Raw genomic sequence first — 144179 nt, 5'->3', positions numbered from 1 at the left:
TGGCGAAAGGTGTTGTCTCCAAAATGGTGGAAAAGGAGTCGTGACTCTAGACCCAAGCACTTCACAGCCTCAAGCTTGATAGCAAAACACACCTGGCCTTTGAACGTAAATTAGACATCTCCAAGTAGAATTCAGTTATAAGGGGCAGCCATTTTCCCAACCCTGTAGAGCAAAGAAGCTAACACAAGGGTGTCACAGCGAAAGGACCAGTGTATCATAGGGCTCAAAAGTGGACCAAACTCCATCACTTCCTCCTCTCAGAATTCACTGGTGTCATGGCTTTGACAGTCCCATCACAGCTACCTCGACACTGCAGATGCCACCTCCAAAACACTGTCTAAAAAAGTGCTCAAATAGCATTGCTTCCTGTTTGAAGAGGCCCCACCTCAAATACCCCCCACAATCACTGTCACAGGCACAGAGCTCTTACTCATCACCCTCTGAACTACTGTGTATAATGATCCACACATCGTCTGTCATAGTCATGTAATGTTTCATCTGCTCTCCTCTCTTCCAATCCCATGCTTCATGTAACCACTCCACTAAGTTCTTGTGTATCATTTTATGTAAACTCTGGTTGCTGTGGTTACCAAGTACATGGAAAATCAATGTCAAAAAAATATCGTTCTGACCCTATCACGTGGCCCTTTTCTCACTCTTGTTTCTACTGGTGCTCCTCTCAGTGCTTCACCACGCCTCCCTGTGTCTATAGGTATGTATGTGTGTTTGTTTATATGGGTACACTCCCCAAGGACTGCATCTCAAAGTCAATTCTGGACAGTAAGAGTAAAGACTCCATGGGTAGGAGATGTTTTAAACAGCAGAACTGTTGTTTCACATACTGTGGCCACCATGACCAGCCACTGATTGCACTCATGTAACCCAAATGAGTTGTCATGACTTAAGTCTTTTTTTTGTATAAGACAACACTACACTAAAGAAAAGCTACAAATAGATGCTATGATGGGTCCAAATTTGTCACTGGCACAACATGAATAGGTTATTATATTTTGGCTTGCACCGGGCCATGGTGGAAAGACCCTAGACAATTGAAATAGTGTATGTCAAGTGAGTTTTTTACATAATTCCATCACATATTTTATTCACATTACAAATATCTGAAATTTGAGGTCCCGGCTTTTAAGTGAAGGTAGTCTGAATATGGGCTAAGGTAACACACAGGCCTAATGTGTCCTCAGCAAAGATCTGTGTGGCAGCAAGGATTAAATGTTTGATTCCCAGAGGGCTAAGCTTGACCTGTCATCATCCAGGGTGGTACTATCTGAGCCTTAGAATGACGTATCACACCATCACTGCAGGGAAGAGACTTGGGGGGTTATTCTAACTTTGGAGGAGGTGTTAATCCGTCCCAAAAGTGACGGAAAAGTGACGGATTTACCACCAGCCGTATTACGAGTCCATTATATCCTATGGAACTCGTAATACGGCTGGTGGTATATCCGTCACTTTACCGTCACTTTTGGGACGGATTAACACTCCTCCAAAATTAGAATAACCCCCTTGGTGTCACTAAACTAACACACTGCGTCCAGACCACCACTATCCCAGTTAGTGCGAACTTTCAGAACTCAGTGAAAGGGGTGCCACAGCTTTAGATGACACGATACAAAGGGCAAAAGTGTGCTAAACAAATGGTGGGAAGATAATATATATGTTTTCTCTTGTGTCTGTCTTTTGGTCCTTTCCTTGTCCTGGATTAATGTCTTGTTATGGTTTTGTGTGGGATGCCATGTGGTTCCTCAGGATTATGTATGTCAGCTGGAAGCAGGAGAAGCTACGCAGGGAATGAGGTGATAAAATCACCCTTCTGGTGGGATCATGCCACATACATGACTGATCACCTACCTTCTGTACTGATTTACATGGTAATAAATGATTTAACATGTGTATTTGCCTGCGTCATGTGCTTTGCATTTGTGTCTTCTCTTCAGATCACCTATTATGAGGGCAACCAAAACTATACAGCAAATGGCGGGCAAAAGTATGTGGCAGAGGGTGCCTGTATTATGTGGCTAGAAAGTAGAAATTATGTTGCTTAATGCTGCACATTCAGTGGGAACATTATTTTGCTGTTTTGCATTTAAGACACACTAATGTGGCCTGAACAAAGTTTTCTTCTTATTAGTACCAATTTGATGCCTGGCCACAAGAGTCAGCAACTACAATGTGACCAGATGACCTCTGCAAAGGATCTGCCTCTTTGCAGAATATGTCAGAGCCACAGAACTGCATCATTCCAGTGGCCCTTCCTCTTACTAACATGCACCAAGAGGAGACACTGCATGCTTAATGTTGGCTACATAAATGATCATTATAGTTGTATTATTATTGGTATTGCATTAATTGTGTGATGTGGTTATGAAGAGGAATGCATCTTTACGACTGTACTACTTATGCATGATGCTGTCTGGGTTTCCAACACAGGAGGTAATATTTTCTCTAAAGTTATACATGATTCCTATTGTGAGGCATTGAGAATTTGTGGCTGGCGCAACATCTATATATGGTTCACAGACATGGACACATCCACTCACAGTATTACCACAACATTGATCTGTTTCAGAGCAGCGGTTCATGGCATCTTCAATACACACACACAAATATTCCTGTCACTTCACTGGGCTATTTCTGAACATCATCTTTGACTTTAAGAGAGGTCAGAGAAAAGTTGCTGCCTGAGAGGGACATGACTGTCTTAGCTTATTCTCATTGTGGGGGTCATTCTAACCCTGGCGGTCCAAGACCGCCAGGGCTAAAATGACGGGGGCACCGCCAACAGGCTGGCGGTGCCCCGCTGGGCATTCTGACCGCGGCGGTTTGACCGCGGTCAGAAGTGGAAAACCGGCGGTCTCCCGCCGGTTTTCCGCTGCCCATTTGAATCCTCGCTGCGCCGCCATGGGGATTCTGACAGCCCATACTGCCATCCTGTTCCTGGCGGTTCGCCCGCCAGGAACAGGATGGCGGTATGGGTTGTCGTGGGGCCCCTGGGGGCCCCTGCAGTGCAATGGCATGGGCACTGCAGGGGCCCCCGTAAGAGGGCCCCACAAAGAATTTCACTGTCTGCATCGCAGACAGTGAAATTCGCGACGGGTGCCACTGCACCCGTCGCACCTTCCCACTCCGCCGGCTCCATTCGGAGCCGGCGTCCTCGTGGGAAGGTAGTTTTGCACTGGGCTGGCGGGCGGCCTTTTGGCGGTCGCCCGCCAGCCCAGTGCAAAACCCAGAATACCCTCAGCGGTCTTCCGACCGCGGAGCGGTATTTTGGAGGGGGAAGTCTGGCGGGCGGCCTCCGCCGCCCGCCAGACTTAGAATCACCCCCTGTGTGTTCTACGACTGCACACCAGAAGTACACTAATGCTATATACTTTATATTTGTTGCATTTGGGAATGCACAAGTTCCCCTTTAGAGGGTATATGGTCTAACCAAGCCCTGTGGTGTAAGGAAGGTGCCTTATGGAGTCCCCTAGTGGTCAGGTGAAATTATTTCCACTTTATCTTAAAAACCTATATGGAGACTGCACCATTGGCACAGTTCTCTTTTGCCTGAGGAGCTGAAAATTGCACTGCTCCCTGGCCCAGCTGTTCCAACAGAAAGTCCATTGAATGGCTGGGCCAAATTAATTCCCACATGGTTTGTCCCACCCTGTAATGGGACAGACAAGCTAAAAACCATGAAGCGGAATGTGCCTCAGCATGTCTCAGAATATAGTATTCAATATTACAATTCACACAAAGCTGCTTGCGAGCTGGAAAAGGTCTTTGTGATTTCTCATTTACTGCTGTGCCACACAACCAAACTGTGTCAAACTGTGTCAAACTGTGCCAAAACCAGAAAGGGACATGATGTTATAGGGAAATGATATAACAAAAGGCACCACCACTGCCGTATCCAGTGCCATGACAGTGAAATGGACAGTGGCCACCATTGGCTGGATCAATTTCCACATCCTGGTCTGCAGGAGTATTTTGAATGAAAACCTCAGCACCTAATTGGGCACCATGAGATTTACTAGTACTTAATAGGGCACCATAAGATTTACTTGTCAAATGATTTCCCAGGAATCAGCAAGTTGGGCTTATGTGCCCTATAACACTCATTGTCCGATTCACAGTCATTTGCATGTACGGGTTCAAGTTGTGTAAATGGCTTTATTTATAAAAGTGGAAAACGAAGTTGAGCTTATAACTCAATTTACACACACATAATATAACAACTGTATTATGTAACATTAGGTTGGAGTAAATCTGCTGTAATGGGTGTGAAGCGTGCATTCCACGGTGGGGGTGCCATAGAGAGTTTGTGCACACTGACAAATGTATTAGTTGCTAAATACTCACAAACATTCTCAGCCTGAAAAAGGTTTAGAGACTTCCTGCTGTTACAGACAGGAGTACATAATTTCTCAGTAACAGAATGAGGGGAAACATCTCTAAACTTTGTGGAGTTGTAGGAGATGTGGCTTCTCAACCAGGGAAAACATTTCCCAGTGGAAAATGGGGGGAAAAGTTAGAAAAGGTAAATGTCTTAGGAATCATTTTTTTCTCATATGAAATTATTTTCCATCAGCAATTATGTATGTATAGCTGCTTACGACTGTGAGTACTTACGAAAAGTTGTGACTGTTGCAGGCTTCCAGGATTACTTCTGGAATTCTTAGAGAATTCTAAAATCGGAATTGAAAATCTCCCCTTTAATGTAGGAGAAAACTTAAGAATGTAGGTTTTCTTTGTAAATATTGCCCTTTGTGTGTGAAAAAAAAAAAAACACAAGCGTAGAACATAACTTGAGAAGCCATGACTCCAGGCTGAGTGGCAGCCCACTGCCCCCTCCACCCTGTGAATATTTATGTTACTGTTTTGTTTCTGTAATTCTAAATTGCCATTTAAAATTAAGTTGGTGATTTGTGGTCAGTCTGTCTTTGCTTCTATACACAGATGTTTGGCCTAATTTACTAGTTGCATGTCTTTGCATTCTGGAACAGTCATCTCCAGCTCAAGCTGCAAAGCCATGGCTGCTTCATAGCATCTTCGGGCTGGTTAACCTTTCACTTTGTAATTCGTATGGGCCTAAAGTACTTTCTTTTCAAATGTTTTGAGCACTGGATTTTTCTACTTGTTTTGGGCCTCTGCCATCATTCTCCTCGCTCAGAGAGGAGAGAAATCGGGGTCCTCACGAGTTGATAGAGTGAGTGGCCTATTTATAGACACGATGTGACACAGGTAGCAGTGCACTGTACACCAGCTTTTTATTTCATTTTTATGTTGTGGTTCTTGTGTGCTGTATACATATTATAGGTATATGTTGAGGTTATTAGAACACTGTATTGCATGTCATTATAGAACATGCATGTCCATTGAAGGACTGGGAAGGCAGGATCTATGCCAGGCTTGCAGGGTAAACCACTGTTTAATTAAGTTCCATACTATTATTTTTATGTAATTTATCTTATGTGGGTATCAAGAAATCCTGACATGGTTCTGAACCTAACATAGATTCCCAAGAAAAACATAAATTTGAATACTTATAATAGCCCAAAAAAATACCAATGAACCAGCCCTGTAGGAGTCGCACTTGGCACCACTGCTCTAGGCGTAAAAACGCTCTATCGTCGAAACCCAGACTTCCTGATCTACTATGAGTGGTCCAGATGGCATGGCCAAGACTTCAAATTTTGAGTAGACACCCCAGCAGAAATAATTCTCACCTCACAACCATCAGCCAGTGCACAGATGTATGCACTGAAAAGGCACTGTCAAGGCCCAGAAGATTCAGGTACATGTATCTGTTCTACAGAGTCCATTCCTGAGCCGAGGGCTGTCATGAAACTATTAATCCACTGCTGTGCTTTAAATGAATACAGAGAACCAGCTCTTCTGTATTTCCATTTAAAACACTGACCGAAGGTCACAGATGTTGCACCGCTGGAATGTATCCTGTCGGCCCATCTACCACTGAAACTCTGTTTCAACAATCTGCACACATTTGAAGCCTCATGTTCAGTTACGCTGCCTCTTCTGTTACAATCATTTGAAAAGTTAGGCTGGTATTGCCAATGCCGGGGAATAATTCCTTTAAACTTTTAACACAGAAATATATGGCTGCCCCCCTTTGCTTTGCTTCTAAATCTTTTGACCCAGTCATTCTCTGGGCTAAATGTCACAAAGGTGCCTCTTTGTGGCTTGTTTGGCTCTATAAAAGTTTAGATAAACACACTAGAAAAGGTTGCCTCTCTAGGGTATGACAGCCAGTCTGTAGGAATGAGGTAAAAACACTCCCAAGATGGCTGCCTTGTTGTTTCCTCTCTCTTGCAGCGACAGGCCTTGGAAGGTTGCTGTGGCTCCTGGCATACATCCACTACACTCAAAACCAAAACACATAGGTAAAAGACATTGGGGGTCATTCTGACCCTGGCGGTCTATGACCGCCAGGGCCACGAATGACGGAAGCACTGCCAACAGGCTGGCGGTGCTTCCTTGCCCATTCTGACCGCGGCGGTAAAGCCGCGGTCAGAAAACCGGGGCCGGCGGTTTCCCGCCGATTTAGCCCCGGTTGGGCGAATCCGCCATGGCAGCGCTGCAAGCAGCGCTGCCATGGGGATTCTGACCCCCTTCCCGCCAGCCTGTTTCTGGCGGTTGTCACCGCCAGGAAGAGGCTGGCGGGAACGGGTGTCCTGGGGCCCCTGGGGGCCCCTGCACTGCCAATGGCATGGGCAGTGCAGACAGTGAAAAGCACGACGGGTGCAACTGCACCCGTCGCTCGGCCGCAACACCTCCGGCTCCATTCGGAGACGGCTCCTGTGTTGCAGCCCTCCTTCCCGCCGGCCCAGCGGGAAGGTCTGAATGCCGTCAGTGGTCTTTTGACCGCGTAGCGGCCAATTGGCGGTTCCCGCCTGGCGGGCGGCGACCGCCGCCCGCCAGAGTAGGAATGAGGGCCATTGTCATTTACAACGCCAATAGCTCTAACTCTCAAAAAATGCGAGACAGATTGCATTGCAAATGCTTGTTTCTATTTTTCTATCTACGCATATCACTCTTGTCTCTCATTACTTTCTCTTTTATGGCTGTCATTTTCATCTAGGAATGTAATTCGAGTTTACATAGATCTACCTCACACCCTTAGGGGCCCTAGCTCTGCCTCCCACCCTACGGGGCTGAGTTACGTAGCTCTGCCTCACACCCTTAGATGCCCCTTTGCATCCCTCTTGCACCATGCAATGTGGAGCAAGGACGACTCAACAGAAAAATTAGATTTATGAAAGACACTCAAGGCCATCTTGCATTGCCCTGAGTGGCTTCATAAATCTTGAGTAATGCAATGCTGCACAAATCGCTGCATTGCAGTACTCTGCGCCAGGGAGGTGTTTCACGCAACATCCATGGATTTTGACTCATTTCCAGATTTACCAGAAGAGGTAGACATGGGAATGCGCCAAAAACCTACACCTCCCCAGGTGAAGCTTAACAAGGAGATGTATCTTAATTTCTCCTCGTTTACTCCTCTTTCTATGTGTGCCGCAATTTGCAGTACACATAGAAGGAGGAAACAGCCTCAGAGGATTGTTTTGTGCAGGAAGGTGCAAGGGTGCCTGCATTGGAGCTAGGCTGCCAAAAGGGCACCAGTGCAGGAGGAAAGGCAGGAATGCACCGTATTGACTTAAATATGGGATTCCTGCCCCTTCCCTGTCAAACAGTGCAGCTCAACAAAGTGACTAACTGGGCTGCAGTATGTGACAGTTTGTAAATGTGCCCCGTTTTCTTACCTCTGTCATTCTTCCATGTCTCTGTGTCACTCTTATGCATCTTTGTCTTTCCGTTTCTGTGCCTGTCACTCGCTTGCAGATTTTTTTCTCTATCTCTGACGCTCTATTTTCGATGTCTGTGTGACACTGCAGGTCAAATAAACACTGTGGGTTTCCCGTACAGGGCTTTACCGCGCTAGAACCGACGGTAGCCTACGAGGTTCCCCTGCCACTCTCTTCTCGAGTGTCTCACGGTACTTCCCCCGTAGGTGCTTTTGCACTGGCTGGTCGGGACGAAGGCCTCCTGCGTGTGACCTACTATCATAGGATCTGGGGCTGGGGATCTTATAAACAACGCTGCCCCTAGAGTGCCGTCTGCCTTCTGCCCCATCTCCCATTAACAGCCATCTGTAGCTCTGATGCGCTCCGAGATATATGTAGAAGAATGAAGTTCCCAGGGCCAGCCTGGGCCTAGCTGTATTACCAGCCTCTATAATCACCACAGGGCCCACCCCTATTCCAGGCCATCAGCATTTGGGAACGGACTCGCTCTGTGGGGCTCGTCGCCCTCTGGAGAGTCAGAAAGCTGCTGTTAAGCCATGACAATCCCCATGTACCCTGACTGAAATTTAAAAGTCAAATGCGCCCCATTTAGCCGCGCCATTGAGTATCAGGGGTGTGGGAGGTGGCGGCAGGTGCAGGGAGAGGGGCTGAGGGGGCGCTGGAGCCTGGGACCATCTGTCGCGAGGCTTTACTGGCTGACGCCCAGCACGGGCAAAAGAATGCGCCGCGCGCCAGAAGAGACCCTGACCGCCCTTCTCTGCACTCCCCCCCCCCCCCCCCCCCCCGCACCCCCTTTCCTAAACCCCTCTCCCCGCCAGGCTTTCTTGGCACTTGATAAGCGATGCTTCCTGTGGGCCCGACGGGTGATGTCTTGGTTTAGGCGAAATATAATTTCCGAGGTCCTGAAAATGGCAAGAGTGTTACGCGTTTGTCTGTGAGGTCGGTTTGTGAATGGGGAAGCAAACGACTCTCTAGTCTTTACAGGAACCCTAAACATAGAGACAATGATAAACACGTTACATTGTCAAGTCATGAATTACAGAATATATTGTACCTTGCAAAGCAGTAGTTCGCTGCAACATTTCCTTTTTATTGGAGGTGTTTGGACGTTGGCCTCGAGCCAGTATGATCTGTGAGCAGCCCATGGGACCTCACATCCCAAAAGAGCCAATTTAGCTCCTCATCCTTCAAAGGTCAACAAAAGGAGTATAGTTAGGAAGTAATAAGAATTATTATTTAGCGCCAAGAGACAATTGTGATTGTGATGTGTGCCCCATGAACGTGTTATTGTAATTATTATTATTATTATTGTTGTTGTTTTGTTGCTGCAGTTATGCTGTTATTATTGTTATTGCTGTTGTTGTTCTTTTTATGTTTCTTATTATTGGCAAAGCAGCAAGTACTTCTATTTTATGATAGCAGCAAAAAGTAATTGAAAGAAACGCTTGAATGGAATTGAACCATTGATGATGACTCTGAAGTCATTACATAAGTATTTTTTTAGTTTCCTATGCCACTATTTATCTCAGCATGTACAGAGAGGAAACTTATGCAAGCAATCACTAAGCAAAAAGGTAGCGCCTGGGCGTGCTTGTATTAATCAGAGCCGGTCGTACGTGCATTCAGTTCCATTGTTATTGCCAGTTCAGAAATAACTCTTCACATGCCACCTAGTCTAGCCCCTTCCTAAAGGGATGGGCCATCATCCAAGCCCACCTGACTGCGAACACCAGCAACCCTAGACATATTTCGCTATTATAGGGGCTCATCATGGACGAGGCACAGCTTTAGCCCCTAGGACCAAGCCTGATTATACGTGAGCCACCGAAGGAGACTAAAAGAAAACTGCAAAAATAAATGGAATACTTGAATTAACCTGAACTACTGGCAATTAAGATAACTGCTCCATCACGTCATCTTTAGTTCTCTTGTGTCATTACAGATAGGAATCAACTTTATGCAGATCAGTCTCGGCCCTCTCCTGTAGAGACAGTCCACCCTATTTGGTATCCCAGGCCCCCTTTGAACATAAACAACGTCAAAGGTGCTTACGCTTTGCTAGGCTTCATAAGTCAGGAACAGCTTGACCAGTCTTTGGTGGTCATTACAACCCTGGCGGTCGGTGCTAAAGCGGCGGTAAAACCGCCAACAGACCGGCGGGAAAAAAAATGGAATCACGACTGTGGTGGAAACCGCCAACAAAGACAGCCACTTTAACACTCCGACCACCCCGGCGGTACAGACAAACAGCGTGGCGGTCACCGCCAACAGGCAGACGGGAGTCAAAGTACCGCCCACAGTATCTCAACAGTCCAATCCGCCACCTTTTCCGGGGCGGATTCACCACTGATAAAAACACAGCGGAAACAGGCATTTTGAAGGGAAAACGCTCACCTCTACACACCCCACGAGGAACGAGGACACCATGGACCCGGAATTCCAAATCCTCCCAGCTATAGTCTTCCTGCTCCTCTACCAGGAGCACGTACGCCGGCGCAGAAGACAACGGTGAGTACTGCACCTACGACACAGGGAAGGGGGGAGGGAAAAAACAGTGACACACACACGCAACACCCCCACCCCCACCCTCACCCACTACAACACACACATTAATACATATCTATACATCACAGTTACACCCCCCAGACCCCCTGGAAGAATGCAAAGACAAAAGGAAATTACTGTAACCATTGAAATATATTGAAATACAGCAATCAAAAATATATACACTAAAAACTATTATATACACCAGATTCAGAAGTCCAGGCATTGTACCAGGCATTGTCCGTGGACCACTGGGCCCAAAAAACATGGGCAAAGCCCACACCGGATACCTGACCTCAACGGAGAGAACACTGCAGGGGCATCAGATCGCAAAACTACAGGCACCTCAGGGGGAAGGGAAGGGGGGGCACCTCAGCCGGATGAGTGCACCACGCCAGATCCACGAGGGGGCTCCATGCCGACTGTTCCATCCTGGGGAGTGCAAAGCCAGAGTCTCTCAAGTCTCTACAGTGGGTGGGTTTCCCACTGTTCCATCCTGGGGAGTGCAAAGCCAGAGTCTCTCAAGTCTCTACAGTGGGTGGGTTTCCCACTGTTCCATCCTGGGGAGTGCAAAGCCAGAGTCTCTCAAGTCTCTACAGTGGGTGGGTTTCCCACTGTTCCATCCTGGGGAGTGCAAAGCCACAGTCTCTCAAGTGGATCACAGTCTCCACTGGTTGTGGGGGGGGGGGCCTGGTGCCCAGAGTGCATCGCACAGCCCTGTCGACACAGATGCAGCACTGCCCCTGCCGCTCATGGGCCAGCGGTGCGTGAGATGGCGGTCCCCTGTTCAGCGGTGCTTGAGATGGCGGTCCCCTGTTCAGCGGTGCTTGGGATAGTTGTGCCCTGTTCCACGGTGCTTGAGATGGCGGTCCCCTGTTCAGCGGTGCTTGGGATAGCCGTGCCCTGTTCAGCGGTGCTTGAGATGGCGGTCCCCTGTTCAGCGGTGCTTGGGATAGCCGTGCCCTGTTCAGCGGTGCTTGGAATAGCCGTGCCCTGTTCAGCGGTGCTTGAGATGGCGGTCCCCTGTTCAGCGGTGCTTGAGATGGCGGTCCCCTGTTCAGCGGTGCTTGGGATAGCCGTGCCCTGTTCAGCGGTGCTTGAGATGGTGGTCCCCTGTTCAGCGGTGCTTGAGATGGCGGTCCCCTGTTCAGCGGTGCTTGGGATAGCCCTGCCCTGTTCAGCAGTGCTTGGGATAGTCGTGCCCTGTTCAGCGGTGCTTGAGATGGCGGTCCCCTGTTCAGCAGTGCTTGAGATGGCGGTCCCCTGTTCAGCAGTGCTTGAGATGGCGGTCCCCTGTTCAGCGGTGCTAGGGATAGCCGTGCCCTGTTCAGCGGTGCTGGCCATGCCGGGGTGCTCATGTGCCATCTGGCTTGGGCCTGGCGGGGCCCTCCTGGCCACCTGTCCTGTGGGTGCCGGGGCCCTCCTGTGCAGCTGTGCTGGGGCTTTTGGTGGCCTCCTGGCCAGCTGGGATGGGGCTTGCGGGGCCCTCCTGGCCAGCTGGGCTGATGGCGGTGTTGTCGGGCGTGCTGCCCTTCCCAGCCTTTCTTGCTCTCCTGTGGCCCTTCCCCACCTTGGCCGGTGTCCCAGCTGCCTCGACACTCCCGCCGGGACCCCTGGTAGCGGTTTTTGTCCCTGGGTTCTTGACCCTCTGCCGCCGTGCACTGTCAATTTTTGGATGTTTCTGAGGGGGGAGGGTTGGCTGTGCTGTGGCTCCGTACCAGACTGGCTGCCCTGGTGGGCGGTGCACTCCAGTGTCCATGTACGACATGCACCACCGGACACGGTGATGTAGTGGCTGAGGTGCTAGCTCTGGCCCTATGACATGGACGGGGTGGGGGAGTTGAGGGAAAGAGGTTAAGTTTGGACAGGAAATTTTTTTGGGGAGCAGTGGGACGGGTAGGTGTAGTGGGTATGGGAGTGGAGGAAGAGGTTGTGGTTGTAGGAGGTGTAAGTGGGGTGGCTTTGGGTGCAGGTGCCTGGGCTGTAGGCTGTCGTGAGGTGGATGGCTGTTGGGTGGGTGGCTGCCTGTATTTGTGTATCTTGGGAGGGGGCGGTACAGACACACTGGGAGAGGACACAGGGGACGTGTAAATGGCAGTGGGGGTGGTGAGTGCACGTGTGCGGGGTGTTCTGGTGTGTGTGCTGCTGAGGGACGTAGTGGCTGAAGATGCTGTGCATGCAGGTGTGAGTGGAGACAACACTGGCAGGGAGGAGGGAGAAGTGGAAGAGGGGGACACAGTGGAGGCAATGGATGTTGGTATGTCTGTATGTGGATGTTGCTTGTGTGACTGCCTGTGGGATGTGTGGTGCTTATGTTTGCGTGAGCTGCCCTTGGGTGTTGAGGTGTGTGCAGGCTGGTCTGATGGTGTGCTTGGGATAGGCAGAGGTACAGGGGATTGGGTCTCGGTGGAGGAAGTTGGAGGGGGGAGGCTAGACACAGGGACAATGGCTGCCATCAGTGCTGAGGCCAGAGATTGCAGGGTTCGATGAAGGGCAGTCTGACCAGAATGAATGCCCTCCAGGTATGCATTAGTTTGGTGCACTTCCCGTTCTACACCCTGGATGGCATTCAAAATGGTAGACTGCCCAACAGTGAGGGACCTGAGAAGGTCAATGGCCTCCTCACTGAGGGCAGCAGGGGTGACTGGGTCAGGGCCTGAGGTGCCTGGGGCGAAGGAGATGCCCACCTTCCTGGGTGAGCGGGCACGGGGCAAATGCTGAGGGGCTGCTGGGAGGGCGGTGCTGGTGCAGGGGGTGGCGGCTGTACCTGTTGTTGCAGGGGCCAGAGATGTTGCCGCCACCACAAGGGAGCTCCCATAAGAGGACGAGTCTGATCCACTAATGTCCGCTCGTGTCCCCGCCGTGGAGCTCCCCTCACCCTCCGTCCCACTGGCGATTTCAGAGTCGGTAGTGTGGCCCTCCATGGCCATGTGGGATGCAGCTCCCTCGTGCTCCGGTGCCACTGCTCCACCGCCTGATGATGCTAATGCACACATGAACAGGAACACCACAAAAAAGGGGGGGGGGGAACAGAAGAAAGACATGTTGAGTGCATGCATTCCCGCTACCGTTGGCGGACAGCACAGACACAGAAGCCCCCTGCACTACGCCGCGCACTTGGGGTCCACTTTGCTATCCCTGGGACATGGCCTACAAGGCTATGGACGACATCTGCACACATAGGTGACACAGGGCCATGAATAGCTGTACTTGGCACTCTACAGAGGTGGGGAGTGGGGGCACAGGGCCGTGCCTTACGGAGGGGCCTCGCCTACGGGACTCGCCCTGGCATAGGAATACCCACAGCCCTCCTCCCCTACCCAGACACCTCCACAGCGTGCAAAGTTAGCAGAATGTGAGAGTACTCACCCCCTTGTGTCTGCTGTGATGCCCTCACGTGCCCATCCAACTCGGGGTAGGCCACCGCCAGGATCCGGAACATCAGGGGGGTCAAGGTCCGACGGGCACCCCTCCCACGTTGGGAGGCCATCCCCAGCTGAGCCTCTGCCGTCTTCCTGCTCCAGCGGCGAATGTCCTCCCATCTCTTCCGGCAGTGGGTGCCCCGTCTGTGGTGGACCCCCAGGGTCCGGACGTCCTTGGCGATGGCACGCTAAATATCCGTCTTCTGGTGGGCACTGACCTATATGAAATGTACAGGGGGAGGAGAAAAGTAATTACCTTCTGCACCATCAATGTGAGTGGCCCCACATCCCTACCCTTGCCATGTGGCACATGCACTCACCGTCGTTTCAAGCATGCCTCAATCTCTCCCCCCCATCTTTCATTCACCCCACTCAACACAGGCATAGCCCATACAGCATGCTCCCAGTGTATTTACCTGTTTGTCTGGAGGACCGTAGAGTAGCGCGAACTGGGGGAGGACCCCATCCACAAGCTTCTCCAACTCCTCCGATGTGAAGGCAGGGGCCCTTTCCCCAGTCGCATGAGCCATTGTCCCTTCCAGACCGAGGTCACAGCAGCACTTGCAGTGTAGGTCCTCTCCTGTGGAAGATCAGGTATCGAGTGAATGAACTGAGAGAAAATGGCGGTCCCGTCCGCGGCGGTGCGTACCGCGACCGCCGGTGCACATCGTCATTGGCTCCTTAGACCCATAGGGTCCAATGTTAACCAATGCAGCACTGCGCCGCGGTCTTCGACCGCCTACCGCCACGGTGTACAACGCCAGCGCAGTTACCTCACATCCCATTGTCACACTTTACAGGTCAGGCAGCCGCCATTTCAGGGGCCTACATGCCTTACTTTTTGTACTGCGTCACACATACCTAGGCCTTGCATCCACACTCATGCAAGCCATTCGATGGGTTAAGATCCGTGTTTTTTGAAAGCTGGGGTTACGTACCTCTGGGATGTTTGACTTTGTGGTCGCTGTTGTCCTTCATAGGCACCGTCCGCTGGGACATGTGAGGAGATGGCGGCATCCTCCGGTGTACAGACCGCTGGTGGACCTGTCGACAATGGAGGAGAGACATCTCATCCTGACATACAGGCTTGACCGTGCCACTATTCTGGAACTGTGTGCCCAGCTGGAGCCAGACCTGATGTCACCCATCCGCCATCCCACAGGAATTCCCCCTCAAGTGCAGGTGCTGTCAGTACTCCATTTCCTAGCAAGTGGGTCATTTCAAACAACAGTGGCCATAGCATCAGGGATGTCCCAGCCTATGTTTTCCAACGTGTTGTCAAGAGTGTTGTCTGCCCTGCTGAAACACATGCGGAGCTACATCGTTTTCCCTGAGGTGGAGGATTTGGCTACAGTGAAATGTGACTTCTATGCCCTTGGACATATCCCCAACATCATAGGTGCCATTGATGGGACCCATGTGGCTTTGGTCCCCCCCCACAGGAGTGAACAGGTGTACAGAAACCGGAAGAATTATCATTCCATGAATGTCCAGATGGTATGTTTGGCAGACCAGTACATCTGCCATGTGAATGCCATGTTCCCTGGCTCAGTGCATGACGCCTACATCCTGTGGAATAGCAGCATCCCTTATGTGATGGGTCAGCTCCAGAGGCACCGTGTGTGGCTAATTGGTGACTGTGGTTACCCCAACCTGTCATGGCTACTGACCCCAGTGAGGAATCCCAGGACTAGGGCAGAGGAACGCTACAATGAGGCCCATGGGCGAACTAGGAGGGTGATCGAGCGGACCTTCGGCCTCCTGAAGGCCAGGTTCAGGTGCCTCCATATGACAGGTGGATCCCTATTCTACTCACCAAAGAAGGTGTGCCAGATCATCGTGGCCTGCTGTATGCTTCACAACCTGGCTTTGCGTCGCCAGGTGCCTTTTCTGCAGGAGGATGGTCCAGATGGTGGTGTCGTAGCAGCTGTGGAGCCTGTGGAGAGTGAAGAGGAGGAAGACGAAGAAGACGACATAGACAACAGGAACACAGTGATACTGCAATATTTCCAAAGAACAGAGGTAAGAATACAAACCGGCCTACTACATGTACTTAAACACTACTACCTCTGTACTGTCAGTCCTTTTACCCAGTGTATGGTAACTGAGTTGTCACTTTCCCTTCCGATTTCAGAGATCTGGGTGCCACAGTGTGACATCTCCTTTGTTCCCCCATGGACTACAGCTGTGTGACATTGGTATGTTGGCATCACAATGTAAATAAGCATTTTGGCACTGGAATAACAGGTAAATGATTGTTTTGTGCAAAAACGGTGTTTATTAAGGTGCAAAATATTGGAGGGGAGTTGTAAATAGTTGAGGGGTGATGGTGGAGGAATGTCCATGGCAGAGTCCAGTCTATTAGTCTCACAGGTGCATTGTCCAAATGGGTCTGGGAAGTGGAGCTGGGGCAGTTTAAGGATGGACAGGGTGACAAAGTGGGACAGTGGGATGACTATCAGGGTGGTATCCTTTCTTGGCGGGGGTCTTGGCATCTTACTCTGTCCTCTTCCTGGATCTCTGGGACCACTTGCGGGGTGGTTCTCCTTCTGCAGAGGGTGGGGTGCTGGTGGCCTGTTGGTCCTGTGGCGGTGCCTCCTGTCCACTAGCACCGGCGGAGGTGGTGGGCAGTTCTTGGTCCAGGCTAGTGTCAGGGGCCCTTTGTGGTGCCACAGTGTCCCTCAAAGTGGTCATTACCAGATTCAGCACCCCTACGATGGTGCCCAGGGTGGAGCTGATGGTTCTGAGTTCCTCCCTGAAGCCCAAATACTGTTCCTCCTGCATGCGCTGGGTCTCCTGAAACTTGGCCAGTACCGTAGCCATCGTCTCCTGGGAGTGGTGGTATGCTCCCATGATGGAGGAGAGGGCCTCGTGGAGAGTGGGTTCCCTGGGCCTGTCCCCACCCTGTCGCACAGCAGCCCTCCCAGTTCCCCTGTTTCCCTGGGCCTCTGTCCCCTGGACCGTGTGCCCACTGCCACTGGCCCCAGGTCCCTGTTGTTGTTGGGGTGGTGGGTTAACCTGGGTGCCCTGTAGTGGTGAACACACTGCTGCTTGACGTGTCCTGGAGACAGAGGTGTGTGCCCGCTGGGTGGGTGCTGTGCTGGTGGACCTTTGTGGACCCTCCTGTGCTGTGACGTTGCGTAGGGGTCCTGCAGGGGTATAAATGCATGATTATTGCATCAGTGTGTATCATGGTGTGCAATGGGTGGGTGCCCGTGTCCCCCAGTGCTTGCATTCCTGTGTGGGGGCTTTTGTGTCGGTGGATTGGGGGGGTTATGGGTATGTGCATTGGACATGCTTTGGTGATGGGTGTCCATGATTTGTGGTCGCATGCAGGGCTTGGTGTTAGGATGGGTGGGTTGTGATGGTGGGACATTTGCAAGCAGTAGGAGTGATAGGGGTGAGGCTAAGGGTGGGGGTATGTGTTGGCATGCAGGTGGGGTGGTGGGGATGAAGTAGTGAAGATGTGACTTACCAGTCCATTCCTCCAGATACTCCGCCGAGGCCCTAAGGATGCAGGATCGCCAAGACCTGCTCCTCCCATGTCGTAAATTCTGGGGGAGGACGTGGGGGTCCGCCGCCAGTCTTCTGCACTGCAATCCGGTGTCTGGATACCACGGAACGCACCTTCCCCCGTAGGTCGTTCCACCACTTCCTGATGTCATCCCGATTTCTTGGGTGCTGTCCCACTGCGTTGACCCTGTCGACTATTCTGCTCCATAGCTCCATCTTCCTTGCAATGGACGTCTGCTGCACCTGTGCTCCGAATAGCTGTGGCTCTACCCGGATGATTTCCTCCACCATGACCCTGAGTTCCTCCTCTGAAAACCTGGGGTGTCTTTGCGGTGCCATGGGGTGGTGTAGGTGATGTGTGGGGTGGAATGTGTGGTGATAAGTGTGGTGATGTGTATTGGTGTGTTGTGTGAAGTGCGTGGTATTTGTGTGGGTGATGGTAATATGTGCGTCTGGGTGCTCGATTCTTCTATATGGTCTCTCTCTCTGTGCGTCGTCACGATTCTTTTGTGGTGGGGGTTTGTGGGTGATGTGGGTGTGTGTTTTATATTGTATTGGGTGTGTGGGAGTGGTGTTTGTATGTGTATCAGGTGTGTGTATTTGGATTTGTCCAATGTGGCTGTGTTTTGTAGGAGTGTGTGTATTTTGAGCGCTGCGGTGTGTACCGCCAATGGGATACCGCGGTTGAAAGACCGCCACGTGGATTCGTGTGTCGTGATAGTATGGGCGTATTTCTGTTGTCGTGACGGTGTCGGTTTTGTTTTCGCCAGTTTATCGCTGGCCTTTGGTGTGGTGGACTTCTGTGGGTGTCTGTATTTTGGTGGTTTCCGAGTTGTGGGTCATAATGACCGTGGCGGTTTACCGCGGCCGCGGCGGTGTGTTGGCGGTCTTCTGCACGGCGGTAAGCGGCTTTTACCGCCAATGTTGTAATGACCCCCTTTGTCTCCTCTCAAAAGAGGCATTTTAGCCACCATGGGCCAGATGTAGCAAAGGGTTCTTCCCATTCTGTGTCAATGGGAAAATGTGTTCATACATATGGTCCCATGTCCCCTGTTAAAGGAAAAACAGTCTCAAAGCTGAGGTTTGACTTTATGCTTCCTCATTGCTAAGGTACACACGGAGTGTTTGTGGCACAGTGAACTCATTGCTACATCAGAATATATATGTAACCGTGTGCGCAACTAGACTCAAAGTTCGGGGAGGGCTAACATGTCAAGCACAGAGCTTGGAGACATTACTTTTATTGATTGCTTGTGGCAAATAAGCATTTTAAAGCACACTGGCTATGCAACACTGTTTACAGTATTATAAGATCTGATATATCTTTCAGGGGGTTAATTTATGCTATCTGTGCAATAGGATGTATGTATAATAACAACACTTTTGCTCTATGATAGGGGATGCCTCATGTCTAAGCTCTAAAACACATATAATTTCGAAAATATATGAATTGGTACTGATATAACTCCCATCAAATGAGCTTGGTTTTGAAAAGGCATGGTAGCCATACACCCTAAATTGCAAACCATGTTTAGAAACATCTGCTGAAATAGTGTGAAAGAAGGATTACCCATGCTAAATCCACATCTCACATGGAATTTCATTAAGGCTTACCAGATGTAGCAGTTGCTGCCCCTACTTTACTCTTTGCTACCCACAGCACTGCCCCTGTTACCAATAGTTTCCTGAAGGCAGTAGCTGGATCAACACCCATTTGCAATGCAATGGGTCTTGTGTTTGCTCTATTTAGAGCATATGCGTGGTTTGGCACATGCGTGGTTAAGGTACAGAAAAAGGCAGTCGTTGTTCAGGCAAGCATTGTTCCGCTAGCGTTGGGAATGTCGTCGTTGTCGAGGACGCGTTGTTTAGGACATTTCCTGTCAGAGCCAGTTTTTGAATTCTACAAGAAAGTGAAGACCTGGCTCTTCACCTAGCCTTGGCTTGTCTCATATAGCTCGTGCTTCAGCGCCAGGAACCCTTCCAGGTGAGTTGTGTGTAATATAAAAGGAACAAAACGTGTAGCATTTCTAACCCTGTTGGCCTCTGTTCTCAAAGTAGCCAATCTGCCCCTTCCACTTTCCCCCCGGTACCTCTTCTGCTAAGTGTAACTATTACATGGATGCTCATGAAATGTCTGTCGTTAGATACTATGAAGTGAGTGGTCAATTCCTGCTTCCCAAGGGCTCTCTTTGGCCTGACAAGTTACCTCTGCCCTTATTTCTAACACACAAGACACACAAAATATGTCTGTATGCTGATGATGCGCTTTTAATGCTTCTGGACCCAGAGCATTCTCTTCCAAACCCTTCCCTTAACCCTACTGGTAATACTAAACTAATTTGGGGTGGTGGCTAGATTTAAGATGAATCTTCAAAAATTTCAGTTTCTGAACTTATCGTTCCAAGTCAAATGGTGGAGACTATACGGTCACAGTCTCTGCTAATGTGAGGAGAGAAATCCATTGACTATCTGGAGGTAAAAAACGTCCTCCTCATTGGATGATATAGCCCATAGAGCTGCTGCAATTATTGTGAGCCCAACTCCACAAGTGGCAAAATGTAAATTTATCATGGCTGGGCCGCATAGCTTCAGTCAAAATGGCGGCCCTTACTAGATGTTTATGTCTGGCCCAATCTGTTCCCCTATGACCGCCATAAGGATTCCTGAGTGGTCTAGAAACTATGATGAAGGCCTTTATCTGGTGGGGGGGATAAAAAAAAGCCAGCCTACGTAAATGTATATGGTATTACTAACAGCAAAGGGTGACCCCCTTCCCCAGTTACGTGAGTCACACTGGCCTCTTGTGACTCGGTTATGACCAAGACAGGTTTGTCCTCTTACCCATCACCTCTCACTCCTATTATAGGGAACCCAGACTTCACCTCGGGCATGGACAGCACACAGTTTGCTTAAAATGCAAAACAACTGGCTGTAAGTGACTGTAAGATTAGTTTGACCTCCAAGGAATTAAAACATTTGAACAGCTCAAACAGGATTATGGGGGTTATTCTAACTTTGGAGGAGGTGTTAATCCGTCCCAAAAGTGACGGAAAAGTGACGGATTTACCACCAGCCGTATTACGAGTCCATTATATCCTATGGAACTCGTAATACGGCTGGTGGTATATCCGCCACTTTACTGTCACTTTTGGGACGGATTAACACTCCTCCAAAGTCAGAATAACCCCCTATGTCCTCCCCGAAACTGAAAAGCTGCAATACTTTCTAGAGAGACAATGGCTGACCCACAAAAGGATTAAACCAGGAGCATCCTACCCCCTTAACTGCCTTGGAAAAGTGGATCCTCCTCAAACAGGATGATAGGCTGTTAATTCCGCTATCTATAAATCTATTAATTCGAACCTCTTTCAGACCCACACAGCTTGTCAGCACCGATGGAAGGCCAGGGTTGGGAGATCACTGACAAACAGAATGGTCCAAGATACTGTCTAGACCCCGGTTAGAGGGACTCTTACAAAAATCAGGCATTACTTGTACATTACCCCTAACAGGGTTCACATATAGCCCCCTGAGAAAGGTGGCCTCTGCTGGAGAAACAGTGGTAATGCAGGGACACTGCTGCACCTGCTCTGGAATTGCCCTAAACTTCAGAGGTATTGGGAAGAGGTCCTAAACGAGATTGCTAATGTGATTGAGATGCAAATGCTGAGGTTCCTGGTGCGTGTAATTCTGGGCACAGCAGATTGTCTCATGTATTGAATGAAATCACACAGGGGATGCAAAAATTACACTATTGCAGGGTGCAGCCAAACAAGAAAATATTGAACCCCTGGGGCAAAGAAGGAACACCTATTTATAAATCCTGGCTATACCAGGTGTGGACATGATGGGGATGGAAAAGATCACTCTTGGGCAGATGGACAGAGGTGCTAGTTTTGACCTCTTTTGGGAGGCGTACCTCTCTATGCTATCAACTGAGTTCCATGAAATCACCTGCCATAAATACTTTCGAGTTTTGAAGATCGCCCTGTTACCACACGGCAACCCTAACAACAAATCGAATATACCCCAAATGTAGAGAAGGTAAACAAACATCTGCGAGGAGGATATCAGCAACTGTAGGCTCCCAATTGCTGGCGGGGCCTTCTGAGGTTTGTGTGGGCTTTTAGGACAGTTCAGCACTGTTTTGTTTTCCTGCATACTGCCGTGTTTAATGTGGACACTGTGATTATTTGCTCCTTTCTTCATACTATTCATGGAAAACGCTTGCAGTTGTTCCCACCGGCCTTGTGATGTAGGCAGGCGGCTTTGAATTAAAACAAATAAATAAAGTGAATCCTAAAAAACGTGCCATAACCTGCAGTTTTTGGTGCTTTCCAAACCAAAGCCTAATTTTTACCTGGTAACTTTCAGCAGGTTTCCCTGACAGGATTTACCTATGGAAAAATGTGAGACTGTGGTGCTTGCCACAAAACATATAAAACTGTTATGTTTCATAATAAAAGATACTGCACATATCAGAATTGCCTGGGCCAGTTGTAATTTGGGACTTACTACCTAAAAGTAATTTATTGCAAAGTTGTACACCAGAGTTGAGGGTAGAATGGTGTACATTACAACAATTAATGAATATATATTGTAAGGATTTTGAAGTGCATCAGTGAAGGTGATTTTGAATAACAAACACAAAACCCTTATCTAATTCTAAATGGCCACCATTATTGGGCAATACGACATAACTCTAGTCATTATCTGGGAAAAGTTAAAATATTTGAAAAAGACTTTGATTTTCAAAGCAACCTAAATGATGCATTTCATTACCTTGGAAACATAATTTGTATGTGTCATATTAAGCAGCGTTAATGTTTTTTAAACCTGTTTTTTCGTTTAACAAATTATATGATTTGTATTCTGCACAGCACTTGCAACAGGATATTTTACAGTTTTGCAGGACTGGAAATATGCTGTACTCTTACCCATTGTATCTGCCCTTTAAGGATGAAAAGCAGTGATATCCCTGCTGAAATTAGAGCTGGAGTTTTAAATACCTATAAAAGACAATGGTGGTCATTACGACCGCCAGAGGTAATGTAGCGTCCGTACCGCCAACAGGCTGGCGGTACGTAGGCCCTTATTACGACCGCGGCGGTAGCCGTTTTAGCCCCAGCGGTGATAATCCGCCAGGGCAGCGCTGCAAGCAGCGCTGCCCTGGGGATTATGACATCCCTACCGCCAGCCTGTTTCTGGCGGTTTGCCCCACCAGGAAGAGGCTGGCGGTAAGGGGTGTCCTGAGGGCCCCTGCACTGCCCATGCCACTGGTGGGGATGTTGGGAGTTGGCGGGTCTGCCTGCGGAGCTCATAATGTGGTGGTCCAGCCACCACCACGGCATTGGCGATCCTCGGGCCCCAATGTCGTAATAATGCCGTAAATGCCATCTCATGATGGCTACTTGTCAACAGTGGAAGAGCATTTCCAAAGCTGTGTGTGGGATTACTCTTCTGTAATGAAGAGGGTGTTAATTGGGTGTTCATCCAAAATTGTGGCAATAAAAATCAAGGAAATGCAGGGATATGAATGAACCTGCTCCAGAAAGGATGTCATACATGCCAATACCAAGGTGAGCTTTCTTTGGTCTTTAGTGTTCAAAACATTTACTGTACCCAGCCTTACATTAATTCCTTTACAATTTGAAATGTGTTTTACTTATTTGTTTGCAGATTTTCAAAGCACAAACCAGGTCCCAGAAGGTGTGAGAGCGATTTAGAGAGGTAGTGGAATATACAAGAACTGAATGCAATAGAACTGAGACCTTGAAGTTCACCTTTTTGCATCCATTATGTTATTAAAGAGTCCAATAAAGCAATAGGTTATCTGACAAAATATTGTCAATACAAATATTGAGAGACATAAATATTCTCTCAATACATTAACCATAATATTCTGATCCTACAGTTGTAAGGTAAATTACAGAAATATTGGGTCCAAAATATTGTGAAAGGGAATATCGCTCAAGAAAAGGTCAGAATATAATTTGTAATAAATATAGACCTTAAATTAATGTATTTAAAATATTTAAATAGATAAACATAATATGATATAAAATACATACTTTCAATCAAACAGTTCATTTTAGAAACATTTATGGAGGGGTTAGAGTTACTATTCCCATTTCAATATAAGCAATAGTAGGCAAAGTGTAAGAGGTTAGATGCAGTATTCTGACTCCAGTCTGGGAAACAGAAGGGCAGTGTTGGACTTCAGAGGGGTTAGATTTACTATCCCCTCCCCCCCAGTGTAGGTAACAGTAGGGAAGGTGGTGGACTTTGGAGGGGCTACATTCACTATTCCCACTCCAGTTTAAAGTGTTGGATTTTGGAAGACGTTAGATTTAATATTATCAGTCCACTTTTCGCAACAGTAAGGAAAGTGTTGGACTTCGGAGGGGTTAGATTTACTACTCCCACTCCAGTCCAAGCTGCAGTAGGGAAAGTGTTGGGCTTAGGAGAGATTACATATAACATTCCAACTCATAATTATTTGCTACAAACACTGAAATGCCTAAGATCAGAAAACTGTTTATGCATCCAATATATTAAAATATAATAAATATGATTATATAATTATATATTTAATTATATAATTAAAAATAAAATTTAAAATACAAAAGATTCATAAATACCAATTAGCATGTAAGAAAGAAGAAACTGTAAGTTAAGCACAATAAAATTTGTTTAAAAAAAAATACAAAAATATGTAATTTCAAATGTTACTTTTCTAGAGGGCCCACAATAACATGCATTGATGAGACAGCTGGTAGATCTGGCAGGTTGCAGACAAGGTATTACACACCTACATGAAGCCCTACATATTGGTAAAGGGGTGAGACAACACGCACCAAAGACAGATGGGGTGAAACCTGTCCAGATGAGCTGGCTGACGCACAATGGCGGAGGGTGTGTGAGCAGATACAGCTGGTATTTCCCAACATGTGATTCAAACGTATTCAGTTTAATTTTCTGCACTAAACTTATATGACCCCTAAGACTCTCTCTAAAATACATGTAACAGATGTGTCCTGCCTTTGGTGAACATTTTACATATGAAGTGGCTTTGCTGGTGGGATTTTGGGGGAAGTAATTAATATATTATCACAAATAGTGGGAAGAACCCTGATGGGAGCAGTAAAAGTCTGTTTGCTTAGTGTACTTCAGTGAAATAGGGCATCGAAAATGCCCACCCGAATGATGGCACTTGGAATAGTTCTGGCGAGACAAGAGATTGCTATTCATTGGAAGGCAACTTCAGGGCTGGAAATCCAAGTTGGGAGCCAAGACTTACTGGAGTGGGCATCAGCGGACTGCATCTCAATAAACCCACCATCATAGATGACAAGGTTGTTGAGAATTTAGCAACCTGGGGGGAAATGGTTACAAAAATATTAGACCCCCCCTGCCTAATAGACCTCTGTAAACACTACAGCAGGAACAAGCAGGAACGATTGAAGATGAATATATGGTTCAGCACATTGTAGAATGGGGTGGTGTGTTTTTTTTGTCAGACAGGATTGACATTGTTTTCAAGGGCATACATCGCAGCTTGGTTGCACTTTCAACAATGTTTTGATATAGGTTTCTTTTTGAAAATGCTAATAAACATATCTTAAAAAACTCAAATGTTATTTAAGCAAAAATCAAATTAAAAACCTCACATATATTATTAATAAAAACACTTAACCAATAACTTCATAGGTAATTAAAAAAAGCTTACATAATAAAGGAATCCTTTAAAATAGTAACAAATTAACAATTAATACATCAAATTCGATTACAAATTATATTAAAATGCCAATAACTAACCCCCAAACATCCTACAAAATCAAAGGCTCTCTCTTAAAATATAAATATTTTTAAAACATATAAAAGTTGAAAAAACACAGTTAAATTAGCAGGAAAAATACGTAAAACATCCATCAATGATTGCAAATTTCATATAACAAATAAACAATTAAAATGTTGATTTACATTAAAAGTATCAGTAAAATTGAATAAATAAAAATGAATTAACTTTTCAATTTAATCCCTACAAACCCAACAAATGGCTACTAAAATATAAACTAGTTACATAAATGCTAATATTTAAATGTACACTCAAATTTACAAATTAACTTACATACTTCAAATGACCACCAAACCATTTATGTAATTGACAATTATTTCAATATCTAATTTAAACAAAAATACCAATACATTTAAATTAATTATACATTATTTACCTTCCCACTGTATCCCCCACACAAACCCAACAACCCACTACAAAAATATAAAGTATTTAAAAGTATATATTAATTAAATATTACATCAAAATTAACACATTACACTTAAATACATATATCAACAAACAACTTACATGATTAATAATGTGTCAAATACTTATTTAACATTAAAAATATTAATTAACATTACATTTATATTAATTACAATGCTGGTGACGTGCTGGTAACGTCCCACATTAATCCTCTAAAAACCCAACAACCCTCTACTACTTTATAAATTATTAACTAAATATAAAAAATAAATTGAATATTCAAGATTACAAACAATATTTTGAAAATGATTAAACAATTAAAGTAACAATATTAACACCTAAAAATAATATATTAATTAAAATATTCAAATTAAGTAAAATATTCAAATTAATTAAAAAACTAAATTTATTAAAACGATATTAAATTAAACAAATATAAATAGAACAATATTATTTAAAACAATATTACATACCAACAAGCCCAATAGTCTCATCTTCTATATTCTACATCTTTGACACAATATTACATGACATTTTCAATTGATTTTTTTGTCCAAACACCCAACAATAATGTGCACCTTTGAACTGTTTCTGACTACTGCAATATAAAGCTGAAATTTCCCCAGACAGTTTTGTGGATCAAACAGGCCAATTTGCAGAGACATCTAACCACAATACCTCAATGGGCAGCCATTGGCTTGAGACGAGAATAGGGGTGATGTGGTTACATTTCCAGGTGCTGGTGACCTATCTAGTGTCAGTAAGATGTCAGCCATGTTCAAAGACCTGGATGGCTTTAAAGGTGCATTAGTGACTTATTTTTGGGTAGACTGAAGAAGGTGAGTTGTGGCCAAAACAAAGCAAATGGGTATAGCTGCATATGATTTTTGTTTTTGTGGCCTTCAGAGTTGCTGGTTTTGTTTTTAGTTCTATGTATTGAGAAATGTGGCATATTGATGTGTGTGTTTTGTTGTCCTTTTTTTAAATCATCATTCTCGATTTTCAATCACCCAGCTGCTATTTATTGTTGTACTATGTACACATTTTCTTGTAGAAATACTTTTAATCATCATCAATAAACACATAAATACATACAAAAGGAAGAAGTGGTTTGTAAATGCAATTTGTTGTAGTTGTAGTCTGTAACTTTTCTAGGTGTCCTGTTGTGGCAGACTGGTTTATTGGACACCAGGGCTACAGCAGTCTTTAGAAAAGGAAGCACATTGTTAAGTCTGAGCAGAACTGTCTAGTTCTGAAACACATATTGTGGACCTGTCAAAAACATACAGGGACTTGGAGATCATGCATTGCTTACCACTGGTTGGCATTCCTCTCACAGTAATTTGCCTTGTTCTTCTTCATGTACCATCGTCTATGGAGCTTAGTCTCTTTAACATGTTTTTGATTGTCTGACTTCTATGTTTCTAATGCTTGCTTTTCAACACTACTTTTTAAGTCAAGTGCGCAAGCGCTTTGACTTGCTGTAAGTATTTTGGGCTTTTAACCATGCCCACCTTACGCCCATCATTTTCACTTGTTTGTGGGCTTGTCTTTCCAAAATCCTTTGTTATTGGTAAATGCTTTACGTTTGTCCCTCTTTGGGGCAGTTTTGTTTCCGCCTTGCAGACTGACACTGTTACATGGATAATTGCACGATTGCCGATATGTTTGACTTTGAGTGAACTTCTTTTTTCTTTTGTGTCTCTCCTTAGCGCTCATGGCAGCCATGGCACTTTGAATCAGCTTGCTTGTTAACTAATATTTTACATTTCATTTTCAATTTATCTGGTAAGAAAAGTCCAGTTATGAATTTACGCCAATAACTCTGGAACAAAAGCAAGATCCATTACATTGCAAATTCTTGTTTTCTTTTGGGTTAATCTCTCTATGAGAGTGCATGTGTTTTCAAGCTGTCTCCCATGTGTACTTCTCTCCATCTACACTCTATGCTGCTGCCTGTTGCCTGCGTGCTTCTCTCCTGTTCCCCTCAATGTTCCGCTCCCCTTCATGTACTTCACCTGTTGCTTTCTTGCCCATTTGGTTCCCCCCACCTGCTCCAAATTGCTCTCTTTCCAATTGCTTATCCCTCCTACTCCCCACCACCTGTGTTGCTTCTGGCTGTCCTCTATATTGCTTCCCCCAGCCGTGCCCTCCTTCACTCTCGCCCTCTGCTTCTCTAAGCCACCCGCATTGTTTCATCCCACTTGTGCCCTCCTTCTCTCTCCCTATTGCTTCCCCTCCCAACCCCCGCTCTCCGTGATGCACCTCTGTGCCCCTTATCTATGTGTCTCTGCCTTCTTTGGTTTTTAGATCTCATTGCAGTTATACCACTATTCCCTCCCTTCAGAACTATGTACACTCATCCTTCATGGTTTCTGTGCCCTTCTGAATACTAGGGCTCTGTACTCCCTTCTGTTTGCCCCCCTTATCCTATTACTAATTCTATTACCTTCACACTCTTCTTGTACTGTACTCCCACCTTGAGGCTATCAGCCCTGTATGCCACCTCCGTACAAATATGCCATATCAGTGCAAGACTCTACATGCTCCCTTTTCGTAAAGCACATAGACATGGAAGCATTCAAGCAGTCATTGCCGAAGTTGCAGTGGGAAACAGATATCTCATGTTGGAATGACAGATATTCAACAATTGTGTTCATTGCTGATTGCTTCCTCCCACCTTCAAATACCTGCATCATGCCGTGACATTACCATCGTGATTTATACTGCTATACAAAAGTCAAAATATGTGAACCTGGAAGCAAGGGGCTGATTTAGAGTTTGGCAAAAGGACTCCATTGCAACAGTGACAGAGAAACCTCCCCGCTATGTTCAAGGTACGCCTGCCAAATTTACAAGTGAGCTGACTTTAAGTATGTTGAGGATAGAGCTTGCTCATGCTCCGCCGTCGACATATTCCTCCAGTGGCCTGATGAAGTATGAGTTGTCGGAGGTTAGACATCCAACCACCTGCCCAACTTAGAGGGGGTGGTCGGAATAAAAAATGAAAAATTTAGTAAAAGGTTGATGGGTTTCTGTCATGTTTGATGGACCCATCTAGCAAAGTTTTACAACATTGACAGACACTACTGTGATGGTGGATTCTGACTATGTTAAAATTTGTTCCAAGGTGTTGTGGTTATCTCCAGATTTGGCAGGTGGAAGTGCCCCAGTATGGCGAGGGAAATGTCCTCTGCCATCAACATAGCACCATCCGCCTCTAAAAAGTCTAAATCAGTGTGTAAGGGCCAAAATTAAATCATGGAGTATAGTTTGTAGTCCATCAGGGCAATCAAGTAAATTACTCTGTCGCCTCAACAGAGTACTTGTTCACATTTAGAGAAGTTCGTCTGCCCTGTGGATTTCTCTAGTCATTGGCAGAAACCTTCTTCACAGTAATTTCTGCCAATGTGTTAAAAGTTTGACAGAAGGCTCTTTCAAACATATTGGCCGCATGTCAAACGCATACAAACTTTTGCTTTAAAAAAAATAAAATCCCAACCTAAGATTTTGTTTTAAAAAAAATCAAAAACTAATAACCCCCATGCCACATAGGTGTCTCATATAGAGTGGGAGGCCATTATTTATTTATGTTTTTACTGCCACTCACCGCCAAACAGCAAAAACCACATAAGCATATAACACAATTCACTCTAAATTGGGCGAACTGTGTTATATGAAAACGTCCGATGGCCCGTTTTCCATCATAGTAGTATGACAGTGTCGGAGTCAGAGCAGTCTGCATTGTTGACATGCTTAAGGTACACCACCTCTAAATCAGGGGGACGGACCAAAGGTTTTGGAAGAGTGGGTGCTTCCTCACAGTTGCGACAGAATACCTTTCCACCACAACTCTAAGTCAGACCCGAAGTGTGGTAGTTATGAAGAACTCTGGTTACTTGTCCGCAGCTTCTAACTGATGAAAATAACTTGTGGTATTTGCATATTTGGTCAGTGATATTTACTCTGTTAACCTATGTGTGTTTATATGCAGTTACCCAGACTTGAATTTGAAACAGTCATCTATCGGCTGCACACCAGTCTCTGTTTATGGTGTTTCACCCAGGCTGCCTAATATGGTGAGACTGGGTATATTATTCACTACCCTTGGAGCTTGTCTTATTTATTCAATTTCAGCTTGTATAAAACTGTGGTCACTTTATAATAGACACCAGGTTGCCTTTCTCCAGGCCTGGCCTTTTACCGCTCCAGTCTATACGAAGGAAACTGGTCCTGTTCACCATTATTGGACTAACGTTCCAGATTTCAGCATTTGGGAACACCTAGACAGGAGTATTGTATTGTATTGTAATAGTATTTATATACTACCCCTGACGAGGCGTCGAAGCACTTTTCGGTGAGTAGCACACTACTCTGGAACCCAACAAGAATTAGTGATGGATTAGTATCGGGACATATGAGTACAGTTTTAGTATTATGAGTTAATTTGAGCCGTGGATATGAGAGTTTGTTAGTTAGATTGACTGGAGTAATGGAGAGGTGGAGGAGGAAAGAAATCCAGAAGTGTTAATTGGGAGTATATCCCTCATTTGCTCAACCCAAAGGCTTGGTATGAGTAAAGGGGGATGGAGGAGGGAAGAGTCTGTGGAAGGGTTAGGGAGAGCATAGTAGCAGGGTGAGATAAATGAGGGAGAATTTAGTAGGGTTGTGTGGGAGGTCATGGTAGAAAAGTGAGGTTTGGTGAGTTAGATGTCAAGTATGGTAGAGTCTGCAGTGCACAGAAAGCCTACGCTAAAATACTTCATGCAAAACAATGTCATACGTAATTTGTCGCCACTGGTTCATACTCTTGCACTTCCGGGAAACAAATACCCTCTTTAATCCCACTTTTCCACCCTAGTAAGTGACTGTGATTGTTGAGGTGAGCTCCCCAGCCAATCATTGATGCATCTGTTGTAAGTATGGGCTGAGGCACAGGGTCTTGAAATGGCCGCCCTTTGTTTAGATTTGTGGAATTCCACCACTGAAGGGATATGTATGCTTGGCGGTCTATCAACACTAGATCTTGAAGTTGATCCTGTGCTTTTGACCATTGTTGTGCAAGGCACTGTTGCAAGGGCCGCATGTTTAGTCTTGGATATGGAACAATTGCAATACAGGATGCCATCATGCCCAATACTTTCATCACGAATTTGACAGTGTACTGTTGACCTGTCTGTATTTGTGCCAATATATTGTGAAATGCTTGTATTCTTTGCGTATTTGGATTTGCAAGTGCTTTTTGAGTATTTAGTATTGCCCCTAAATACTGTTGAATTTGTGCAGGTTGTAGTTGTGACTTTTGGTAGTTTATGGAGATACCTAGGGTGTGCAGGGTTTGTATTACATAATGCGCATGGAATTGACACTGTGTATGACTGTTTGATTTTATTAGCCAATCGTCTAGGTATGGAAAGACATGAATGCGTTGTCTTCTTAGGTAGGCTGCAACTACTGCCAGGCATTTTGTGAATACCCACGGAGCGGTTATTCCTGAGGGTAACACTTTGAACTGATAATGCTTTCCTTGAATGACAAACCTGAGATATTTTCTGTGCGCAGGATGGATAGGTATGTGAAAATACGCATTTTTGAGGTCTAATGCAGCCATGAAATCGTGTTGCTGAAGTAGTGGGATAACATCCTGTAGTGCAGAGGTCTTCAAACTGGGGAGCAGGCCCCCATAGGGGGGCCTTAAGTGATCCCAGGGGGGGCACCAGCCTCTAGCCAAAAGAAGCATTATACAGAAATCAGGGCTTTGTTTTAAGCAGAAGCATGTTATTGCATCTTTAAAAAGATCTTTAAAAAGCTAACAGTACTTAACTGCAATGTTTAAATAGGTCAAGACCTATTTAAACATTGCCATCTTTATAAAATAATTGTGAAAAATTCTGAGCGGGAGCCCAATGACTTTTATTTTTCAACTGGGGGGGCGCGGCATTAAAAAGTTTGGAGACCCCTGCTGTAGTGTCACCATATGAAAGTGTTCTGACAGGAGGTCCTTTTTGGGAATTAGGAAATACAGTGAGTAAACTCCTGAATGTTTGGTGGAGTTTGTATCAATTCTAGGCAAAAGCCATTGCGGATTATTGATAATACCCAGCTGTCTGTGGTAATGTTTAGCCAATTGTTGTGGAACTTTTGCAGTCTTCCCCCCACAGGAAAGGTGTGAATTGGGAAGGAATGGCACAAGTCACTGCTTACTTTGTTAGGAGGCTTGTTTTGATGTCTGATATTTTCCCCTGCCTCTGGGGTACTGGCCTCTAAGTGCTTTTGAAACCACCTCGTTGGTAGTGAGGTTGGTAGGCCGATTTTGGCTGTGAGGTGGATGCCTCAGCAGTTTGGGCTCTCAATCCACCTCTAAATTGAGGTTTACGAAAGGATCCCCTGTATTGTGTGGTATACAGTGCACCCATGGCTTTTGCGGTGTCTGAATCCTTTTTCATCTTTTCAATTGCAGTATCAACCTCTGGGCCGAAAAGTTGTTTTTGGTTGAATGGCATATTGAGCACTGCCTGTTGGATATCAGGCTTGAATCCTGAAGGCCTAAGCCATGCATGTCTCCTTATGGTTCCAGGGGTACCATTTACAAGGGACTTATCTGGGTGCCAGGCCTGTGGCCAGGAACAAAGCCAGCACTGGGTGGAGGCGCCCCCCACTTCCCCTTGCAGGAACTGCAACACCCGGCAGTGAGCCTCAAAGGCCCACCCCCTTTTGCTACAGCGTCACAGGGCATCCCAGCCAGTGGAGATGCCCGCCCCTTCGTCCACTGCCCCCACCCTTGGCAGCAAGGCCGGAGGAGATAATTAGGAAAACAAGGAGTCACCACCCACCAGTCAGGACAGCCCCCAAGGTGCCCCGAGCCGAGGTGCCCCCGCCCCAGGAGCCCCCCATCTTAGTCTTGGAGGACTCCCCCAACAGGATCAGGGATGTGCCCCTCTCCCCACAGAGCTACTGCACATTGGCTACTGCCCTCCCAGACCTAAACACCCCCCCAAATTCAGCACTTAGGGTCACCCAAGAACCCAGGAAATCAGATTCCTGCAACCCGAACTAAAGAAGGACCGCTGACCTACAAGCCCGCAGACGACAGAAGACTACAACTGCCCTGGCCCCAGCCCCACCTGTCCGTCTCCCGACTCAAACCTTCAACCAGCGACGCATCCAACAGGGACCAGCAACCTCCGAAGCCCCAGAGGACCGCCCGACCCTCAGGACCAAGAAACTCACGCGAAGCAGCGGCTCTGCTCAACAACCTGCAACAAACCTGCAACCCTTCTACAACTGCCAAAGACTCCACACTTCCCGCCGGAAGCGCAAGACCCCACACTCCGCACCCAACACCCCCGGCCCGAGATCCAGAGAACCAACACCACAGGGAGAACCCCCCGGCAACTGCGACCCCAAGAGCAGCCCGAGATGACCCCCCTGAGTCCCCACAGCTACGCCCGCAGAGAGAATCCAGAGTACACTCCCCCAGATGTATTGAAGTAATTGGGTAACCTGAATAGATTGTCTTCACGTGCTGCATTTCTTGTCTATTGCCGTCTGTAACCTTCTCCTAGTTGCTGAATGCAGTCAATTCATTTTAATTGTGACAATTTGTTTGAGTCCTCATCGATATTCATTAAGGTGTTGAGTGGCACCCTTTAGTGTGGCTGAGATGTCACTTTAAAGTGGAGTGGCGTAAAGTGAAGTAGCATAGAATGGTATAGAGTGGAGTACAGTATCATGGAGCGGCTTATGGTGGGGTGGCGTAGAATGGCAAAGAGTGGTGTAACTTAGAGTGGCATAGACGGTCATAGAGAGCGTGGATCAGAGTACTATAGATGGAGTGGCACAGAGTGTAATGGCTTAGAGTGGCATAGATTGCAGTGGCATAAAATGGAGTAGTGTCATTTAGAGAATTGTCGCAGAGTGGAGTGAAGTAGTGTGGAGTGTGGTGGAGTGGAGTGGCGCAGAGTGGAGTAGACTCTCAGAGAGTGAAGAAGAGTGTCATAGAGTATAGTGGCTTAGAGTGGAGTGGTGTAGAGTGGAGTAGAGTGTCATAGAAAGGAGTATGGTAGAGTGGAGTAGAGTGGAATGTGTGTGTGAATGTGAATGTGAGTGTGGAATGGCATGGAGTATAGTGTCGTAGAGTGGCGTAGAGAGGAGTAATGTAGAGTGGAGTAGTGTTGTAGTGTGGAGTGGCGTAGAGTGGAGTAAGGTTGTTTGGAGTGAGGCAGGGTGGAGTGTCATCGAGTGGAGTGGAGAGGAGTGGAGTAGAGTGTCAGAGTGAAGTGGAGTAGAGTGGAGCAGCATAAAGTGTAGTGATGTGAAATGGAGAAGAGTGTAGCAGAGTGGAGTGGCAAAGAGTGGAGTAGAGTGGCTAGCGTGCAATGGCCTAAAATGGGTAGTATCATAGAGTGGACTTTCGTAGAGTGCAATAAAGTGGAGTGTCATAGAGTGGAGTGGGATAGAGTGGCTTAGAGTCAAGTGGTGTGGAGATGAATAGGGTAGGTTGGAGTACAATCGTGGAGTGGTGTAGAGTGGTGTGGTGGGTTGTAGAGTGGGGTTGGGTAGAGAGGGGTGGCATAGATTGATGTCAAGTGGAGTAGCATAGAGAGAAGTACAGTGTCATACAGTGGCGTGTTGCAGCGTGGAGTGGCGTAGAGTGGAGTGGCATGGGGTACAGTGTCATAAAGTAGAATAGAGTAAGTGGAGTGGGATAGAGTGAAGTAGAGTGGATTACAGTGTCATAGAGTGAAGTGGTGTAGAGTGGAGTAAAGTATTGTGAAGTGGCATAGAGTGGAGTGGTGTAGAGTGAAGTACAGTATCATAGAGTGAAGGGGCATAGAGTGGCATAGAATGGAGTTGTATTGTACAGTGGAGTGGTGTTGGATGGAGTGGAGTAGAGTGGAGTAGCACAGAGACAAGTGTGCATGGTGTGGTAGTGTGCTGCCCTTACAGACAACACATTTTTATTTGACCTTGCCATTACATTTGAACAGACATACAGTTTTACTAATAAAAATGCACAGCACACAAACAATAATGTGTGGACATTTCATCACCTAGTTAGTGTATTGATTTGTTCTGATCTTAAAAAAATATTTGTTTCCACCACACTTCAAAATTACAGAAAAATGTGTTCATTTATGCTTTCCTAATTCTCATATATTCAGAAATATGTGTACAGGTAATATACTGGCATTTAAATGTTGTGTGCTAAGAATAAATATAGCTTTGCCTTTCAGCCCCCACTATGCAGCTAGATTGTCACGTAAGTCTTCTCACTTTGCAGTCACAGAAAGAAAAGTAAACACCAAGCTCTTTGAGAAGACTTAGCCTAACATTTGACCTTTGTCTTTCAAGCACAGCAAATGTGACAAGATAAAAACAAAACTTAAAGGCCCATTTATTGCTCATTCAAGTCTGAACTCCAGCATTGTATTCTGCTTCAGCACCCTTCACTGCCCTACTTCCCACGCCTATGGCATGGGTGGCATAAATAAGTAGAATCAATCGAGCAGAAAGATAGGAGACAGGAAAACTTTTCAAATGAACACAACATGTTCACTGCTGTGAACTTACACATGTACTGTCCTGGACTGCCTCAAGATAGAGAAAAAAAATAATTCCCAGAAATGATTACTCATGGAAAAATACAAGGAGCCAGTCAAAGAGGTAGTAAACCGGCTGTGCTCCACAGGAAAGACAAAGACAAGCTGGTCAGCCTAAAACATATAAAGCCAGCAAATAGAAAGCAAGCACATTTGAGTTACAAAACACAAACCCAATGGTATACAATGGGCTGGATGCATTCCTGGTTAAGCTTTCAGAGTGTCCCCAATATATCTTTGCAACCGGACAGCTGTGCTTTCTGGTAGGCTTTGACCTAAAAAGCACTCAGAGCTGAAAGGAAAGAGAAGGTAATCACTTCCAGTATGTGCAGCTTAATACCCATAAAACTAGGACAGTGAAAGGAACTGGGCAACATTTTTAACATCTTTCTGTGGTTGTCTGTCAAGAGGCTGCAGCTGCCAAAATACATTGCCACTTAATGTTTTTCATTGTGGAAGTACATTTTATAAAGCATACAGAAACGTGCGGCCTCTTTAAAGAACACTAGAAGGGAGGGGGCTTTGAGTCTCCTTTTTGATACTACAGTGTCAAATCCTGCTTTGACCGCCTGCTGGTTTACATTTAACACTTGGAGGTGCACTTTAAGGAAAGGAGAAGGCTGGCAAGCTAATTCTTGTGTATCCACTATCTAGTTGCTGGAAAACCATGCTTTTGTTCTACCATACATCTGTCTCTGGATTTTACATATAATACTTTGTGAGCACTTGAAAGGCAGAGAACAGAATGCCAAGATAATTCTAGTGTATCAAGTAAAAAAGGGAAAGTTTTCAAGCACTCAAATGGCACATCACAATATAGTACTGAAGCAAATCCTCTATCAAAAGATTCTTTATTCTAATGCAAATTGGCAAAAAGATTCAAAGAGATCCTCCAAACAAGCTTCAGTCTTCAAATTTCAAAACAGAAGAACCATAAAACAGCATCCAAAGCCAACATGTGTTTTGTTTGCGTAGATAATATAGCTGCAGACTTCATCAGGGCTATAATATCAAAATACATATATTAAGATGTAATCAAAAAGTATCAATATTCAGACCGTAACCAAGAGAACCACCTTTTGAAAACCAAAACCAAACACTGAATTCCATTTTTCATTAGTCACTCAAAGTGACTAGCACCCAGTGAGAAAAGGGAATTTCAAGGAGATAAGGCCAGTGAATAAACAGAAAAGAATGTACACGCAGACACCGCACACAATGAGCATACAGTCGGGTGTCGCATGAGAGAAGTGTGGCATGCTCGACAAAAGCAGGCCACGTCGGGTCCCGCAACCAATGAATCCGCTCACTACCAACCAAATGCTTATGCATGTTGTGGCCCCATGATGAAGGGCCACACTCCTTGAATGTGGGCAGTACTTTGAAGACTCCGCACCAGGCAAATCCATTCTCCAGGTGCAATATTTAGTTGTACGCTCACACCGCTGCTACCCTGCACATGTAGCAGGTGTAGGTCCCTCACAGGAGGTCTTTGATGTCCCCAAGATCGCCAAAAAGAATGGAGGCAAACCAACAAGGACTTGGAGAGCACACTTGCAGTAAGCAGTTTGCCCAGGCCAGCCATGATGCAGGAAGTGGGTGCAGTAAATACTCCTGTGCACAACAATTTCCTCTGGCAGTGTGAATCACTCAGTTTAGATATGGGAAATAATATTGATAATGAACTCCGTTACTTCTTGGGAGACTAACTCTGATATGGTGGGAAATGTAAGCATGTCTGTAAACTGTAAGTTATGGGTTATTGTATGTACATTATGTAACTGCAATCTGATATATCTTATACGTAGATTGAGTTACAGTACTAATGATATGGATGACATGGTTTTTGTTTATTATGAATTAATTGCTTATTTGTGATACAATGTAACTGCATTGTAATGTTAGATATGAAACTGTCAAATTACAAAGGAAAATTATTAATTTTAAGGTAGAATAAACACATTATGGAATTTAAGATGCCTTTGAATGGGTACAGAACACTTAACCCAATTCAATAATGTGATTGATAGGCACTTGGATACTGGGATGGCCCTTCTCCTGTCACATTGATAAGCTCTGCTCTCTATTCTGACCCTTCCCTCATCATTTTCTACTCTTGTATCGTTTGCACATCGACTCTAACTACTCAAGTGGTGACTTACAGGATATAGCTATACTTTTGTTGGCTGCCACAAAGTATGAGTTCTCTGGTAAACTCTAGTCCATTTGAATGCAAGAATTAAATGTTTACTGGATTTGCTATTGCTGTTATTGATTTGCCTATAAACATGGTGGTTGCCCTTTATGTAAAGAACTTGAGTTTGTGGTAGTTAACGTACTGACATGGAGCACTCTCCATTTGGTAAAACTGTCAAATTTGTGGAGCTTGATGGAAGGCAGTGAGGTTACTCATCCAGTTACTATCATCCCTACAATTATATTAGTCTATAAGGGTTGTGAATACTGGCGCTTACCAGTTTAAGATGGCAGCCACTCTGGAGCCGAGGGCACTCTACATGTTGTTATTCCTACCTGTGATTATAAATAAGGTGTTCAAGATGGTGGCTGTGCTGTACGCTAAACTGGAGCTCATAAGATTCCACATGCCTTTTTGGAGCACTCTCCTTCGATAAGGCTGATATCTTTAGATAGCTTTTACCGGGTATTTTGGTTACTATTCGTTAACTTAGTTACGAGATGGAACCTAATTTGGGGACATATATTTATATGGTACCGTATATAGCTCTTGATATACCTTCCCCTGGGAAGGATGTCAGTGAGTTACTCTGCATGATTTTTATCTGTTAATAATTAGGAGAATATTTGGACACTGGTGGGGACAAGGGGTTTTCACTTTCATACTTTTGAATTAGTTAGATTAGGTTTGGCCTTTTACTTGGCTTTGGTGATCATGTACCCCAACCACTTACTTTAGGATGGAAGGGGTTTATATCACTGTGTGATATTATTTAACAGATGAATATACCCATGATGTAATGAGACGGATGAAATACTACCTCATTCCTTTACCTAACTTTAGGTGAGCGTTTAAGAATTAATATATACCTTGTGAGTATTTTAGGTTCAAATTTTTGATTTGATCATTTAATAATTTTTATGTGCTCTGGGTGATGAGTACTTGGATCCTAATTGCCTGGAGAGGCAAGATATTAGATATTACAGTGTAAGGTGGGCATTGCAGATCTACCTCTATCTTTTGCTATTAATTTGATGAGTTATCTTCATTTTTTCTATTTATCCACTAGCCTTAGCATCTTGAAATTTCCTTTTATCACTGGGTGCTAATCAACTTGAGTGACTAATGGAAAATGGAATGTAGTGTTTGATTTTGGTTTTCACTATAGGTTGGGGACGGTATGAATATTGACCCTTTTCATTTACATCTTAATCTATGTATTTTGATATTATAGCCCTGATGATGTCTGCAGTTATATTATTAACACAGATGAAACACGTGTTGGCTTTGGATGCTGTTTTATGGATCTTCTGTTTTTAAATTTGAAGGCGGTGAAGCCTGTTTGAAGGATCATTTTGAATATTTGTGCCAAGTTGCATAACAATAACGATTCTTTTGTTGGAAGATTTACTTCAGTATTATATTGTGATGCACCACTGGAGTGCTTGAAATCCTTTTTTTTACTTGGCAGACATTTTAGATTTAAGAAAAAGCTGTGGTTCGTCTGAATTTCAAGCACCCAATATAACCTTGAACTGAGTTACTCGTGTTAGGTTAAGGATCTAACTCTGAGAGTGTGTGAGCTTTATCCCCAGCCACCAATCGCTTTTCTTTCAATTCTTGTGTGTTCACTACCTGGTTGCTGTAAAATACTGCTTTATTTCCTACCAGACTTGTGTCTCGGGGTTTATTGGGGGTACAGTGGCCACTTCAAATTGGTTTTTGGTGTTAGATCTCAGAGGACACTAAGATTACCATAGTAAACTCCCTGCATACACTCCCCGCACATACCTCCAGCCCTGATAGCCCACGTTTAGTGTGGCAGAATACTTTCACCAGCTTGAAAATGCCCAAAGTGGGTAGAGTCAGCCCCGGCAGCCTCTATCCGATTGCATGATGTGTGCCCAGGAGTGATTCCCACCCACCAGCTTGTGCCAGGCATAAGTGTGCCATCTCCATGCACCCGCTTCAGAACACTCCTAAACCTAAGGAAGACCAGGGGAGGACTGGACCAGCTTTCTGTGACCTGAAAGAGTTCTGAAGGATTGGACCTGCTCCCTTTTGTAACCAGGAAACAAATAAGTGGACTCCAAGAGTCATTAAGATGACCCCTTGTTCAAGCTACAAGAGGGATTTCTTGTAATTGCCCTGCTGAGCAGTAGCAACTGGACCTGGACTGGGCCCTGCTGCTGGCCTCTACCTGCCACTATATGAGTCTCTAAGTCCCTCTCCTGAGTTTGCAGAGTGTTTTAAAATTGTACTCCTATGGTTGGTGGGACTTAAAGGACTATACCTAACTCATCCGCCAATATCTAAATCAGGCCTTAAGTCAGCTGGTAAGATTTTTGACCAGGACAAACCTGGTTGGTGTGTTCCATCGCAGTTAATCTCAAGTTGCACCTAGGTGCTGGTCTACCATGACCATTGACTGTTATTGGTATTTTTAGTTTCTTGGTGCTATTTCTACTTAAAACTTTAAAAGTTTGTATCTCTGGTTCCTCTTACTGTTTTTTGTCAATTTTGTGTCATTTTGTTTATTACATTTTACTTCATTGTACTAATTTGTATTGAGATTTTTATTGTTTTGCATTTTGACTTTATTATTGTTTTGGTAATTCATAGCTACTTTACACATTGTCCTATGTTAAGCCTGACTGTTCTGTGCCATAGGTTCCAGGAAGTTGAGCTCAGGATAATTTATTGACTTTAAGGGTTACCTGTGACAAGGGTTGTGATTATTATTTGAGGTGGGTAGTCACTCACCCCAAATATTAATCCACTTTCTTACATCCAGTCATCCAGCAGATCTAATTATGTCTGGGTTGGCATATATAGTTACTGCCTCATTGGAATTTAACCTGGTAGCATATCTCTTAGCGTTTTAAACAGCACATTTAAAATATGTAGTATTTTGGTTTGCTCATTTTTGCCCTTTCACAGATCAGTGACCCAGGATTCTGGAAAACAACGCCAGTAGCCTGGGATAACTCAATGCGGTCAATCAGGAAGCCAGGTTTGGAACCCAGGTCAGACCTACATTTCCAGAGGTCAGATTTGTTGATCTGTAACAGAGACAGATTTCCTAAATGAAAGGTAAGATAAAATTTGGAAGTGCTGTGGCACAGCTTGTGCTTACCCGTCATGTGATTTTCATACAACTTGGGTAGCTTTTTAGATCAAACCTATCTGGCAGCGCAAACTGTCTGGTTGCAGAAGACTTATTGTCAGTTTACCAAGAATTTTCAGTGGACTTAAGGGCCACAGATTGATCGGCTTTATTGTCACTGCCATTTGCTTGCTTCTAATTCATTGCCCATTGTGTGTCCATCTTGTGTTCGTCCCTCTCTTGGAGCATAACCCCTTTCCTTGTGTCCTTCCACTGCTTATAAGGAACTACTTTTTTTTGCTTAAGCACTACATGAGAGTGCATGTTTTCCAGCTGTCTCCCTTGTGTGCTTCTCTCTCTCCATGTGCTTTGTGTTGCTCTCACCCTTATGCTTCTCTTGTCACTCTGTGTTGTTCTCTCCCCGTGTGTGTCTCCCCTGCACTCATGTGCTTCTTTTCCTTTTCTCACCCCACCCTCTACCCTGACGCATTCCTGCATTGCCCCTCCCTCCATCTCCTCTTCCCTACGGACCTTTTGTTTTTTGTAGTTTTTTGTTTTTTAATAATTTTGGCTTTTCTTTCAGAAGGTCAGGGAGGGAGCACGTTTGATGCCCCTTCCACTTTATAAATAAAAGTGTTTTTATCTACCAATCTATTTCGGATCTGTAATTAAAAAAATAATGATGCATGTGTCATAACATATGTGTCCCTACAAAATGACAAAGCCCAGTAATTACACCATTTTAGGTCTCGCCGATCAGGCAACTGAAGTAGTCTGTTTGCAAGACTTATTATCAGCTTACAGTGGGCTTAGAGCATGCTCATTGCTTATGATTGCTTGGCTTTACTATCACTCTCATTTACTGTCTTTTTTATTAGTTAGCTTGTGTGGGGTTTACTTCCTCTTCTTGTTTTTGTTCCTCCCCTACAACATGGACACATTACATGTGTCCTTCCATTGCTTGCTTCTCAATCACTACTTTTTAATTGTTTTAATTAAGCTCTCCATGCGAGTGCATGTGTTTTCCAATGCTTTCCTTTGTGTACTTCTCTCCTCACATACTTTGTGTTGCTCTCTGTTACCCTGCCTCCCTTTGTAATGTGCTTCTCTCACCCAGCACCCAGTTTCTCTCTTTCCTTGTTGCTTTTCCCCACCAGTGAACTGTGTGTTGCCTGTGCCCTCCCTTGCTTATGCCTGCACCGGATTTAAGGGAAAAAATGCTTTTGAACATCTTTTTTCTTTTTATTTGAGCTGGCCGGACGCCTCATAGTTTTTTTTCTGTATCAGAGATGCAGTGCAGCATGGCTGAAAACCATTGATAAACCCAATAGGTTCTGAAAGCGAGATCTATTAGCTTTGCTAATACTTGCATGTTGCGGTTGTTAGGAGTTGTGGCGTGTTACCTGTGAGGCATTTAGAGATATGCTCATATTTGCAATTACAGATGTATCAAAGGTTCTCTTCCATTAAAATGCTGGACCAACTTGAACTTTCTTTTCAATGACTTTGGACGTAGCAGCTAGTGCGAACTGGCCTGTATATCTGCAATAGAGCACTGCCAGATGGATTGGCAAAAAAGCCAGTCCTGCTGGATGTTTGTTGCCATGTTTTGGGTGGCTTTTATGGCCAAACAGTGTTTATTTCATAACTCTAGTGAATTACTAATCAATGGGCTGAAACACATGGCCAGAGGAATTTCCACCTCAGTCCCTCAGTTGGACGACTTCCTTACAATTCAGTGACATTCACCATGTGCCTCTAAATTACATCAAAATGTTTTTGTCAATGTTAGTCGATGTTCCCAATGACCCTTGTTAGGATTCCTTAATATTTTTTTGTTGGCATTGACCCAGTGTGGTGTGACATGTATTAACAGGCACACATGTTACTGAAAGTGTACTGCCCAAGTCCTATTAAAAAATTGTTTTAAAATGTCGTATTGTGATTTGTGAATGTGGACCACTTTTCCTTTTGGTGTCCAAGCCTCTTTTTTGGCCCAGATGGAACAGTCATGATATTAAGGAAACATGATCCGGATGCACAAAGCTGTTTAGCAGTCCCAAAGCCTGTGGTTCGATTAATCAAAGGGTTTGCAACCGCTACATGGCTTTTACAAATGTATTAAATCCGTTTTGCACAAGGAGGCATTTGACCAGAAACAGGACTCAGACAGTTGCTTTTGCACCTAAGGGAAAGATAAGAACAGGCCTACGAATCTGGTGGTAGCCCTAATGGTCATGCCAAGAGACTGTAAAACGTAATACCATGAAGTGTAGGAGAAAAAATGAAGTAAAGGCTGCTCATGCTGAGCAACATTTCCACCTACAGCAGACTTGTACCATCACCCCTGAAATTCCAGCAAGAATAAAAGACATACCTCTACGATGAACATCTCACCAACCCTTGATAACTAGACTGATAGTTCCTCTGGCCTCTAAGCCATCAACATACCTCCTCACACTCTTGCATCTTCTTCAACCATCATACACAATCTCTAATCATGATCTTATTAACCCTTCGCCTTGGCAACTCTTCTGCCCTTATTGTTGTTCTGTAGAGAGCTCTGTTTCTCCCCCGCTAGCTTCTCGCTATAGAAATACCATTACATACACAATGCACTTTAGTCACCAAATGGATTTTGAACCAGAGGCATGAAAGAGAACAAGGCAATAACTACAGGTATTGAATGGTGCCAACAAGGAGCCATGGCACAGTACCTCCCTAATCCCAGAGAAAGCTTAATCTGAGGCTATTTGTAGAGTGGATTCTGAAAAGCGTGATTGGTTGACCCACCCTAAACATTTCGATGAACGGGCAAAGGTCAATTGTCTTTATACTTACCTCTGAAGTAGCATGAGAGCTATGTATGTTAGTACCACTCAAACAGTAATTTGAGTAGTTCTGAGTTACCACTAAACTCTATATTAGGCTATAAGGCAGTCCTCTTTTTATTGAATGTGCCTGCTGTATGAGGCACATATTATTGTGATAGGCAGCAATACGTCCAGGCGAAACCGTTTCCAAAGACTTATGACAGACCTGCATAAGGTTCCTGCTTGGACTATGTCCATGCACTGCTCTCCGTCTGAACCCCACCTCTCAAACTCCTGCTCACCATCACCCCTTTCTAGGTTGAGCATAAGCATTCGGCCTCTTGTATACTTTTTGTATTGTCACGAAGCTGGAGTTCCTAAACCCAATCTATCGGACCAACATATCCTCAATAGGCAGGACGCTGGACAATGGAACAGTGATGCTGATATACCTACCTTCTCCTTCCAGCCAGAGGGTCCCAAAATACCAACTCATGTGATGGGAGAAGATCCTGACCAGGATTCATGGTGTGGAGGGGCCGCTGGAAGCTTTGTTGTCTTTCTCGAATGGCTCACATCTGAAATCATGGAAGGACCATGTTTCTTTAAGGGGGCTTGTGAAGAGAAAGGATTGGATTGGAGAAAAAAAGACATCAGAAAAGAAGAGGTGGGCCTAGAGACAAGGAGGAGAGAGCCATGGTGTGTGCAGACGAAGAAGAAGAGCAACAAAACCTCAAAGCGAGAGACACCCACCAGCCCAAAACTTAAAAGGGAGGATGGAGCATCAGCCGTACTGAAGGTGAAGGAAACCCCAAGGCGGCCGCAGCAGAAACACCATATGTTACCGGCTGGCAAGAAGAACGATGTTCGGATGTACAGTCTCACCACATTCTAGGAAGAACATTGCTCAGCCAGATGTGTGTGCGAACCTTAGGAATGTGAGGTGGAAGGCGAGGAAAAGACTCGGGTAAAGGAATAACGGGCATGCTACTAACTGCCAGTTACAACCAGATGAAATTGTTCCTTTTTTTTAATGCTCACTCCTTTATTTCTTGCCTCTCCCTCTCCCACGCCTAAGTGTACTCTTCTCTGCTGAAATGCCATGTCTCATGGATCTAAGATTATCCAAAGGGTCCACATTGACATTTTGAATTAAATGCTATTTCTCTACAAACACTAAAACTTGGTGGTGGTCACAACAAGCAATGCCCGTTAAGCACTGCGTGTGAATTTTGTAATTAAAGGAAAGAATGCTTACCTGAGCCCTCTTCTTCCTCCAAGGGAAACTGGAAGAATGGCTGTCTTGGATTCCTGAAGCAGACTGGACCTGAGGAAATAAATATGTTTTGGTGTGTCTGGGTGTGCATCTGTTTTTATCACTGGCAGTGGTGATGCCTTGGTGTGTAGCTGAAAAATGTTTGAAGACAATAAGCAACAGTGTTCTTTCTGTGTAGCATAGGCCATCCGAATGCATGTAGAAATGCTTCCTAGTGCCAAAACTACCTGATTTGTAACTTCTTGTTCTACTTTCTAACTTCATACATTATTTGGAATAAATAACAACTTCTGTTTTATACAGATTCTCTGCAATGAATAGACTGAACGCATCTACTGTTAAATACCTTGACCCTCAAACGTTTATCAAATAATATATTCTGGAAACTGTTTTCATGGCCTTAATCTGTGCAGGCCTGAAGAACATATTTCACCTCTTTGTGCCATGCCTACTCCATATAAATCTTTGACACACTTAACCAAAGCCTGTCTAACGCGATTGATTCAGAATCCAATCTATCACCAAACTCAGCAAAATATATCTCTGTGCTCTTTGGCACATAGTATATGCCAAAGGTGACAAGTCTGACACTATAAAATAAAGTCAATACACAGTATCTACACAAATAATATTAAAAATGCTTACATGTAGGTGTAGCAATATGAAGGTTTTGAAACGCTGCCATATAGGCCCGTGAATGACAGTTTCAGAGTATTTGTTTTGCAGGGTACTTGCAGAAAGGGGCACACATTTGTAAAAGATCATGAAATAACATACACTCTGCAATAAAATAACTCGAATGTAAGGCAGGTTATACAACGTGTGTAGTCTACACATTATATAGAAGAATATCATATCTTTCAGGGTGGAGTTAGTAATGATTGTTGCGTATTTCATGGGAGAGGTGAAGGATCTCATTGTGCATTTAAAGTGCAGAAAAGTGCTGCCTCTGCAAGTGGACTATTTAAAACTCGGGCAATTGTCATTCCATTTTATGCATTTCCAATCTCCATGCATTTTGAGGATGAGAAAATAGTGACATGGTTAGTAAGCCGGCTTAAAAATGCGCAGATGCATAGATTTTTAAGATGGGAGTGGCCCAATTTGTTCCATGACTCCTCACGTAACCTCACACATTGTGACAAACATGAACCTTAAGGCACCTTATACATCAATGCAAATAACTTTCATGACTTCATACATTTAATTTTTAAATGGCAACATTTTCATTTTCTGCTGCAGATAGAGGAAGAAGGTAGATGGAAGTGCTTTAGTTATATGCAGGGCCACTGGAATTAAATGGCAGGAAAAGATGAAATTATGAGGCAGGGTTGACCAAGTTATGTGGCAAGAAAACTCCAGTTATGAATTTATAATGCCAATAGCTCTAACTCAAGCGAATGTGAGACCTATTGCATTACAAATATTTGTTCCTCTTATACTGGCCCGTGCCCTCTCGTTGAGTACCTTCTCTTTCTGTAAACCTTTGATCTTGTAGGGTGCACTGTTTCCTTCTTGCTCGGTTTCTGCCCTGTAAATCACATCAATGCGTTGTATGATAAACAGTAGGTTTCCATGAAATTCTACAGGGTTTCCTTAGGTAAAAAGTAATTGAAATAATGTTTTTTTCTAGCAATTGAGATAAACCATCAACTGTTTTGGAGTACTGAAAAAGTGCACAGGCTTTTCTAGGATTATTATTTTAATAATTCAGTACCATTTCGCCACATATGCCCGAAGAAAGAAGCGTAGGGTGGAAAGTGAGAATTGACGACACCGCTCACTGGGATGCTTTGTACCCTCTCTTGTGAGTCCTGCCCAACATGCAACCTTAACAAGGTAGCACTGAGGGCAACTTTAAAGGAAAAAAAGGCGATCCATTAGTAGACTCTCTTGGGACCAAGTGTCTCCATGTTTTGGGTAAGGCCCCTCTCCCTGGATTGCCAGTCTTGCACTAGTAGCTAATCCCTCACCTTGCATGAGATTAATCAATGCTATTCACAGTCCCCTGTTGTTATATTCTCCTTCCGTTTCTGTGAAGTAGCCTTAGCAACATACTCGTGCATTCCAAATCAAATGAATGAGCAAAAAACGTTTGCATCAAAATAGTATATGCTCTCACTGATAATGCATGTTCAGACTTGTAGTACTCATCAAACCAATCTGACAGACGATAAGTATTGACCTTGAAAATAAAAAAATATTCATATATATCCTTGGAAATTGTGCCACACTATGGAGACCTTCATGCTGAACTCTGTGTGTGGAATCGCTGTACAGAGTGATGCAAGGTAGCTCAGTGGGTTAATAGCCTGCTGTGGACATCTGCCTAGAACTTGCAAGCTACAGTCTGTGGCACAGGCTGGGGTGTTGCAGCCTTTCTGCCTTCTGGGGCCGATAACGTGATTCCCAGTGCTACGAGTGACAATAGTGACGTCTGTCATTTACAAAAGCTGTGCTGCTCTAGAACAGAGGACTGAGCGCAGCAAGGGAGATTTTAGGTATAGGTTCTCTCTGGGGCGGACGTAGGAATCCACATGGATGAAAATATACTATGTCTGTTTTCGTTTGATATAAATTGGTCTTGATAGTTCTGTTCAAGCAGCAGAAAACAGTTGCCACTTTTTACCACTTTTTTTCAGGGAATCTATGCGGTTTTTGTAGGATTCTCTGTAGGGCATATCATGTTTAATGTGTATATGTTTCTGTAATAATACACAAGACCAGTTCAGGTCGCGGGATGGTTAGTCTTGTTTGTCACATATTTTGCGCTTAGTCTTCCACCGTTGTGGTATCACATGAAACATCACATGACCTTCCGGGGTCATCGGCCGAGCCATTTGGCCCCGGAATCATGGAAGTCGCTGGAACTGTCTCAAAGCATTTTTTTCTGGCGAAAGGTCAGTTTGATGTAGCTTGAGAGATTCATAGCAAAAGCTAAGACCATGTCTTCGTTACAGTATCTGGCAAAATGTCTCTGTTTACCCGCCGTAGAGACTGGATTCTAACATGTTGATCACAGGTTAGAAATTATAGCGCCTAAAGTTCAATACAACGATTAGCACAGAGCTGTGTAAGAGAAGAAATGCACAATTGGGTGACGCGAGCTCAAGCCAAGGGATGTAGCTTGCTCAGTATGACTGGGGTGGGTGGGGGTCCGGGGGGGGGGAGCTTCAGATTTCCCAACAATCTCACTGGGACAGGAGAGGGGCCAAAGGGGCCGTGGAAAGAGAACGGAGTGCGAGCGGGTAGGGGGTGCCTAAAACGCAATATTTTTCAAACTAATCAACATTTTTAAAGCCTTCAAAACAGGCATATAAAATTCCAGGTGAAATCCGACAGACGCTCCAAGTTACCCGACAGAAAGCACTTGTACCCAATTATTACAAACTACATTTTTAAGGGGTTGTAACTCCCCCTCCCTCCCGGAGCTACGCCCCTGCTAAAGCCGTAGATAAAAAGCTGGTTCGCGTCTCCCAAATGAAGTGTTGCTATATAACCACCACTGTCTCAACCTCAGAAATGTTCAACCACAACAGACACGTTTCGCCCCGTGTGTGGCTCGTCGCCGTTATACTGGGACGTGTGTTTAAATTAATGAAGATTGAAGAGTGGCTATTAACAAGAAACTTCAGCCTCATGCTTTGTAAAATTCAAGGGAGGGAGAGGGCAGCCTCCAAGCCCGCAGAAAATGAAAGCCGCCACACGAGCGGTCCCTGCTTGTAATAAATTTACAGCACACCTACGCTGCTTCTTGCTACAGACTTTCAGCGTTAAAGCACTGTAACTTGGAAATCTTTTTAGAATCCCAGTGTAAGAGGAACCTCGAGAGGGCAAAGGTGGGAAACGGACGAGTAACCCGTAGGTTGCACATAGATCTCAGCAGCTGACCTCAAAAACCTTTCACAGGGTGTGAAAGACTTAACTCTCGCTCCTCAATTTTGTGCTGGTTGCCGGGTGTAACTAATGTCCCCGATGACGTGACAGAATTGGGAATCACTCTTTTACACTACTTTACAAAAAATGTTGAAAGTCTCAAATGTGAGCCCCGTGAACCTTTCGTGCTTTGAAATGTGTGCCTTCCACCCTCCAGTCACTCGTGCTGTGGTTTAACAGCCAGCTGAGGTGCACGTCTCTCAATTGGAAAAAAAAAATAAAAAAAAAATTGTCCTACCCAGCACACTTTGGGGTCTGCACCCATGGGCTGAGGCGGGCCTGGCAGGCGGCTGGGCATTTATCACCAGGACTGGTAAAGAACGGCCAGCTGCCTCACACACTTCTATTGAAGAGCTAAAAAGAGAGGGAATAAAAACTTTACTGCCCCCTCCCTCGTCCATTCTTTCAGATCTTAACCCCTGGCCCTAAGAGGAGAATGGGCTGCGCTGGGGGAAGCCATTGTCCTCACTCAAAAGGGACTGTCTTCCGAGACAAGGCCAGTGGGGGGAGCATACATGGAGGAGTCTGACATCGACGGGTCCACATAGCTCAGACCCCTTTAGAAGGAAGAAATATACCTCCCCCTTAAGCTATGAGCGCTACTCGCCAGGGTGCGTATCCGTTTAAGTGGTTTATCGTTTAGAGACAGCTTCTGAGGCAGCTCGCCCCCTCCCCATTTCCCTCTGGCAGTTGGTACGATCCACGCACAGATGTCCCGGGATCTGTTGGTCCCAAGTTGCTGCCGCTCAGGCAGTGCTGAGTCCGAGCATCTGCAGTGGGAGCTCTGCGGGACAGGCTCCCTTGTGGTGGAGGGGCAACTACCGGCGATCTCACCAGTAGAATAAGGTAAGAATTAAGAACAAAGCTGACATTCTGTGAGGGTGAGAAGAAACTGAGGTAAAAAGAAAATGAAAGAAAGGAGCAGTTGACAAACGAAAGAAGAGTAGGGAGAAAAAAGAAATGTAGCCAGAATGCCAAATGATACAGGTAGCAACAAAGAGAAAAGTACCAAACAAGTAGAAAAGTGACGAGCAAAAACGTATTAAAGTATGCAAGCGAGAAAGACAACTGATACGGGAAAAGGGGATATGAGAGAAGGTAACCGAACGGAATCGTGCATGAAATAAAAACAATGAGTCTGGATAAAAACAAGCTTTAAAACAGAGATGTCAACCACCCTTTGTAACCCGGATGGGTAGTTCGGTAAATTAATAGGCCTGCGGCGGATGAAGGGTGGGCAACGGGGGGTGATCGCAGGTACACGTTTCATTCTCTACTCTACACCTTCAGTTCCTTAGGTTTTCTTTTGCCATTTCTTGGTTATTATCTAAATTTATGTTGGAGCACTTAAATTGATGGACTGAATGAGGGGAATCTTGCACTGGCGCGGAAGATTATATCATTTATTTCTATTACATAAGTGTGGCAGGGTGGCCATTTGTTAAATTGATTTTTTGGATATACATTCGGGACGCTTCTAGGTACTCTGAGGATCGGGTCGCCTGGCCCTGGGTCAGGAGTAAGTTGGTTTTCAGTCATGTTTCAAGGGTCTTAATTGGAAAGGGGTGTCATTCCATAACTTGGGAGCCACCAGCGTTTGTTTCGAAGAGGAAATCATTTGTACTCGAAAATGTCTTTGCTTACCCGATTTACACGTGCGCCCACTTCAGAGGCTCTATGCCGGACCGGCTTCTTTCTATCGGGCGTTTGCCCGGTGGCCTGGAGCCGCAGCAGGCCAGTTTTGCCTGCAATGGCCCCGGGCTGTACTTTCCCCATCCCACGGAGTGTAATTGCAGCAGGCAGTGGAGGCATCAAGAATGGGGTGGGATAGGGAGCCAGTGATCAGAGAGGGTAGGGGGGGAGAGAGAGAGAGAGAAAGAGGGGGAAAACAAATACATAAATAAGAAAGGGGATGATGGGCTGGTTTGATCATTTTTGCCAGGGCTCATTTTGTTTCTCCAGTCCGGCCCTGCCTGTGTGTCATGCGGGTTTAGGCTTGCAGAATGCACACTGATATCAGCAGCAGGTTATTAACCCATTGATCTGTCTTAGCAGAGGAGCTGGGGCTATCTAACAAGCGAGATGGTGACTCTGAATGTCGTGCAGCATTGATAGAAGTTATCCCGGCAATTGCAGATAGCTTGCTTCCAAAACGTTCAACTGTCTGATTCCACATCTTCCTTGCGAAAAGACGAAAACCCGTCATTGCTGACTTCCAAGATGCCCCGCCCACTCCACCCAGGAAGCACGTTGAAGTCATTCACTTCACACTGCTGCGCTATACAGCTCGTGGTTTCATAGGGGGCTCTAAAATCATGCATTTTCTTCAGTTTTGCCTTCATTTGAAGAAATGCGTTTGTTCGCCAGAGTATCTTCAGAGGTAAGATAGAACGTTAGGTTTTGAGCTATATAACAGATTATACAACATGCGTACATCGATGTCTGAGGCCCACTAGCAATGCTTATTGTCATCCAAACCAATGGCGTTTTTTTTATGGACCTCAGAAGCATGAAAGACTGAGTGGTACTCCCTGAATCCAACCCTGTCACGGCAGGCTGTCCACAGACCTGCGCCGTAGGTGATTTACTCACTGAGTTGCCTTACTGGCGTTCTGCTCTGCCGACGACGCTCGTGTTCCTCACACCTTTCATTGACATGTTTCCAGGTTCTGTCTTTGCACCAGAGATTGACAGGTTAGTGAGACCTGGCACCTTTAGTTCCGACCACTGTTACGTTGATTAGCAGTTACCAGGGGGACTGTTTCTGTGGTGAGAGGGGGAGTTGAGGGGAAGGGGCGCTATTTGAGGTGTTACCCACCCCCAATTATTTGATTCTGGCGTGTGGAGTTGGGTCCAGGAGCCTCCAGTCGGACTAGAATTTTCTGTGTCTGTGGTCGGGTTTCCACTCGGATTATCATCCCTCAGTACAGACACAGGTCTCCATGAAACTTTACAGAGATTGTATAGTCTTCCCCTCCTCCTCCCTCTCACACAAAACAAGTCAAGAGTAAACAAAGTACTGGATGATTCTTATGTGGTGAAGAGAAGCCTTTTAAGTGTAAAACTATTTTCATCCACTTTGCTTTTTCAATGGCAGGGATGGTTGGGAAATGTCTTTTACCCCTGACCCCCACCCTTCCCTCTGAATCTAACTGAATAAGCTACGCCCCTGCCTGTCCGTTCCACACCACTGCCAGAATTATTCATTCCACCACGTAAACACTGCTCAGTCTCCCCAAATCTATCCCTCCATCCTATAAATGCTGTAGAGGCTAACTCTGGGCCAAACACATCTGCGTGGCCTCCTGTTGGAAATGGCCCTTCCTGCAGGGTTATCCCCTTTATGTCGAGCATGAGCATACGGCCTCTTGTATACTTTTAGTATACTTGCGTCCTTGGGCTTAAAGCCATTTCATTTGTTCATTTCCGTGTCATTTAAAAATCCTTGCTTGTTAGTGGTCAGTCGTGCTTCTTAGTCCCTCCTTTTTAGGGTCGAGCCTGCGTCGCATGCGCTTGCGCATGTGTTTCACTAAGCGAGACGTTTTAGTAATTAAAAAGGGCTCAGAGCCCTGTCCACGTCACGTCAGTGTCTGTCATTGGCTTGTGGGCTTGCCTGTTAGAATGTGCTTGATTTAATTAGTGGAAGGCATGCACGTCATGCCTTTTCCGGTGGATAGCCCTCCTCGAGCGCATCGACCAAGTACAGAAAACATGTGAGGCTCGCTGTTTTCTGTCCGGTTCGTGGACTACTTTTTCTCTATTTTCCCAGCGCGATCTCGCTTGGCAGAAGTCGAGCACTTTACATAATATCAGCCCTGTTACACTGTTAGTTTCACTTTTTCGGTTTACGTACATAAAGCAAGTTTACAACACTATCAGATCTAACACGAGCAAACGCGAGACCCGTTGCATTGCAAATGCTTGTTCTCTTTGGGAGCCGGGACTATCTACAGTATAATTACTCTTTGTTGTGTTTATCTGTTCTGTGGGGGACCTTTTTTTCCCTTGGTTTCCTGCTCCTGTGAGTCAAAGTGCTTACAGTGCTGAGCTCGTGGTTACTGCAGAGGCACCTTTTGCTTCGTCCATAACGCTTCAATCACACTCCCCCAAGCTGTAGTCTTGATCGTCCTGCCACCCTATCACCCTCCTCCCGCTGTCACTTGTTAAACTCCGGTGCCACTGTGACCGTTTGCCCAGTACCCCTTTGTTTTCTTTTGCCTCATCGCTTTGCAGTCATGGCGGTATGTGGTTTGTTTCTCTTCCTGGTTTTCAGGCATCTTGCTGTTTCTTTGTGATGTCTGTGGGTCCTTTTTTTTCAGTTTTATGTAGCGTAAGCTCGACACAAAGCTATTGAGCACTTTATTAATATTTTTCCAGTTTTATTTAGCGAAACTCGATATAAGAGTATTACAGCGCTTTACATGAGCATTGGGTACATTACACAAGAACACATTCATTTTTGGCAGCAAGGGGAGATTCAGTGATTTTCCATAATAACAGGATGTTGAGCCAGCGCTGAGACTCAAACCATGTTCCCCAGCTCCAGTCGGAAGCTCTTGCCCTAAACGCCACATATATATATTTTTTTTAATAGCGCTTGGTAATACAGGTTAGGTTCTGCCATTTCATAGCGCTGCAAAGCAGGCGCCATTCTTAACAAAATCACTTTAATTCATTTGCATCCACTTTACAGAGATAAATAGGTGGAAAGGCTATGTCAGGATTGTAATCTATGACATTCTCGTTCTGTCAAGACCTCTGCAGTGGTGCATTAACCAACTGACTAGAGCTTAGCACTAGGCGATAGCACATGCTCTTGACAACCTCTGGAGGGTCACCAACCAAGCACATAGGTTAGTTCTAGGCAAGAAGATGGCGAAAGGTGTTGTCTCAAAAATAGTGCAAAAGGAGTCGCGGAGACCCAAGCACTTCATGGCCTCAACTTGGTGGAAAAGAAACTGAATTGGGCATCTTCAAATAAAGTTCAGTTAGTAGAGACACCCATTTTCCTAATCCTGTAGCGCAAAGAAGCTAACACAAGGGTGCCACAGTGAGAGGAGCAGCGCATCATAGGGCACAAAAGTGGAGCAAACTCCATCACTTCCTCCTCTCAGAATTCACTGGTTTCTTGGCTTTGATGACAGTCGCCTCACAGCTACTGCGACCTTCCAGATGTCACTTCTGGAAGCACTGTCTAAAGAGCGTTCAAATAGCATTGCTTCCTGTTTGAAGAGGCCCCACCTCGAATGCCCCTCACAGTTGCGGCCAATGGCGCAAAGTGCTTCCCCATCACCCTCTGGACTCCTGTCTATAATGATCCACGCATTGTCTGTCACAGTCCAGTAATGTTTAACCTGCTCTTTTGTTTTCCAAACCCAGGCTTCATGTAACCACTCCACTAAGTTCCCATGCATCATTTGATTGAAACTCTATGCATTATTTTTGATTACCGTGGTTACCAAGTACATGGAAAATCAATGTCAAGGACATATCTTCCTGACCCTATAAGTGGCCCTTTTCTGACTCCTGCTTCTACTTGTGTTCCCCTCAGTGCCTCACCATGTGTCTACAGGAATATACGTGTATTTGTTTATATCGGTACACACCCCATGGACTAAATCTCAGAGATAATCCTGGACAGTAACAGTAAATACTCCATGAGCAGGAGATGTTTTAAAAAAGAGAACAGTTGTTTCAGAAACTGGGTGCACCAGGACCAGCCACTGCTTGTATTTATGTAACCCAAATGTGTTGTTGTGACTGACGTCTTTTTTTTGTATAAGACAGCAAAGAAAGCCTACAAATAGATGCTATGACGAGTCCAGATTTGTTGCTGATAAAACATTGATAGGTTATTATAATGTGGCTCGCAAAGGGCCATGGTTGAAAGACCCTAGACAATTGAAATAGTGTACATCAAAGGTTGTTCTTTTTACATAATTGCATCACACATTTTGTTCACATTACAAATATTTAAAATTTGAGGTCCCAGCATTTAAGTGAAGGTAGCCAAAATATGGGCTAAGGTAGCCCACAGGCCTAATGTTATCCTCAGCAAAGATCAGTGTGGCAGCAAGGATTACATGTTTGATTCCCAAAGGGGCTAGCTAGGCCATCACCCAGGGTGATACCACCTGAGCCTTTGAATGATATATCAGACCATCACTGCATGGAAGAGACCGGCTGTCACTGAACTAACACACTGAGCCCAGACCACTACTATTCCAGTTACTGAGACCCTTCAGAACCCAGCAGAAGGGACACCACAGCTTTAGAAGGCACCATACAGAAGACAAAAGTATGCAAACAAGCAGAAGAAGATACTATAAATGTTTTATCTTATGTCTGCCTCCTGGTCCTTTACTTGTTCTGGAGTCATGTCTTGTCATGGTTTTGTGTGAGATGCCATGTGGTTCCTCAGGAGTTTGTATGTCATCTGGAAGCAGGAGAAGCTACTCAGGGAAAGAGGTGATAAAAGCATGCTGATAGAGGAACAATGCCACATACATGACTGATCACCTACCTTCTGTACTTATTTACATGGTAATAAATGCTTCAACACGTGCATTTGCCTGCCTCATGTGCTGAGTATCTGTGTCTTCTCTTCAGATCACCTATTATCAGGACCACTAGAATTATGCAGCAAATGGTGGTCAAAAGTATGTGGCAGAGGTGCCTGAATTATGTGGCCTATAAGTGACCACATGACCTCCGCAAAGGGTCTGCCTCTTTGCAGAGTATGCCAGAGTCACTGAACTGCATCATTCCAGTGGCCCTTCCCCTTAGCAACGTGCACCAAGAGTCTACACTGCAAGCTTAATGTGGGCTGCATAAATGATCACTATCATTTTATTATTATTGTTGTTGTATTAGTTATGTGATGGGGTTATGAAGAGGAATGCATCTTTACGACTGGACTACGTATACATGATGCAGTCTAGATTTCCAACACAGGACTTAATATTTTCTCTAAAGTAATACATGATTCCTATTTATGACTTGTGAGGCACTGAAAATGTGTGGCTGGCACAACATCTATTTATGCTTCACAGACTTGATCACAACTGCTCTCAGCATCACCAACACACTGATCTGTTTCAGAGCAGCGGTTCACAGCATCTTCAATACACACAAATATTCATGTGACCCGTGACCAGTGTCATTTGGACATCTTCTTTGACTTTAAGAGAGGTCAGAGCTGAGTCTCTGCCTGAGGGGGACTTGACTGTCTTAGCTTATTCTCATTGTGTATTCTACGATTAAAGACCAGAAGTACACTAATGCTGTATGCTTTATATTTGTTGCATTTGGGGATGCACAAGTTTCCATTTGGTGGGTTTATGGTTTAACCAAGCCCTGTGGTGTAAGGAAGGTGCCCTATGGAGTCACCTAGTGGTTAGGTGAAATTATTGTAAATTTACCTTAAAAACCTATAGGTGACTGAACCATTGGCACAGCTCTATTTTGCCAGAGGAGCTGAAATTGCACCACTCTACAGCCCAGATATTCCAACAGAACATTAAATGGCCGGGCCAAATTAATTCTCACATGGTTTGTCCCAGCCTGTAATAGCACAGACAAGCTAAAAATGATGGAGCGGAATATGTCTCACCATGTATCAGAATATTGTATTCAATATTACAGTTCACACAGAGCTGCTTACCAGCTGGAAAAGGTCTGTGTGATTTCTCATTTACAGCTGTGCCACACAACCAAACTGTGTCAGAAGCGGAAAGGGGACCAAGCGTCAGACTTTGGTATCCAGTACCACAACAGTGATGTGGACAGTGACCACCTTTGGCTGCATCAATGTCCACAACCTGGTCTGCAAGTATATTTTGAATGCAAACCTTTTCCCAGCACCTAATTGCGCACCATGAGATTTACTTGTCAAATGATTTCCCAGGAAGCAGGAAGTTGGGCCTTTGTGCCCCATAGCACTCATTGTCTGAGTCGCAGTCATTTACATGTATAGGTTCAACTTATTTGTGTAAATGGCTTGATTTACAAAAGTGGAATATGAATTGAAGCTTATAACTCAATTTAAACACTCATAACACCTGTATTATGTAACATTAGGTTGGAGTAAATCTGCTCTCAAGGGTGTCGAGTGTGCATTCACGGTGGGGATGCCTTAGAGGGTTTTTGTATATTGCCAAATGTATGCATTGGTACATACTCACAAACATTATCAGCCTGGAAAAGTTTAGAGTCTTACTGTTGTTACAGGCAGGAGTAAATAATTTTTCTGTAACAGATTGAGGGGAAACATCCCTAAAATTTGGGGAGTTGTAGGAGATGTAACTTCTCCACCGGGAAAAACATTTCCACACTGGTTAAATGGAGGAAAAAGTTAAAAAAGGTAAATGTCTTAGTAATAAAAAAAATTCTCAAATGAAATTGTTTTCCATGAGCAGTTATGTATGTGTAGATTTTTACTATTGTGAGTACTTCTGAAAAGTTGTGACTATTGCAAGCTCCCAGGATTACTTCTAGAATTCATAGAGACTTCAAAAATCAGAATCGAAAATCTCCCCCTTAATGTAGGTGTAAACTTAAGATTGTAGGTTTTCTTAGTGAATGTGGCCCCTTATGTCTGAAAAAAACACACACACAAGCATAGAACATAACTGGGAGAGACATGACTCCAGGACGGCTGTCAGCCCAGTGCCCCCTCCTTCCTGTGAATATTGGTGTTGATGTATAGGTTTGGCATCATTTGCTAGTTGCATGTCTTTGCGTTCTGAAACAGTCATCTGCGGCTCCAGCTGCAAAGCCATGGCTGCATCATAGCACCTTTAGGCTGTGTAACTTATCACTTCATGAATCGTATGGGTCTAAAGTACTTTCTTTTCGAATATTTTGAACACTGGATTTTTCTACATGCTGGAAATGCTTGCTTCAGGCCTGTGTCATCATTCTCCTTGCTCAGAGAGGAGTGACGTCTATGACCTCACGAGCTGACAGAGTGTGTGGCCTATTTATAGAACACAAGGTGACACCGAAAGCAGTGCACTGCACAGCAGCTTTTTTACCTCATTTTTATGTTGTGGTTCTTATGTGCTATATACATATTATTATTGGTATACGTTGAGGATATTAGAACATTTTATTGCATGTCATTATAGAACACACATGTCCATTGAAAGACTGGGAAGGCAGGATCTATGCCAGGCTTGCAGGGTAACCATTGTGTATGTAAGTTCCATATAAATTATTTTTACGTAATTAATCTTATGTGGGTATCAAGAAACTCTGACATGGTTCTGAAAAACGTTCTAAGAAAAACGTACATTTAAATCCTTTTCATAGCCTCAAAAAAAAACAAATGCCAATGAACCAACCCTATAGGAGCCTCGCTGGGCACCACTGGTCTAGGCGATAAAACACTCTATTGCCCAAACCTAGGCTTCCCGCTCTTCTCTGAGTGGTCCAGATGGCAAAGCCAAGACTTAAAATTTTGAGTAGCCACGCCAACAAAGATAATTCTTACTTCAAAACCATCAGCCAGTGCACAAATGTATGCACCGAAAGGGCACCGTCAGGACCCAGGAGATTCAAGTACAAGTATCTGTTCTACACAGTCCAGTTCTGAGCCAAGGACTGTCATAAGACTATTAACCTAAGGCAGTGCTTTAAATTAATACAGAGTATCAGCCCTTCTGTTTTCAGTTAAAACACTGACCCAAGGTCACAGATGTTGCACCTCTGAAACTTATCCTGTTGGCTCATCTACCAATGAAGCTCTGTTTCACCAGTCTGCACACATTTGAAGCCTGCTGTTAAGTTAAGCTGCCTCTTCTGTTGTTCTCTTTGTATAAAGTCAATGTTTTTAAAAGTTAGGCTATTTGCCAATGTAGAGGAACAATTCCTTTAAAAGTTGAACACACAGAAATATATGGCTGCCCCCTTTTCTTTGCTTCTAACTCTTTTGACACCCTCATTCTCTGGGTTGAATGCCATGAAGGTGCCTCTTTGTGGCTTGTTTGACGCTATAAATGTTTTGGTAAACACACTAGAAAGGGCTGCATATTTAGGGTATCACAGCCAGCCTGTACAAATGAGGCAAAAACACTCCCAAGATGGCGGACTTGTTGTCTCCTCGCTCCTGTAGCGACAGGCCTGGGAGGGTTGCTGTGGCACCTGGCATACATCCACTACACTTTAAACCAAAACACATAGGTAAAAGACATTGTCGTTTACAGTGCCAATAGCTCTAACTCTCACAAATGCAAGACCTATTGCATTGCAAATACTTGTTGCCTTTACCTCCAGTTGTGTTGCTGTATCTTTTTGGCCTTAGGACTCTAAGCACTTCACCACTACTTAAGTGCATCTGTTTATCCCCTAAAACATGGTAACACTAGTAGATTGGCATACCATAGATCCAGGGCATGTAAATTAAATGCTACTAGTGGGTCTGCAGCACTGATTGTGCCACCCACTTAAGTAGCCCTGTAAACATGTCTCCAGCCTTCCACTGCAGGGCCTGTGTGTGCAGTCTAGCTGCCACCGCGACTTGGCACTTAAAACGCCTTGCCAAGCCCAGAACCCCCCTTTTCTTACATATGCCACCCCTAAGGTAGGCACTAAGTAGTCCATAGGGCAGGGTGCCGTGTAAGCAAAAGGCAGGAAGTTCTCATGTCTTGGTAATGAAGAACTCCCCAAAGTTGTTTTTCATTACTGTGAGGCCTTTCCCTCACGTAGGCCATTACTGGGAATTCCTGATAATACCTTTAAGCTGTAATGCTGGATCTGGGAGGATTAGCTACATCATGTTTAGAACCATTGGAATGGTAATAATAAATCCTCTTCATTGGTGGTGTTAGACCTGTCAGCTTTTGGTGTGGTTTCCCCTGTCTTTTTGCTTTTGATCTCCTGTTTTTGATCCTGTGCTGAATTTAGTTTTTGCTGGCTTTAGGACTCTGGGCACTCTACTACTGCTGACCAGTGCTAGAGTGCAAGTGCTCTCTGTCTAAATTTTATTGGTAATTGTTTTATCCATGATTGGTATATTTGATTTGCTAGTAAGTCCCTAGTATAGTACACCAATGCTTGTAAATCAAATGCTACTAGTGGTCCTGCAGCACTGATAGCGTCATCCATATGACCAGCCCTGTAAACATGTCTCAGACTTGTGACTGCAGTGAATGTGTGTGGAGTTTTAAACTGCTATTTCGACCTGGCAAGTGCAAGGTTTGGGCCTGGCAAGTGGGTGCACTTGCCAGGCCCGAACCTTCCCTTTTACTACTTGTAAGTCACCCCTACAGTAGGCCCAAGGCAACCCAATGAGCAGGGTGCCATGTATTTAAAAGGTGTGACATGTACTGGTGTGTTTTACATGTCCTGATAGTGACATACTGCTACATTTGTTTTGCGATATTGCAAGGCCTATCTCTCCCATAGGATTACATGGGAATTGCCTTGAAATATCTTATAAGTGTCATTTCCCATTGGGAGCAGGTAGAGATTTGGAATTTGAGGTCTCTGAACTGACAATTTTTAAATACATCTTTTGGTGAAATTGTTTTTTGAACTGTGAGTTTGAAAATGACACTTTTAGAAAGTGGGCATTTTCTTGCTTAACCATTCTGTGCCTCTGCCTGTCTCCTGAATACACGTCTGGGTCAGGATGACAGTTGGGATGTTTGTGCATTCACTCTAGATAGTCACACAAAGGGAACTGAGGTGTGCCCTGCATATCCTTCTGGCCCATCACCATGCTGAGGGGTCTTCCTGAGCTAGAGTGGTGGGAGGAGCTGACAATTGCACCTGAATAGTGCTGCATCTGTCCTCACACAAAGCAGTCCCCAACCCCCTGGAGTGTGTGTGACATTTCACAGGTGTAAGTCGCAAAGGTTGACAAAGCCGCTTGGGTTGAGTTTGAAAGTAGCGAGCAGCAAAGGAAAGCAGAGTTGCTCCCCATGGTTCACAGGTGCAAGAAGCAAAGGTTGACGAAGCTACTTAAGTTGAGATTAAAAGTAGCGAGCAGCATGGTTTGATGAAGCCACACTGGATGAGTTTGAAAGTAGTGAGCTGAAAAGTTTGACAAGGCCGCTTCGGTTGCCGGCAAGCAGTGAACAGTGAAAGAAAGCAGGGCTGCTCCATACGGTTCAAAGGTGCCAGGGGCAAAGATTGACAAACCCGCTCCAGTTGAGGTTGAAGGTGGCTAGCGGTAAGGTTTGACAAAGCTGTTCACGTTGAGTTTGAAAGTAGTGAACGGCAAAGGAAAGAAGACGCTGTTCGGAGTCACTCTGGATTTGGATTACGAGCCTTGGGCACCAGAGTTCACCTCCCAGGTCCCAGGAACTGGCTTTGGCACCACTTGGCAAGTCAGGACTCTCAGTAAGAGAGACCAGGTACTGGCAGATGAAGTCTTTGATGGTCGTGAGACTTCTTAACAAGAGGCAAGCTCAGTTCAAGCTCTTGGAGAACCTTGGAAAGCAGGATGTAGAAAGCTAAGTCCTGTCCTTTCACTTCCAGGACAGAAGCAGCAAGCAACAGGAAAGCACAACAAAGCAACAGGCAAAGAGGCAGTCCCTCTTCTTACCTTTGCCGCTCACTACTTTCCGTCAACCCAAGCTGATCTGCCCAGCCTATCGTGAACACCGCTCCGAGACAGAAGCACAACCAGGAGAGAACCGGAGTCCATCATGACATCGCACAACCGTGCCGAGGAGTCTCCTGCACCACCCCTGTGATCTTTATATTTGCTCATCAACCTTGCTGTTTGTGAGTCTGCAAAACCAATAATTTGCTATTCGTGAATTGGATCTGTATTGTGCTAAACTTAAAAGTAACCATATAAACAAGCTTTATTTTTCTACATTTGTGTAAAGTCTTTTTCTGTGGTGTACCTCTTGGGGTTATTGTTTGTGTGTTGCACGAGTACTTTACAGATTGCCTTCTACGTTAGGCCTGCCTGCTCTGCACCAAGCTACCAGATGGGGAGCACAGGCTAATTTATGTCATGTTATTGACTTGCCCCAACTAGGATTGTGGTCCCTCCTTTGACTGAGTGCATACCTCTACTAACCAGAGACCCAATTTCTAATACCTCCACTCACAATTTCTTATTCAGGAGGACTCTGTTTGTATGTAACTTCCTCCTCACAACTGTTTTATGTCACATTGTGTTGCTAGTAGTCGAAGGTATTTCAAGTGAGACGATAAACCCCAAATACAATAAGTGTATTGCACAAGTGACATAATGAGGTAATCCCAAGTGGATCAAAACAAGCTTCTTTATTTCACTGTTGAAGTACCTTAGGGGCACAGCCCAGTAGTGTTTCGCAAGGAAAGTCCTCACATCACCAACTGTGTCAACATTATCCAACATTGTACTCTAGTCAGGAGGAACGAACCAATGGGAGGGTGAGTGGAAATAGGGAAAAGCAGAAAAGAGACAGTGGGAAAAATGGGAAAGGATACATCAACAAACGTGGTAGATATATAATTATGGCTTCCTGGTTAGCATGTAACACATACCGAATGGAGTGTACTGATAAATAAACATTACTGTTCGTGAAAGGGTGGGGCATCATCAGCCACCTAGAAATCCGCCTCTTATGAATCACACCCTCTCAACAAAGTGAACAAACTTAATAAATCGCACATTTTACTCGCCACATCTCTGCATGTGTATTTAGTACAGTCTGGCGCTTGTTGTGTACTGTATGGAAAGATGTCCGAGTCTGCAAAGAATGGGTCAGGTTTTAAGTGCGGCTTCCTGTTTTATAGGAATGACTTGAAACAGCCAATGGTTGTGGCCGACTCTCTGGCGAATAATCATGTCTATTCCACGGTTTTGAATGCAGCGCTCTCTGTGTTTATTCGGGTTCTGCTTCTTTGCTCAGTATCCCCCTCTGTAGTTCGCATCCCTGTTTCCTCTCCTTACGTCTTTCTCCTGCCTGTCTCTCTCTTTCTTTGTTTTATTCCCATTGCTTCTGGGGTTTTCTTGCCTGTATACTGGCTCTGCTCCTTCCATTGGGCTAGCACTTTTGGGTCTCTTCCTGTTATTCTTCTCTTTTACATATTCTAGTGCTTATATTCGTGTTTCTCCTGTCTGTTAATTGACGTTTTTCTTATTCCCTACTCTGCTGACTCATTATTTTCTTGGTTAGATTATTTGATGAAAGCTACATATGAGATAATACACATTTCAAACAAGTGGAAGAACCACCGAATTTCGCATGACCAGTCTCCATACTGAGGCCCCCGGGGGCGCCAGGAGACTGCACAACCGAACTCTCTGCTGTGCACAAAATGCACAGCACTACACAGCAAAGCAAGGCCGTCTTACCCAGTTTGGCCTATATCAGGGGGAACAGGTGTCCAGTCTGTGATTTCCGGTACACGCGGTTTTGCTTTTCCCATTTTAAGTGTGTCGTTCACGCATCGGCATGCAGACACTGTTGTGAAATGTGTGGTGTAGCTATGAGAACTTTAAAAAGGCGAGTTTTCATAACGTGTTCCTGGGAATCTAGCAGTGGTGACTAATGGATTATTTTTAGCTTCTGTATCAAGGGGCCCATTGTTTTAATTTCCTCGTGCGTCTTTTTATTTTTACTGCTTCGTTTGTAGCCGTACTAAAGTTGCAATATATTGTCTTGTATTCTTAACAGTTTCTTGGTTTGGAATTGTAAGCATTTTTGGCCTTGTTAGCCGAATGCTAAATAAGGGGTTACCTGCCTGCATACTGATGACTGAAATGCCACGACTAGGCGGAAAGTTATACAGAATTTAAGGCCAGGAAACAGCTCCGAGCAACGCTTACTCGTGGGCGCCATGTAGGGGTCGCAGCTGCGACCCCCAGCTTGCCCCTTGCGGCCCCCTGGCTCTGCCTTTGCGACTCCTGGCCTCAGGTGGCAAAATCAGTGCCAGGAGCACAGGGGCAGCTCGTCCTTCAGGAGGTTGCTTTGGGCTCCACTTCCTTGTTTTCAATCAGTTTTTACTACATTAATGGTGAATAAAAAAATATGATTCCCTGTCAGTGCAATTCAATAATGGGGTACAGTCAGCTGGAATATGGCCTTCATTAGTACCTGAGGTATGTAAAAAAAACACATGAAACTATATGCTGTGTGCATGCTTGCGGATGAGCGGGTACTTATAGAAAAGAGAGGGCGTGTTTGAGTGAATGCTTGTGTAGGTGTAGGCATGTGTGTGATTGAAAGTAAAGATGAAATGGCGTGTGACGTCACTTCCGATACCCCTGGCATTTTGGTGAGTTGACGTCCAAGCTCGCACTTCCAGGCATTGGCTGGCCTAAGGATTGCCTCGCACCCCTACCGGCACACAAGCCGGATCTCTGCACTGTGCCAAGAGTTATTCAATTGATTATATGGCCTCTCAGTATCTGGATGTATAGCCTTATATGCTAATGTCAAAGGAACATTTAAATCAAAGTGGACCCACTCTTTCCCTTTATGTTTGGGATTTTCACAATTAAGATAAACTTGAGGTGTGCAGCTACACCCCAGCTCTACAGAATATGCCTCTAGTTGCCGTGTTGGTTCACAAAATAGCAGTGTCTCCGTATGTAAACTGCAGTTGGCCGGATTAACTCCAGGCCCAGCCTCCCTATACTTACCGTATTTACTGCTACTGGCTGAAGAACAAGGGCTGGCCTGAGGTAACTCTCTGAGCTCGTGGGCATGGGGCCATTTAACTCTCATGTTTATTAGGAAAGCCATTTCTAGCGTTAGTTCACAATAACTTCGGTTGCTCCATACCTGACGTGAATAGCTCATCCAGTCTTCGGTTCACCCTTCACATTTTGAAATCTTTGACAAAAGAAAAGTCGTAGGTGAGCTACTTCGGTCTTGCGTGGGGCTCTGGAGGAATACGCAACGGTGACAGGAAGCCCTATGCATTTGTGCCACTGGCCCTGTGTCACGTATGACAGGCAATCCTGACACTTCTGCAAGTATTACTTTGCCGTGATTTTTGCGACAAACGTGTAGTGGTGAATATCAGAACCACATGTCCCACAATGCCTGTTGGTTTGAAAGCCTGGCTGGCTGGTGGTGTTACAGGTGGCACCAGCCACTTTTCAGCTTTGCATAATTTACAGTTTGAAAACGTACCCTAGGTTTGACACCAGGATGTCAGCAGGAGACTTGAATGGAAGTGTGTGTAGGTGGGGGTTCTGGTGAGGAGGGGTGTTAGTATTCCTCGCGGTGAATGCTTGCGGGGGGAGGGGGGGAAGGGGGAAGGAAGGAAGGAAGTCAGCCAGAACTCTACTAGTTTTAAGCTCTGGTGATTTCTTCCACTACACTGAGTCCCTTCAGTGGCAGGCTACATGGCCCGCAGCTCTTTTGTTTTTGGGACAAGGTTTTTTGCCTTTGTCGGGGGAGGGGACACGGCTGCTGCCCTGTCGCCCCCACCCCTCTGAGAGCTCTTTAAGCTCGAGAGCACACAGGTCAATCTTTGTAACCCGCGGGGGGAGGTGTCGAAGGAGTTCTGCTGACAGGAGAAGAAAGTTAAATCCACATTTGTGCCTCAGCTGAATCAGCCACCAAGCCCCCGCCAGACGCCTCCCTGTCGTGGACTCTCACCGGGCTGGTGTTGATTAGGGGCGGGGGGCCGGAGATCCAGAGTTAATTAGAGAAATACTTGAGGCGCACGTCCCGGGGTGCACCGCGGGTGTCCTAGAATGTCCAAGGAGCACAGGCTCCTGGGAACTGACCCTCCTCCCCAAAAAAAGCAAAGCCACGCGATGGCAGCTTTACTTGTAGCGCTTGGATAGAGGCGGAGGTAGGCAGGGCCGGACTAGCCACCCCGCCACTCTGGCGTTTCCCCAGTAGGATGCACGCAGGTCGGCTGCTTTCTAGTCGTGGCCTGCTGTAGCGTGGGGCTGTTTTGAACATTTTTATTTTAGCCCGTCCTGATTCAGTTTTCCTGTTTGGCTTTGGAAGAATAAAGTCTGAACGGGTCTGATTCTACAGCTGGACTGTCCTGGTGGGAATGAGCTAATGTTATACTGCTGGCCACCAGCGGAGGCGTAGCTTTGGGGGTGGGGTGGGGGGCTGGGGTGCAGGTGCCTTCAGTCGGGTATGGTGGGTGAAGTGTCGTCGGATTTCACCAGGACATTTACACACACACACACACTCTCTCACTCTCTCTCTCTGTCTTTGGTAAGACTTCAAAAATGTTGCTTATTTCACAAAATATGCTTTCTCGCACTTAGTACACCTACCAATCCGCATTCCTCACCCTTACCAATGCCTCTTAAGAGGGTTGTGCCAGCGTAATTGTCGGGAAATCTGAAGCTCAACCCTCCCCTAATACTGACCAGGCTACGCCCCTGGCCACCAGAAACCATCAGCATGGCTCTCAATGTTTCCCTGTCAGGACAAGCACCTTTAACCATTCTGTCCTTTTAACCTAGAGTGCTTTTCTTTTGGGGCTTATCTATCTGAAATAAAGAAGTACCTATAAATGTGAATGGATTCAACCCATATACGTTCCTATGGCTTGTTACTTAAAAGCCAGAGTTCACAAGGTGGCCCATGCCTAGTTTTATTTCTTGTTTTTTCTGTTTGCATTTTGGGGCTTGTAGTCATGTCTTGTTTGTGTAATAGGCACACAAAATAACAAGTATCAAATGCAAAGCACTCTCTGCTCCATGTCCTTCCAGACTGCACACTGGAACCCCTGCATGGCACCTTACACGCTGCAGCACGTCAAATATGATTACGTCACCATATCCTGCAGGAATTTAACTGGCTCCCCTAGCCGGCCAAGTAACATCTTCGAAACCAGCTGCATCGTTTACAAAGCCATCATGACCAACACCCTCACATTTCTGGCTGACAAGCTTGTCCTCTCTTTTGGACCTTGACGCACCATCAGCCAAGACACTAATCAAACTGGAGCTAAATAAGTGTAAAAACAAGGCAACAGGCCTTTCAATCTGTGTACCCAGGATCTGGAACAGCATCCTTGCATCTATCGGGACTGTCCCCAACCCTGCTCCAGCTTATGAAGAATAGATGACCCGCTTCTTTAAGGAATGCCACAACATGTTTCAGTTACAATCCAGAAATCAGTTACCTCTCAAATCACTTGTTGGCTGGATCTTTGCTTTTGACCACATACAGTGCTCTTCTTGCTGCACAAATACAATTTATGTAAAACCAGGACTGGACCAGCTATTCATGCATCACTGAACTGCCTCCAAGCACTGGCCACTACCACGTATGAGGTCATGGTATCCCCATGGAGTAGTATTGGTTCATAAGTAATTTCAGCTGCAGAAATCTTTTTCTTCCCATCGGTTCTGAAGCAAGTTCCATTTTCTTTTTTCAAGTACGAGTTTGTGCGACCCATTAATATTGTTTAAATTGTCTGAGATTATTCAGTATTTTATTCTTGTTCACTAAAGTCATCAGATGGTTTGGCCATTATCCACATTCATATTATTATCTCTTTTTGAAGCCCTTTCTGCGTTGCAGCAGCTGGCAGCTGAATGGAGATTTTCTCACTAGTGATACCTTGTTTTGGTCTTAAGATCTTGAGTTTTGGGTGCAGTTAGCCTGAATGACATTGTCGGAAGATGCAAGTTAATGATTGTGGTTTGCAATCTATAAAAGAGTTGTTGTGGATTTCCCACTCCCCAGGGGGTGGCACTGTTATCTGCTGTGAGGTAGGACCCCCCATATTTAACCACAAAAGCGACAAACTGTAGCATCTCACAAACTTCGAAGGGTGGTGGGTTTAGAGCAAAGACCTGGATATACTGTATGTCCACGTTCACTTGGCTGCAACGTTTCTGAGAGCTGCTGTGCAGAAACAACGTCTGTTGACTCCGCGAGGAGACCAATGCAATATTCTACAATGAGCTCCTCACTCAGCAAATGTTGACAACCCAAAGTGTATGTCAAGGTAGGGGAGATGGGACCTCCTGCCACCTCTCAATTGGAATGGACGCACTTTTAGGACTTCCCTCCACATAATCCTATTGCAATATGCTAATCCCAGCCACAACTGACTTTTCAGGCAACGTAGGACCATCTCCTCCTCCACTCAACCATTGTACTATCACTTCACCTCTGCTCACTTCCCCCATTTCAAATAGACCTTAATGTGCTCCTGTAATCTCAGCTCCTTACATGTATCAGATGAGGGCCTGCAGCAATCACTGTAGCCACCCCTCGGTCATTTAATTCTGTGTACCGCTGCTGTGGTGGGTGGCAGCCTAACAGACTTGTGTCCTTCCTCCAGAGAGGCCTCAATCTGTACTGAAAGAGCTTCAGTGAAAGGTGCAGTAACTAGGACTGTGGGCCTACTGTCCTGATCTCCTTTGAGGGGCAGGGCAGCCAGGCCTGGTGCATTGGTTTTTGGTCTGCTCTATATAATGGGATCCACAAACAATGATTTTCACAGTCTCTGAGGTCGGATTGCAAACATCTCTTCAAAGCAGCAGAAGAAGGAACAAGCTTCTTTCAGAAACGTAGTGAAAGGAGCATGGGGGATAGATTCTGTGTTCATCATGCAGCATAAAAACTCCTTAATGCCTTTCTACCCTTCCCGTTATTTCCCAAGATGTTGACAGTATTGCAGAGGGCAAGTAACTAAACATGGCATTTCCATTTTGGCCAAGAAGGTAATGGATCCTTATTCTAAAGCATTATCAATCCAAACACCTTTTTTTTTTTTTTTTTTGCAGTTTTATATAGCACTCCTCGACCCGGAGGTGTTGGAGCACTTAACATGAGCATCAGTCAGTACATTACAGAAGGACACCTTCATCTTTATTAGAAAGCATGGGGAATTAAATATAATATGTCAAACATATCCTTTGATGTTTTTAGAACAGCAGCATTACCAGGGAAAGCATCTATATTGGCCTGGTGTAATCTGGTTATAATAGACTGGCATGCAGACTCACGACAGAGGAAGGTAGCATTGAGGATTACCTAGGGGGGAACCTCATTTGTTTGGGCCAGAGCTGGAGAATAAAGTTCATAAATTATTACAAGAAAATAAACATTTATCCAAAATGAAGCAAGAGCAGCTTAACAGCTATAAATTGTTTATAAATACTTCTACAACCAACAAGCAAATACATACGAATGAAAGGGTTATAGTGGCGATCAACAGCAAAAACAGTAGCCAAGTTTGCCTAATAAACAACAAAAATGTCCTGACTATGGCATCGTTGGCCAGCTGTTTACAGTTTAGAATTTTTTCAGTCCTGGGAGGAATCCACTTCAGGTGCCTGTCTATTCCAGATCATCACATTGAAATGCAGGCTAGAGCTATTGACTCTTTCTCCAGACTCTGGAGTTTGGCCAACACCAGCGCCTCACAAAAAAAGAAAGAGGAGAGCATTTGGCCTAGAGCAGGGTTCTGCAAAGTCAGTCCTAGAGAGCCGGGTCCATGCCAGATTTTTAGCATATCCACATTTAGAAAAAAGATGTTTCAGAAATCTCAATTTTTCTAAATGTGGATATGCTAAAAATCTGGCATGCACCTTGCTCTCCAGGACCGACTTTGCAGAACCCTGGCCTAGAGTTTACAGTCAGTGATTGCAGAAGTACCAGAATAGGACAGAAGGAAGGATTTCTACTCAATTGTGTCCAGAGTCACAAAGATCTAAGGTGGATTCAGAATGGTGCTCAACCCCAAGACTCTGAATCAATGGGTGAGGTCAGTCCCCGTCACATTGGAGACATTCATAAAATAATTCATATCATTTCAAAGAAAGATTATATGCATATGATAACCCTGGATCTTCCAGATGCATACCTTCATGTACCAGTGACAATCGAGCAGGAGCAATACCTGAGGCTTTATATTCAGATAACCCATTGCTAGTTAAAGCTTCTTCCATTTCGGCTAAAGTCTGCCCCTCAAGTGTTTACAGAGGTGGTGCCCGCATCTTCAAAGATGGAAGCTCTATCCCTACCTCCTGGCTTCTCCATACATCGTCAGCGGCACAAGTCCTGGAAAGAATGAAGGCTGTCTGTGATTGCAGGAAAAATTATAATTTTCCGAGATGTCAGCTGGCACCATAGGAAGACTTGACCTTTACTGGAGCAAGAGTCCAAACAGATATCAACAGATCAACAAGTTTTGTTTTTCCTCCACTAAGAGCAAAATCTTTATGCAAATCCTTTATAAAAATCTTGAAGAATCAATCAAACTCAGTGAGAGAGTGGCTGACAGCCTAAAGTCATATGGCAGCGGCAATTTCCATGGTGCCCTAAGCAAGCCTGCTTCTATGCTCATGTGGTCTTATCCTCAGGCCCATTGGGATCCACTACTGCAAAATTTCAACATGCAAATCCCTGTTTTTCAGTAGATAATACAGGATCCGCTTTGGTGGTTGGATCCAGAGTCGCTGTCCAAGGGAGTGCAGATACAGGTGGACCTACTTTTAGTACTTACTACTGACACAAGCTCCTTTAAGTGGGTAGCAACATTCGGGTACAGTCATTCCATGCAAGATGGTCAGTTCTGGAGACTCATCAGTCATCCAACTGGAGGGAGCTTATACTTATATAGAAGGCACTGCTACCTTTTCAGGATTGGATCACGGGTCAAAATCTAGTAGTCAGATCAGACATGGTTTCAGTAGCATCCATGAAAAACCAAGGGGGAATGAAATCTTTGATTCTGATGACTTGCCACTCTTTAGGGTCGAGCGCAAAAGCGCTCTAGCCTGCTGCAATCTTGCTGTGGGCTTTTAACCACGCCTACTGCACCCCATCAGTTTTGTTGGTGGATTGGCTTGTCTTTTAAATATCGCTTGATTTTATTTGTGAAAGGCATGCATATGTCATGCCTTTTCTGTTCTTAAGCCCTCATCGAGCGCACCGTCCAGCTACTGAAAACATACAAGGCTCCATGTTTTCAGCATGGTTTCTGGACTACTTTTTATTTTTATTTCCTAAGCAGCATGATCTCGTTGCACATTTGCCAATACGTTTGACTGCGAGCGAACTTCTGTTTCATTTTGTGTGCTCCTTCACGCACATGGTGTGACACTTTAAATCGGGTTGCTTATGTAAAACTGTATTACTTTTCATTTTCATTTTATGTGGCAGTAAAAGTCCGGTAAGGACTTTACAAAGCTAATGACCCTAAGTCGAGCAAATGCGAGACCCGTTGCATTGCAAATGCTTGTTTAAGGGTGCCAGTTTCAACAACAGCAGTTGATACAAGGGGAAAGACAGAATCCGCGCAGATTTCTTCAGTCATATATTCTCATCATGAAAAGAAATTACATTATCCAGAGGTACATTTGTGAAGATATGCAAACAATTCAGGAGACCATTCCTGGATCTCTTTGCCTCTCCTCTCAGTGTTCAAGTTCCCAGATTCTGCTCCAGGAATGTGGTGAAAGGATCATGGGTGGTAGATGCTCTGTTCGGCATGCAGCCTAAAAGCATCTTTATGCCTTTAAACCCTTCTCAATATTCCCCAAGATGTTGGCAATGTTGCAGAGAGAAGACAAGGAACTAAGGACCACATGTACTAAAGCATTTTCCCATAGACACAGAGGCCCTCATTCTGACCTTGGCGGGCGGCGGAGGCCGCCCGCCAAAGTCCCGCCGTCAGGTTACCGTTCCGCGGTCGAAAGACCGCGGCGGTAATTCTGACTTTCCCGCTGGGCTGGCGGGCGGTCGCCTTCAGACCGCCAGCCAGCCCAGCGGGAAAGAGGCTTCCACGATGAAGCCGGCTCGGAATCGAGCCGGCGGAGTGGAAGCTGTGCGACGGGTGCAGTTGCACCCGTCGCGTATTTCACTGTCTGCGCAGCAGACAGTGAAATACATGTAGGGGCCCTCTTACGGGGGCCCCTGCAATGCCCATGCCAGTGGCATGGGCACTGCAGGGGCCCCCCGACCCCCCCTACCGCCATCCGGATCTCGGCGGTCCGACCGCCGGGATCTGGATGGCGGTAGGGGGGGTCGGAATCCCCGCGGCGGTGCAGCAAGCTGCGCCGCCGCGGAGGATTCAATGGGGCGGCGGTACACTGGCGGGACCCCGCCAGTGGTGCCGGTCCGACCGCGGCTTTACCGCCGCGGTCGGAATCCCCATTGGAGCACCGCCGGCCTGTCGGCGGTGCTCCCGCGGTCCTCCGCCCTGGCGGTCAAAGACCGCCAGGGTCAGAATGACCACCAGAGTGGGTAAAACCCTTTGATACATCTGGCCCTAAACATGGTATTTCCATTTTGGCCATGAAGGCAATGTTTCCTCATTCTGAAGGCATTAGCAACCCAACCACATTTTTTTGCAGTTTTATGTAGCACAAACTTGACCCAGAGGTGTTGGAGCTCTTAACATGAGCACCAGTTACATAACACCTTCATTCTTTTATTTTTTATTTTTTATTTTTTTAGGCACAGGGAGATGCAGTAATTTGCCCAGAATCACAGCATTTTGAGCCAAAGCCGAGACTCGAATCTGGATCCCCAGATCCAAAGTTGGCAACTCTGACTGTTACGTCACATCCTCTCCCTTCTTCGATTCTTCCTCTGTCCCCATGTCTTCTGGCATCTGCAGAGACGTAGCTACCACAAAGACTGTGCTTCTCGGTTTGGAAGTTGAGAGGAGGGGATTGCAAAGGAGAAAGTTCTGAGATACGTAGCTATTGCCATACAGGAGTCTGGTCATTCATCAGTGTTAAAGTTGCATGCATGACATTGAAGGAATTTCCGAAAGTGGTGCACGAAGCATTCATTATTCCCACTAGAATGTGATTTAGTTGCAGTCCTTCAATTCGTTGGAGATAAGTTTGAATGTAAACTTTAAGAGCTCAGTGGGCAGCCATCAAAGTGTTAAGAAGTCCCTGGGAGAAGTTAAAGGATGAAGAAGATTTTGTATCTAAATTACTGAAAAGTGTTTCCTTATCATGTTCTGTGCTCAGGTCAGACCTTCACTTACATTATGGGATCTGCCTCTAGTTTTAAGAGCATTGATGTGATTGATAGGATATCCTTTTGGGACACTGATTTATTGGTAGAACGTTCTTTTGGACCTCTTTCATTAGAGAACATCCTTCTCACCATGAAGGTCGTGTATGGCAAGATAGCCACCTCTGTCCCCTTATTTAAAAACCTGCAATGTCACTGACAAGAATCCAAATCCAGTTATTTGGGCTAGGGGTCATAAGACCCCCACCTGTATTTATTTACACATATATACAAAAACACAATGTCATCACTTTTATGCACACTAACCCCCAATTTTACATTTTTTTTTTTTTTACAGAATTCAGCCCTAGCCTTAACAGAGGCACTAGTACATGGGGGTTACCTAACAATAACTATTGTTGTAAATTATAAACGATTGTATAAATGTTCCTGTGCATCCTTCAAAAACATAACTTTTACGAGTGAGATCATGATTGGTTCCGAGACCCTTCCTCTTAAAAACCCTTTTCCATAAAAGGACATGGACGGGTACATCCTTATAGGAGGACCCCACCCACTGACCTCCCTTACCGGGAGTTCCTGTGCAAGGGGCCCATCTCCCCTTTAGGATACCTACCTCTGGTACCCCTACACCCGTCTTCCTCCCCCTAAGTGCCTGTGCTAGCTTGTGCCAACCGTGCCTGCGCGAGTGGTTGCCCGGTAAGGACCGCGTGTAAGCAACCGCCCTCAAGCCCCCGCGCCACTTCAATCACCTTTCAACTTGCTGCCAGCACCCCTTGAAGGGTCCAGTGACTCCTCTATTATTTTGGTATAAAAGGATGCCTTACATGGACCTGAAATGTCCCTACCGATCGTGACCTCACCTGCCAGCCAACATAATTATGACTTACCAATATGACCTGCAAGAGAAAAGGGGTGTTAGGCAGGACACTAGCCATCACCATGACTTTAGATAAAATTCCAGTCGAATCCTACGAAGTAAATTGAGTAAGCGCTCTAACTTGTGCGGCTCCCGGGGGCTCCTCTGCTGCGAGGAGAGCTCTGGCTGCAAAGTCACTGCAGGGAGCGTGCCGTTGATGAAAAGCAGTAGGAAGAGCTGTGAGGTGGACTCTGGGCATCAATGCGTCCTCCAAGATGGCAAGAGGGAAAGAACCCACTCGCCACCTCATGGCTCCTATAAAGGGTAGGGTCAGATCCCATTGCTGGGGATGGTTCAGGAAGCGCTTTTAGTGCTGGCCAACTAATTGTGCCCTAGCTGTCCCCAGTTGGCTGTGGTGGCTAGCATGGGGATCCCGGTTCAGGCCCCGGCACCCTGCCATAAGCCCAGCTCCCCCGAATTGGGGGGAGCCTCTGCAATTCTTAATGGTTATCACTTCGGCAAGGAGTTTCTGTGTATATGTGGTTGATGTTTGTATAATGTGTCAAGCCTTCCTGTTCCAGGCGTGAGTAGGGCACCCAGTCCAGGTTTTCTTTGTGCAATATGATAATGGTTCTCTTGTGTATCTCATTATAAATTCTCAACCACAGGTGCCGGAATGCAATGAGCTACATGTATATAGAACGAGAAAACTTAGCCAGCTGATGACTATATTCAGGAAGAGTGACAAATGAGTTATGGCCTGATTACTTTCCGGTAACCTTTATGAAGGACTGTGAATAAAGGACAAACTCCAATTTCAGCCTCCCTTATACGGTCCTGTGACATGAGGTCATAAGACAGATGTGCCAGTAAAATATGTTTTTTATTGACTTTATATGCAAGGGGTTGTATTTTTTAAAATTTGTAGTAAGCATCAGAAAGTCCCAGAATGCAATGCAAACCTGGACTGTATATGATGCTCGGACATGGACCAGGGAAACTTGAGTGCTCTGCATTTTGACAAAAGGGGTCTTTCTGTGCCAAATGGGTCAGTGAAGTATAGTCTAGTCTTTCCGCCAGACTCAGCTGATCTAATCGTCGCCTGTTGTCTCATACCTATTGTTTCAATGATTGATTGCTTGCTTGATTGATTAGTGGTTACGTGTTCTCTTCTTCCTCTTCACATGGATGCTGGATTCTCTTCACATGGCTGAATGCTCTTGCCAATGACGCCTTCTCGAGTGTGTTTAATGCTTCCTATTGGCAGCAATAGACACTGTCGGGTGTCTGAGACAAGGTGATCTGGTCCTGGGCAGGATTACGAAGGACCCAGAAAACAGCAAATACCGCTTGTTAAGTGATTTGCTGCCTTCTCGGCATGTTATGGGCCCATGCATCATGTTTTGTAATTTTATAAGTGTGATTAAGGCAAACGGTTTATCCGCTGTTTTTACTGTGACAGCGGGATTTTCGTTTTTCCCCACAGTTTGTGTCCTGCTAGAGTGTAGATCGCCAGGTTCACAAGTGCACCAATGTATGAAAGTACCTGGACTGGATGAAAGACTGAAGCCTGTGCGTGGTGCGTGCGTCTGTGCGATACAAACAGTTCAGTGGGTGTAATCCATGGTTCTGCCTAGACTGAGTATATAATGCAATAGTCATTTTTCCAGGAATGAAATTCGTGCGACGGCTTCAAGACGTGGGATGCTGGAGGGCAGTATCTTTTATTAGGCTAGAATGAGACCAGGGACGGTTTTGGGATAGATTGGTTTCAGTGCATTCGTGTATTTGAATGAAATGTTTACCCGATCACTGCACTGTTTAAAAACACAAAAACCTCGAGGACATTGAAAAAATAATCGATTTTTGCAAAAACATATGTTAAGCCAACGTGAACGCTTTATAAAACGAAGTGTGTGGTTGGATGCAGGAAAGCAGTGGCGGCGGGTTCAGTAGGCAAAGTGCCAGGCGGGTATGAAGGCGCCGACAGAAAGGGTGTTTGACTGATGGGAGGGCGCCAGTATAAGCCACGTGAACAAGAGCAGACGCTACCTGAACACGGAAACTCGTGGTATCTTCTGTAAATCTATAGCTTGCTTCCAGCACAAGACTCCCCGAAGCACCGCTCGGGGACATGTGACGGACCAAGAGGCAGAACGGACGAGAAAGGAGCCTTGGGGATGCAACGGTATGTCCTAGTAACTCACCTGATGAAGCACTATGGTGTGTTATGCGTAGCCAGCCATGTAGGAGTTTGATGTTTTTGAAGTTGTGGGGCACTACAAGTCACCCCTTCCATTGGAATACTGAGTACTGACATGGATGTGAAAGAGAGACCACAAGGCAGAAGGTTTGACACTGTACCTCAAATGCTATGTGGTTATTCTGCAGTGTTCCTAGCTTTTCTGGATGAAGAGTCTTACTGTATCTTTTGTGAAACTGGGCCATCAGCCATCTTTCTTTACTTTGGCATCGATTTCATGCGAGACAGCGATGTGGCATCTAATCGCCTCCCAAGGATATCCTTGGAATGGCACAGACGTAAGGTTGCCTGTTCACTCCATGGCAGCAGGACATCGTGTTTTCCTCTTGGCCTTTCGTTTGATAAACTATTGAGCTCTGGAAAATGTAGTCTTGTTTTTAATTCATTGACCCAATTGGGTTTATATATCTGATTTGAAGATAAAGGGCTGGTAATGGAGTTAGATACATGTCAGTCCAGAATGACATGCCACTGACTCTGTTTCAGCTTTGTCATCCCTTCAAGGAGATGCATCCTTCTAAAGGGGCTTGCATGGTCTGTCAGAAAATCTCTCAATTTTCATAGTCCCTTACGTGTGCCTCTCTTTGCCCCAAACATCTAGCCCATGGTATAGGGGAGAGGTTTGCCATGTCCGTGTATTACTAGTTTCTCCCATCCAGGTTTTTCTTTAGTATCTAGTTCTTCTAGGCCTGTTTTCAGTGGGTTAAATAATATTACAAATCCCAGAATGCACAGAAAAAATCTGGACTGGAGGTGTTTGTGGCACATGGGTCTGACAGACATACCAGGGCTGCCATAGGATCAACAAGCTATTGTGATATCACCGAATCGCCTTATAGCGCAGTGTGTCGATGGCTTGAATTTATCCGAGAGCGTGGCTGTGTGGCCAGGTGGGTTGACTGCAGTCTATATTCTAGTTATTCTTGATGACCACATATCACCAAGAATACTACCCCATGCTTGAAGTTTCTCTTGTACAACCAAATATACTGCAGGAAATCTGGTTCTGGTTCACTTCAGTGGATCCAATTGAACTAACACAAATCAGTGAGCTGTTAAAGAAAGAACAGAGCTGGAGTGTTGTGTTCTTGGCAACACTGATGTAGTCATTTGGTAACTTCAGCTGTAGGATATCTGTGTTTTGGCAAGAAGCTGCGACTGTGGATGCCCTTTAATTCTCTCGTTTTTTAGATTTTGTAGCTTGAGTAGGATTTCCGTTTGATCCTATAGCTTAGTAGCTACGCCTGTAGTCACTTTAGCATAAGGCATATCTGTATAATATTGTACAATTGGATTCAATGTAGTGAATTAGTACTACAAATCCCATAATGCTTTGGTTTGTTAAATGAGAGACCAGGACTAGAAGCCCAGGCTCCGGTGACAGACATAGAGACCCTAGACATTACCAGACCTTTATTGAACGAAATCTGACAGGATTGTAATTCTGATTTGGAAATATGCAAACTCACAGCCGTTCTGAGGACAGTAAGAAGAGCGATGGATTTTGTTTCTTTGAAAATCTTGAAATTAATTCAGGCTGCACATGGGTCAGGCCTGCAGTTTTAGGAAGTCGCGCAACATGTGATTATTCCATCAAATTGGGGTTCGTTTGGAATTCCACTTTCAGAAGGGTGCCTAACGTCTTTCGTTGTGATGCTGCCTGCTCGTGCCAGTGCGTTGTAACTGATGACCTACAACTTAATTTGTTGAATGGACACATAGGGGGTTATTCTAACTTTGGAGGAGGTGTTAATCCGTCCCAAAAGTGACGGAAAAGTGACGGATTTACCACCAGCCGTATTACGAGTCCATTATATCCTATGGAACTCGTAATACGGCTGGTGGTATATCCGTCACTTTACCGTCACTTTTGGGACGGATTAACACTCCTCCAAAGTTAGAATAACCCCCATAGTTGTACCTAAAGGCGTGATCTCTCTGCTACTGGCCAGTGAGAGCTGGATAGAAGATGGCGTCTGAGGTAAAGTCAAATGGGGGACACTTCGGGAATAGGTAGGGGGAGGAGGAGCTTAGCTCACTTTAGTTTGAACATTCGGAAATGTGGTCTAGTCGTTAAGTCGTTGGCTGTAACCAGGATTTCTGCATTTTAATCCTGGCTTCCACATTTGATCAAACTGTGTGATTCTGGGCAAATCTCTTTAGTTTTCTGAGGCTCAGCGGCAACATTGTGGGGGCTCTAGTTAACTGCATTAACTTAGTATGGGGCATCATATAATAATAGCAGTTGCATTTGCATGGGGCGTGTCCCGTCCGATTTGCCCACACCATGCTCCCCAGCTGCACTGGGGCACAGTGTTAACAAAGATCAGCGAGTGGTGTGGGTTCTGCCCTGCGGGCCTATCAACGGACCTTCCCAGCCTGCCAGATGTCTTTTGTTTACGCAGCGTAGCAGTTACCAAGGAGACATCCCTGGGGGGTGGCCGCCCCTCCCATCTGCCCGGCGTGCCTGTGGTATCCTGCCAAGGGGGCAGCGGCAGGTTCTCCGGGTTGCCAGTGTACAGAGCATGGTTCTCGCTCTGGCAGGAGGGGCACGCAGCTTTGGGGCAGTGATCCATGGTAGCACTTTCTCATGTACGAGGACTTGGACCCTCCCTTTATTTATTTGCTGAGAGCGCATTATTATATGTCGACCTCTGTGGTAAAACAACCTTTTAATACAGGCACGGAGTGTTAAAATAAGACCCACTGTCACTTGTAAGATGCAAATCTTCACACCACGCACTCCCTTCTAACCAGGCATTACGAATTTTACCTCGGAAACAAGGGCCAGTGTTTTCTGTGTTGTATTGTATTTACATTTTACAGACGTTTGATGCAGTTCTGCGTCAGTACTTTCTAGCAACCTTTTTATGGCTTCAAATCTGTTGCCCAAAATGTAATTATCGATTCCCAGAATCGCGGTCCAAGCGAGCCTCAAAAACACCTAGTAATTTGTTTTTCCTTGTAGCATATATTGGTGCTCCTGTGGCATCAATCCAGTGGCCCTGGGTATAGTCCTGCTTAATCCCACGATTCTTAGCTTCAGAGTCTTGACTCGGTCTAATGGTTGTTTCTCTTACAGATATTATAAGACTCTTTTCTGTTTCTCCAGCTCCTGGCCTGCTCTGGGTACCAAGCTGCTCTCTGAAAGTCCCAGCTCACGAGACCACCCGCCAACCTCCTGCACGCGACGTGAGGACGCACCGGGGGCATGTGAAGCGCAGAGGCACCGTGTCCGGTAGGCCGGTTATTTAACCCTTGTCTTACTCACACTTGTACCTTCACAGCTCTCTTTGATGTGCAGAATTTGGCGAAGCTGTGCCGAGTTCCCCGTTTCTGCACCTCGTGAAGTTGTCCGATTTGTGTGCTACACACACCTTGTACCCCGCCTCCCCCAGCGAGCAAAGATTGCGATAAAATGTTCCTACATTGTTTGGCGAAAATATTCTCGTTTTTTAAAATAAGCGTCTCTGTAGCTCTCTCCCCCAAAGCAATTTTATTCAGTTGATTCGCATTTCTTTCTCTTAACTTTCTTTTTAAACGTTTCCATCGTCTTGAAATTCTGGGAGTTGACACGTTTGATAAAAAATAAAAAAAATAACGGAGTAGGTGAATACTAAACAATACTCTATTCAACAATACTCTAACCAAACAAGATGACAACAGGCCCCCCTGACTGAAGAGCGCGCACTCACCTGCTGCTGGTTCGGCCCCTGCCCGGTGCATGGGGAAGCTTGCATTGTTTCATCTGGTTCTGTTCCTGTCCTGCACACCTGCTGCTGGTTCTGCCTCTGCCCGGTGCACGTGCACACCTGCTGCTGGTTCTGCCCCTGCCCGGTGCACGTGCACACCTGCTGCTGGTTCGGCCCCTGCCCGTGCATGGGGAAGCTTGCATTGTTTCATCTGGTTCTGTTCCTGTCCTGCACACCTGCTGCTGGTTCTGCCTCTGCCCGGTGCACGTGCACACCTGCTGCTGGTTCTGCCCCTGCCCGGTGCACGTGCACACCTGCTGCTGGTTCTGCCCCTGCCCGGTGCATGGGGAAGCTTGCATTGTTTCATCTGGTTCTGTTCCTGTCCTGCACACCTGCTGCTGGTTCTGCCCCTGCCCTGTGCACGTGCAGACCTGCTGCTGGTTCTGCCACTGCCCGGTGCATGGGGAAGCTTGCATTGTTTCATCTCGTTCTGTTCCTGTCCTGCACACCTGCTGCTGGTTCTGCCTCTGCCCGGTGCACCTGCACACCTGCTGCTGGTTCTGCCCCTGCCCGGTGCACGTGCACACCTGCTGCTGGTTCGGCCCCTGCCCGGTGCTTGGGGAAGCTTGCATTGTTTCATCTGGTTCTGTTCCTGTCCTGCACACCTGCTGCTGGTTCTGCCTCTGCCCGGTGCACGTGCACACCTGCTGCTGGTTCTGCCCCTGCCCGGTGCACGTGCACACCTGCTGCTGGTTCGGCCCCTGCCCGGTGCATGGGGAAGCTTGCATTGTTTCATCTGGTTCTGTTCCTGTCCTGCACACCTGCTGCTGGTTCTGCCTCTGCCCGGTGCACGTGCACACCTGCTGCTGGTTCTGCCCCTGCCCGGTGCACATGCACACCTGCTACTGGTTCGGCCCCTGCCCGGTGCATGGGGAAGCTTGCATTGTTTCATCTGGTTCTGTTCCTGTCCTGTACACCTGCTGCTGGTTCTGCCTCTGCCCGGTGCATGTGCACACCTGCTGCTGGTTCTGCCCCTGCCCGGTGCACGTGCACACCTGCTACTGGTTCGGCCCCTGCCCGTGCATGGGGAAGCTTGCATTGTTTCATCTGGTTCTGTTCCTGTCCTGCACACCTGCTGCTGGTTCTGCCTCTGCCCGGTGCACGTGCACACCTGCTGCTGGTTCTGCCCCTGCCCGGTGCACGTGCACACCTGCTGCTGGTTCGGCCCCTGCCCGTGCATGGGGAAGCTTGCATTGTTTCATCTGGTTCTGTTCCTGTCCTGCGCACCTGCTGCTGGTTCTGCCTCTGGCGGGTGCACGTGCACACCTGCTGCTGGTTCTGCCCCTGCCCGGTGCACGTGCACACCTGCTGCTGGTTCTGCCCCTGCCCGGTGCATGGGGAAGCTTGCATTGTTTCATCTGGTTCTGTTCCTGTCCTGCACACCTGCTGCTGGTTCTGCCCCTGCCCTGTGCACGTGCACACCTGCTGCTGGTTCTGCCCCTGCCCGGTGCACGTGCAGACCTGCTGCTGGTTCTGCCACTGCCCGGTGCATGGGGAAGCTTGCATTGTTTCATCTGGTTCTGTTCCTGTCCTGCACACCTGCTGCTGGTTCTGCCTCTGCCCGGTGCACGTGCACACCTGCTGCTGGTTCTGCCCCTGCCCGGTGCACGTGCACACCTGCTGCTGGTTCGGCCCCTGTCCAGTGCATGGGGCAGCTTGCATTGTTTCATCTGGTTCTGTTCCTGTCCTGCACACCTGCTGCTGGTTCTGCCTCTGCCCGGTGCACGTGCACACCTGCTGCTGGTTCTGCCCCTGCCCGGTGCACGTGCACACCTGCTGCTGGTTCGGCCCCTGCCCGGTGCATGGGGAAGCTTGCATTGTTTCATCTGGTTCTGTTCCTCTCCTGCACACCTGCTGCTGGTTCTGCCTCTGCCCGGTGCACGTGCACACCTGCTGCTGGTTGTGCCCCAGCCCGGTGCACGTGCACACCTGCTGCTGGTTCGGCACCTGCCCGGTGCATGGGGAAGCTTGCATTGTTTCATCTGGTTCTGTTCCTGTCCTGCACACCTGCTGCTGGTTCTGCCTCTGCCCGGTGCACACCTGCTGCTGGTTCTGCCTCTGCCCGGTGCACGTGCACACCTGCTGCTGGTTCTGCCCCTGCCCGGTGCACGTGCACACCTGCTGCTGGTTCTGCCCCTGCCCGGTGCATGGGGAAGCTTGCATTGTTTCATCTGGTTCTGTTCCTGTCCTGCACACCTGCTGCTGGTTCTGCCTCTGCCCGGTGCACGTGCACACCTGCTGCTGGTTCTGCCTCTGCCCGGTGCACGTGCACACCTGCTGCTGGTTCTGCCCCTGCCCGGTGCACATGCACACCTGCTGCTGGTTCTGCCCCTGCCCAGTGCATGGGGAAGCTTGCATAGTTTCATCTGGTTCTGTTCCTGTCCTGCACACCTGCTGCTGGTTCTGCCACTGCCTGGTGCACTGGGAAGCTTGTGTTCCTGTCCTGCAAGCGAGGAAAGTTCCCTGTGCATGCTTGAAACTTCCACGTCTTCTTCCGGTTCTGACTATGCATAGAGGAAGCTTGCACTGCTGCTGAGGGTGCTGCAACAGTCCTGTGTGTGAGGGGATCTCACACTGCTGGTGCTTCTCTTCACTTCGTGTGGGGCTAGTTTGCAGTGCTTCAGCCTGGGTTGTCCTCGTCCTGTGTGTAAGCTTGCAGGTGCTGCCCCTATCCTATCCTGTGTGTGAGGAGAGCTTACCCTGCCAATGCTGCATCTCTCATGTATAGGAGGGAAGCTTGCACAGTTCCTGCTGCTTCTGTCCGGCTGTCAGTGGGAGAAGTTTGCACTATGTGTTCGAAGCTTTCCACTATTGCTTCTGCCTGTGTGGGAAGCGGGCACTTATGATGGTGCTGCGCCTGTCTTGTGTGTTAGGGAGGCTTACACTGCTGCTGACGGTGCTTGCCCTGTTATTTGTGTGAGATACATTTTCAGCACTTCAGGCCGTAAACGAAGCTTGCACTGGTGCTGCAGGTGTTGCCCGTGTCTTGTCCTCTGTGTGAAGAGAGTTGGCACTGCTGCTGTCATGGCTGCACTTCTATTTTTGAGGGAAGCTAGCACACTTCCTTCTGGTTTGTAACCTGTCCTGTGTGTGAGGGAAGCTTGCAGTCCTCCTACTGACTTTGTTACTACTCTACAGTGCTCAGGGGTGCATCAAAGAGCCTGTTTCTGAGCTATTTTTAACAATACACATTTTAAAGAATATGCAACACAGACAACAGGAGGGAAGGTGGGTCCAAGGCAACATGGTCAATGATAGGGAGGGTAGGAGCAAGCCATCTCGACCAGTGGGAGGGAGGGTGGGGGCAAGCTAACACGGGCAACTGGAGAGATGGTGGGGGCAGGTCACCAAGGACAGGGAACGGAGTGAGGGTGTGTAGGTGCAAACCAACACAGACAGGGGACAAAAACACTGGGGTGAGAAGTACAGAAGCGAGCAAGATGAAAAGGATGCACTCTAGCAGAGTGCTTAAAAGCAAAGAAAAAGTAGGGCCTAAAATTATGAACAGTGGAAGAACATAAGTAATGCTTCCATGCTGCAGAGAAGGAACAAACACACAAAGAGGAAGGAAGACTACAGCCGTCAACCAATAAGCAAGCAAATGAAGGTGACAAAGAAGCCAACCAGTGGTAAGCATGGGCGGTCTCTAAGCCCACAGATAGAAAAGGAAAGGTCTCAAAGAGACAGTGCCTGCATGTTCACCCGTGACTTAAACATAGCTGAATGGAACTTCACCATATTTAACATGCACTTCTAGTTTGTTCTTTTTCAGAATGATGAGGATCTGTTGTTCTTACAGATATTCTAGAGCAGGTGTCTCCAACCAGTGATCGTGAGCTACCAGTAACTCCCAGACACCTTCAGAGTAGCTCACGATCTTGAGTTCATTTGTAAATAAGCACCGGGTCACATTTTTTCTTTTAAAGTTCAGGGAAGGATGTGCTTATTTTGCAATACTATCATCAGACTGCAGATAGCAGGGCCTGATAATGAGTCCGATCTAGCCATGGTGAGGCACAGAGGTGAAAAAGTGAAGCACTAAGGTATTTAACTCTTAGATAAAAGTCCTTATCAACTTCATAGTGGAGGTGAGAACAAAATGATGTTTCTTAATGCTTTCAAATCAGAGATAATTAAAATGAAAAGTTACCTTTATGATCCGGTTACCTTTTCATTTTCTCAATTTTTTTCAAGGTGTTGCATTTACAAATAAGAGGCCTCTTACTCCCAGTACCCGGTAGAACACTGTGCCATAGCTATACCTAAAAAAACAGTCATTTTTTAAATGGGAGAAATTAAAAGGCAGAAAAATGTTCCATGTTGTGTGCATTTTTGCACTTATAATTTCTACCATTTTAAAAAAATGGTTGTATGTTTGTGTTATACATGTAACCGTGCCACATATAGCAAAAGGTGTGTCATGTGCAACAAGTACATATGACACAGGCTTTCAGACTCCCATACACATATATCCCGTGTGTTAGACCTGGCAGCTTTTTGGCGTGTCTCCCCTGTCTTTTTGCCTTCTGACCTCCTGTTTTTATGGTATACTGGACTCTGTTTTGCTGGTTTATTGTCTCTGCACACTTTACCACTGCTAATCAGTGCTAAAGTGCAAGTGCTCCCCATATAAATTGTACTGTGGATTAGATATCCATGATTGACTTATTTGATTTACTGGTAAGTCCCTAGTAAAGTGTGCTAGAGGTGCACAGGGCCTGTAATGAAATGCTACTAGTGGGCCTGCAGTACTGGTTGTGCCACCCACATTAGTAGCCCTGTAAACATGGCACAGACCTGCCACTGCAGTGTCTGTGTGTACAGTTTTAAAACTGCCAATTCGACTTGACAAGTGTACCTACTTGCCAGGCCTCAACCTTCCCTTTTACTACATATAAGGCACCCCTAAGGTAGGCCCTAGGTAGCCCCATGGGCAGGGTGTAGTGTATTTAAAAGGTACAACATGTATTGGTGTGTTTTATATGTCCTAACAGTGAAATACTGCCAAATTTGGGTTTCACTGTTGCAAGGCCTATCACCCTCATAGGTTAACATGGGGGCTGCCTTTAAATAACTTTAAAGTGCAGATTCCCTTTGTGTGCAGATAGAAATACGGAGTGTGGGGTTTCGGAACTCACAATTTAAAAATATATCTTTTAGTGAAGGTGGTTTTTAGATTGTGAGTTTGAAAATGCCAGTTTTAGAAAGTAGGAATTTTCTTGCTTAAACCATTCTGTGACTGCCTGTTTGTGGATTCCCCGTCTGGGTCAGTTTGACAGTTGACCTGTTCACACCTCTCCTCCAGACAGTGACACAAAGGGAGATGAGGTGTAGCCTGCATATCCCAATGAGCCATCTAAGCTGGAGGGGAGGGAGGAGTGGTCATTCACACCTGAAAGGACTGTGCCTGCTCTCACACAATGCAGTCTCCGACCCCCTGGTGTGCGTCTGGGGCCTGGCCTGGACAAGGAAGGATCTCAAAAACACTTGAGACTTTGCTTTTAAGTTTGCCAACTTCAAAGGCAGAAAGGGGTATAAGTAGAAGACCTAAAACCCCAGACTTTCAGAATCTTTCTGGAATCAAGAGGAACCTCTGCAAGGAGAAGAGCTGGAGGAGGAGTACTGTCCCTTTGCTGTGTTGCTTTGCTGGACTGGTCTGCAGTTGCTGCTTCTGCCTGAAAAGAGTACACAGGGTGAACTTTGCTGTGTGTCCTGCTTGAGAAAGTTCTCCAAGGGCTTGGAGTAGAGCTTACCTCCTGTTGGAAGTTTCAGGGACACCAAAGACTTCAGTTTCCTGGACCTGCAGCACTGGGAACTGTGTGTTCTGTACTGTACAAGAAGAAAAACCACTGCAACGCCGGCAACAAAGACGCTGGCCTGCACTGTAACCAGTCGATGCAGCACAGAGACGCATTGCCCCGCTTCGCACCACTACCCTGGTCTCACCGACGTTCTCATCAGGCGACTTTACTGAGCTGCTGTTCGCACCATAACCTCTGGCCCCCGCACTCTGGCATCGCCAGCTCACACCGCAGCCTGGGCCTCCTCAACCCCTCCGCTCCTGCTGACAACGGTGCCGCTGCCTGCACCGTGGCCTGTGGACACTGCTCGTGAGGGGCATGAAGCACCGCAGCCCCGGTCCACCGACGCCAGCACCATCGACTTCGGTGTCGTCACCAGGCATCCCTGCTTGCACCGTGGCCTGTGGGCACCTCTCGTGAGGGTCACAAAGCACTGTCTGGTCCTGCACCGCTGGCTTGGGCCTACTGATGACAGTGCTTACTCAACGATGACGCCACTGCCTGCACCGGGGTCTGTGGACACCACACATTGGACCGCCCCGTTTCACACCTCAGCCCTGGTCTCACCAGCGCCACTGGATGCCTTCATGAGCCGCTGTCTGAACTGTGAACTGTGGGCACCACGCACCGCATCGTCCCGCTTTGCGCCACAGCCCTGATGCCATCAATGCCAGCGCACCTGACTCCTTCAGCGCGGAGTTCGATCAGCAAGGTGTGTGACTTCAAGGGCACGACAAACCTGCACCGTCTCTGGAACCGACACCGCGACGTCAGCCACGCCGCTCTCCGGAGCTCACCGCGAGGATCACAATGCCCTACTAATCTAAGTTACTGTTTGTGGGTCTTCCCGACAATGTAGCTGGCCCGCGATGCCGCGGCCGGCCTGAATTATTGGTTTTGTTGCTCACAACGCCGTGATAGCCCCAGGTGGAACTATTGACTTCAAAGAACTGTATTTTTGAGTAAATCTTGTATAATTCATATTTTTATTACTGAATGTTGGATTTTTATCGTATTTGGTCTTGTTTTAAATTGATAAATATTGGATATTTTTCTAAAACTGGTGTGGTGTTCTTTTGTAATGTTTTCACTGTGTTACTTTGTGTTATGTGCAAATGCTTTACACATTGCTTCTGAGATAAGCCTGCCTGCTCGTGCCAAGCTACCAATGGGGTGAGCAGGGGTTATCTGAGCGGATATCTCCCTTATCCTGACTAGAGTGAGGGTCCCTACTTGGACAGGGTGCAAACCGACTGCATGCTAGAGACCCCATTCATATGCACACGTTCACAGATTGCCAAATATCACACTCTCACTGACACACATGGAAACCCTGTCATAGTGCCCCTAGTTAAAGTATTTTGTTCAAACCATAGTATCTGGATTTTTGGACATTAGGCTTTAATTGGACGTGGGGGCGTCTGATAACAATACGCAAGTTGTTTAGCCTTCAGTAGTTTACAGTGGTTTTCACTGATCAGAATTAATTCTGACTACAGAAAAGGTTGGAGAACCATGTTCTAGAGAGAGCATGCTTCTTTGGAATTGTAAACACACCATGTATCAGTTCTAAATGCTCCTTCCCCCTCCTCCATACGTGATGTGCTACCACTCGGGTGGGTCAGTTTGCATCTGCATATGTTATCAAATTTGATCAGCTTATGTTAAACTTAAATCATCACAACGTTTAAAAATCATGGGGTTGAATTTGGAATCATGATTTAGTACGATTATTTATATGGTGCATACTGTTGCTTATGAGGCAATGAAGTGTTTTGCTGACATGTAGCACACTGCTCTGTGGAATACTGACAACATTATTGACTTTGTTATGCCCAGGGGTTCTGCATGCTTTTCATGCAGTTGCTGTGCAGCTGGCATTCTTAGCATGGAGTTTTGTATTTACATGTGTATAGGTGTTACAAGCTGTCATGCAATTTTTGGTTGACAAGGAATGCTTCACGTTATTTGCAGTTTTGTCATGCTTAGGGCAAATCTAACTTGCTGTATGTGGCCATTATAAACAGTTATGCAGTGTTTATTGTTAAGGGCTACATCAGACCAATATGGAGCTTTGTCAATCTGTTGGTCACATACTTGTGTCATCAGTGTTTAATTTGTAAAATAATAAGTGTCGGTGCCTACAGTTGTGCTCAGAAACTGGCAGCTGGCTCTGTTGAATGTTGAGGGTGCTGAATACCAATGCTGCATATTCTAGATTACAACTCATTCCTCTTCCATCCACCACCAGACTCCCCAGGCCATTTTATTTCTTGCTAGCATGTTCTTTTTCTTCCATGCGTTGCCTGTCACTTTTTTTTCATCTTCCTCCTTCTTTCCTCCTTTTGTGTGCTTCTCTCGTTTGCTCAAAGTCAAAGCCTGTTGAGGTCAAATAAATGCCTTTCCCCAAGAGTGAGTGCCTGTCGGCCCCACCTGCAACCACAGCCACAAATTAAGCACTGATTGTCATATCATTCGTAAAGCATTCATCACCTGAGTAGTTAATGCTTGTCTGATGGGCAATTAGGACATCGTGCATTCAGATGTGCAGGAGTCATGCAAAGATATTCCTTTTATATGTCTTTTGTAATAAAGGTTAAATGCTGGGAGCTTCAAAAACACACTGCTCCCACATATTCAGGGATGAACGATTTTAGACTTGGCTGTGGTCTTTAAGTAATATTACCATCTAAAGTCCTTCACAATAGAACCATGCACTATTTCAACTTCAAGTCCCTCCATTTTTGGAGAAAATGTTTTTTTGGGGGGAGAGGGGTGGGGGAGGAGGGTCGTCGCATCCAGTACAGTCAGAGCCCTTTAAATAAATGCTAGGGTGCACAAGAGTCCGGGGGGTGGTGTGGAGGGTGGAACTAAATGGGAGATTCCAACTAACATGTTTTTTCAGCATTTTTTTGGGCCACAAGAGGAAATCCCAAAACCATCCACCCATTTTATTCCTCCAGTTTGACTCCCGTTGCCGTTTTGCAACTTTAACAGTTACAGAAAGTTAAACTGTCTTTGTCCCTCCTTCCCTGATGCGCTCCCAGTGGAAGAGCAGCACAAGTTACTTCAAGTATCGCTATGGTTTGTTATGCTAGTATGAATACTCCATAGGAAGTAACAAAGAAACGTGACTCTTCCAGTATATGGTTTGTTATTCTGGCATGGGTGCTCCACATGAAGTAACAAAGGTACATGACTCCTTTCCATGTCATGACTCTCTTCCACTGTATGCCTTGTTATTCTGGCACCAGTACTCCACATGAAGTAACAAAGAAACACGACCTGCTTCCACTGAGAATCACAAGTAGTGAGAAAGGTGCCTTAACTTTAAGGTATTAATGTTGGAAAGCGGTGAGTGAACTGACAGTCACTGCAAAAAACATAACACGGTGGGAAAAGTGAAAGAAGTTACCCGGCAAAAAAATTCATCGGTGGATTATGAGATTTTGGCTTGTGGCACATCCGATGCCAAAAATGTCCTGGGTGGAAGTTACCAAGGTACCAGAGCATATTTAATTCTGGACTTGTGACCTGTAAGAACTCAGGCTGGGAGACAACAGGGTCACGTTGCTCCTGCCCCCTATTCATTTAGAGAAGTAAATCCTTAAATGGCCCCGCATTCTTCATTGTAAAAGACAACCCCCCGAGTTCACACCTTCACCCCATTAGTAAAGCCCATCTGTTTCCCTCTCACAGCACGTTCTGGGTAATGCCCCTCCCCCTCCCTCTCGGTACAGATGTCAGAGCTATCAGGCCTTGTTGACAGAGGCCAGACCCTGGCGGGAGATAACAGTCCTGGTGTTGTGTGAAGTGTACACTCAGGGGCGTGGGCCTCTCTCGCCTGCATACCTCATGGGACGCCGGAAACGGCCACCGGGTGGGGAGAAAGGGACATACTAAAATGTTTATATATTTCGGGTTCGGCCTCTCTAGTTGTATTTATTGGTTGAAATGGTGTTTAAACCTGTGGCTAAACCCTGTAAGTGCCAGGGAGGGTGAGTGCCGGGGGGTGAAGGATGTCTGACTCTGCAGGGGTAGGGATGTCCCTGTGTGCGTGAGCTAGGCCAGACATGGGTGAAAGCAGAAGGGGCGAAGTGCACTTGTCAAAAATCCAGTTCACAAGTTTCACATGGTTTATACGGAATCCGGTTGTGACACACTCAGTTTACATCATCAGACAAACATTAAACATCTGAATAGAAACATAACACTTACTCAGCCATGAAAATGGCATTAATAAGCCCAAGTTAGCCCAATAATCGCAAAATGTGTTAATTAATGTTTAAAGAGGCTCGCACCTACGGGAGTTGTATGTTTAATGGTTTAACGGAGGTGGGAGTCGGGGGGAGCGTTATTCATAGAAAACTTCATATCAAAATGCAGGTGTGGGGAGCTGGCGTTGCTCTGCAGGACCATGTGGCTGGGGATCTTATTATGCCACGTTTCTCTAGGAAACTACACCCTAGCTCCTTCCATGCGCCTAGAAGCTATTCAGTTCACTGCAAGCTTAGCAAGGATACTCCTTCCATGCGCCTAGAAGCTATTCAGTTCACTGCAAGCTTAGCAAGGATACACGCTGCTTTATATACACACATCATCTTTTTTTTTTAGAGAAACTGGACATTCAGAAATACTGCGGGAAAGTATTGGGAGTGAGTAGTTGTACAAACACTAAGGGAAGCTTCCCTTTCAATTAAGAATTTCATGGCCCACAAATGTTTCCCGAAAAACAGAAGGACAAACCTAGACTTTCTAGACTTTCTTTTACGGGCCAATGACTTACAATAGAATTCCGTCACAGTCTCGGATCCCCGCCCGGTCCCAGCAGGCTTCTTATCAGGGGAGTTTATCTGTCTCTCCAGGTAGCTGATAGCGCAAGCTCGTAGCTCCAGGGAGGGGAGGGAGGTTAGGGAAGTGGAGTGGGGGCGGTGTTCGGGCCTTGTTTACCGCCTTGTCAGTTTGTCTGCAGGCCCAAGTTAAGGAATGCTACCTCTTCCAATGGAAAGTGGCCTCTGAGAGGCGCCGATTGCTTTAAAAGAGAGGTGCGAGATACCTGGGCAGAGAGATGTTTGGAAACACAAACCAGGGTGGCCAATTTGTAGCATGCAGATGGGCCTAATTCCTGATAGCAGCTTTAATTACATGAATTGACCATGTCACACAGATGCAGCTCACCCTACCACCAGGTGCCTTCCAGACATTCTGTGTTTCAGCCAGTGCAACTCAGTCTCCCTGTCAGGGCATGTAATGGAACAGAGAAAGGGCACTGCAGCGTGTTTACGGCGGCTGGCTGAAAAACAGCCCTCCCTGAAGCCCACCCACGATGGTGCATGGAAGTAATGATGCATACGTGGACATACATGTTCACTCAGTCAGGGCTTTTAGCTGAGGACATGCTGCATTCTGGGTCTTCCACATGTTGCATTACAAAAATCACGATTCCACTTTATTTGTGATTTTCTTTGAACACAATCGTATTGCAGAGCCCAAAAAGAAAAAAATCACTGACATTAATGGCTCAACAATCCAAACAATGGAGGACTCCGGCTAAAAAATACACATAGAAGTTTGTGTGAAGGTGTAGCATGTGGCATAGGGTTGCACCTTTCTCAGAACTAAATACCGACCAAATGTTCATGTTTGCCAAAGGCCAGATATGATACTTAAGTAGAACTTTATATGAAATTGTCTGTATTCTTTTTACCATGGTCTTTCTGTATTTGGTTACTTATCACACAGAAGCTATTGAGTCAAATCTGGCACACATTTAAAAGTGTTTTCTTCTTATATTTATTGTTTTCGATGTGTACTAATAAGAGGGAAAATAATGGCTTAAGGTGATTTTTCAAATTTTTCTATCAGCAGGGGCATTAAAGTAGAGACCATGCTGGTATAAAACCGGCCCAATGGCAACCCTAGGCATGAAGCAATGTTTATGGCAAATGGCTTAGCACCGACAATGGCATAGCCAAACTCTTAGTTGGTTCCAACAACAGTTGTCTGATGAAAAAGCACATCTCTCTGATACCATAAACCAGATGTCTTCAAACTGGGGCTCAAGTAATGGAGGGCAGTTCTGGCCAAAAAAAGAATTATACTAACAAAAGAGCTTTGTTTTAAGGTGAATAAATGAGCAGCAGTAGGCCGCTCTATAGTGGGCCATCACTAACATGTTTTGTCATTTATATACAAGCTGGGAGTATGTCTCAAAAGGGAAGGGACTCCAAATACTCTCCAAAACCCTGGCCTCCCACTTCTAATAATCACACTGTGGATACTTTTACACTTTAGTAAGGCCTGCCTGACTAGAATAGTATGTTTGGCAAATATAAAATCCACTGCCCTAAACCCAGGAACAATACCAGGTGGGCCAGACTCATTGAGGCAGAACTGACATTGAAACCCACGTGATCAGAACTGCTATCCAATCATGACGTTTCAGCCAACATCACTTTGCATGCAGGGACCTGTAGTTTCGATGCCCCATATTTAAATATTGGCCTGCAAGTCCCAGCAAGGAAAATGCCATTGGCTAGAAGCCATATACTGATGAGATAGCAGGTTTGCGCAAGAAGTCTTACCAGACTCTCAAAAGGAATTAAGAATCCTGCTAGAGCCGTCTTGAGGGGCTGCAAACAGAACAAGTCTTCGAAAAATACTCTTTGTATGGCCCCCACAAAACTAACTACACATCTAATGATACACAAGGCAGCTGCTGGAGTAGTAAACTGAGCTTCAAATGTGTACATGTCACAGCTCCAGCACGTTACTCGAGGATTTAGGGTGGGATTGTTACTTAAAAAAAAGTATCTCGAGGTCAGCTGCTCATATTCTCAATGGACATCTTGAGATCTCTGTAAAAAGTCAGATTAATTAAACAAATGCCAAATTCCTCCAGATATTGCAATTTTTGAACGAGGTCAAGTAAGTGAACACTTTAAAAAGTGAACTCCATCATCAACGTCACCGTTAAATAGCAGACCACTGGTACCACTGGTAGGAGGCGGTATAGCTGGAGCAGCGTCACTACGTAGAGGTCGACTGCCTACCATGACATTAGAGTGATCTTCAGCCAGTCCTGGGTCTTTTGCCAACAGCACTGATCAGACTGCTATCTGCAGCCATGCTTTCTCCACTATGAGAATTGTCATAGAGACCCACCATGCCTAGAGCTCTTGCGGTACTCCTTGAACTCATTGTCTGAATCTGAGCTTTTGCTTGTCATTTTAAAAGTTAAAGTGTGGGAGTTCCTAATCGATCATTTTAGAGATTGCAGCATAGGGACAACTTGTGCTGGTCCCTGGATTCAGGAATGCGTGATTACAGAAATCCCTAATATCTGGCTATCTCTTTTTAATGATTGCCATACCATTGGACGTGGCTACAAAATATACCTAGGCTGGATGCTGAAATAACTTGGTTAAGGTACACCACAGACCTGCACTAGACTCAATGGATTGTACCTTCTCCGGATCGTCCCATGCTATGTTCTTATTGTCACCAACCACTGAAAATGTCCTAATTGCCGCTTTTGATATACAGTCTTTCAGTTAAGATTGTTATTGTGAATCAGCCAGCCAAATATATATAAAACATCTTCATTATGTGTGCCCTGTATTTTTAATGGTTGATCGCCTTCTGGTTCGGCCCTGGAGCACATGATCGATAAGTGGCGTTAGGAATGCTTGACTTTGCACTTCTCGTCATGTCTCTGGTATGCAGCTGGTTTATTATTTCTAGTTGTAAGTGATGGGAAAAGAACAACATGGGCACGGTCGGTGCACTGTTGGCATGCAATCCTGCCAGCTCCCAGTGAAAATTGGCAGAGAGGCACATTGAAACTGGCAGCAGATAAGCGCTGAACTATGCAAGGTCGGACTTTTAAGCCCATCCTTACAGTGGAAAAGTCCAGTGTGCTGTTGGTTAAAAAGGGAAGGATAAAGTGATGGTGTCACACATGACGTGGTGTTGCTTAGCAGCTGTTGTGACTCACTTAGACCAGGTAAAAAACAAGGGTTATCTCTCTATGTAGCAAGATGCATAGGCTAGTTAATAATCAAATAAAAGCAAAAACATAGTTACTGAAGGAAGAAGAGCACCAGCAGGCTCCTCCATATGCCCATCTCTCCGGTGACATAGTCATCAAATCTTTCTCCTTGCATTATGAATGTGGTATGCCTAGCTTTTTAGATCTGCTGTAGAGAGTTCATTACTTGTCACGTCAGCCTCATGTTTTGCAAAACAATCATATTACAAATGTATACATATCAGCACAATTTTATCCATTGACCTTTTCAAATGACAAATGTCAAGCTTGCTTCCTCCCACACGTTGGGCAATGGATTAGTCGACTTCAGCTTTTACAGCCCTTTACTATGAGTGACAGTCTGCTCTTCCACATGTATGTATGTCTGCCTAGAAAGTAGTCCACTTTAACGCGAGGGCTGATAGGTCTACCTCTGCTTTAAATTTCTTCTGTTTGTGTTTTTTTTATTGTTTATGCGATGGGTCATTTTTTTTATTTACTTACTTTTTCCCCCCTTTTTATTACTTTCACATTTTTCGTGACAATTTCGTGTGCTTGAAGAAACAACATTTCTAGCTGTTTTCCAAGGCCAGACCTATTGGCATTGCTAGTGTCTGTTTTGCTCTGTTGGTTGGGCGTTACATGCATTTAATTATCACTCCACCACAAAGTACTTCCTGGTGTTACTCCTGAACCCCCGCTGCCCCCGACGCACTGCTCATAATCCCGTCTACGAACGTCCTCACCCCTGTAACTCCATTTAGACCCCTGGGGTATGTTAACGCCTGTGCGATAGCGGTCTTCTTTCCAGGCTGTGCACCTTTAAGCAGTGCTGCCAGGTGTCCCAGATGTGGAGGGACAGTCCCAGGTTTTCACTACCTGCCCTAGCATTTTTTTCAGAGTGTGTCGACTGAACACAGGAGGCAAGTTTTCATGTGTTCTAATGCCGGCGTAGTCAGCAGCCTCCAGCAGAATGAATGTAGTTAACACGGATGATAACGTATTCAAAAGTTGATTTAATTCTCCTTAGTAACTTAAACGGTTTTCTATCATGATGGGCACTTTCAGGTAATGCTGTGCCCGTCGGCGCCCCTTTATTCCTACATCCATGTTTGTGGCACGTCCCAGTTTTTGGCTTTAAAAATCTGGTCACCCCAACTTTAAGAAGCTGCACTTTTTGTGCACTTCTTCAGGTGGACCTTAGACTACCTTTGTTAGCCCTCCTCTGGGCTATGTCTATTCTTACATTCCTCTGGTTTTATTTGTACCAGTTTCACGGAGCTTGGCAGCAACTACTTATTGGCAAGCTGGCAGTAAAGCATTCCTCAGCACTCAGAACAATAAACCCTTTCACACAATGGCAGCAGAACTTTCCCCTAATGTCACACTGAAAGGCCGACCTGCTCACCCAGAGATCCAAACTATGTATGATAGACTGCGTCATGGTGTGACCATGCCCGCTGGTGTGATCATGTGAGCTTGTGTCTCTATCATGAATGGATTTATTGACAGTGATATGTTTGGTGCTGTGCCCAACGCATTCACCCCCACTTGAACATTAATATATTTTTTGGGCTAAGTTACTATCTCAGAGTCTCTTTACACACTGTTGTTTGGTATTTTTTCACTTGCACTGAGCACTGTTCCATCTTTGTATTTTCATCACATATGTGACATAATACACGTTTTTGTGGATTATTTCATCAAATAGTATTCTGTTTGTCCGTTCCAAGTTTACCTTCAAAAGGTTAGGTAAGGAGGAACCATTTGCTGATTCAATTCACAGCTACTCATACCTTGCGCAGCATTTAGGATTCTCTGTATCTGAAAGTTGTTGTCAAGGAGTGAATGTTGATGCTGGCCTTTATTCACCCTTCTGAGTTCTCCAAAGCAAGGACGGCCTCTTCCGATAGCCCTGTGCCTGCACCCCCATTGCATACAGGAAACCAGCAAGTGCCCCCAGAAGAAACAACCAAGCCAAAGCAGACCGCCCGCTCACACCCAACGAAATTTTGACAGAGAAAAAAGTTTGGCAGCCCACATAACAAAGGCCCAGAGGGAACAAGGCCAAGGAGGAAGAAAAACCTGAACACAGAACCACTAAGATAAAAACAAAAATAGAGTGTTGTGAAGAGCAGTCCATCTGAAGTTCTGCCTTTACATAGTCAGCAAGGAACTTCCTGTGGAAAAACCCTCACAGTAGATAGGTGTAAAGTAATTACATAGCCATGAAGGCGCCATCTTGGATTGGAACAGGGGATGAGAGGAAGTTCAGCCTCTTTGTTCAAGTACAAATACAGGTTTCATACGTGCTGAAAGGAAAACGTGCTGTCAGAAATGCTTTTAGAAAACGCACAGTACCCAGACGAGAATGATATTGCGAACAGTGCGCTTCGTAATGCAGGCAGCATCCTGTTCCTGTCGCCTTGGGTGCATGGCTCCCCACAGAGGCTGGTCCTGCGCTGGCAGTGATTGTTCCTCTGTATTTGATGTCCTCAGTGTTTTTCGTCCTGCACGAGGCTTGTTTTTTTTCCATGGTTACAAACTGAAAGAGACTGACACTTGTAAGCTAGCGGCCTGGTGGCTAAAGGCCATCTGCACTGAGGTCAGTGGGTGGAATTGATAGAGACTGGAGGACACAAAAGTGAAAGGCTGTAAGGCATATACAAGTGGAACATACACTGATAAAAATGAAATTGACTAATGGATATGAAAGTGGATTGGCATGCGAAGGGGCTGGGTACGAGTATATGTGTGCTTAGTATATGTGTGATAATGGGTCTGTCTGCAGATATATATTTAGAGGCTTATGGGCAGATGTGGGAATGAATGAGCTAGGAAACGGAGTGCATATAATCCTATGAGATGGAAAGAGGAAGAACTGTGCAATACTCAGATAAACGCAAGAACACCAGTGAACAGGTTGGTAAAGTTCTTTATACAGTGCTTGAAATGAAAATATAAAAGTGCAGGTATGCTTTAACCCAGAGTACAGGTTTGCTACTGAGAACTGCCATGTTACTCTCTCATGAAAAGGATTGCACCCCTGCTGACCAGTGCTGCCCCTGTCCTTTCCAAGGTAAAGACGTTTGGACACCGTGAGTACCTGCCCATTTAAAGCACCAGCTCTAGATTGATATGCGCAGTGGGTTGAGGAGTTCAAGGGCCTTTATCCGAATGTTTTGCCATTTGCACTCAGTTCAGTTTGAATTGTTAGTTCCTAGCCTACCTGTCATTCCTTCATGTGTATGTGTCACACTTAACCTTGCATGTATGATCAGTTTGGCACTAATCTGCACTGGCTGAAGCCTGCTGAAGTCACCTCGCCCCCAGTCACATCTGAACTCCGCTATGAAGAAGGTTTTGAAGACTGACACAAGTGGAGGGAAGGGGCAGGTCACTTTGGTCTTCCCTTCAGCTTCCCTTACAGCAGAGAGTTCTGTAAGAAACAATGACATTATTAGCGAAACTTTTCTAGCCTAAAATGTGTTATCTTCTCGTCAAACGTCCAGTGTCTCTGCACCCCAGTCCCCAGTATCCTTGTGCATGCAAATCAATGTGCCTTGATGCGCATGTGGTGATGAGCGTGCCTGTTTCTTCTTGGACTCCCCTACAAACAGAACATGGTGAATGAAACGTGGCTGAGCGATTTCAAGCCCCCACAAATGATAATGTCAATCATACTTGGATTACTCTTTCAACTGCACACATTGCGTGTAAGGCTTTCCTGCATACGTACACCTCCAAGTAATGGCTTGACAGAGGTATTCATACTAACTACAGTGGCTGTTTCATAAGTGTTGCAATTACCAAAACATCCTTTCTGACACTACTACCCAAACTTACCTTGCGACAGAAAGGATGCAAGAGACACTTCTGCACTATTATCTCAGCAGCTACCTCACACAGAAAAAAAGAGAAGGACTCAAAATATAGAACAGGATAAAAACAAAGAATAATAAAACTTGTAATAAGCTCAACGACAACAGCTACTAAGGCCACGTAAAGTCTATACCCTAAGACCATAGAGTCCAAATTGCCATAGTACTGAGGAATTGCTGCACAGTAGGCTAGATAAACTCCAACACTGCCAGCAACTAATAAGACTAGTCAGAGGACAGGCCACAAAGTTACTCGCCAACTGGAAGACTTGGTAGGCACCAAAGTTCTGTGCCACAGAATACAGTGGCTCGCCTTGAGGACAACACAAGACAAGTCTGAACATTGCTGGTCACAAAGGAGCCTAGTCCAGGACAGACAACAGAATTACTCACGTGCTGAAAACTCCTCTAACACCAAACAATAATTGTGACCACTGTGAAGGCAAGCGTCGCCTTTACCTTGTCCGTGACTGACATAGACCTCCCAAGGGTGCAGTAGTCCTGACGTTACGTGATATCACAGAGAATTCCGGAAGTCCCTCCCTTAAGGAAACACTAAAAAGTGCAACCAAAAGCAAGGACTCCACTTTCTAGATTCACCCAGAATGTAAGACACTTCACATTTCTCTGATTCCTGCTGGGACTTTGACCTTATATTGACCTTTGTTAGAGCCCGCCCCCCTCACCTCCTTCCTCACATGCATTTCCCATCTTATGAGTGTGTTGGACTGAATTATAAGGCACTCAGGCAGTGCCTGAAGGGCTGGTCTGGGATGGGTAGGGTAATGGGTAGTAAGGCGCTGCGTTGTAAAGGTCAATGCTTTGCTCACGTGCTGTGAAGGCATGTGTGGTAACATATTTGCAAGGTACTGCAGAGTACTTGGGTTTTGCAAGCAGGTTAGTGAATCCTATTACGAGTTTGGTGGGTTCATGACAATGTTGCAGAGATGAGTGTGTGACCTGTATGTAAACACTGAATCCTGATAAAATAGCTAAGACAAACTCTTATTCCTCTAGGGTTGGTAAAATGAGTACAATTGATGTGGGGCATAATTACCACCTAGCTAGGGGTGCACTCCGACTCCTGAGGTTCCTGCATCTGGTGAAACCACGCAGAGGAAAACTCTTACTGCACAATGCACTATTTTGCCTGGGTGGTTATACCACCCCATTTCACAGCCCCACCAAAAAAGTCAGAATTACGGATAATGTGTCAGATCAATTTTACTGCATGGTAAATCCACGTTTTCCCTGGGTCAACCCCATCTATCTAGCAAAAATTAATGAATGGGGCATTCTAGCTGGTAAAAGAATCACAGGTCCATGTGCAAATGTCACACCACTCAGAATCTGGATTTAGTAGTGCACTCAGGGTCGAGTGCACTTTAGTGTCGACAAACAGTTCGATTCTTCGGATGTGCTCTATAATTGTGTCATTGTACATCTAGACCTACATGAAATACATTACTGATTTTTCTCCAAGTGCAGCGATTATAGAAAGACATGGAGCAGGTTGCGATGTTTCGCCCCAGTTACAATTCTGACCGGAAGCAATCCTTCCTGTTGGGAAAGAAGAAAAATATATCTGCCAGGTCGGTAGAGAAGGGCCCCATATGCATCCGTTACACTTGTATATCTCCTCCCAAATCTGGCCTGAAAGAGATATATATATATATATATATTTATTTATTTTTTCCAGAAACCAGAGTGATGGCTACAAACCCAGCTCTGGTGGAAAAGGAGCAGCATTCAAGCTGCACAATTTTAAAGGTACGGGGATGTGTTTTAGCTGCTAATCTAATGAGCTAGTCCGGGATTTGAAATTTGACTAGTAAACTGTGTGATTTTGGTCAAATCACTTTTTCTATGTGTGCCTCGTAGTTTTGGTTCAGCCTAAACATGTAAAATACAGTGGTGCATTGTGTTCTTAGTGCTACGCACTCGCCTTCGCCTTATCCTATCCCTGGTTTCTGGAATCTGTTTCCAACCAGGCCACTCAATTCACAAGATCTACAGCGCCTCGACTTCCAGGTGCTCCAACTGCAGACAATGGTGTTTCTAAAGCGTTACAGCGCCTCGACTTCGAGGTGCTCCCACTGCAGACGATGGTGTTTGTAAAGCACTACCACACAATATCTACAACACCTCGACTTCCAAATGTTTCCACTGCAAAAAGACTGTTTGTAAAGTGCTATAACACAAGATCTATAACACCTCCTCTTCAGATGCTCCAATTGTAGAAAGATGGGGTTTGTAAAGTGCAACCACACAATAGGTACAACGCCTCGACTTCCAGATGCTCCCACTGCAGAAAGACGGTGTTTGTAAAGTGCTGCCACACAATATCTACAACGCCTCGACTTCCAAATGTTCGCACTGCAAAAAGACTGTTTGTAAAGTGCCACTACACAAGATCTATAACACCCCCACTTCAGATGCTCCCGCTGCTCCCGCTGCAGAAAGACGGTGTTTGTAAAGTGCTTCGCTGGTCCCTCTAGATGAAAGTGCGCCTCCGCTGGCCCCTTGGGCTGTGCGTGGGAGGGCGGTAAACAGAATGCTTCCTTGTGGAAGGGAGGCGCTGCTGGTGCTCCTCCAGGAATGCCTTCAGCCCGTCTTGGCCCACGCCTGCCCGCCCGGTGCGCCCATGCGGAGCAGGGCAGGTCAGGCTCGGCAGCAGGCCCCTCCCACCAGCACAAGCCCGCACAGGTGAGGCAGCCGTCCTGGCAGAAGGTGGGGTCTCTCCTGTGAGCAGGAGCGTGCCCGAGAGCTGCCTTCACCTCGGAACACTCCGGGGAGCGGGAGTCACCGGATTCAGGACCCCCTCAGGTAGGGAGCATTGCGGGGGGTGCTGGGCACAGAGGGTGTGTACTGTTTTATAGGTTGTGCGTGTCCTTGATAAGTTGGAAGGGAGGGGGGCGAGGACGGTCTAAGTGTGAAGAAGAGTCTTCTTAGAAGACACAATCTTCACCCTGATCATGAGTGGGGACGCTGTAAGTCGTCTTTGTGACGCACCGCGACTTCGTGGCAGTGCAGGGGCGCTCCATCAGCAGCCCCCACTGCTGCATGCCGAAGAGAGCAAGATTGCTGGCGCATGCAACGGTCACCTGAGCGTCCATATAAATACATCCATTCAACTTTCATTCATTTACGGGATTATTCCAGTAGCGCGGGGCTCTTGAATCTGGACGGAAGGAAGACAGACTTCCAGAGTGTGGGGCTCGGTTGCCTGGTAAACTGCAGTTCATTTTTTGTATCTATTGTTTTTGCAACACGCTCACTTGGCCACTGCACTGAAAGCTTTGAAGACTCTCCGAGCAGCAGTGGGCTTTGTGGACAGCGACGGTGCTATGACGGGAGGCCTCGCTGGAAGATATGAGGAGCTCATGGGAGGCCTGGGCAGGGCCACTGGCCAGGAATGAGGAACGGCATTCGCGAGTGGCTACTGGCCTTGAGCGCGCCAGAGGAATGGATGTCTAGGAAACAGCTCAGCCTGTGACCGGGGTGGAGATCCTGGGTCTAATAGGCCTGTGTCTATATAAGGCTGACAGTGTTGGTAAAGGGTCAGTGTCAAGCTCGTGACACATTTCCTGACTGCTCAGTACGCATGAACGACAAGCGTGGCTAATGGTTGGTCATTTGCGTGCCAAATAGGACCTTTCCTATGATGTACTCTGCCAGGAGGAAGTAGCGGGGTCCTCGTGGTCTATTTGCAGATCACTGATTGTACCGAGTCTCCGAGTTCTTGGACATCTGGTCTTCCCAAAGCTTGGCACTGATGGTTACAATCGCCCCTGTAGGATTTCCATAACGTCCATTGTCACCCGGGCACTACTTTTCCGCGTGGAGGTGAGCATCCTGCGGTTGGAACTGGCAGGAGTTGATAGAGCATCCCTTGGGATGCTACTCACCGAAGGGCACGAGGGGACAGGAGCGACTGGATTACACTCTTAATAAATAATATAACTCTTCTATAGGACCGAGAAGCAAAAAACACGAAATTGTATTATTTGGTAACTGTTGATCTCAGATCCGCTGAAACATTGCAGGTTTCCATGATCTACCTGGTAAACGCATTCGCAGGGCAGTTCCTGGGTGGCCAGGTATCCGCAGCTTTTACCTCGAGTAACACCAACAAGCACTTTAAAAGGTATGCACCAGTGATTAAATGAAAATAAACACGTGCAGGTATTCACTCTTTATAGTGCTTGGTTGCTCCTGGGAAGTGCCTCTACTCGCCGATTAAATGTATTGCAGCAGTGCTGAGAAGTGCAGGCACTCACCCTTTCAAATTAAAGTAGTACGGGTACTCCATACCGAACAGTACCTCTCCATTTAAAGCACCGGTATGTGCACTTAAAAGCCAAGGAGGAGGCGTGGGCAGAACCCCGGGTCCCTCTGGCACAAACACAATTGTTCTCTGTTCTTAAACCGGGGGGCGTTGGAGAGCTGTTAGCGGTGACTTCCCTGAATTTCCCATTAGCGGCATAAACTGTTTGCAGGAGATAAACCCTGTGTAATTGGATCAGTCTTCGGCACATCCCCTCCCCCAGAGTGCAGTGTTTGCATACAATTGAAGTCACCTTGACTGCGCGGGTTCTGTTTCGGTGGGAAAGTCTCAGGGGAGTCTGTTTGCTGGTTGTTGAAGGTTTCCTGGACGGTTCTGCCCTGCGCCGCTCTGTGAAGTTTATGGCGCTCATTTTTTTCACCCTCGTGCCATCTCACGAACATCGGAACATACAACAGTGCTCCGCAGAGAAATCCAACTTTAAAAAGTTTGAAATCCGCTGCAAAGCTAGTGAAGACTGGCGGGGGAGGGGGGAGATTGAGCACCAGAGTCTGTTGGAAGAGACAATACACAATTCAGCATGTCTCCCCTTGCAGGGAGACAGTCTTTTTGGTAAACCCATTATTGTTCTTGTTTACTGTTGCTCAGGGCCCCAAACATAAATGCCGCGCCTTCTTTTCGAAATGGGCACTTTCCCTAGCACTCTACCCCCTCCCCCACCACCACCACCACCGCCTTTTTGCAGTTTTCGTCTTTTTCCTCATAAACTTCTAGTTGGGAAGCCACGGAAGAGCATTCATGTGATGGCTCAGCAACCTGAGAGTTAGCAAACTGTCACTTCCGGGCCCAAGACTTCTCAACAATGCTGAAAAGAAACAGCACGTGGAGGAGGTTTAGTTTGCAGCGATCAGGCGTTCACCAAAACGCTTTCACTCACTTGTGATCTTTTATAGCATTTCGAAAAGGATGCAGTGTTGCACGGTGGAGCCGAGAGACCAAACTTGAGGGTGAGTGGAGTGTGGTATATACCCTACTAGCCAGAGCATTGGGTTTTAAGGGCGCACTTTAAAGTTCTTGAAAATCTTGTGTTCGCGTGTGCACCAAAAACCCATACCGGTCATGAAATGAGAAATGCACTTATGAGATGCGAACGGGGTAACAAAGAGATTTCTGTTTTTTGAAATATATTTTTATTTTTTTGAGATCCAGCGCCAGAACATATCATTCATACTTCGCCGGTAATATACAGAATGATAAAATCTATAGATCATATTTCATTACAAAGTGCCTCCGCATAGCCGCAATAACATATACATTTCATAGTATCAGCAGCAATATCCCTATACAAAATATCAAGGGAGATTTCTTGACGTTTTATTTATGTATGAAAGAATTGCATTTTCATCATGGAAGTCAGGGTGGAAAGAGTTCTTGGTATTAGATACTCAACAAAACGTTGGCAAGAGTGACAGATCTGCCTCTGAGTTAATTTACAGCCACCCATTTGTTACTAAAACACTTTCTAAATACGTATTTAGGATTCACTTGCAGGACAAACCAGAGATGTGTGTCTTCTGCTGGAGGTGCATGGGAATGCTGTTGCCCAATAAAACACTGTTCCTTTCTCTGCCTGAATACTTTGGTAAGTCTGTGAATTTGTGGCAGTTAAGTGATGCAGGGCTTGTGGTAGAGGAGTGTGATGAAGAGCACGTGGCCTAGGAGTAGTGCTAGTGATGCAGGACTTGTGGTCCAGTGCTCGAGCAGTGTGATGAAGAGCACGTGGCCTAGGAGTAGTGCTAGTGATGCAGGACTTGTGGTAGAGCAGTGTGATGAAGAGCATGTGGCCTAGAAGTAGTGCTAGTGATGTGTGATTTGTGGCGTGGTCTAGCAGTAGTGCTAGTGATGCGGGACTTGTGGTCCAGTCCTCGAGCAGTGTGATGAAGAGTATGTGGCCTAGCAGTAGTGCTAGTGATGAAAGGACTTGTGGTCCAGTGCTCGAGCATGGCAAAGAGGAGTATGCGGTCTAGCATTAGTGCTAGTGGTGCAGAGCTTGTGGTAGAGCAGTGTGATGAAGAGCATGTGGCCTAGCAGTAGTGCTAGGGATGTGTGATTTGTGGCGTGGTCTAGCAGTAGTGCTAGTGATGCAGGACTTGTGGTCCAGTCCTCGAGCAGTGTGATGAAGAGTATGTGGCCTAGCAGTAGTGCTAGTGATGCAGGACTTGTGGTCCAGTGCTCGAGCAGTGCAATGAGGAGTATGCAGTCTAGCATTAGTGCTAGTGGTGCAGAGCTTGTGGTAGAGCAGTGTGATGAAGAGCATGTGGCCTAGCAGTAGTGCTAGTGATGTGGGACTTGTGGCGTGGTCTAGCAGTAGTGCTAGTGATGCAGGACTTGTGGTCCAGTCCTCGAGCAGTGTGATGAAGAGCACGTGGCCTAGCAGTAGTGCTAGTGATGCAGGACTTGTGGTCCAGTGCTAAAGCAGTGCAATGAGGAGCACGTGGCCTAGCAGTAGTGCTAGTGATGCAGGTCTTGTGGTAGAGCTGTGCAAGGAAAAGTACATGATCTAGTAGTAAACGTAAGTGATGCAGGACTGATGGTAGGGTAGTGTGATAAAGAGTAGGTTGTCTGGCTGTAGAGCTGAATGATGCAGGACTCCTGGTCCACTGGTAGAACTGTGTGATGAAGAGTATGTGGTCTAGCAGTAGTGCCAGTGATGCAGGACTTGTGGTAGAGCAGTGTGATGAAGAGCATGTGGCCTAGCAGTAGTGCAAGTGATGCAGGACTTGTGGTCCAGTGCTAGAGCAGTGCAATGAAGAACCTGCGTTAGTGCTAGTGATGTGGGACTTGTGGCGTGGTCTAGCAGTAGTGCTAGCGAAGCAGGACTTGTGGTCCACTGCTAGAGCAGTGTGATGCAGAGTATGTGGTCTAGTAATAGAGGTAATTGATGCAGGTCTTTTGGTAGAGAAGTGTGATGAAGAATCAGTTGTCCAGCTGTAAACCTAGTGATGCAGGACTCGTGGTCCAGTGGTAGAGCTGTGTGATGCCAAAGTGATGACTTAATGGTAAAGCTGTATGATAGGAAGGCCAAATCCAGGTTCCCATTATCCAATCAAGAGGTCTCATTGAGTGCCTGTATCTCATGATCTGCCTACCCCCCCGGGAATGGTTCTTTTGAATATTGATGATCTTGTGATCTTTCAAGCTTCCAGGTGGTGTTATTTGTGAACACAAAAAAATCAGTGTTGCTTGGGAGGAAATAAATGTTACTAGAAGGAGCAAAGTCCAACTGTAGAGCAGAAATGTCAATATTCTAATTGTTTCTTGGTCTAGCACGCAACGGCCACTTGTTTAACCACTCTTGCAATGAGGAGTCTCACCGAGCACAGCTTGGCTGACCATGTGTCTCATGGGCTTTAATTTGAGAATGCTTCCCAAGAGTGAGATTCCTTTCATGGCCTGAAGTGAACCAAATACACTGAGGTTTCCCTGAGGAAGTACTGTAGATGGCACCTTCATACCCGATCAAGTAAAGTCCTGGAAAGTAGGCCAAAGTGGATATACCCTAAGTGACATTAACAGTTTTCAGTTTCACCTCCTCCCACGGAAAAGTGATATCCTGTGCCAACAGATGGGTCGTCGGTTTACCTACAGTGGATAAGGCACAGAGCCCAGGAAGAAAATTGCCCTGGCTTCCTCCAGCTAAGTTGACCATATGGATGTCGTGCCAGAGCTGCAACAATGGATGCGGTGATTCCAGGAATACAGAGCTCTTCCAGGGAAGTCAGAGATTTTTGGCAATCACTTAGCTTTTAATGTCCATACACAATGGATGCTGTCTATAAACATTACATGTTTACACCATCCAGTTGAAAATGGCAGGACATTTTGCACAGCTCTGGATATGTGGACTTGCTATGTCTCAAGCCGATTTCCTACAGCTAATACACTGATTTAGGCGAGATGTCATGTACAGATCTATTCTGCCTATGTCTTATCCGCAGTTATAAAGTCCCAAAGTGGCCTTTAGCTTCTCTCAGTCAATATTGATTTGTATTGCTCTGTGTGGTGGGTATTATTGAGCTAGTGCAGATGTAACATTAAGTTAACTACAGTGGGTTTGCAGTACAGGAATAGAAACAAAAAATCGGAGTACAAAGTAGAAGAGTAAACATTTACACTACCAAAAAGCAGAATACACCAAAAAGTGAAAATAAGCAGTCAACAAAAAAACATTGATTATTAGGGTGGGCATAAAGTTAGATTATTTATGCGGTTTAGCATGAGATTAAGGTATGGTGCGAGGGATGAGGTAAGGGGTCAGATTAGGAATGGGGCAAAAGTTAGGGACAGGGCAAGGGGGTGGATTTTGTTTTGGTGAACTCAGACCTGAGCTAGAGTAAGGGGAGGCGTAATAGTTGGGATTATAAAAAGTGTTTTGATTGCGGTAAATGATGGGTTAAGGTTAGGTTATGGGGTGAGATTAGATAATTGAAGATGAAAGTGATGATGTAAGAAGAAGGTGCTGAAGAAGGATGGTACATGGGGTGGCATGAGGGCATCCCTGTAAAATGGCACAGACAGCTTGCTGTCAGACAGGGAAAAGGGTTAAAAGGGAGTAACAGTTAAGTCTTAGAATAAAGGTAACAGTTAAGTCTTAGAATAAAGGCCAATGAATGCCATAGTACACTTCCCAAATTTAGTAGTAAACATTCAACTTTTTTAGATGTACATTTCTGTATTTTCCATAGATATACATCAGCTAGCCCTACTTTATATTTTATTTTTTATCTCAATATTTTAGCACTGTACGATTTTTCATTCTGCTTCTTTACGTAATAACAGTGCTTAATTTGAGCCGGTGGTTTGCGGTGCGCGGCACCGCCACTTATTTATGAGGGTCGCCACTTATTTTTCTGCTAGCAAAAGACAATATGGGAAAGACGGAGGGAGAGAAAAACGAAGAAGTGAAAAAGCTGAAAGCTGCAAGAGTGAGCTGAAGGGGCAGTGAGTGACTGTAAATGGATTAAAGCGGTCCGAGATGGCTTCAGGATTACGCTGCCTCAGTATTCCGTGCTCCTACATTTAATTGTATCAGCTGCGTGATCCAGAGGAGAGCTTTGGGCACAGGCACATTTTTATTTACAAATTAAGCACTGCATGATACAGTCCTTCAAAGCATTGCTGCTACTCTGAGAGCAAAGAGAAGAGAGAAAGATGTAGCGGGAAAAGAGTGAGGATAGTATGTTGTGGCAAGGAGGTCAGGCAGTGGAGAAACGCAGGCCCTGGCAGCCGCTGCGGGGTGGGGGCCGGGTGGTCAGCTCTAGTGGCTCCCTCAGCACAATACACTGTGCACGGACGACAGTCCCCTGACTGGGTGCAGGGGGCCCCCTCAAGGTAATTTGCAGGGGGGGAGCCCTCAAGTTTCATTACGCCACTCGGACCAGTTATTGAAGATCTCTTAATGAAAGAGGCCAGTTTTCAAGCTTTTCTGAATCAGAATCAGAGTACAGTCCCCTTCGTTTTAGGTTGAGCATAGCAGCGCGCAAGCGCTGCTTTTCCAACGTGTTGGTAGGTATCTGGGCTTTTAACAACTCCCACCTCACGCCCATCACTACCACTCATTCGTGGGCTTGCCCTTCAAAAATCCTTTGATGACATTGGGAAATGGTTTACCTTTGTCCATCCTTGGGGAGGTTTTGTTACCGCCCTGGCCATCGTCCCTGTTACATCGCTAATTGCACTTTTGCCAATAAGAAGTTTGACTGCGAGCAAACTTCTTTTTCCTTTTGTGTGTCTCTTCATGCTGATGCTCATGGTGGCCGTGGCGATGTGAATCAGCTTGCTTATGTGAAACTGTTTTATTTTTAATTTTCAATTTATGTGGCAAGAAAAGTTGGATTAGGAGTTCACACCGCTAATAGCTCTAAACTCGAGCAAATGCAAGACTCATTGCATTGCAAATGCTTGTTTTCCTTCTTACCAGTTTGACTGAGCAAATCTCAATTTCAGATCTTAAAAAATGTTTTGCTTGTAGAAATGTGTTCAGGGTATACGGAGAGGAATTTCACAAGTTTATGCCAGAAAACCTTTCTATTTTTATTCTTGGAGATTGATGAAGCCCTTGAATTTGCATTATTTATTTCCTCTCATGTTTTTGTACCGGTTCCATATCTATTTTTTGGCATGAAGGCAAACGTGTCCAATAGAAAAAATAAATACACATACACCCTCTGATAAATAGTAATTCATGGGGCTATTTCTACGTAAGTTGTTTTTAAATTGATACAGGAGGCAGCTTCTACCTGGAGGTTCCATGTACGTACATGAGATGAGTTACCCCTGGGTCATTCGATCCTGATACACATGAAAGACAGCTTCTACATGGGGTGGTCATACTCATGGGAGACATGCAGTACATACGTAGAGAGCTACTATTACATGGGGCAGTTTTTTTTTCTGTTAAACAAGACCTTTAGATTTTACTAATAATGCGTATCTCATATACTTGCCTATAGAGGCTTTCAGCTAGCCCTCTTCTTCTGTTGGTCTATTGTTGTGTCATTCAAAATGTTCTTCCCCCCTTTACAACATACTGCATAAGGAAGAGGTCAGCCCACTTCAGCCATTGGCTATCTGCACTCTGCATGAGATCATTCTTCTCTTCAGAAGGAAGATATCCAAGAGCAAAGTAGTTCCCTTCAGTGACAGAGACTATTATGACAGTGTGTGCTTTTTGAGTCAAAAAATGTTTTTGCTTTTAGTCAGCATTTTGTTATATTGTCAAGGGCTCAGTAGCTCCCGCAAAAATAATGTTTTTGCAAAACGAAAATGATAGAACCCACTGACAAAGTCAAAAGGCTGGCATCCAAGTCAGGTCAACTGACTTTGCAAATGAATGTTGAAACGTGAGACGATTTCTACAGGTGAGTTTCTTTAATGATCTTTAATGGGACATGAGACCACTCCTTCCTTTGCGGTAATCTACAGGTGGAAGGAACTGCTTCTACAATGGAGGTTCTGGAGGAATACATGGGGCCCCTTCTCTCCCAATAGATGAGGGATTCTTTACTGATACAAGGGTGAACTTCTGTATTGGAGGTTGAGAATTGTGTACAGATTTAAGGCGTAACTTCTTTATGGGAGATTCTACACTTATCCAAGGGACCACTTTGAAAGGATGATTGTGACCCGATACACAAGTTTGCTTTGTTGCTCCAGGTTCCAGAAGGTGACTTGGCCTTGCCCTTTGTTGTAACATGCCCAGCTCTGTCTGCCACTCAGCAGCCTCTGTTTTGCTTGGTATTACTAATTAAAGGGAGTAGTGCTTGGAAGGAGCTATACTTAGCCTCCTCTGAATCATTCAGCGGGGAAGAGGCTTTTTTTGGGATCTGGTTGTTTTTGGCTTCTCTTATCCTGAGAGCCCCAGGCAGTGAAGCTTGCCCTGGATTTGCACCCAGCAAAGGGTGGTACATCAGCAAGGAAGTAGCAAGTAGGTTGCGGATGAGCAGAAGGTCGATGAGTTGATTTTTGTCACAGCATTCTTCAGGAAGGGTCTGTGGTTCTTACTGGCATCTCTTGGAGCTGCCACCAAAGGGAGTCATCTGGGACTTGCCACGGCAAGCCATTACTGCAGTCTGTATGGCAGTGTTCCACAGAGGGGGTGATACTCACATAATTCTCTGTTATGTTATATGTCGATTTGAAGAGTGCAGCTATTCACCCATGAGGGTATCCATGCACTGTAGGACGAGCCTGAGGGGGACGGAGGAGATCACGCCTGTTTTGTCTGGAAGAACCATGTATTGAGGTTCTGAGGTGTTAGGGGAGGTCATTCTAGGTCTTGGCTCTGAGGTATGAGAAGGAGCTCCCTCCACTTCTGGCCATCTTGATCTGAAGGAGGTGTTCTCTTGCCTGTGACGCAGATCAAAGTGTACCAATACATTTTTCCCATCTCTGGGCATCGAAGGTCTCTGGCACCCCCCTCAAATCACTGACATTATACCATTCAAACAATTCTCCAATCACTGGCCTTGTACATTTTAATAGGACACTCCTATTTATTCAAAGCACTTCAGAGGAAGCTCAGTCACTCCACCATCACTGGCCTCCTACTGTCTAGTGAAATCTCACTCATTCCTGCATCACAGGCTGCATGCAGTTTAGTAGAGTCTGACTGATTCCTCAGGCACGTGTAATATGAGTCAATGTATTCTCACCCGAGCCCATTCCAGAACTCCTACCACTCTTTAATAGTGTCTCTGTAATAGCCCTCCTCATGAGTCTCGTACACTTGTTGGAGACTCACTCATGGCCATGGCTGGTGCCGTACACATAGTAGGGTTGCCCAATTCCTTCATTCCCACATCCCTGTCTCCGGAAGTTGATGGTGCCATGCTCAAGTCTGCAAGTGTGTTCCTTCTCACATAGGACAAGGCGATCCTTTCAAGCTAATTGTGAAAGAATGTTCGCCTCTGCCCACTCCTCTATTTCGCACAGTCACTCTTCTCTGCTTCTCTTGTCCCAACTAGAAGAGACATACCGATGCGTCATATTGTATGTTGTTTGTGTCTGAACATTGAGTAATTCTGCGCTGCCGTCCCGGGGTCGATTCCCGCCATCTTGGGTTTTACTTGCCAGAACAAGCTTGTTACTTTTGGAACTTCCATAATGTTGTCAGGAACAGTTATCTGATTGGACGAGGCAGAGATACAGTCACTGATTGATCGAGGTATGGCTACTTGTAAGTGGAACTTAACATCCCTTGCAGCACACAAGGACCCTGGGCTTTGGTTGAATTAATCAAAAAGATGGTTGACGTGTCCAAGAGGAAAGCTGACCCTTTATGATTTATGCGGAAAATATTGCAGAAAACCGACTTAACGGTGGCGGAGTGCTCTACAATATATATATTTATTGTCCAGTATAACATGGTGCTGTATTGATTGTAATCAGTTTAAATGCAACAATTTACGTGCATATTTAAAATGAAACAATCCCATATCATGTATTATATAAATCAGCAGTACTAAAGACCCATTGAACTTTCCGATCTTCAGAACGTTATAATCATTGTTACGTTGTAGAATTCACCCCAGGCTCCAAGGATACAAAATAACAACAGCTTCCAAGCAGAGGCAGAAGTCTGTCAGGGGTCTAACTGGCGTGAATGGGGGTGGGCGCAGCCGTATGACGCGCACGGTGGGCGGAGTCGTATCTAAACTCTTCTTAGACGATGATGTCTTAACTCAGCCTCACGCACTGCAGGGGAATATAAAGTTTTAGGATTTAAGTAGAGGAAAGGACGGACCCTGATAACATGCGAGGGTGGTGCGACGTTATCGTTTTAACCAGTCACCATTTATAAACATTGCGCATGAACTGCATTGGTTATGGAATATGCCGAGCGTGTCTATTGTAACAATGTTTTGCCTTTTTGTTACTGCATTGTCTCCGGAAGTGAATCGAGCCGTTATTTGTTATTTTGTAATGAATCTTAAACTGCGTTTTGTAGCGTTGCTCTCGCTGCTTTCTTGCTGTGATTGCCTAATCCTTGACAGCCTTTCACTGCAGTCGGTGGGTGTGAAGCAAAAGCCACAGGAAGGCCTGGTCCCCTCCACACCTGGTCAGCTGCGTCCTCCTGGGCCATGTGATTTGTGCGAAGGAATGAGCTGTTCCAGTCGAATAGCTTGACAAGAACTGTCTGTCCCTTCGCTCTGTTCTCGAGAGAGTGACTCACCCCGGTAAAGTGTACGGTCTTATCGGCAGGTGACGTCACAGCGATCCAGGATCCGCCTTCCTGCCCTTGTATCTGCTTCTTCCTTCAAAACAAGACATGTCTGTCAAGCGCTATATGTCCATCACCGCACTCGTACCTTCGTTACCGCCTGGTAGCCCCTTTCACTCCATAGCACGGTTCAGAATCCAGCTCATCTGTTTTCACTCTGAAAACTTAATTTTGCATTTCCATATTGAGAAAAGTCATTACATAGTATACTTTTATAAAAAGCAGTGCTCCACTCCCAGGGCCTTGCAGTACTCTGTACTCTTGGCATTCGTTAAAGCCTCTCAAAATCCTAAATTAAAATAAATCAGTAATCTATGATGAAACTGCCTCTCACCGATTCGACTAGTCTAGTCTAGTGTGGCTCTAAAATCAGCCATGCAAGTGAGGAAATGAGAGAAGCAGCAACGAATTGTGATGGTGATCAAACCAAGGCTATTCTGTTAAATCAGCAAGTTTAGTTTGAAAGGAAGACGAAATGAGAATACAGGTGGAGGTGGAAGAAGCCTTTTCAGTTCTATGTTCAGTGACTTTTAGGCGCTTGAGTGAACTATTTGTGTATTTGGTTCTCGTAAATGGATGTCTGGGCAACAGGGCATAACTGCAGTAGAGGTGACACGCGTAGGTAGCTGCAATTAATTCTCCCCTCGAGGTTACAGTGTAATTTTAAGGATTTTGGGGTCCCTGGAGAAGAGATATTTTAAGAGCCCCTGTTTGAACCACCTTTGTATTTTATTATCTATTTTCTTCTAAATCAAGTGTGATAATGCCTTCCAATATGGCATAATATGTTAATAGCAAGAATTAGACAGAAAGGTCACTTTCCAATGGGCCCCTTGGAAGTGGGGGCCCTGGGCAACTACCCACTTTGCCCATGACGTTAACGCAGGCCACAGTTTTCAAGGCCGGCGTTGGTACAGTGGATAATATTTTTAAAGCTATAGATCAATGGTGCCTTGTCACTGCGTTGTCTGCCATGCTGGATTACTTAGATTAAAAAAGCCTCTTGTGAGAGAAGCTGTGGAATCTAGCTATTGCCCCATCGCTCCTTTACCTGATTCAGGCATTACATGCCTATCCTGGACAATAGTATTGGAAGGCACACAGTACCCAACAATCAAGACTCTTTGCCTAATTCCAACTTAGGTGGACGGAAAAGCCCGTCAGTTGAAGTTCCGATGGAGGGGTTGCAGCCAATGTGGCTGCCTCCCCGCCTGGGCCATTATGAGTTTACCGCTGGGTCAGCGGGCAGAAACACAGTTTATGCCCGCTGGCCCAGCGGGAAACGGCCTACAGTATTGTCTCCAGCTTATAATTGAGCCGGTGCAATGCTGTAGTGCATAGGGTTCACCAGTACCCGTCGCAAAGTTCATTGTCTGCAAAGCAAAGCAGATAGTGAACTTAGCGAAGGGGCTGGCCAGGGGTGGGCATGCACTTCCCGTGCATGGGCAGTGCAGAGGCCCCCTTGGGGCTCCCTGCACCCAGTCTCCTCCAGATTTTTCATGGCACGCTACAGCCATGAAACCGCTGGCAGAGAAGCCAGTTGTAATCCCCTGGGCAGCGCCTCTTGCAGCGCTGCCCCGGCGGATTAAGACCACCAGACCATCGTGTCGATGAGAACTGGCGGTGCTGGCAGTCCGACAGCGGCGCTACAGCTGCGATCGTAATGTGGCGGTCCGACTGCCACAGCGGCCCTGGCAGTCAGGTCGTAATGCGGCCCCTGTGTCTGCAGCCATCGTTGTTTTGCCTCTGTAAATATCGGATCTGGTAGCTGAGCAGAAACACTGCTAACACGATGAAATGTACCTTAATCTATATTGGAAAACAGACTTGTTACACAATGAGACTGTTTTAAAGTACACAAGAGCCGAGTCATTTAACAACAGCACTGTAATTAATTCTCACAAATGGCAGCAAATTATTGTTTATATACTTTTGTAGTTGGAGGCCCTAAAGCGTGTGATTGCCTATTGACTTTTTGTGAATGTAACCCTATGCGGTCTTCAAAAATAATTAAGGACTCAACCTAATCAAGAAACTATCTACATTGTGTTTAAATATATAAGAATGGGTATTTATGATACAAACACAAGAAGATGCAAAAAAGGAAGAATGTGAAAAAAACAAACCACCCACCTATACCAGTTCTGATTACATCAACCCATATCGATCCAGAAACACACTCCTGACAACCTCAGATCCTTCTATGTGTCCGTGCTGTACACGTTAAGGTTCTGTCAGGTTTCTCCTCTCCTGTGACTTTGGTTTTACTCTCGCCTCTGGCTCCTCCAGTTAAATATCAACAGCTTACCTTCGGTCAGTCCTAGGAAGATCTAGGACTTGGCGAAGCCTTTACACCTTTGTCCACTGCTAAGTGTCTTCCAAAGAACATTAATTTAATGTAAATGTTTTCTCAAAACTAATTTACCATCAACATTTCATTGGGGCTGGGGAGTAATAAAGGCCTGTATTTTCCTTCCACAGCCCCAGCGGTGATCTCTCTCGTATAGGTGCAGTTCATAGATCTTGTAGGGAGACCAGTACCGTTAAGCTAGATACACTCTTAAATCTGGTATTGTTTTTTGCACAGTTTTACTAAGGTTTTTTATGTTTACCAACCTAGAAATAAAATAACGGAAATTAGTAAAGGCACCTTTGTAAATATTTCATAAGCTAGTCACAATGTGTACTTGTGTATCTAAATCCTGTTTTTCTTTTTGTTGCAGAAGTAACTCAGTTCCTCGCCACCGCCTGCCCGCCTCCGCATCACTTGCTCTGTAACCATGGAGAGCAAAGAGGAAGTCAGCGACACAGACAGCGGGATCATCGTGCAGTCAGGTACTGCAGCTCTCAAGTTTACAGACCTGTCCATGCACCTGGAGCATTTACCACCAAATTTGCCATTTCCCCCCCCATTAACATAATCTTTAAAGCTTATTTCAGAGGATATCTTCATAGACCGGTTACCTTTTAGGCTCCACTTACTAGGCAAATATATAAAAGTAGACACGTAGAACTGCCCAAGAAGCAGGCCTTCTTATGAATGTGTGTACCAACTTTGAAATAGCGTAGCAATGAACAGATGGTTGTAGCCCAGAGGCCCAATTCAGATTATTTAGATTTCATAATGTGAATGTGAAATGTGAAAGCCACTATAATCGTCTACAGGCTTGTACCTTGTGAACCCTGCCCTTCTGTAAAGTCTTGTCAACAACCTCCTTTCACACTTCCTTTTGGGAAGCTCTCCACTACTATAAATGAAACCTATTGTAAGCTTTGTTTTACTGGTAGTGGCGTTTTGTGTTTAGTAATGCTGTTCTTATCTGGTGAGTTCCACCTTCCTTGTTCCATTTCTCTGAGCAGTGTGTGGCGCATCTCTGCAACAGTTCGACTGACTGTGTTCCTCTGGAGACTGCTCATGCACTGATAGGGTGTTGCTTTTTACAGTCGGTTGTTTGCTGTTTGAGGAGATGGATCTTACCAAGTCGCTACTGCATGAGTTGCGCACAGTCGGAGTTAAATATATTCCCATACTGAGCCGTATGTCATATGGCCTCCTACTTACAGCTATACCAGTTTTCCCTGTAACCACACCACTAATGAAATGTCGTGTTTAATATTATTTTTTTCAGCTAGATTAGGCAGACAGTGAGTGTTTCTCATGAAAGATAGGATGCCATACAGACACTACTCCTACTTTCCTCATCAAACTATTCCTTCACTGTAAAAGTTAACACAAAAGGTGAAAACTTTCCAAGATTCAGAAATTTGTCACATTTACTAAAAATAAAATAAAAAAAAATATGATTAAAATAAAATATTTCAGGTGTCCTGTTAAGGAGACGGAGAAAACAATCTTAGCCCAATAGCTGTCCTATCTACTACGCGTATTAGATACGTCAAAATCCTTATCCCAGCTCAGCATATTGGCATTCATTGATATTAGAACAAACATTTGCAATGCAATAGGGTCTTGCATTTCTCTGAGTTACAGCTATTAGCAGTTGTAAACTCCCAGTCTGACTTTTATTGCCACATTAAATGAAAAACAAACAGCACGATCGCGCTGCTACAGTTCACTCGTATGGACAGTTGAAGACGGCATGCAAGTAGAAGAAAAAAAAAATGCAAAAAATGAGCGCAATCGCACTGCTACAGTTCACTTGTAGTGAAACCTATCGGCAAAAGTGCAATTATCTAGGTAACCAGCAAAAGTTAAATTAACTATGCAACAGGGTCGATGTCATGCAAAGCACTTGACTTCTGCCAAGCGAGACCGTGCTGTGAAAAAAAGATAAAAAGTAGTCCACACACCGGACGGAAAACAGCGAGCCTCGCATGTTTTCAGTACGTGGTCGCTGCACTTGAGGAGGGCTAACCACCGGAAAAGGCATGACGTATGCGTGCCTTCCACTAATGAAAGCAAGCAGATTTTGAAAGGCAAGCCCACGAACCAATGAAAGACACTGACGTGACACAGTCGGGGCTCTGAGCCCTTTTCTAACTACTAAAGCGTCTCATGAGCGATACGCATGCGCAAGCGCATGTGACGCAGGCTCTACCCTAAAAAGTTACCTATCTAGATTGACCAGGTCCACCTTGACCCTGTGATTAACTCACACGGCACGATTTCTGACATATAACTGTTTCACCAAGATATTCCTGTCTTATATCATCTCTTTAAAAAAATCTTAAAAACAAATCTTTTCTAAAATCATTGTCTCAGGCAAACTCGGTTAATACTCAAAATACTAGTTTTAATCTGAGTATCCAGTGGAAGCTATCTGGTTTAATACACAAAGCCTTCTAGGAGTCCAATTAGAGAGACTTTGGGTCATCTTCCAAAAATAAGCTCTTGCTGCTATAACAACTTTCAACACTGCACTTCCTGCCCTCCCCTGACGTGCTTTCCTGTCTGAGGCTAAAGAATGGTTGCCAAATTTTGACATTTTAGCTAAGAAATTATTTCTAACAAGTAATAAAAAATAAGGTAAATGGAACAAGCTTTTGATTGGCAGATCTGACATTAGTGTAAATATGAATTGAGTGGTCAAGCTCGCAGCACACATCTTTGATAGCCAGTGAGGACATTTTTCACCTGATGACCACTCTGGTGTAAGAATCCAACAAGGTGTCATTTGAAAGCTATGGATGTAGAGACGCTATGAAAGCTATTTCATGATTTCGACAGCTGGGTAAAATATTTTGACAACAGTGCTACGATGTGAGAGACGGACGTGGACAGAGCTTTGCTCGATTATGTTTTGTTGTGAACTTTTAAACTTCTGTGACTAATGTTTTGGGAGTTATTGTTTCTTGCGGAAGAAGCATACTCCCACACATAAGCTTAGGAATAAAGCGCTGCCATGCCCACAGATGTGAAACTCAATATTTGACAGCTCTGTGGCCGAGACCACGCATGCCTAGAGAGTCAGGAACGGACAGATTTCTACAGTGTCCCTTTCAGCCCAGGGCTTGTGCTTTGGGCTGTCTACAGCTCTCTTTCATGGTCCACCCAAAGATTCTTTTTAAACCTGGGTGCCTTGGGCTTGGTGGCATCACACATAGATTTGTAAAGCCTTAAAGCCCTCTATACATGACAGGTCACAGTAGTGATCTGATGTTCACAGCAACAAGAGGGGATTCAGTTTGTGGTGCATGCCTCAAAAAACACATTATTTGCTATTAGGATACAGCAGCCCAACTGGGCTTCCAAATTTAGGAGCAAAAACCCTTCTAGCTAAATTCTTTATGACTCATGTACCCCCTCACGCCCGATTTTTAAAATTCTTACTATGTTTTCGAAGTTCTAAAAAGAGCTTACAATCCGATTCCATCAGAAACTCAAGTTACACAACCCTGAGGTTCTCTGAAAGCTCAGATTCGGCAGCAGTGGGCGTTCTCGGTTTCTCTTCCTGTACAGCAGACCGAGACACTTCTTAGTTATATATTTGTTTTCACAGTGGGAGTTAAACAGAGTTTAACTGGATATACAAGCTTGCCCGCCCCTTAACACTGGTGCATTGTTTCATAGAGTATGCAATCGGATCCTGCCAAACAGAAAATCTTCATCTTAGGAATTCTTCTGTTGATGGCACGTTTGGGTAGCGCATGCAGGATTCTAGCGCTCCATGGATACAGTGTTCAGAGTGAGGAACATCACTCACAGGATATAGGATGTAGGTTTGGTAAGGGGTCAGTACATTTCTCATCTAGCAGAACATCTGCATATCTACACTGCTGCAATAAAAGACCACTGTGATACAGGAATCAAACAAGGTGGCATATCAACACCTTGGTCATTGCGAAGCCATGAAAGTCATTTTATGACTCGAGGCCTCTGTTCTGTGTAAAATCATGGGCTGGCCCTTAAGTAGCTTACAAATGGCATTCATCTTACCAAGCATGCTGTTGTCCCGGTGATGGCGAAGAGACTATGCAGATGACACTTGTGGAACGTTCCCTGTGTCCACTGACCAGGATATAGGTGAGACTTCTGTATGGCACAAGGTAATAGACGGATCCTTTTAATAGGGGTGTTGCAAATGTCCATGAACTAAAGATAAGCATTTTCAAAGTTAGGAAGGAAGTAGAACTCTTGGTAGTCTAAGCCATTCACATGGGACAGTTTGGTGGCGCACAGGCAGGAGCACTGGGATATGTGAGTGAAGGAAGTAAGCCAGTCATATGTGTAAGAGTGCTTGAGCTGCAGTACGCACTGCAGGCAGCCGCGGACATACTGGGTCATCACATGCAGTCTGGAACCATTGTCACCTGCTTGCTCTTCAGTAAAGGGGCAGGTACAGTTTGGTGTACCCAGAAAGGTAATGGCACCCTGTACTTACTCAGTGATTTTACACATGAAGGTACGTTCACATTTCTATTTTTGAACCAGAAACGTGGGAAACTTTTTTCAACTGCACTTGCAGGTATTTCTTTCAGAAATGTCAATTTTTACCAGCCTGTCTGATTGTTGATACTCATGATGAGTTTATTACATTTAATAGGTTATCTCATGAGATGTAGATTGTTCCTGTGGCTCAAAAATATGAATGACTTTCATCATGTAGTGCCAAGGCCTCCAGCGCCACTATGAGCCATAAGGTATGCATTGAAGAGTAGTATTAAACAAGTGTGAGAGGCTGGGGACAAGTTAATAACAGACAAGTGGTAATGGTACAAAAGTATGGTCTATATTTGCTTCTTGCAGTCTGATTGGTGTGCCAGTACGAGGACTGTAATGCTGACAGTCTTCTGACTCCAAAACTGGACTTGTACTTTATAAGCTGCATAAATAATATGAATCTTCCAATATGAATTTTTAACTGTACCCTCTGACAGAAGGAGTAGGGCTTCACACTGGCCTTGTGACATGGTCTTGCTTCTCTGCAGGAGAGATGTGTTGTCCAGCAGAAGAAGATAGGCTTTGTTTCTGAGTTCTACCTTTTGCCTCTCCAGGTTCTGATAGCCCAATTGCTCCAATGAAGGACCTGACTCAGGCTATCAAGAAGCAACAGAAGGCTTTGGAGGAGAAGCTGGAGGCCTGCCTGCATGAGCTGAAGATCATTTGCCTGAGGGAAGCGGTAAGTGACCACAGTATTGCATTCTTGGGACTTCCTGGAGGGCACCCGGCAGGCACGGTATGGGGTCTGTGCTCTGAAATACTTCTCAAAGGAAGAGTTTCTCTGAAAGAGATCCTCAGTCCACAACAATGATTTTACCAAGAGGGTTCTTCAGAGTGTTTCTATAGCAGAACAGAATGCCACCTATCCCTGCCAAACGTTAATCAGGATTTCATATCAGAGGAAATATCAGAGCAATTACTTCCCACAGGGAATAAGAAGGCAACATCCCCCCTACAAATGGTACACTTGGTAAGTGAATCCACCTGTTCACACTAGGTAAAGGCTACTTATCACATAGTATCATGCTTCCTGTTCCACGAGGCACAAAAACCAACTCTCTAACTCTATGTGTGCCTTTTCTGCCCACCACAGCAGGTAAGCAGGACCTCACATAAAAGAGAGCCCAGAGGAAGTAACAGTGTCCACCCCATTTTGAGGTTGGAGACCTCTTTCAAAGTCCTTCCTAGTTCTAACATTTCCATCCAGTAAATAAAAATGTGTTCTCCTACTCAGTACACAAGAGTGCTTTTTCACCATTAGGAGTGGTGATGTCCTGCTTTCGCAATAGCTCAATGCTTCAGAAATTAATATACTTGAGAAAATGTTTTTGACGCCACTTCTAAGAACATGTTGATGGATCCACCTGGTGGTATGGAGATCAGATCTGACCACGCCTTTTACCAGATTGTGCTTTAGTAACCCACTGCCCCTGACATTAGCTGATGATGTTTTCACATGGTTGTATCGTTTAGGAGCTGACAGGAAAGCTGCCAGCAGAATTTCCACTGAAGCCTGGAGAAAAGCTCCCTCAAATCAGGCGAAGGGTGGGCACCACTTTCCGACTAGACGAGAAGACTGTCATCTCCAGAACAGAGGTAAGAGCTTGTAAGCTAGATCTTATATGCTGTAGCGTGAAAGTGAGGTCTCTCTCTACTCCCGCAGAGGCTGAGGAGAGCAGACTCAGTCCCGCACTTGCAGAGGTGCCCAGATTGGCAGATTCCAGACGGGGTATTCCACTAGCTTCCCAATTATACGTACACATGAAAGACAGTTTGAATTCCCATCACCCACATAGAGCAATCAGTCTCAGTGGAGATGGGGTCACAGCGTACAAACCTGTAGCAATTTGGTGAAAAAAATAAGGATATAATAGCATTGTTCAACATTTACAGAATTGCTGTGTGCTTTGTGTGTTAGTTAAGGACTAGGTTAGCAAATTATTTGTAGTGTAGAAATACAGTTGGTGCAGTAGGTTATCGTAGAGGTTCCCCGATAGAGCCATTTGTGGGGCCGTGCTTGGGTGCTTCAGTGCATCAGATCACGACTGAGCTGACACAGGTCTACTAATAAACAGGTCAGCGTGTGCTTTTTTTTTTTTTCTCTAAGACACAACTAGCTGAAACCATTTGTTGAATAGATGTGTTGTGTGTGCGTGCCAAAGTTGGAATAACAGTAGTTGCTGCAAGTGAGGACAGAAACGTTTTTTTTTTTTTAATGAATTGGTCCCAGTACTGAAAGAGTCGGGGAAGGTGCAGTCAAGACAGAGGTAAATTGTTTGAGATGTGTGTTGTTTCTTATGATGGAATAGGAGTTGCTACAAGTCACGATTGAGGTGCTTTGTTGAGCTGTGCGCCCCAGATCTGGAACTGTGGAGGACATGGCAGGTCAAGGCGGATGTTCACTAGTCGAACAGGCTGTGCCGTTTTTTACCTGTCCCTCCCTCCATTCTCTTCTCACTCAGTTTTTTTTTTTCTATCTATTGCTGTCCTCTCCCTTGCCTGCAAGCAATTGTCACTGTGCCAAACACATTTCCTCTCACCTGCCCATCTCCACCCTTGGCCCATTGACCTAAAAACAATACAACCAAAATGAATGCTCTCCTTCCCACGGACATGGGAAAACACTGAAGTTGGTGGGCCTGCATGATATTTCTTCTGTTCAACTCCTTTATGCCACTTCATGTTCTCCGACCAAGAGATGCAAAGAGGTTTTGTGCATGGTCCAATCGGGGACCATGCTGGCATAATCTTTGCTTGAGTCGCCTTCAGCTAAAAAACCTAAAGAAAATTATGCCATTAAATTGATGGGTGTTGGCTGTCCGGCACTGGACGCACTTCCTTGGAAGTACTCTACACCAGGGCAGCACACGGTGGCGCTCACTTAGACAATATCCCAAATACATGGTGCTTGGCACACAGCTTAGCAAACTGCATGTGGCACAGAAGCAGACATTGGTGCTGCGTGCCATGGGACCTTTACAAACGGATGTCAGGCGAATGTGAAAGGATAGTTTTCAGTTCAAAATATTTTTATTATTTAGTTTTTAGTACTCTTCTATAAACATACATTAATTGTTGATATTTTATCTACCTCCTGTCTATCTTGCCTCTCCCCTGTGTTAACTCCAGAGTCTATCTGCATCTGTCTTGCTATCACACCTCGTCCTTCTGTCTTACTTATTGATGCACTTCTGCTAACAAGTCTTTTTTTTCATATATTTCTTGGTCAATATTGAGATCTTTGTATTCTTCCCTACCTCAGGACCCTCTCAGTGGGCTGGAGAGAGACTTAGCCCTACACCTGCAGATTGTGGAGGCAGCCCGCCATCTATACCGCGAGGAGCATCTTGGGAAGCAGATCCGGAAACGCAGGAAGCAAGAGCTTGTGCGAGAGGAGAAGAAGTTGAAGGAGCTGGAGAACCGAGTGAATGAGCAGCGCCGATCCGCTGGACAGAAACTGCTGTCAAGGACAAGTGCCCCACTAATAGAAGGTGAGTCGTCTGTGGCGATTATAAAGCCACAATTTTGACCCTTCAACAGGCATATCCAACTGTGGTCTCACAAAGTGACCATTTGTTCATTGGCTGCTCAAACAGTTAAGCTTGTGATGTACCCCTATTTGGAAGAGGCATTGTTACAGTAATTTCTGTTGGCCAGTGGGCACATGGACGTTGTCAGGCCTCTGGAAATGCCATCTTTTTTGTTCTGGATATTTATTCAAAACCTCGATCGGAAATCTTATAACATATAGGAGTAATTCTCATTAATGCCACAAGCCATATTCCAAAGCAGCATTTCTGCAGAATTCTACAGAATGCTAGTCTTACCTGTAGTATCATCTGCTGAGTTTTAGAGTAGAAGAGCCCCCATTCCTAGGGTACCCTTGAGACTACAGTAGAGTTCTCAGTTTGTTTTCTGTGCCTGATTGAAATCCTGGTTGCCTCACATTGAAGACTCCAACCAGTTTGCAAGATATTACTGCCATTTGAGCAACTTCTGCAATTCGTTTCCTGTGTAGGTTATTGTGGTGTATGATATCATAAATGGACATAGGATAATGTGAGAAGAGTATGATCACTGTGTAGTTTGACTTGTAATCCTTAAGGGAGCACACTGGTTGGGACCAAGCATATCTATATACGTGCTATAGTTCAGTGGTGTAGGCTAATGGACAGCAAGAATCCTCTTCACCCTTATGCCAGCAGCCTTGAGATGAAGGAGCTGCTTGTGTCTTGAATGCCGTACCCCCTTGACAACAATGGTGAGAGAAACAGACTATATAATATTAGAGATAAATTCAGATTTAAACCCAGTTGCTCTGAAAACATATAAAGGCTACAGAATAGATGGTGCCAGCTTACACCTCAAAATAATGAATATAAGTACATCAACCTGCACTCATTATGCGTGTTTTCACATACCTGAATGTGCAGTCAGCTAGCTGGGTGAAATATGCAGTGTCTGTTGCGCACTCTGCACTTTTCTTCCCAGTTCCATTTGTGTGCTTAGATGTCAAGATCTCTGTCCCATGGACACCGCTAATGCCGACTTCCCTGTGTATTGAGGCAAGTATTTCAACACCTTCCCATACCTTGCCTCATGCCGCTTTTGTGTGTTTGTGCCCCTAACAACAAACATTTGCTTGACACATTCGGTCCCACTGGATAAGAGAGAGCCTCTACTGTGAAACAGCTCCATGCTGGTTGCTTCCCTGAAAATCCAATCATGCAGCGCACATGAGCTTCCATGGCTATAAAACAGCTCATCAGTCAGTGCCAGTCGTGTTCCTGGCCCTTAGTTTAACTGTTGCTATCACCCAGCGCCCTGGGCCCTATTGATCCCTCATTCATCTTTGAAGCTTTTCAGGCTTTCACATTGCATAGAAAGGGCAGAAATGTGAGGGGAAATTTGAAATGTCCACAGTCTGCTGCAATCATTCCAAGATCTGTGTGAAATATATATTTCCAAAATGTACAGAGAACCGGCAGATCCCTTCTGCAAACGTTACTTGTTGTGACTCTGGGATTCCAATAGCCATGAAGTTTACCAAGCTAACTGGACTCTGGCTTGTAGTGCATTTCTGTCAGAAGAGGGTCAGGTGAGAAGAGGCGGCTGGAATCCACAGATCTGCAGGGTAGGATGTTTGATAGAGCAAGGCTTTCTGCATTTTTTAAACAAGTGCACCTGGTAGGAGTTGCAGGCTGCACTAGGCAGGTGCTAAATTCTATCGGTAGAGGTGTATGTCTTGGACGATCTGACTGGAAGATGATTGGCTATTTCTATGGAGAGGAACAACTTTTCTGGCATTCTAAGCTGGAGGAACAGGGGTTTTTAGCCTATGTTTTTTTTTTTCATCATTTTAATAATAAACTTGGGAATAAGCGCATTCTTGAGGGCTGGTTTCCCTTCATTTGCAGGGCTTCATTCCAAGAGGACCTGTTGTGTTAAACCCCTGGATTTCATTTAAGTGTGTAGAAGCAACTAAAGCTCTATTCAGATCTGTCTCTTTCTTATATCAGTATCGTAGCCTGTCTGAGATCAACAGAATACCTTGATCTGGTCTGATCCCCGGATTACTTGGGACTGTCCAACGGGATGGCTGTAGATCAGTGGCCCCTGCATGGTGGGGCATGATGGAAACTGTATCTGATGAACAGGTCTGTGGGATCCACAGCTGATAAATCTATCACTCAGCCACAAGCACCGCAGACAGCTAGCCCTCTGTATCTGTTGCTGTTTCTCACCCGGAGTCATTCTGTTAGGTGAAGCCCACCTAATGTCGACCTGCTGAAGATCCGTGTCTTGGAGGTGTGTACATATGAGCGGTGGTGATGCCCAACCACAAAGCCATTTTACATAAGTGTGTGCTGTGAAAATCCACCTCTGCAGCCTCCCCCCATGATGCAGGTTGGTGCTGGCACACCTAGGAGGAGACATAGACCTGCGCCAACATGCAGAGTCTGCGGAATGCAGCATCATGCTAGTCATTAGCCTTCTTTGGAATTTTCCGCCTTGTAAAGAGTTGCTGCTCTAATGTATTTACAGTATGGAAATCAAACCTATGGAACATTCTGAGACAGTATGGCCTGTTATGTAATGAGAAGGGCTATAAGGAGACCTTCTGCTAGAACAGTAAGATTTATACAGGTCAGGACTGAAATGCATTGTCAAAGTAGCGTGTGGGTCCAGCTACTGGAAAAGGTTGGTGCTGCCTTAGGTCAGAAGTGGGATGCTGTTTGTAGGGCCTCAGTGCTGAAAGTTCAGAGTTGCCCACAAGTTTCACATAGTGATATTAAATGAGGCACTGCAAGCTAGTGTCCGAGTACTAGAACAGCTAAGGACTCCGCTCCTGGAAACCCACCGTTCCGGTCTGCACACCGTAGATTGACTCACTTTTGTCTTGTTCCCAGTACTGTAACAGCAAATGACCCCTGTGCTGAAAAGCTGGGGTTCAAGAGTGAATGAATTATGTAGTGTTGTGGCTATATATGGGTCTCTTTTGAAATAATATGGTTTCTTGCACGAGGAGCATATGGGGTGTTGTGGATTGCTAGAGAAAGCATCTTCTTAATTCCTAAATCTTGCTTTTCTTTTTCCTGTGTTTATTTAGACCTCAGCGCTTCTGACGAGAGCTCCCTTTCTGATTCAGCGATACTGGACGAAGGTAAGAAATTACCATTTTACCTGTTACTTTATAGGTAACTGTAGAAATTCTGGGCACAGAACTAGCCCAACCACTTGATGTTTTCAGCTGCAATATTGTTTGTTGAAGGCTAAAACTGACCAAGGGCAACCAGTAATGTGGCGTTCTCTGGCTATAAACAGATGTAACTGGCAAATAGGCTTGACCTTTCGACTACAGGTTTGTGAAACCAACCCACGCTCTGGATCGTTAGTCTGGAGTATTAGGCACATAGGATTGAGCCAATCAGTGGCTCTGAGGATCCCAGCAAGAGGCATGGCATTGGAGCCAGTGGAGCCGAGTGGTGAAAGTACCACTTGGATGCTCGAGCCATTGGGGGTGAAAGCTAAAAGCCAGTCAAAGAGGGGGCTTAAGAAATCATCTAACGTCCAGGGTCAGGCAGTCATTTCGAAAGAGAGGCCAACCGAAAAGCAGTCAGGAGTGGTTTTAGATTTAATTGACTACACTGTTATTGTCATTCAATGTTCTCTTTCCCTCATGACAAGTGTTATTTTTTGGTGTGCACAGAGCTATGAAATATATAAAAGTCCAGCTGAAGTGGGACACGTCGAGGCGGCCTATCCCGGCCCGTGCCCACCTCTTCTATCCCCTGAAAGCCTCAACCGTGTCTTACTTCTCTCCCTTTCAACAGATTACTTAAAGCTGGGCTAGGTCCGCATTGCTGGCCTCCCCTAGGCTGATATCAGAGCCTCCCTTTTTTCATCCCGAGTTTTTTCAATTCTTTTAGGCTTCTTATCAAATCTACACAATATGCAAGTACATGGCTATGAGCACCTCGTCAGTTGTTGCCAATTCTCAGAAATTGGTTATTTCATAAATGTATGTTTTACACATCTGCACCAAGTACAAGAGGCCAGAACAGTTATTGTTAATTTCTATACTCATCCTCTTTAGGGAGATATCACCTCCATGGAAATAAAAATAACACCAAGATGAAACCCAGAAAAACACCCAGGTTTCAAAATGTCCCATGCTTCAACACCATCAAGTCATCTTGACTTTCATTAGTCAAAATTGTTTGGGCAAACAACTGGCCCAGTAGAGTTCCCCATACCTAATATGGTAACTGTCCTTTGGAGGCACATCCTAGGGTTGAGCAGATATAGAGTGCTTTGTACGTCATGAGTCACTGGACAGGAAATTGACGGCTTTGTTTGTTTCCTTTTCTGCAGATGTAGGGAAGAGACCAAAATCTGCCCCTTGTGTAAATCTCCCAGAGACAAAGCAGATCTATAATATTCCATTGTCTCCCATCCCTGTGTCACGCTCTGTCCGACCACAACCCCCAAAGTCCCTGGAAGGGCTGCAGCATGTGTATCCTGAGGGCGTGGCAACAGAGCGCTCCCCCATCCAGAACAGCCCCTGGCGGGAATCTAGCTTGGACCAGCCGTACCAGAAACCACGAAAACTGTCCATGAGCCCCGGAAGCCAACCAAGGTAAGGGCATTGCATTGGACTTAAACATGTTCTTAGACATCCCACAAATACCCATACCAGTGGCATTGACACATTATGTGTACCTTTAAGACAAAACCTCAAGGTACAAGCACTTGTCTAGAAATATCTTATCCCGTCAAAGATGTGAATGATTGAAAAGACGTAAGAATGATCTTTCACAATAAAGTTTATATAACCAGAGATGCATGCACATATGTATAAGTGACTCATTTCCTCTAGTGCTGAGATCTTTTCACACACTCTAGATATAATTAGCCCATAGTGTACCACCACTCACTTTAACTTGGATGCCAAAGCATAATTTCTAGGTTGTGAAAAGGAAACCTGCTGTGTAACATCCACAGGGCTGTGCGAGGTGTATGAGCCTACCTGTTTCTTACACTAGTACATTCTAGTGTGTATGTGTGCATGCTTGTGTGTCTACAGCTAACCCCTCTGTGTCTGAGTAAAGCTTGCCCTGTGATCTCCTCTGTTGTACTTGTTTCTGAAGTTCATAGGAAGCTTGCCCTGCTGCCACCTTTGCTATGTGAATTATACAAAACACAACATGAATGTGGGTCAACAAGGGACTTATCCATGGACCTTCTAGAGGTACCATTTTGGACATGAAAAATGACAACGGAGATGCACGTGTCACTTCTGTTGTTTTCATACTCTGCAACTTTGTTTGACATTTTCTTGCTCCCTGCAGCAGTCCAGCAGTAACACCAATTTTGAGCCGCCCGGATCTACCGCGAGGGGACACTCCACCATACCAGTTCCTTCCTATTGTTAACATTGCTGTACAAGGTATCCAGGGTTCCTCCAGTGCCCCGTCCACACCAGAGATGCAAGTGCGAAGGGGACAGTCACAATCGATGAGGTAAGGTTCACCCTTTAGGAAAATGAGGAGCCTTATTGGTATACTGATATGAGTATGAGGATGGTTGAACTTGGGGCCTGAGGATGGAACCTTCTGACGCATTGGGTATTTCCTAACTCTGAGTTTCTTCAAAAGTAGGAACTTTATCACTACCTGGTACAAGCTGCAGGCAGTGTTCTTACATGGGGCTCATTCTGAATAGAAACATATGGGTATCTTGGTGTGATGTACTTAGACTGCAATTCTTTGCATAAACTAGGCCCTAGTCTTTCATGGTGAACATATTTTCCTGTCCCCGATAGGCTGCACTATTCAGAGGAAACCAGTCTTCATGAGGTTCCTAAATTTACCACTAACACTAAAGGACATCTTCCCCTTTTTTTTAAGCCTCAAATGTCTTGAATTCCCAGCTTTGAATTTAAGATATTCCACCTCATTGTCTATTTTCAAGCAAAATGTGAACACTAGCCTGTTTGGGTTATCATTTATAAGCTCAGCACCAAGTGAACATGTCAGGTTGTGGTTACACCTGTTGTTTCTCAGTCAGTGTATTGTAGAAAATGTCCTAATTTGGGGCTTCTTCGTAAAAAAAATGTTATCCTTGTTCTGCTATGAGGTGCACAGAATATCCAGGTATAAGAAAATTATTTCAATAAAGAAAAATTCTGGCAGAAACTTTGAACTTTTGTTTTTTATTTGCTTGCACAGGGTTCAAGGAACTCGTGATCCATCCGAATCCAGAGGACGAAGTATGGTTCCACGAAGACGTCTCACCGAATTCACCGTCACTGTGCCTGATTACTGCTTCCCCCATGCTAAAATTAGCCACCAGCATTCCAATCATATCTATAACTCCAGCTCCGAAGATAGTAACTCCGACATCTCCAGTATTTCACACGCTACATCGACTGGTGGCACCAGCCCTGACATGACACCTCCTAGGGCTGTCAAACACCTGTCACCCCGGCAACAATCCCCAGTCTTCCTGAACTCTCCCTTTGGTGAGTTAGATGGCCCCAGCTTCTACCAACGCCCTCAAAAACTGATTCCACCTGGTTATTATGCTGCTGTGGAGTTTTTGGAAAGCCGGCCAACACCAACATCCAGAAGAGACAGCAGCCGCACTCGACCACAGCTAACGGTGGCTAAGTCAGTACCTCACCTATATGAGGAGGAAATGGCACAACCTAGGGCACAGAAGGTTATCCCCTCTAAAAGCAGGATTGTACGGACGCCGTCCATTAAGGAATGTTCAGGTCGGGCACTAGCTAAAGTTGTTGTGTGTGAGGAACTGCAGAACTGGCATGAGCGCACCCGACTGCGCAGCTCTGGACGGCCTCATTCTCTGGACCGACAAGGAGCAATCCGAATTCGGAACCCAGCAGGGAAAGGCACAGCCTTGGGACGCTCCATGACACAGCGTCTTCCGGTAAGTCTGCCTATTTTAGCTTAATCCTGTGGCAATGTTGGAAGTCCTCCCAAGAGTAGTGTATGGTGATACTTCATATGCATGCAAGCATGGCTGCACCCGGCAGGGAAAGCTAATTTAAAGGTCAGTCTTTTTGTCCAATTATTCTTAGTGTCCCCTGTTGTGGAATCATAGATAAGTAATTAAGGTATACATTCATGTCTTATTTAGAGGTAGGAGCTACCTTTTGCCCGTTTGAACCCTCTTGCATTTGTTGTTGCAAGGGAAGCTTTCCCCAGGAAGGTGTGTTAACTAATGTAGGTAAGTCACACCCTAGTCGCTGCGAACCAATGACATTGGTTATTTTCAAGGAACAACTCAGCATCTGAATCCGTGTCCCTAGTTGACAAGTTCTTCACCCGAACACCCCACTGCTTACAAATCTACCCCTAAAGATGCAGGCTTTCTCCATGGCTCTGTCACATGGCGTGTTCTAGATCAAAAGCATGAAACGTCAGCCTTGCTTGGTGCCACCTGCAGTTCTTTCTCTCAGCTGTTTTAGTGCCCTCTCACCTTCTATTCTGAGGTAAATTCTCATTCTCACCATCTTTCCTTCATCCTCTAGTCTCTCACATTCTATTCAGAGCCCATTTCTCATCCTCACCATCTTTTCATTACCCTCTAGCAACTCAATTCTCTCTCTCCCTTTTTAGGCCGAGCCTATCACACAGTGGAAACTGTCTGATTTCAAAAGACCTATCTTGGGCTTCACAGTAATTTACAGGGGCGTTCAGCCGCCCAGTGCTTAATACTAGTTGGTTTTACTCTCACTCTCATTCCATACCTTTGTTTGTCCTTGATTGTCCATCTTGAGTTTGTCCCTCCCCTGAAGCATAGCCTGTGTAACATCTCTAACTGGCTAATGTCTATCCACCCATTTCTCACTTTTAGGGTTATTTCGTTTTTGGTGAAGCACTTCATAGAATGCATGTGTTTCCCAGGGCCCTTTTTCTGCACCCCATGTGCTCTCTGCAAATGCCCACATCACTGTGCTCTGCAATCCTCACTAATCTCCTCATCCAACTCCTCTCTCAATCTGTGTTGTTCTCGCACTAGTGGGGCTCTCCCCAGCTCCCTTTGTTGCTTTCACTTTTGTGTGCTTTCTTTTACTCTTGTTCTTTGTTCTCTCACACTCTGACCTTTGTTTTCTTCTTTCCATGCTTCTGTGCTTCTACTACCAGTGTTGATTTCACCCTCATACAATGTTTTTTCTCCTCCTACTACACCCAATGACCCACTTTCCCTATTTAATTGTCCCCCACCCCTATGTTTTTTTTTTTTTTTTTTTTGCTTTTGCAATAAAAATAAATATTTTCCGATCCAAGTGGTGTCAACCATCTTGGACTCGTAAATAAAAAAGCAAATACAGCCCATATCATTCTGTAATGTCATTTTATTTTATAAAGACTTGTCGAACGCACTGTCACCCTTGAGGATATCCTGGCACTGAGCAGGTGTGAGTCTAGGCACACCTAGGGCCTGGTGAGAGTACTTGAAAAGCCAGGTCTTCAGCTTCTTGCGGAATTCAAGAAATGAGGAGGAGGCTCTTATGTGTAGTGGCAGGTTGTTCATGCTTTAGGCGTGATGTAGGAGATGGCTCGGCAGCTGATCTGGTGTAATGTATGCGTGAGATTTGTGCAAGCAGTACTCCGGATGAGTGGGGGTGCCTGGAAGGTTTGTGAAAGCAGATGTGATTATTAAGGTATGTTGGACAAGTGTTATGAGATGCTTTGAACGTGTAAGTGTTGAATTTGAATAGTGTGAATGGGGAGCTAGTGGAACTCTTTAAGGTGTGGTGTGATGTGAGTGCAGCTGGGGTTGTTGAGAGTGATTCTGGCCACCGAGTTCTGAATGGTCTGCATCCCTCTGGTGAGTTTTTTCGTGATCCCAGCACAGAGAGTGTTCCTGTAGTTCAGCTTGCTTGTGACCAGGGCACGTGTGTCAGTTCTCCAGGTGCTGATTATGAGCCATTTGAAAATCTTCCTCAGTATCTTCAGGGTATGGAAGCATGTGGCAGTGAAGGCGTTGACTTGGGTGGTCATGTTGAGTTTGTTGTTGATGATGATCCCGAGGTTCTTGGTGTGGGTGATGGGGTGGATATCATTACTAGCTATGTTGGCCACCAGATGGAGTCCCACAGGGATATGTTCTTCCTTAAGATCACAATTTTGGTTGTTGGTGTTCAGCTTTATACAGCTGGTCTTATTTCAGCGGGCAATTTCAGTCATGCCGGCATTGAACTTGATCGGGGTACTGGCGTCTTGTCCATGAGGGAGAGAATGAGTTGCGTGTCGTTGGCTTGGACTGGATGTTGATATTGTGAATGTAGACAATGCTGGTAAGAGAGATTCTGTATGTGATAAAGAGGCTCGGGTCAGGGAGGATCCCTACATAATTCCGTAGATTAGGTCATGGGCGACCGAAGGCTATGGTGCCAGACTGACTGACTGGGTCATTCCTGTCAAGAAGCTGCGCATCCATCAGAGTATGTTCTTGGATTCTAATTTCATGTAGGCTTCGGATGAGGATGCGGTGGGAGACTGTGTCAAATGCTGCGGAGAGGGCCAGGAGGATGAGTGCTGCCATGTCTCCTGTGTGCAGAGCATTGGAGGTATGATCCATTGCAGTGATTAAGCCAATTTCCTTGCTGTGGTTGTGTCTCAAACCAGACTCTGTGGTGTCGACGAGTTGGTGGTTGTAGAGTTATTTGGTGAGGTGTCTTTTGATGATTTTCTTTTCTTTACGACCTTCACCAGGAATGGTAGCAGGTAGATTGGTCCGATTGATCTGTAGTTGGCCACTGTTGAAGGGTAAGCAGAAGGTTTCTTCATTAATGGGAGGACTGTTGCGTGTTTCGAAGCATCTGGAAAGGTCTCTGAGGAGGTGGAGGCATTCAGAATGTGTGTGAGCATGGTCCTGATGGGTTGCAGTCCTCTGGAGTAGGTGTGACGGGAGCTGCTGTCTGATGGGACCTCTGAGTGGATGGACTCATGGTGGCAGCAGTTTATTTTGAGGTGATGACAGGCCATGTGGTTAGCATTAGTTTTTTTTTTAGATAAGATCAGGATGTGTTTGGCAAGGTCTTTTGGGTCCAGTTGTGGGCTGAAGTTGCTGTAAAAGGCAGTGATTTTTTTGCCGAAGAATTGAGATAGACTGTTCCAGAGGTCCTGTGAGGGAGTGTTCGAATTATAGGCACCAATGGTGAGGTGACACCTTTCACAATGGCGAAGATTTCTTTGCTTCTGTTTGCGCTGCCATCAATGTTGCCTACCAGAGTGGCTCATTTGGTGGCCTCGATCATTTGGTCGTAGCTTCTAAGGGCAGATTCTGTTAACAATACCATGCTAACTGAAACATGCACACAGGGGTCATTATGTGTGCACACACTAGTGAAATGACGAAACCACCAGGAGAGGCCACCTCATCACTCTTTTCTTTATTTTTTTTTAATAATAGCGCTCAGCATCGGAAAAAGCCCAAAGCTGTAGTCAGTTGGTTGCAAAGGTCAGATCTGGTGGCTTGCCAGGGATCGTATTCCCAGTAGATCCCTTTCTAACACTCATTCTCTGTAGCTCTAGTCCCTCTTTCTCGAGCCTCTAGCTACACTTTTGCTCTCTACTTGAAGCCCTACCTGTGTCTCTCCTTCTTTCTCATTTTCCATTCCTTCTTCAGCTTTCCAACTTTTTGTCGTCCTTCTCTTTTCCTTTCTGTTTCTGCCCTTTAGCTGTTTTTCATGCTATGTACCGGTCTCTGCCTATATTTCTTTGTCATTGGATTTCTCTCTCTTGATATATTTTGTGTTATTTTACTTGATTTTTCCCGTTTACCATCTCCTTCTCTTTCTCACACCCTCTGTTTCCATCTCGTACTTTGTTTCTCTCCGTTGCCTTTTTCTTCATTGGTCTTTGTCTCTTTCTTTGTCCCGTCTCGTCCTTTTTTTCTTATTATTTTTCTTTTCTGTTGCTTTTTGCTGCTCCCCTTCTATCCTCTTTTATCTGTTTGTACGTCTGCATCCCTCACCTCTTTCTCACATCCTGTCTCTTATCTCCAGTTTTGTTGCTCTTCATCAGTCTGCCTTTCTCTGCATTCCCCAGCCTCTCTTAATGTTTCTTTCGGTTTTGTCCTTTCATTTTCTTGCGTCTCCTTTTCTTCCCTTCTCTCACACCCACCCTCAGATCCCACCTGTACCCCTGTCATTCTCTTCCTCCGTTTCTGTCTCTTCCTCTCCACCTCTGGCTCCCTCACTTCCTCTCCCCCCTCCTTGCTCTTTATCTCTTGCTCCATCTCACCCCCCCCCCCATCCTCTCTCGTCTGTCCTTCGTGCCTGCACACACCTGCGAGGGATTTACCTGAGGCTCGAGCAAAGCAGCGCACGCGAGGCGAGCTGGGGCCTGTTCCTTAATTCCTGAGATGTTCGCAGCTCCCAACCCGACTGGGCCGGACCACGTGGAGTCATTCCCCATTGTTTATCCTCTGAAACTTAAGCTGCAAGGTCCCGGACTAACACGGGGCCATGACTTTGAGCAGCTGTGCTGTTAGTCACTCAGAGACGCCATCAGAAGCCTGTGGCTGGGCAGGTGAGGTCTTGCAACCTCCCCAGTGCACTAACCTTAAAAAACCCTACCGGGTGGGGACAGAAGTCGCCAGTTTATTTAAAACTTTTTTTTTGACCTCTTGGAGTTTCAGAATCCTGTGAATATAAAGAAGTAGCTACAATATGATGACGAATGCATGTTCTTTCTTTCCGGGCAGGTCACTCAGAGGCACGTGCTGCGCCGGACCGCAGAGGGAGCGCCGCTGCAGTGGTACGACCCTGACGAGGCCCAGATTGTTAGCCAAGTGTAGAGATGCGCTGAAGGCGCGTCCATTTCCCTTCCTTACCGTGGGCCGCATCGTGTACATGAGCACCCGGTGGCGAAGAATGGATTTGCCCAGAAAGGAGAAAACGAGTCTGGACCTCTACTGCTCGTGGCTTCCAGCACAGCTGTCACAAGATCCTTTGGGTGCCACTGCAGTGACACTGACATTGCAATATAAAGTGAAATTTGGGATCAATCTGACACGTACGTCGAGCAGCCGATCACGTGGGCCTTCAAGCAGGTCTCTGATGCCCAAGACGATTTTCTTAGGCGAAAAAGTACATGCCAGCTGGGCCCTTTTCCTCGTGCCGGTCATGACATGGAGTTATGGTGTGTTGTTTGCCTGACAAGGCCAGTGACTGTGAACCTACCACAAATTAACATGGGATTATGTGGAACTTTAAGCAGTGCTTACGTTCCAGAGGGTTTGTAAAACCCAGTTGACGTCCTGGAGATCGGGATTAGTTGTGACATGTTGTCACTTTAAAAACAAATGAAACTAACTTTTTCATATTAATGTAACTAGATTTCTAAACATTTTTCAAATCGTATTTATTGTCATAACCTGCTGTCGTCCGTTACTTAGGAGCCACATTTATAATTTCTGATTGTATAATGTCCCACTCCCTTTTTCTCGGTTTCATGAGTGAAAGAGTTAAATAGTCATACCGCCTATGGGGCATCTTGGAACTTGTGAGAAATAGGTGAACATTCCTACCGTGTGTAGAAGGGGATATGGAAGAGGGTTGCCAGTTGTTTTAAATATGTATCTATATATTTGGTTGGACATTCAGAACGTTTGCTTAGCAGTGTTCCCCCTTTTTTCTTCCAGGATGAAATGTGGTCTCTGATTAACCAGTGAAGGTCTGTCTGTAGGAACAGAATGCTTTACTACTACGAATTAGCAGGCTTATTTACTAATTACAAAACTCTTTCTTGGGTGCTCAGATAATATTTTTTTGGGTGATATAAACCAGATTAGAGCCCCGTCCCAGGACTATTATGAGATGCTCATTTTTGCCCATGTGCCTACATCTCAGAATTGCAGAACCATTGCTCTCATGTGCCTGTAGACGATGGTTAACAGCTGTTTTCACTTTAGGGCTGCTGCACATATCAGCCATTTCATGGCAAAAATGTTAACGAGATCCAAAAGATTGAAGCTGGTGACGTCACACTTTGCTCAAACTGCACCGGAAAGACATTTGAAGGTGACGCTAAGCATGGGTGTGATATTTGACTTCATTTTATTAGTAGTTTTTGTGAAGCACCGCTAACCACCATGTGCTGGCATTTGAGTGCTTTAAATCCGGGTACATATAGGCCACGTGAGCAGCCGAACACCCTTTATAAGAGCATGTTAATGGAGAGCCAGTAGTCTGTCCAATCAGGGTGGGGCATGTCAAGGCCCCCTGCCTATTAATATGACACAGGGGATGACAAGAATGCTGAAAGACCAGGCCAATGAGGGCTTGCCAGTCTCTGGCACCAAACCAACCCAAACCGAGTCTCCTGGTTGGTAGGGAGGAGTCAACATTTTGTGAGGTAGGTCAGTGAACGTCCAATGGAATGCTATCCGCACTAGGCATAATGGTTTAACAGTTGCCCTTTCTTTTAATGGGAGCCAATGTAAGGAATATTTTAGGCTGCGGGTCGAGTCATATTAAATAGAACAGCAGATGGTGACCATTTACCTTTCTGGAGTAATAAGACAAATCCATTCGGGAGGTGTCCGTATCAGAAATTGCAGTAAACCAGGCAAGGTATGAGCAAGGATTATAACTATTTTCTGAGCACAGTGAAGAAATCAAAGAACATAAAAATATTATTGAAATATAAACTTTTTTAAAGGGTACAAAAGTATTCTCTTCCATTAGAGACAGACCTGCATTGGTTGGCTGGGACCCCTTTAGCCCATCTCTAATAGGGTAACTCTCACAATTTATCTGTTGTTATTGCCCTTTTACCACAACGTAAAGCATATTGCACAATTGCCAAAAACTCGGTATGTCCGCTCTACAGCAGAGATGCATGCTGGTGTGAGTATATGAAGAAATTGGTGATCACTCTTTTTAAAGAGACACTGGCTCTGCCCTCTGTTACTTTGAACCAGTTATGAAAGAAGTCATGCCCTCGAGGGTTTTGTGTTCTGTCTCTTAGTATGAAATGTCCTCGTAATATCTAATACTCCTGTAATATAGGATTTTCTAACAAGGGGACCCTTCTCTGTTCACATCAAAACACAGTATTGTAAAGCCTCTATTTTAGTACTTTTTATATGGGTGAAATAGAGAAATATTAGTTTTTGCAAACAAACTTGATTTTTTTGTATGGGATATTTTTATACCAACTCATTTTATAAATTCGTGGTTGAGTGCTGTATGTTTTGGGGACCTTCATTCTCTCCGATTTAGTGCATACATTAAATCAAGAGGGTTATTTGGTGACCTCGCAGTGTAGATTAGTTCGTGTTGCAGTAATAAATCCTATGCATGCACCAGCATGCAAGAACTCCAGGTGCTACTTTCAATGTGTAGGCTCCCTAGATCCCCACGTCGATTCTGGCTGAGTTTATTTGTTTGATTTCATGGGAAAATGTTGATTTCTATAAAACTGAATGCATTTTTATTGATGCATGTAGACTGCTTCTCTGACAGGTTCCTTCTTTCTGTAGTGCATCTGCATTATTCACAGTAGTAAATGTTCTATTCTCTTCTGCATTTAATAATTTTGTGATAGTAATGAAAATGAAACCTGTAATTGATATTTAAACAACAGCTAGACCTGTCATGGCACACCCATCACAGTGAAAAAAACGATTATTCTGCAGCATTATATGCCCTGTTACTATTCCTGTTGTTAAAGGCACTTCACCATTTATAGTCCTGAGACGGATTTGAGGGCCTATTACAAGGGCGGGAGCCTTTAACGACTGAGTTGCCTGAGTGTGAAGTGCTATAATAATTTAAGAACATTTCACTCATGAAGCGTTCAATGTTGTAAATTAAACAGAAAGATAAACACTGAAATGTTGGAGCAAAAGCTAAATACCGGCAATTATTGGCACTGTGCGCTCCACTGTCTACAGTGCAGCTCTCAACATTCCAGTGTTCTCATAGAATGTTTATAACCTGCTGCTGGGCCTACGTCAGTCATTGAAGACCCTGCTCGAAGTTATAGGGGAGGGCTACAGGCGAGGGCCTATAACTAGGTACAGCGACTTTAACAACTGGCGTATTCAGAGGAATAAAGGTTATAAGTTTATTTCATCACTGCCACTAGTGCCAGGATGTTCTAAAGGAAACCGAAAGGCTAACATTGGAACGTCAATGCAGAAGGTCTATACCAGCTGTTATTGGCACTCTTCACACCATTGTCTACAGTGCAGCTCTCAAAGTCCTGTATTTATATATTTTTTTGCGCCACATTTGCGTCAATTTTTTACACAAATGCGGCGCAAAATTACAAAATATAATTGTATTTGGTAAGTTTGCACTGCTTTGGCTTCAAAAAGCAGCGCAAATGCGGCGCTAAAAAAGTATAAATATGGGCCAAAGTGTTCTAATTCAGCATTTATAACCTGCTGCTGAGTCTGTCAGTTGTTAAAGACCCTGCCCAAAGTTAAAGGGCAGGGCTGCAGACTAGGGCCTATAACTAGGGAGAGGGACATTAACAACTGGCATAGTCCGAGGCCTGAATGCTATAAATTTATCGCTCATCAATGCCACTAGCGCCAGGATGTGCTAAAATAAAACCGAGAGAAACCGAAAGACTAACATTGGAATGTTGATGCAGAAGGTCTATAGCAGCTGTTACTGGCACTCTGCCACTTACTGTCTTGAATGGAGTTCTGAACATTCCAGTGTTATCCACCTTCAGCTGTCAAAGACCGCTTATATTCCCAGTTTGAACGGTTTTTGGGAGTACCTTGATACACTATAAAAATATGCATCGCAGTCAGTGAAAGTCCTTTTTAATCGTCGTTTCAAAAGTACGAAAACACACAGGTGTTCTGTACCATACACAGTGTTTTTGTGTTTTTTCAAATAAAAACAAGTTTCTTTCCAAACTGATCCCCTTTCTGCTGCGTAGAAAGGTACCTTTCTCCTGTTTCCACTCTGCATTACAACTAATTAATTTAACTAAATCAGGGATGGCGAGGGTTGTCTGTTGGGTATGACTGTCAGGTATGATAGTAACTTATTGCGTAGCGCATATTGTTTGTACCGTCTGCTGTTGGTTCTGTATCCTTTGTGTATAGTGGAAGAAAACCCCACTGTCGAATAAAAGCTGTCACGTTTTATGCACCTGTAATGGGAAGTCGTGTGTGTTGTCATTACTGTGTGGTTCAAAGGCCCTTTCAAGCCCATCTGCTGTGGGCAGGCGAGGCAAAGGCACTACCTGACTTGCAACATGAAAGATGATGGAGGCGCGGGCCAGCCGGAAGCTATGAGGCGCCTCCGTCCCTCTGCCTGTAAAGTAATAGTATAGGAAGCACCAACTAAGTGCTGATCTCAGGGCTGGATGGTCTCAGGGGGAGGTTTAGAAGTGTCCTGGTCACAGCTGCCTCTGAAAGGCCAAGTGAGTCAGTCACATATAACTGTACTTCATTGGTTTTCAAACTTTGTAATGCCACGCGTCACCAGTGAAAAAATAAAAATAATTGCGCCCCCCCCCATCGGAATTTTTCACAATTATTTTATTAAGACGGCAATGTTCAAACATGTCTAGGCTTATTTAAACATTGAAGTTGAGTTATGTTACCTTTTTAAAAATGCAATAAATTGTTTTCTGCTCAATACAAGCACATTTATCTGCATAATGCTTGTTTTGGCCACAACTTGGGGGGGGGGGGAGGGTGGGATCACTTGAGGACCCCTTAGGGGGGCCCACCCCCCAGTTTGAAGACCCCTCCTGTACATAAAGTTAAAGTGAAACACAGTTATTGAACAATCTGTTTCGAAACCTTCCCTATATTGTAACTGAAGATAGTGGGCATATGTGAACTCTTATAAACAAAGTTACATTGTGGTTATTGTCATGGATGTGTTTCAGCCTACATAAAACAGTTAAGAGGGCCTTCACCAGGACAGTAGTATCTCTAAACCTAACATAAAGTACCTTGAAGGTACTTTTAATTTACACCAGGTACATCGATGTACATTTGCATTCTGGAAATGGTACTGCATGTTAATTAAGAATTCACAAAAAAAGTCCAGCTCTATGCTTGAGAATTGCAACTGCTTCTGCTTTTCTTTTAATATTGGGTGAGTTAACCAAAAGTCTATAAACCTACTCCAAATGCAGGCATTTAGGCATTGCAAAGCGAAGAAACCTCTTGTGAATTGAACTCAATCACACCAGACCATCATGGCTCAAGTCGATGAGAACATCCCAAAACCATCAAGGAAGAATGCCCAGATTACAAAAGCACCGTACGACTGCGTCAATAATAGTACCATGGAATAGATGGGCTGACATGGACAACCTGAGAACACTGTTATACATTACCAATCACAAGTTTCAATCCCAATATAACTCAGTTGGATATGATAGCTGCTGCAAAAGATTGAGTGTCAACAGCGGGTGCTAAGTTCCAATGATAGTAAGATAGCTTTGAGGATTAATGCACCATCTGCAGAGGCAGATGCAGGTCACAGATTTGACGTCAGAGACAATTTGATTTTGTCTTTCTATAGTTAAAATGGGTACTATTGATTTGCGTGATGGGAGCAGTTCTAATCACCACAAGTGAGTTCAGCTTCCTAATACAGATTCTAATCAATGGCCTCACAACAACAACTCGGATCAGAGCAATTCCATTTTTTTTTGTTTGCTATAGAGTTTTTGCATTTCGTTTAAAGGATGGGTCTTAAAACAGCTTTCCTGTAGAGGCATGAGACTGCTTCCCTTGCTTAGCTGCAGACAGGATTGCTATTATCGTGGCCCGTTATGTACTGAGACATTTAGGCATTTTCCAACTCCCTTGACTTTATTTTAGCTCCCTTTTCCCCAGAACGCCCAAAATAATAATAATGATGTTCGATTAACTGAATCCATTGAAATCTTGGTTAGTATAAACAGGCATATCAGTAATGCTTTAGACAAACTTTGCTTCCTACTCTGTGTTGCCCTGAGGGATTTCTGCTGGTGGAGCTCATTTTTGGGGTTTTTAAGCCTTTTTGGTGTGCTGCAAGATCAGAAGGGAGGGATGCTCAACTCATTTAACCCTTTTCAAATCGGATGTCTGTTGCAATCTCAGAACCTGTCAAGGTGGTATTTATTAAAATCTTGGCACAAAGATGAATAATACAGGTCCTTTTTATATGTTTGACAATACATTCTTGTAAGAGTTGGTAGGACGTTCGGCTGAGACGTGTTCTACATCTACATAACATGTTAGTTGCACAATACAGCTAGATATGCGATATAGATAGAAAACATCACTTGCCTGGATCAGCGTGCAGGAATCTCACGTTGGTAGTGGTGGAAGGGAAGTGAGTGCACTAACAATCTACAGCAATGCTCTCATTGAAAGTGGAGGTGAGTTATTGGGGTAGATGTTGTCTTGGACATGTTAGCTAAGCCGCAAACATTTTTTTGCAAAAGACACTAAGGGCGACCCATTTTGTCCCAGGGTGTCTTTTGACGTTTTTACCACAAACTAAAAATGTAGATATCCATATCACTCAACCTAGAAGATGTCAAAGCTGTCATAGGCATGCACAGTTGAAATATGTTTTGTTGTTATGACTTACCGACGTGACACTTGTAAGCAGACTTTATAGAGAGAGGACAAGTGCTGGCATCCACCCACGGGTGAGCCCGATGCTGCTTATGTGTTGGTGCCTAGTACATCAGCCTGCAGGTTGAAAAAGAGGGCACAGGAGGCGCGGAAATGGCGGGGGTCATAGCAGTATCCTCCCTTGCCGCCTTCCGCCCACCTGCAAAATAACCGTGCATTGTTTGATGCACATCAATGCACGTGATTCCGCACCTGAGTTGAAAGACACCTGTAACTTCCCATTGACGTGTCTTTGCTGTGTCATACTTTCCATGTCTTTTACTGGCAAAGACCCTACCTCATTGTGTCTTGTGGCAGAGCTTGTTTCACATGTTTCCACACTCTCGGGAGAGACTTGCCAGGCAGGCTGTCTACTAGAGGCTAACCTGACAGAAAACAGGCAGACTAGGACTGCCAAAGCAGAGACCTGTCGGGCCTCAGGGCAGCGACAGTCCGTATCTGAAGTGTGTCTTTGTTTTCCATGACTGACAAGCCTCCACTGTGACGGCCTACTACTGATTTCAGTTCGAGGTCCGCCCCTCTGACGTCCACTGTCAGCTAGTGCCTCTCTATCTCTTCAGTAACGCTCTCCCCCCTCCGGTATACCCTTCCCTCTGAGAATCCCCAGGCGCTCCCCTCACTTCACAAGGGAGCTCTAGAACCTTCTCTTCAAGTTAACACCTCTTCACTGTCCAACCTCATGGTAGGGGGTGTCTTTAAAGAGTGCCTCCCATACCTCTACATTACCCACCCAGGACCCCTCCCACGTCCTGCCGCTCCATTGACACCCCCTCCCCCGTGCGCTCTAGAATCCTCCCATCATCTATCCTTTGTGGTGACCCGCCCTCCGCCGCCGACCCCTCTCCCATTGTGGTTTAAACTATATACCCCCTCCTAGAAAGCGCTGTTTATTGGAAGTTAGGTTGAAGTTAGGTTGCTGCTGTGTAATTTCACGTATGTGCGCCCTCTCCACCCCTCTGCCGCCATGGCCCTCTTCCGCCTCTGCTCTACCTCCTCCTACAGCTCTTACCTGTCTACGCTGCTCCTCCTTACCTCAGCCTCTCCCCTCATGCTTGTATACTTTTTTCTCTACCCCGCTACCTCTGCGTGCCCCAACTCTCTCTCGACCTCCTGCCGTCCACGTACTCGGCAGAGAATGAGCGGTCTCTCTGGGGTCAGAGAAGCGCGCAGCTGGAGTGGCGGGTGGCAGAGGCAGACAAAAGGGAAAAAATATGTTAAAGAATGAACATAGTTCACCAGCTGGTAAGACAGTGTTTTAACTCTGGGTGCAGTGAGAGCGCCAGTTGTGAGTGGAGATTTTATTGTAATAATACAACTCAGCCTATTTTGTCCTAAATTTCAAACCCTTCCAATGCAATGTAAATTTGTTTACTAAACCTTCCTGTTTCTCCTTTGATTGAGAGGAACAAGCTGCTTCGGTTCAGTCCTGGATTAAACATTAAACACTTGTTTCGCAACATCAATTAAATTGTTTCTAGACTTGCCAAGAAGTTCATGCACTTGGCTTTCTTTTTAGCAGTCGTGGTCAGAACTCACGTTTTGTGAATGTTTTCTTACAAGGATTGACTGACATCTGTTACTCTCTTGGTGAAGAGCGTCGGCCTTGTTGCTTTATATGGTTATGAAACTCCTCAGTGACTTGTGATATCTGTGTAATATACAGTGTTACCTCTTATATAATCCGGGAGATGTGAGGCACCCAGTTGCGGTTTATACAGAAAAGACATCAGAACCTTACTGTAATAAGTTATTGCAGTTGAGTTCTGACATCACATGCCTGCTGCCAGGGCCAGCAGCCGAGCTGAAAGGCAGGTCAGGTCACAGAACAGTTGTTTCAAGCAACTAAAATTAAATGTTGCTTTTCTTTCTACTGCTCTATTTTTCTAGCTTCATGTGACTGGCAGAAAGAACATGCTTATTTTTTTTCATTCTTTAAATAGTTATAGAAAAGTTAGAATCTTTTTGCATATTTCTACACATACTGAACTACTGCAGCTTTTTTTTTTTTAAATAACAACTTGTAGTAAACTCTTTCTAGTATCTTTTTGCAACAAATACCTAACAGATTTTTGATGTGTTTTAATTTTTAATTTGAGGTTCTATTTTTATTCTCCATGTTTGAAAACATGCTCTCTCTTTCATATGAAAGAGATACACACCAAGTTTTAAGTGGTTTGTGGGAAAGGTTATGGTGTGACCATGTATTATAGTGGGATAAGGAATGCCCTGCCGTACATGATAAGGATATTGAAAGTCACATCGGAATTCCAAAGCTTTCTAATTGAATTCGTCCTTCGGCCTCGTTCCTCTATATGGATATATTCCTCCTTGGTAACTTGCAATATCCTTATAATGAATGACAGGGGATACTTTATCCTATACATATCGCTCCTTTCCTCCATTGCTTTTGTCACCTTATGCTTGCCCCCCCCCCCCTACTGAAACCTATTTGAGCTATATAATGTTTTGTCACCACATCTCAATTTGTACTAGAGGACTTGTTGCCCCATGTACTAGCGATAATGAGAACTTTTTAGTCATAGTACTATGACGTCCTTCTGCTGGTGACACCTCGCTTACTAGTCCTATAAATTACTTGCTGTGCTTAAGACCCTGGCATTATGTATGGCCACAAAGTGACATAAAGCCCCTAAGGTTAGACTCCATTTTAAGTAGACTCTAACTCCATCTTACGTAATTGGAGTTGCCATTTGCTCACTTTTAAGTACTGGAAGTCGCCATTTTTCTCAATTTATGAAGAATCATTGTCATGTCTACCATTGACGCAGATGTTGTCTGACCACATCATTCCAAGAACTGTGAAAGCATCAAGTCATTCAGACAACGACAGAGATATCGCACCTAATGTGACATCAAGTCTAGGATAGGTGTCTAGTTATCACAATATCAAGGTCGAATTCGAGCAAAAACAGACATTTAGCCAAAATAGTATAGTCTGAATTGACAGTGATTTACCTTATATGTTCATAAGGATAAGTCTGGGACGCACACCTTGATGCACATAGTCTATGTCGGACATTCCTAAACTCATATCAGAAATTCCAATTTCTCATAAGAATTAATATACAAGGACTGCCCGTGGTCCACTTGCCAGGATAGTTCAGTCTCCCGGATTATCACACAAGATACTGTTGGAGATGGTCTTGTCCACTGCCTGTGCACCAAGAAGATGCTGCATCACACCTGATGCAGATAGCAAGCTGAGTCTCACAGAAAGGATGCTGCTGTGGTATGTGTTTTCCTTCACAGAGAACAGAGCCTTCATGCCTCTCTGATAACCACAGCTTTGGCTGTCAACAAGGTATGCGGCGTGTTGCTTCTCCGTAAGAAAGTCTAGCTCGCAACTTCTACTTTTCATGCTTTCCTAATGTACCGCGTATCAGTAGGTTTTAGGGTCTTAGATATTACATGACATTTTAAATATGTTAGAAATGTTCCTTTTATTCTTGTTGTTCAGTGTTTTTATGATATTTCTGTGTGGTTGTTTTACATGTGCTGGGAAACAGGTTCATCCTATTGCAATAAATACTTTTAGTTAAACTTGTCTATTCTTCTAAGTACCATTTTTGTGTGTGATATTGCAGAGAGTAAAATAGGTTTGTTTTGATACCATGGTGCCCTAGATCCCGGCTTATCGATTGTTAGTCAACCAAAAGCAATTATTCACCTTCAACAATGTGTTGGGTGGGGTTCTGTGGGCTACAACCATCTGTCTTTCAAATTCAGTGTTGGTGCCTTGAATCAAATTAATCCGTGTCACCCGTGGGTAGGAAGAGCAAACCTTGTAGAACTACACTAGAGTCATACTTTAAGCAACAAGAACAAGACTTTCAACCATGATTTCATCACTTTGGTAACCACCAGTACTAAATAATGTATTGTATGCACAATGTGAACTAAAAAGGTACCACTGATTACACTTTAAATCATACCTCTCGTCTTGTGCTTCATCTCATGACATATATCTGGCTGAATTTTGTCTGTGCTGCCACTGTGTAAACGACTCACAGCTTTTCTAAGTCACAATCCATGCTATTTATAAACTATGCCCCATATTTATGGGCTTTT

At 45.3% G+C, this 144179-nt stretch overlaps 1 protein-coding gene across 2 annotated transcripts; it reads left to right on the top strand.

The window, feature by feature from the left end:
- Positions 1-49229: 49229 nt before the first annotated feature.
- INAVA (innate immunity activator) lies at positions 49230-137599 on the top strand. 2 transcript variants are annotated; one of them, XM_069238871.1, is made up of 11 exons: positions 49230-49344; positions 78618-78743; positions 113758-113869; positions 118490-118614; positions 119409-119531; positions 121198-121426; positions 124546-124599; positions 125811-126075; positions 126788-126958; positions 127667-128387; positions 133179-137599. In XM_069238871.1, exons 3-11 carry the CDS (start codon positions 113815-113817, stop codon positions 133269-133271), a joined length of 1836 nt encoding a protein of 611 aa, XP_069094972.1. In that variant the 5' UTR covers positions 49230-49344; positions 78618-78743; positions 113758-113814; the 3' UTR covers positions 133272-137599. The 2 variants fall into 2 exon arrangements, with proteins under 2 accessions (XP_069094972.1, XP_069094971.1); XM_069238870.1 differs by lacking the exons at positions 49230-49344; positions 78618-78743 and adding an exon at positions 99679-99794 and having other exon boundaries at positions 133179-133409.
- Positions 137600-144179: the final 6580 nt, after the last annotated feature.

The sequence above is a fragment of the Pleurodeles waltl genome, chromosome 6 (assembly GCF_031143425.1).
Source record: "Pleurodeles waltl isolate 20211129_DDA chromosome 6, aPleWal1.hap1.20221129, whole genome shotgun sequence".
Taxonomy (NCBI): Eukaryota; Metazoa; Chordata; class Amphibia; order Caudata; family Salamandridae; genus Pleurodeles; species Pleurodeles waltl.
The sequence above is the reverse complement of the archived record's forward strand: the minus strand, read 5'-3'. Positions and strand labels throughout refer to the sequence as shown.

Excerpts from the sequence above, each read along its gene's own strand:
- INAVA (XM_069238871.1), top strand. The coding sequence starts at position 113,815 with ATGGAGAGCAAAGAGGAAGTCAGCGACACAGACAGCGGGATCATCGTG. Across the intron at positions 113,870-118,489 it reads CGGGATCATCGTGCAGTCAG|GTTCTGATAGCCCAATTGCT; the intron begins GTACTGCAGCTC and ends TTGCCTCTCCAG. Across the intron at positions 126,076-126,787 it reads AGCCCCGGAAGCCAACCAAG|CAGTCCAGCAGTAACACCAA; the intron begins GTAAGGGCATTG and ends TGCTCCCTGCAG.